The sequence below is a fragment of the Artemia sp. Qi Xiang Cuo genome, chromosome 11 (assembly GCF_049724085.1).
Source record: "Artemia sp. Qi Xiang Cuo chromosome 11, ASM4972408v1, whole genome shotgun sequence".
NCBI lineage: Eukaryota > Metazoa > Arthropoda > Branchiopoda > Anostraca > Artemiidae > Artemia > Artemia sp. Qi Xiang Cuo.
Window position 1 is genome coordinate 53841262 of NC_142804.1, and position 144179 is coordinate 53985440.

A 144179-nucleotide genomic window follows, 5' to 3' on the forward strand; every position below is an offset into this window, starting at 1 on the left:
TATATTAAATACGTAACCTAACCTAGGTACCTTTTCCCCCCTAAACCCTTCAAAACAAAAGTTAAAATACAGTAGACGCAGTGATAAATCACTGTTTGCAATCTTCAGCATAGGAATTGTCCGTTGAAAGAAACCTGTTTGACTAGTTTCTTTAGCATCTTCGCTGTACAATATCGCGCCTGTGTTACAGATAATATAACAGCACCATTTTCTTTATTCTATGGCTCTTTTGGTTGAGCAGTGGTTCTTTAAAATCTAATAGTTTTTTACTCTAACAGTGGATAAATTCCACTGCCAGAAGGCAGTAAGGAAGAACTGTGATCCAGATTTCTGATCCACAGATCAATTTTAGGGGAAGGGGGATAAAAACACACGTAAGTTTAGTTTCAGTTAGTTAAAGTTCACTATCACAAATTCTGAAAATCTAGCTGCTCAAACACCATTTCCTACAAAAAAACAACAAAAAAACAACAAACAAACAAAAAATGAACATCAACAACAGTGAAAACAAAACAATTTCATGTACGAAAAGTAGTGGCCTATAAGTACACCATCCCCCCCCTTTAAGGGCATAAATTGGGGTAATTTGTTAGTTTTTCGTCAAAATTCCTCTGTTTTTTGGTGCTGGGAAGAGGCTGTGAACATAAGTCTAAAATGTGTGCATTATTCTTTTGCTTCCGTTGCTCTTTATTAAACAATTACTTATTCTTAGGTTTTCTATCTTCTCTTTATCAAGCTATATTTGAGAAAATAAATTATTCAGAATCCGTTAAATAAAACAAATTCGACTAACGTTGTGTACATTAAAGCTGTTTCTACATGATAGATGAAGCTAAATCACCTTTTTCGGTGAACATTTTTGAAACAACTCTGTAAAAAACCACCTCTTACTGTTTTTCCAGCTGGAAAATTGCAATTGATGTAAATTCTTGAAAATCAGTACAAGTTTATCAATTGAATTCTTGTTGTCAGAATCCACTCAAGTTCTCAATATGAGTCCAATCTCGTTACATCCAAAATGATGTCTATTCAATATTTACAGACGGTATTTTACTTATGATTATTGGTTGATTACCAAGTTTTTGCAAAGTGATGTCATGCCATAATATCAACCACACAAATCGCGTAACAATTTTGGGGGGTCTGGTATTGACTTCGGTACTTTTTGTCATACATGTAAATTCATAACAAATCATCGCGTAATGTTGGGCTTGTGCTAATCAAAATAGCAATAGATTTTGTTGTTTATGAGACCCATGCTCTAACAGAATTCGAGCGTCGAGCAGGTAAACGTGAGAAGTATGATTCTTTTTGTCTATTATATTTTGGTACATAATAATGCAGCAATAGGCTATATATAAATTATGGGTACAGCGATTAAAATCTAGTAAAGAACAAAGTTCATCTCGTAAAAACTAAAAATTCAAAAACGCTTTTTGAAAAAATAACAGCAAATGAGTAAAAATTGTCGTTTGAAGCTGATTCAGGAGTCGTAAATGCCGTTTTGATATGGTAAAAGTTTATTGCGGAAACAAATTTATTGGAATTTGAACTAAAACCTGAAAACTAAGGGCATATGCAGGATTTTTGTTGAGGGGGGTGGAAGAAAAAAAAATTTGAAATGCATCAAAAATTTGTTTATATACATTTTTGTTATGTTTCTACGAGTCAGCAAAAAATGTCGGGGGGGATGAGCCTACAGTCCCTTTGCATTTACATGGCTGGTACTGCTGTGTTTTCTTTATTTTTCTTCACTGCTGACAGGGCACTAGAACATCATAGAGAGTTGTTTAAAAGTTAATTTGGAATTTAATAATAAAAAGCACAATCATTGAAATTTCAAATCACCCCTTTGGGGGAGTTTCTGCGATTGTGGCCTTTCCGGTATACAAGGGACAGAACTACTTTATGAAAATTTGGGCAACGCAGTGCACAGTTTGTGGAATGTGCACACTTAGTATGATCTATGCATGTGTAACTTTTGGGCCAGAAGTAAATTGCCCTTGCATTAAGATAGTCGTTCTCAAGGTGCTCTAAAGCACCCAGTACAGGATGCCAACCTCTTCCCCTATCTCTATCGTAAAAAATTGAAAAGGGAGAAAAAACAGGAAGAATATGTAAAAGACTGGAATTAAAAAATTGACAAGAAGATTAGAAACCTAATACTTTGAAATTATAGGTGTAAAATTAAGTTTTGTATATCTGTATGGTTTTGTACACTGAAAAATATTTAGCCTAATTAAGTTATTAACTTCGAATTTTGGCAGAAGCGTACCTGGCATTCGGCACGCACCAGGATAGTGTATATGTCATTCTCGGTTTACGCATCATCAGTATTGGCGTGTTATTCTTTATTTTTAAGTCATGGAATGTCAAATCATCAATTTCAATTGAATTAAGAAATTCAGGTGTGAACTCAATCCCTCCTTCCTGTTTAACTTCCTTCGTATCATAACTTTTTTAAGATTTTTATACTCCTTTGAGGCGATCAAGAATTACATCATTAATTTTGCTTAATACTGTTTTGACTGACCCTAAAATAAAGCATTTCTTCGCTGAATCGTAATTTTGATTACTTTACAAATGCTTCTTTTACGACTGATCATGCTCTCTTCCACATATCCTTTAACCACAGATTCTGCTGTGCATAATTTTCAGTTGCTATTTGTTGTGATAGTAGAAAGGCCTCAAAAGGTCGTGACGGGACTCCTTATATGGGCATAGAATACTGACGGGGCACCAAATAAGGGCATAGCCTCCCTAGGGAGAATGATTGCGTAATCGGTCAATGACCTCTTTTTCCAAGGTCAATTTATTTGATGTTTCTATGCGTAATAACTCCGGAACGAAGGTTGCACATGCGCATTGAATTCTAATGGGAACAATGTTTTTGATCTAGGACCCGAAGGGGAAGTGAATTTCCGAGAACTTGATTGCGTAATCAAAGTGTGTCAACAACAACAACATCGACCTTGACATTCGCTGAGAGCGTGCACTTACAACATCAACAACATCGACCTTGGAACACCTGTGCTGTCGACCTCAATTTACCTATCGTGAATCAATAATTCCCCTTAGAAACAACAAATTAATTTCCCCTTTCTTGACAGATCAATCAATCAATGACATCATCTGTCAGACTTTAAAAATTTTCGCCTAGAAACATTTCTCCAGGAATAGATCCAAATCATTAATGTCTTTGCCTCGGGAACAGTTCTACTGGTCGAACTCCAAAGGATATTAATAACCAAAGGCCATGGAAACAATTAGGCAAGAAACATCTTAGCGATGAATTGTTTTAGCGCGCGAAAAGGTTTCTTATTAATTTGAAATGCGTTAGCGCAGAGATGCAAATAACAAAGGAACACGCTGAATTTACGTTTAGGGATTATTTGGGCGAAACCGTTTTAGAAAGGTTATGGAAATATTTCGGCGAAACAGATAGAGACATTTTAAAAGAAGATTTTTGAAGAGATTCTAGAAGAGAATTTAATGGTGAAACTCTGTGGTCGTTATAATACATAAGTTTCATTTGAACAGTGTTGTGAGGTCCTCTAACCCAACCCCAAAGGGTTCCAATCCTCTTACCCCAACCCCGAAGGAAGCCCCCAGTCCTCAAAGCCTCCCAAGCTCCCAAAGGGCCACCGGCGCCCCCAAAGACCCACCCAGACCCCCAAAGGCCCTCCCCCGGCCCCCAATGGCCCCCCCGCCCCCCACGGTCCCCCCAGACCCCCAAAGGCCCTCCATGTGCCCCAAAGGCCCTCCCCCGGTCCCCAAAGGTCCCCTGGACTCCCAAAGGACCACCGGCCCTAAAGGGACCCACAGACCCTCAAAGGCTCTCCCCGAGCACCCGTCTTTCGTTGATGTGTGTTGTCTGAAACCTATGATTTGGGATGTGTAGTTTGCTACTTCAGGCTTTTCTGAGCTAAGGTTTCCTAGTATTTCCTAGGTGAATATTGTCTGAAACCAATAGTTTAGGATGAGTAGTTTGCTATTTCAGGCTTTTATGAGCTAGGTTTCTTAGCCTTTCGTCGGTGTGTGTTGACTAAAACTTATGATTTGGGATATGTAGTTTGCTATTTTTGACTTTTCTGAGTTGGATTTCTTAGTCTTTCATAGGTGTGTGGTGTCTGAAACCTATGATTTGGGATGTGTAGTTTGCTATTTTCGACTTTTCTGAGCTGGATTTCTTAGCCTTTCATAGGTGAATGCTGTCTGAAAATTATGATTTGGGATGTATAGTTTGCTATTTCAGGGTTTTCTGAGCTAAGGTTTTCTAGTATTTCGTAGGTGAATGTTGTCTGAAACCAATAGTTTGGGATGAGTAGTTTGCTATTTTTGACTTTTCTGAGCTAGGTTTCTTAGTCTTTCGTTGGTGTGTGTTGACTGAAACCGATGATTTGGGATATGTAGTTTGCTATTTTTGACTTTTCTGAGCTGGATTTCTTAGTCTTTCATAGGTGTGTGTTGTCTGAAACCTATGATTTGGGATGGGTGGATTGCTACTTTTGACCTTTCTGAGCTGGATTTCTTAGCCTTTCATGGGTGTGTGTTGTCTGAAACCCATAGTTTAGGATGACTAGTTTGCTATTTTTGACTTTTCTGAGCTAGGTTTCTTAGCCGTTCATAGGTGAGTGTTGTCTGAAACCTATGATTTGGGATATGAAATTTGCTATTTCCGACTTTTCATAACCGGATTTCTTAGTCTTTCGTAGGTGTGTGGTGTCTGAAACCTATGATTTGGGATGTGTGGGTTACTATTTTTTTTACTTTTCTGAGCTGGATTTCTTAGCCATTCGTAGGTGTGTGTTGACTGAAACCTATGATTTGGGATGGTTAATTTGCTATTTTTGACTTTTGTGAGCTAGATTTCTTAGCCTATCATATGTGTGTACTTTCAGAAAATTATGATTTGGGAGGTGTAGTTTGCTTTTTGGACTTTTCAGAATTAGGATTCTTAGTCACTCATAGGTGTTTGTTGTCTGAAACTTCGAGTTTGGGATGAGTAGTTGGCTATTTCAGACTTTTCTGAGCTAAGTTTTCTTAGTATTTCGTAGGTGAATGCTGTCTGAAACTTATGATTTGGGATATTTAAATTACTATTTTGGGCTTTTCTGAGTTAGATTTCTTAGTCTTTCATAGGTGTGTAGTGTCTGAAACCTATGATTTGGGATGTGTAGTTTGCTATTTTTGACTTTTCTGAGCTGGATTTCTTAGCCTTTCATAGGTATGCGTTGTCAGAACATTACGATTTGGGATGTGTAGTTTGCTATTTCAGGCTTTTCTGAGCTAAGGTTTTCGAGTATTTCGGAGGAGAATGTTGTCTGAAACCAATAGTTTGGGATGAGTAGTTTGCTATTTTTGACTTTTCTGAGCTAGGTTTCTTAGTCTTTCGTTGGTGTGTGTTGACTGAAACCTATGATTTGGGATATGTATTTTGCTATTTATGACTTTTATGAGCTGGATTTCTTAGTCTTTCATAGGTGTGTGTTGTATGAAACCTATGATTTGGGATGGGTGGATTGCTACTTTTGACCTTTCTGAGCTAGATTTCTTAGCCATTCCTAGGTGTGTGTTGTCTGAAACCTATCGTTTGGGATGTCTATTTTGCTATGTTTGACTTTTCTGAGCTAGATTTCTTAGACGATCATCGGTGAGTGTTGTCTGAAACCTATGATTTGGGATATGTAATTTGCTATTTCTGACTTTTCATAACCGGATTTCTTAGTCTTTCGTAGGTGTGTGATGTCTGAAACCTATGATTTGGGGGTGTGTGGGTTGCTATTTGTTGACTTTTCTGAGCAGGATTTCATAGCCATTCGTAGGTGTGTGTTGACTGAAACCTATGATTTGGGATGGTTAATTTGCTATTTTTGACTTTTCTGAGCTAGATTTCTTAGCCTTTCATAGGTGTGTCCTTTCAGAAAATTATGATTTGGGAGGTATAGTTTGCTTTTTGGACTTTTCAGAGCTAGGATTCTTAGTCACTCATAGGTGTTTGTTGTCTGAAATTTCGAGTTTGGGATGAGTAGTTGGCTATTTCAGACTTTTCCTAGCTAAGGTTTATTAGTATTTCGTAGGTGAATGCTGTCTGAAACTTATGATTTGGGATATAGTATTTCGTAGGTGAATGCTGTCTGAAAATTATGATATGGGATATGTAAATTACAATTTCGGGCTTTTCTGAGTTGGATTTCTTAGTCTTTCATAGGTGTGTGATGTCTGAAACCTATGATTTGGGATGTATAGTTTGCTATTTTCGAATTTTATGAGCTAGGTTTCTTAGACTTTCATAGGTATGTGTTGTCAGAAAAGTATGATTCGGGATGTTTAGTTTGCTATTTCAGGCTTTTCTGAGCTAAGGTTTTCTAGTATTTCCTAGGCGAATGTTGTCTGAAACCAATAGTTTGGGATGAGTAGTTTGCTATTTTTGACTTTTCTGAGCTAGGTTTCTTAGTCTTTCGTTGGTGTGCGTTGACTGAAACCTATGATTTGGGATATGTAGTTTTGCTATTTTTGACTTTTCTGAGCTGGATTTATTAGCCTTTCATGGGTGTGTGTTGACTGAAACCTATGATTGGGATGAGTGGTTTGCTATTTTTGTCTTTTCTGAGCTAGATTTCTTAGCTGTTCATAGGTGTGTGATGTCTGAAACTTATGATTTGGGATGTCTAGTTTGCTATTTGAACTTTTCAGAGATATGATTCTTAGGCCGTCATAGGCGTTTGTTGTCTGAAACCTCTAGTTTGGGATGAGTAGTTTCGATATTTCAGGCTTTTCTGAGCTAAGGTTTCTTAGTCTTTCATAGGTGAATGATGTCTGAAACCTATGATTTGGGGTATGTAAATTACTATTTCGGGCTTTTCTGAGTGGGATTTCTTAGTCTTTCATAGGTCTGTGTTGTCTGAAACCTACGATTTGGGATGGGTGGATTGCTACTTTTGACTTTTCTGAGCTGAATTTCTTAGCCTTTCATAGGTGTTTATTGTCTGAAACCTATAGTTTGGGATGAATAGTTTGCTATTTTTGACTTTTTTGAGCTAGGTTTCTTAGCCTTTCATAGGTGAGTGTTGTCTGAAACCTATGATTTGGGATATGTAAATTACTATTTCGGGCTTTTCTAAGATAGATTTCTTAGTCTTTCTTTGTTGTGTGTTGTCTGAAACCTATGATTTGTGATGGATGGATTGCTAATTTTGACTTTTCTGGGGTGAATTTCTTAGCCTTTCATAGGTTTTTGTTGTCTGAAACCTATAGTTTGGGATGACTAGTTTGCTATTTTTGACTTTTCTGAGCTAGATTTATTAGCCTTTCATAGGTGTGTCCTTTCAGAAAATTATGATTTGGGATATGTAAATTACTATTTTGGGCTGTTCTGAGTTTGATTTCTTAGTCTTTCATAGGTAAGTGTTGTCTGAAACCTATGATTTGGGGTGTGTGGGTTACTATTTTTGACTTTTCCGAGCTGGATTTCTTAGCCGCTCAGAGGTGAGTGCTGTCTGAAACTTATGATTTGGGATGGTTAATTTGCTATTTCCAGCTTTTATTAGCTAGGTTTCATAGCCTTTCATAGATGTATGTTGTCAGAAAATTACGATTTGGGATGTGTACTTTGCTATTTGAACTTTTCAGAGCTAGATTTCTTAGCCCATCATAGGTGTTTGTTGTCTGAAACCAATAGTTTGGGATGACTAGTTTGCTATTTCAGACTTTTCTGAGCTAGATTTCTTAGCCGCTCATAGGAGTGTGTTGTCTGAAACTTATGATTTGGGATATGTAAATTACGTTTTCGGGCTTTTCTGAGTTGGACACTTCTAAATTTTTCCACACACGAAAACTTACACACACACACTTCAAAACTTACCCACACAAAAGCTTAGACACACAAAAACTTACACACACACACACACAAAAAAACTTACACCCACACGCAAAAACCTACACCCACACGCAAAATCTTACATGCACACAAAAACTTACATGTACACAAAAACTTACACACACACTAAAAATTACACACACTCACAAAAACTAACAGACACACAAAAAAACTTACACACACACACGAAAACTACCTCACACACACACACACACACACACATACACACAAAAAAATAACACATTCACAATAAAACTTACATTCAAATAAAAACTAACATTCACACAAAAAATTACACACACTCACAAAATAATACACTCACACGCAAAAACTTACACACACACACACGAAAAAAAAAACACACACACGAAAAATTACACACACACACACAAAAAAAATTACACACACACACATGGAAAATAAAACACAAACAAACTAACAAATATATACACACGCAAAAAATGACACACACAAAAACATACACACACACACACACACAAAAACTAACACAAGCACACGAAAACTAACATGCACACAAAAACTTACATGCACACAAAAACTTACACACACACACACACACACACACAAACTTACACATGCACACGAAAACTTACATGCACACAAAACTACATGCACACAAAAACTTACACACACACACACACACACACACACACACACACACACTCACACACACACACACGAAAACTTACACACACACGCCAAAACTTACACACACACAAAAACTTACACACACACACACACACACAAAAACGGACACAATAACCCGAATACGTAAAGTCTCCCTCTATAATTCAAGCAAAAAAAAAAATACACACACACACACACACACAAAACAAACACACACACCCGAACACGAACACAAAAAAACACCAGAACCAACTAACAAAAAAACAAAAAAAAAAACCCACACAAACACAAACACAAACAAAAAAATTACACATGAACACAACAAAAAACTCACACACACACGCAAAAAAACTTACAAAAACACTCACAAACAAAAAACTTACACACACACACACGAAAACTCACACACACACACGCCAAAACTTACACACACAAAAACTTACACATACACACACACACACACACACACACACAAAAACAAAAAAAAAAACACACACAAAAACAAACACACAAACAAACACACAAACCCATACAAACACACACACAAAAACTTACAAAAACACAAACTATAATAGACACACAAAAACTTACACACACACACACACAAACACAAACACACACATGCAAAAACTAACATGCACAAAAACATACATGCACACAAAAACTTACACACACACACACAAAACTTAAACACACGCACAAAAACTTACACACACACAAACACACACACACACACACTACACACACACACACACACACACACACACTACACATGCACACGAAAACTTACATACACACAAAAACTTACACACACACACACACACACACACGAAAATTAACACACACACACCAAAACTTACACACACACAAAATCTTACGCACACAAAAACTAAAACACACACGCACACAAACTTACACCCACACGCAAAAACGTACATGCACACAAAAACTTACATTCACACAAAAACTTACACATACACAAACTTACACACACTCACAAAAACTTACAGACACACACAAAAACTTACACACACACACACGAAAACTTACTCACACACAATAAAACTTACACACACACACGCCAAAACTTACACACACACAAAAACTTACACACGCTAACCATATCACAGTTACATTGTCTTAATATTTCAAATTTCATTTTGAATTTCTGTCGTGAAATGCAAGAGTTGGAATATTTCAGTAGTGACTTGTTGTGCTTTACCTTCTCACAGTTACATTCTCTTGATTTTTCGAAGTTCATTTTGAATTTCTGTCATGAAATGCAAGAGTTGGAAAATTGGGGTCTTAGTCCGCCAACCCGAATGGTGGAAATCCACTAGCTCAGAATTGGGGTCCCAGTCCACCAGCCCGATTGGTGGAAATCCACTAGCTCGGAATTGGGGTCTTAGTCCACCAGCCTGAATGGTGGAAATCCACTAGCTCAATATTGGAGTCTTAGTCCACCAGTCTGAATGGTGGAAATTCACTGTTTAAGTTAGGTTCGGTTAGCTTATCATGAGCGCTCATGATAAGTTAACCTAACCTTTTCCGGCGAGTATGGTGAGGTTAGGCTAGATTAAGTTAGGTTAGGTTAAGTTAGGTTAGGTTAGCCCATGTACGCTTCACTTAGGTTAGCTTAGGTTAGGTGAGAGACAGGCAAAAAGTTAGGTGTATGATTAGGTTAGGTTAGGTTAGATTAAGTTAGGATAGGTTAAGTTCGGTTAGGCTAGGTTAGCCTACGTACGCGCGCGTACGTAGGCTAACCTAGCCTAACCTAACTTAACCTAACCTAACTTAATCTAACCTAACCTAAGCATACACCTCACTTTTTGCCTGTCTCTCACCTAACCTCAGCTAACCTACGTGAAGCGTACATGGGCTAACCTAACCTAACTTACCCTAACCAAACTAAATCGATCCTAACCTAAACAGACGCGCAGCAAACGTGTAGTTTAACTTAACATCAGAGCACAATATAAGTTAACCTAACCTAACATAAACAGTGAATTTCCATCAATCAGACTGGTGGGCTGAGCCCACAAAATTGAGCTAGTGGATTTCCACCATTCAGGCTGGTGGACTAAGACCCCAATTCTGAGCTAGTGAATTTCCACCGTTCCGGCTGGTGGACTGGGACCCCAATACTGAGCTAGTGGATTTCCACCATTCGGGTTGGTGGACTAAGACCCCAATTTTCCAACTCTTGCATTTCATGACAGAAATTCAAAATGAACTTCAAAAAATCAAGAGAATGTAACTGTCAGAAGGTAAAGCACAACAAGTCACTACTGAAATATTCCAACTCTTGCATTTCACGACAGAAATTCAAAATAAAATTTGAAAAATTTATACAATGTAACTGTGATATGGTAAGTGTGTTTAAGTTTTTGTGTGTGTGTAAGATTTGGCGTGGGTGTGTGTAAGTTTTGGTGTGTGTGCGTAAGTTTTAGTGTGTGTGTGTGTCTGTGTTTGTATGTGTGTGTAAGTTTTTGTGCGTGTTTGTTAGTTATTGTGTGTGTAAGTTTTTGTGTGCATGTAAGTTTTTGTGTGCATGTTAGTTTTTGCGTGTGGGTGTCAGTTTTTGTGTGTGTGTGTGTTAGTGTGTGTGTGTGTAATGTTTTGTGTGTGTAAGTATTGACGTGTATGTGTGTCAGTGTTCGTGTGTGTTTGTTTGTGTTTGTTTATTTGTGTGTGTGCTTTTATTTTTTCGTGGGCATTTGTAATGTGTGTGTGTGTGTGTTTGTGCGTGGTTTGGGTTTAGTTTTTGTGTGTGTGTATTTTTGTGTGTGTTTGTAAAGTTTTTTGCGTGTTTTTCAGTTTTTGTGTGTGTGTGTAATTTTTATTGTGCTTGTAAGTTTTTTTGCGCATGTTAGTTTTTGAATGAGTGTGTTTGTTTTTGTTTGTTTTTTGATTTAATTTTGTGTTTGTCAAATATATTTTGTGTGTGTGTAAGTTTGTGTGTGTGTGTTTTTAAGTTTGTGTGTGTTTGTGTGTGTGTGTGTAAGTTTTTGTGTGTGTGTGTGTGTGTAATTGATTGATTGTTTGATTGTTTTTTTGTGTAAGTTTGTGTTTGTTTTAGTTTTTGGGTGTGTGTGTGTGTGTTGTCGTGTGTGTGTTTTTTAGTTTTGTGTGTGTGTGTGTGTGTGTGTGTGTGTTTGTAATTTTTTGTGAGTGTGTGTGTTTTTTTTTTTTTGTGTTGATTTTTTTTTTTTTTGTGTGTGTGTGTTTGTGTGTGTGTGTAAGTTTGTGTGTGTGTTAGTTTTGGCGTGTGTGTGTAAGTTTTGTGTGTGTGTGTGTGTGTGTGTGTGTGTGTGTGTGTGTTTATGTTTGTTTGAGCTGGTAAGTTTTTATGTGCATTTTTGTTTTTGTTTTCTTTTTTATGTTTTTGTGTGTGTGTGTGTGCGTGTGTGTGTAATTGATTGTGTTATTGTATTATTGGGCATGTTTGTGTATTATATCTTGAGTGTTATTTTGTTATTGTGTGAGTTTTGTTTGTGTGTGTGTGTGTGTGTGTGTGTGGGTGTTATTTTGTGTGTGCATGTAAGTTTTTGTGTGCATGTATGTTTTTGTGTGCATGTTTTTGTTTTTGTGTGTGTGTGTGTGTGTGTGTGTAATTTTTTGTGTGTGTTAGTTTTAGCGTGTGTGTGTTGGTGTTAGTGTGTGTGTGTGTTATTTTTAATGTGTGTGTGTAAGTTTTTGTGTGTTTGTGTGTGTAAGTTTTAGTGTGTGTGTGTCAGTTTTAGTGTGTGTGTGTGTAAGTTTTTGTGTGTGAGTGTAAGATTTCGTGCGTGTGTGTAAGTTTGTGTGTGAATGTAAGTTTTTATGTGCATGTAAGTTTTCGTGTGCAGGTGTTAGTTTTTTGTATGTCTGTGTGTGTGTGTCTGTGTGTGTGCGCGTAAGTTTTCGTGTGAGTGTGTAAGTTTTTGTGTGTGTGTGTGAGTTTGTGTGCGTGTGTGTCAGTTTTTTTGTGTGTGTAAGTTTTTTTGTACATGTAAGTTTTTGTGTGCATGTAAGTTTTTGCGTGTGGGTGTAAGTTTTTGCGTGTGGGTGTAAGTGTTTGTGTGTGTGTGTGTGTGTAAGTTTTTGTGTGTCTAAGCTTTTGTGTGTGTAAGTTTTGACGTGTGTGTGTGTAAGTTTTCGTGTGTGGAAAAATTTAGAAGTGTCCAACTCAGAAAAGCTCGAAAACGTAATTTACATATCCCAAATCATAAGTTTCAGACAACACACTCCTATGAGCGGCTAAGAAATCTAGCTCAGAAAAGTCTGAAATAGCAAACTAGTCATCCCAAACTATTGGTTTCAGACAACAAACACCTATGATGGACTAAGAATCCTAGCTGTGAAAAGTTCAAATAGCAAACTACACATCCCGAATCGTAATTTTCGGACAACATACACCTATGAAAGGCTATGAAACCTAGCTAATAAAAGCCGGAAATAGCAAATTAACCATCCCAAATCATAAGTTTCAGACAGCACTCACCTATGAACGGCTAAGAAATCCAGCTTGGAAAAGTCAAAAATAGCAACCCATACATCCCAAATCATAGGTTTCAGACAACACATACCTATGAAAGACTAAGAAATCCAACTCAGAAAAGTCCGAAATAGTAATTTACATATCCCAAATCATAATTTTCTGAAAGGACACAACTATGAAAGGATAAGAAATCTAGCTCAGAAAAGTCAAAAATAGCAAACTAGTCATCCCAAACTATAGGTTTCAGACAACAAAAACCTATGAAAGGCTAAGAAATCCACCTCAGAAAAGTCAAAAGTAGCAATCAATCCATCACAACTCATATGTTTCAGACAACACACACCAACGAAAGACTAGGAAATCTAGCTTAGGAAAGCCCGAAATATTAATTTACATATCCCAAATCATAGGTTTCAGACAATACTCACCTATGAACGGCTAAGAAACCTAGCTCAGAAAAGTCAAAAATAACAAAATACTCATCCCAAACTATAGGTTTCAGACAATAAACACCTATGAAAGGCTAAGAAATTCAGCTCAGAAAAGTCAAAAGTAGCAATCCACCCATCCCAAATCGTAGGTTTCAGACAACACACACCTATGAAAGACTAAGAAATCCCACTCAGAAAAGCCCGAAATAGCAATTTACATACCCCAAATCATAGGTTTCAGACATCATTCACCTATGAAAGACTAAGAAACCTTAGCTCAGAAAAGCCTGAAATATCGAAACTACTCATCCCAAACTAGAAGTTTCAGACAACAAACGCCTATGACGGACTAAGAATCATAGCTCTGAAAAGTTCAAATAGCAAACTACACATCCCAAATTATAAGTTTCAGACAACACACACCTATGAACGGCTAAGAAATCTAGCTCAGAAAAGACAAAAATAGCAAAACACTCATCCTAATCATAGGTTTCAGTCAACACACACCTATGAAAGGCTAATAAATCCAGCTCAGAAAAGTCAAAAATAGCAAACTACATATCCCAAATCATAGGTTTCAGTCAAGGCACACCAACGAAAGACTAAGAAACCTAGCTCAGAAAAGTCAAAAATAGCAAACTACTCATCCCAAACTATTGGTTTCAGAGAACATTCACCTACGAAATACTAGAAAACCTTAGCTCAGAAAAGCCTGAAATAGCAAACTACACATCCCAAATCATAATTTTCTGACAACACATAACTATGAAAGGCTAAGAAACCTAGCTCAGAAAAGTCGAAAATAGCAAACTATACATCCCAAATCATAGGTTTCAGACATCACACACCTATGAAAGACTAAGAAATCCAACTCAGAAAAGCCCGAAATAGTAATTTACCTATCCCATATCATAAGTTTCAGACAGCATTCACCTACGAAATACTATACCCAAAATCATAAGTTTCAGACAGCATTCACCTACGAAATACTAAGAAACCTTAGCTCAGAAAAGTCTGAAATAGCCAACTACTCATCCCAAACTCGAAGTTTCAGACAACATACACCTATGAGTGACTAAGAATCCTAGCTCTGAAAAGTCCAAAAAGCAAACTATACCTCCCAAATCATAATTTTCTGAAAGGAAACACCTATGAAAGGCTAAGAAATCTAGCTCAGAAAAGTCAAAAATAGCAAATTAACCATCCCAAATCATATGTTTCAGTCAAAAAACAACTACGAATGGCTATGAAATCCTGCTCAGAAAATTAAAAAAATAGAAACCCACACACCCCCAACTCATAGGTTTCAGACATCACACACATACGAAAGACTAAGAAATCCGGTTTTGAAAAGTCAGAAATAGCAAATTACATATCCCAAATCATAGGTTTCAGACAACACTCACCTATGAACGGCTAAGAAACCTAGCTCAGAAAAGTCAAAAATAGCAAACTAGTCATCCCAAACTATAGGTTTCAGACAACAAACACCTATGAAAGGCTAAGAAATCCAGCTCAGAAAGGTCAAAAGTAGCAATCCACCCATCCCAAATCATAGGTTTAAGACAACACACACCAATGAAAGACTAAGAAATCCAGCTCAGAAAAGTCAAAAATAGCAAACTACATATCCCAAATCATAGGTTTCAGTCAACACACACCAACGAAAGACTAAGAAACCTAGCTCAGAAAAGTCAAAAATAGCAAACTACTCATCCCAAACTATTGGTTTCAGACAACATTCTCCTACGAAATACTCGAAAACCTTAGCTCAGAAAATACTAAAATAGCAAACTACACATCCCAAATCATAATGTTCTGACAACGCAAACCTATGAAAGGCTAAGAAATCCAGCTCAGAAAAGTCGAAAATAGCAAACTACACATCCCAAATCATAGGTTTCAGACACTACACACCTATGAAAGACTAAGAAATCCAACTCAGAAAAGCCCGAAATAGTAATTTACATATCCCAAATCATAAGTTTCAGACAGCATTCACCTACGAAATACTAAGAAACCTTAGCTCAGAAAAGTCTGAAATAGCCAACTACTCATCCCAAACTCGAAGTTTCAGACAACAAACACCTATGAGTCACTAAGAATCCTAGCTCTGAAAAGTCCAAAAAGCAAAATACACCTCCCAAATCATAATTTTCTGAAAGTACACACATATGATAGGCTAAGAAATCTAGCTCAGGAAAGTCAAAAATAGCAAATTATCCATCCCAAATCATAGGTTTCAGTCAACACACACCTACGAATGGTTAAGAAATCCAGCTCAGAAAAGTCAAAAAAATAGCAACCCACACATCCCAAATCATAGGTTTCAGACACCACACACCTACGAAAGACTAAGAAATCCGGTTATGAAAAGTCGGAAATAGCAAATTACATATCCCAAATCATAGGTTTCAGACAACACTCACCTATGAACGGCTAAGAAACCTAGCTCAGAAAAGTCAAAAATAGCAAACTAGTCATCCCAAACTATGGGTTTCAGACAACAAACACCCATGAAAGGCTAAGAAATCCAGCTCAGAAAAGTCAAAAGGAGCAATCCACCCATCCCAAATGATAGGTTTCAGACAACACACACCTATGAAAGACTAAGAAATCCAGCTCAGAAAAGTCAAAAATAGCAAACTACATATCCCAAATCATCGGTTTGAGTCAACACACACCAACGAAAGACTAAGAAACCTAGCTCAGAAAAGTCAAAAATAGCAAACTACTCATCCCAAACTATTGGTTTCAGACAACATTCACCTACGAAATACTAGAAAACCTTAGCTCAGAAAAGCCTGAAATAGCAAACTATACATCCCAAATCATAATTTTCAGACAGCATTCACCTATGAAAGGCTAAGAAATCCAGCTCAGAAAAGTCGAAAATAGCAAACTACACATCCCAAATCATAGGTTTCAGACACCACACACCTATGAAAGACTAAGAAATCCAACTCAGAAAAGTCAAAAATAGCAAACTATATATCCCAAATCATAAGTTTCAGTCAACACACACCGACGAAAGGCTAAGAAACCTAGCTCATAAAAGCCTGAAATAGCAAACTAATCATCCCAAACTATTGGTTTTAGACAATATTCACCTAGGAAATACTAGGAAACCTTAGCTCAGAAAAGCCTGAAGTAGCAAACTACACATCCCAAATCATAGGTTTCAGACAACACACATCAACGAAAGACGGGTGCTCGGGGAGAGCCTTTGTGGGTGTGTGGGTCCCTTTTGGGCCGGTGGTCCTTTGGGAGCCGGGGGGACCTTTGGGGACGGGGGGTGGGCCTTTGGGGCACTTGGAGGGCCTTTGGGGGTCCGGGGGGACAGTTGGGGGCCTGGGGGACATTTGGGGCCTGGGGATGGCCTTTGGGGGTCTGGGTGGGCCTTTGGGGGCGCCGGTGGCCCTTTGGGAGCTTGGGGGGCTTTGAGGACTGGGGGCTTCCTTTGGGGTTGGGGTAGGAGGATTGGAACCCTTTGGGGTTGGGTTAGAGGACCTCACAACACTCTTCAAATGAAACTTGTGTATTATAACGACCACAGAGTTTCACCATTAAATTCTCTTCTAAAATCTCTTCAAAATCTTCTTTTAAAATGTCTCTATCTGTTTCGCCGAAATAGTTCCATAACCTGTCTAAAACGGTTTTGCCCAAATAATCCCTAAACGTAAATTCAGCGTGTTCCTTTGTTATTGGCATCTCTGCGCTAACGCATTTCAAATTAATAAGAAACCTTTTCGCGCGCTAAAACAATTCATCGCTAAGATGTTTCTTGCCTAATTGTTTCCATGGCCTTTGGTTATTAATATCCTTTGGAGTTCGACCAGTAGAACTGTTCCCGAGGCAAAGACATTAATGATTTGGATCTATTCCTGGAGAAATGTTTCTAGGCGAAAATTTTTAAAGTCTGACAGATGATGTCATTGATTGATTGATCTCTCAAGAAAGGGGAAATTAATTTGTTGTTTTTAAGAGGAATTATTGATTCACGATAGGTGAATTGAAGTCGACAGCACAGGTATTCCAAGGTCGATATTGTTGTTGTTGTATGTACATGCTCTCAGCGAATGTCAAGGTCGATGTTGTTGTTGTTGACAAACTTTGATTACGCAATCAATCTCGGAAATTCACTTCCCCCTCGAGTCCTAGATCATTAACATTGTTCCCGTTAGAATTCAATGCGCATGTGCAACAGTCGTTCCGGAGTTATTACGCATAGAAACATCAAATAAATCGACCTTGGAAAAAGAGGTCATTGACCGATTACGCAATCATTCTCCCTAGGGAGGCTATGCCCTTATTTGGTGCCCCGTCAGTATTCTATGCCCATATAAGGAGCCCCGTCACGACCTTCTGAGGCCTTTCTACTTGTGATTCTTGCTGTCGCTTTTCTTCAAACCCCAGATTTCGTTGTGTGTCATTTTCGTGTGTGATTCATTGTGATGCTTGTTGTTACAAGTCTTTTAAGTGCAAATCTTGGAATGCATTATTTTTGCTGGCGATTCGTTGTGATTCTCGCGGCTGCTTGTGTTCTAACGGCATATTTCATTATGTGTCTTTTTCGTTTGCAATTCGATGTCATTTTCGCTATTGTTTGTCTTCTAACCGTAGATTCCCTGTGCATTATTTTCATTTGTGATTCATTGTGATCCTCTTGAAATAACGTGTTGCTTCACTCCATAGCAATTTTTATTATTTTGCAAATGCGTCGTATAGATTGATCATATTCATTGTCGCTGGCGTTTCAACCGCAAATTTAGTTCTGCATCACTTTCGTTTGCAATTCATTTTGATTCCCGGTGATGCTTGTCTTCAAACCACGTGTTTCGTTTTGCATGATTTTGTTTTCCATTTGTTAAGACACTTGTTGTCGCAAGTCTTTAAGCATAAATACAGTTTTGCTTTATTTTTGTTCGTGATTCGCTGTGATTCTTGCTGATGCTTCTCTTCTAACCGCAGATTTCACTGTGCATTATTTTTGTTTGCACTTCGATGTGATTCTTGCTATTTCTTGTCCTCTTACCGTAGATTTTGTTTTGTATCATTTTCATTTACGATGCGTTTGATCCCCGTTGTCACATGTCTTCTTACCACAAATATCCTTGCGCTTCATTTTGCTCATCATTACCTCAGACATTGTCCCATGCCTTTTAATTTAGCTCTTCGGATGCATCAATCATCTTGTTAAATTTAATTATACAATCTTGTATAATTTTATAATTCTTGAATAATTTCATCTTGTATAAAGTGTAATAACGTGAAAGATACGAAGAAAACTTATTTTCTATCTTTTCCACAATAACGATTTTTCTTTAACTACGTTGTTATTTAATCCAGTAACGACCAGGCATGTTCCATTACACATATATTACGCAATATCTAAATCATCTATTAGCATAATCGTCGTGTTATTTTCTAGTCTTAAGTCATAGGGTGGCAAATCAGCAATTTCAGTTGAATGAGGAAGTTCTGGCCTGAATTCAATTCATTCTGGCTTCATTTCTGGTGTTTATGACGCTAAACTTTCCTTTATTCCATTGTAATTTTGATTTGTTTTGTAATCACAGATTTTGTTTTGTAACTGCTAGGGTTCCACCCTTTGCTTCTTTTCTTTTCAGATAAATAACCTATTTTCTTTTCTGTAATTATATTTGCCTACAAGAAATTTACAAGTCATAATTTAAACTCTGACTGGTAGGCTAGATGATTTCGCAATAAGTAAGCCTTGAAGTTAAATTCTATATTGGTCTCCTAGATCTTGGCCAATAAAAGATAATAGTTTGGACAAGTAGAATAGATTTGTATGTTGATTTAGAGGATTGGCCAGGGCCATGCAAAAGCACACCCCTATACAAAGTTTGTTGTACAGAAACAATGTTTCAATAGTTAGTCTACGTGGAGAACCCGTATAGGGAGTCTGTTTTTTCAGAGTTATATTTATGTTTCTTTGTGAACTTCTTTTGGACGATTACAAGTAAGCTATTTTCTATAGCTGTGTAGACTATTTTTCCAGGAGCCCAGACAGGGTAGGAAAAGAGCTGCGAGAAATACCTTCAATATCATATTGACAGGGCGGCCAGTTTACCCCCCAAGGAAATAGCTAAAGAATTTAGTGGTGACCCGGGTTGGGTGCACCCTTGGCCTTAGAGTTTGGCCATTTGACTGTTCGAACACGTTACCATACCCTGGAGCATGGTATATTGTAAAGTGAGTGTTAACGTACCCTATATTTACAGAAGCGTTGGGGTAAGCGCGGGCATCCCATTCAAGTATTTGACACCAGCGGGGCTTTCCCCTCCAGTAAGTGGCGTAGCACCATGTTTGCATCAATAAGTGGTGACACCCATGCCTTACCATCCGAATATTGTTGGCAGCAAAAAAGGTCCTATCGGTAAACCTGATAGTAAAGGAATCCCGGGTTTTCGAAGAGACAAGTTAGTTTAGCCTACAGAGTAGCCTAATATCATCAATGCTCGTTAGAAATCGATTCTCGCTGTTTAAAAAATGGCGGAGAATTTTGTTCGCATAAAATGGCCGTCTAAAGCACGAAAATATTAGGACTATGCCCTTACTTTAGGGACGGGCTCCCTGAAGGTTTTTAAAGGAACAAGGTTTCCAAATGGAAATCAAATGGATAATCCTGATGTTGCGGGCCTTGAAGGCTTTTTATAGGTGAAATCCTCGGTAATGTAGGTTTTTAAAGAACAATCCTAGGGAAATGTTTTATTTGAAGGAAATTCCTCGGGTAAAGGATCCGTCATAGGGTTTTTAAATGAAACTATTAGGTTTTAAAGGAAATTCTTGGGGGTAATGTAGGTTTTTAGAGGAGAATTCCTGGGGTAAACAAGTTCTCATATGTGTCTTAAGAAAATTCTCGGGGTAAAAGAGCCAGACAGAATTTTTAGAATGAAATTATTAGTTTTTTAAGGAAATTCCTGGGGTGATGTAGGTTTTTAAAGGGAAATCTTAGAGTAAAGAAGCATTCACAGAGTGTTTAAATGAAACCATTAGGTTTTTGAAGGAAATTCCTGGGGGAAATGTAGGTTTTTAAAGTAAATTTGTGGGGTAAACAAATCCTCATAGTTTTTTAAAGGTGAATTCTAGTGTAAAGGACCGCCTGAAGGTTTCCCCCTACATCCTTAGGATTTTTAAAGGTTTTTCCCGATCCTTGGGTTTCTTAAAGAATAACAAATAAAAGTAAACATTCCCAATTGCATAGTTAAACATTCGCTATGACGTAACACACACATGCTAGACGTTTAAAACAGTGTTCTCACGGTAATCTGGGGGTGTGTCTTCCAAAATCAAGGGCTGTCACGGAAATTAACACACAGAGTTAAACACACAGGCATGGAGAGAGGGAGAAAAACACACAGAGAAAGAAAACACACACACACATACAACCACACAAAGTAAGACAAACAAGTACACACACAGTTAGATACACTGGCACGAAGAGAAAGACAAAAACACAGAGGCACACACACATTCCGACACAGAGGCACAAAAAGAGAGACAAAACACACAGAGGAAAAAACACACACACAGAGAGACACACACACATAACCACACAAAGTCAGATCCACAGAAACACACACAGTCAGACGCAAAGGCACAGAGAGAGAAACAAAAATACCCAGAGGGAAAAAACACAGACAACCAAACAAAGTCAGACACAAAGGCACACGCACAGTCAGACACAAAGGCACGGATAAAAAGACAAAAACACATAGAGGGAAAACATACAAACGCACACACACAATCCCACAAAGGCATACAAACAGACACACTCACAGTCAGGCACAAGGGCACAAATAGGGACACAAAAACACAGAAATAACCCCCCCCCCCCCCCCACACACACACACACAACCACACAAAGTCACACATACAAGCACACATACAGTCAGACACACAGGCACGGAGAGAGAGACAAAAACAAACAGGGGAAAAAACCACACACACACACACGACCACACGAAGTCAGACAAACACACACGCACACAGTCAGGCCCACAGACTCTGAGAAAAAGATAAAAAACACAAAGGGAAAAACACACACACCCACAACCACACAAAGTCAAACACACAGGCACACACACACAGTCAGGCACGGAGATAGCAATATGCACACACAAACCCCGACCCAAAGGCACACACACACAGACACTGAGAAAGAGACAAAACACACAGAGGGAAAACACACAGTCAGACACACAGGCACAAAGAGAGACAAAAACACACTAACAGAAATTGCACACACACACAACCAAACAAAGGGTGACACAAAATCATAGACACAGGCATGGAGAGAGAGAGACAAAACACACAGAGGGAAAAAGACACACACACAACCACACAACGTCAGACACACCAGCACGGAGAGAAAGAGAGACAAAAAACACACAGAGGAAAATACACCCAAACACAAACACACACACAACCACACAAAGTCAAACACACAGGCACAGTCTCAGTCAGACACACAAGCACGGAGAGAGAAACAAAAACACACAGATGGAAAAAACACACACAGCCACACAAAGTCAGACAGACAGCACACACACACACACAGTCAGATACTCAGGCAAGGAGAGAGATAAAAGCACAAAGAGGGAAAAACACAAACTTACACACAAACACACACATAACCAAACAAGGTCACACACACGCAACCAAACAAAGTCAGACGCACAGGGAAACAACTAGTCAGACACACAGGCACTGAGAGAGGTAAAAATACACAAGGAAAAACACAAACACACACATATGCAAACTCGCACTAACTTGACCTACACAGCCTAAGTTATCTTAGTCTAGATAGCGTGCCATCTAACCTGGCCTAACCTAACTTAGCATGGCTAGGTTAACTGAGCCTATTAGCATGTAAGAAAAAGACCAAATCCTTAGAAAACAGTGCGAGTTTGCATGTGTTTGTGTGTGTTTTTCACTGTATGTGTTTTTGCCACTCTTCCTGCCTATTTGTCTAACTGTGAGTGGGGCTGTGTGTCTGACTTTGTGTGGTTATGTATGTGTGTGTCTCTGTGCGAGTGTGTTTTTCCTCTGTGTGTTTTATTCTCTCTCTCTCTCTCTCTCTCTCTCTCTCTCTCTCTCTCTCTCTCTCTCTCTCTCTCTCTCTCTCTCTCTCTCTCTCTCTCTCTCTCTCTCTCTCTCGCTCTCTCTCTCTCTCCGTGCCTGTGTGCCTGACTGGTTGTGTGTGTCTGTGCGTCTGACTTTGTGTGTTTGTGTGTGTGTGTTTTCCTCTGTGTGTTTTTTGTCTCTCTCTCCGTGCCTGTGTGTCTGACTGTGTGTGTATGTCATTTGTCTGACTTTGTGTGGTTTTGTCTGTGTGTGTGCGTGTGTTTGCGTTTGTTTTTCCGTCATTGTGTTTTTTGTTTCTCTCCCCTTGGCTGTGTGTTTAAGTGTGTGTCAGACTTCGCGTGGCTGTGTGTGAGAGTGTGTGCGTGTGTTTGCGTTTGTTTTTCCGTCATTGTGTTTTTTGTTTCTCTCCCCTTGGCTGTGTGTTTAAGTGTGTGTCAGACTTCGCGTGGCTGTGTGTGAGAGTGTGTGTTTTTCCCTCAGTGTATTTTGTCTCTCTCTCCGTGCCTGTGTGTCTGACTGCAAGTGTGTTTGACTTTGTATGGTTGTGTGTGTGTGTGTTTGTTTTATATTTGAGTGTTTTTGTCTCTGTCAACATGCCTGTGTGTTGAGTGTGTATCAGACTTTGTGTGGTTGTGTGTGTGCGTGTTTTTCCCTCAGTGTGTTTTCTCTCTCTCTACGTTCAGTTCAGTTCAGTTCAATATGGGTTTTAATTCAAAAATATATATATAAAAATACACTTAACTTAATTCCTTGTGCATTGATGCACGTTTGGGCCCGTAATAATTACACATTCTAAATACAGCGTGGCCTCCTGTCCTCTCCAATTTCCACCCCGAACCGCCATCAAATTACAATAAATTTAACACAACTTCTCCTCCACTCACACCCCTTGAAGTATCAAACTAAAATATGATAATTAATAATAATATCGAAAAATTCTAAACATAATAATAATAAAATAAATCCAGTAAAAAAATATTTAATCTTTTAGAAATTTTTTCACATTCTTTTTAAAGGAGCCGAGAGACCTATATGACCTCAGCTCTTGCGGAAGTGCATTCCACTCTCTAGCACACGCAATTCTAGGAGAAAATTCTGACCTAGCTGTCGGTGTCGGGAGTATGTAAATATCTGATGAAGATCGTGTATTTAAACTATGGATTTGTTATGCTAGTGTGAATAAGCCTTTAAATGGTGATGGGAGTGTTCCTGAAAAATATTTGAAACAAAAAACGGTGCAAGATAGTCTGTAAAGTGATGCCATTGATAGTCTGTTTGGTGCTGGGCCTAAAATTTGAAGTGCTTTATTGTGAACTGAGTTTAGTCTCTGTAGATGTGTCTTGAAATTAGATTGCCAAACTATAGAACAATATTGAATGTGAGGCTTGATAACTGCATTGTAAATCAGGATCAGTATTTTTTTAGGGACATGGTGACTGAGTTTTCTCAAGATTCCAAGGTTCCTTGAAAGCTTCGTCTCGACACTTGCTATGTGGTGTCTGAACGAGAGGTTTTCGTCGATTAAAACCCCTAGGTAACGAACGTGTCCTTTTTCTGGTCTCTTGATAAGTCCACGAGAGGTTTCAATACCAATCACATCAGGAGCCAGCGAATCTATACGTGAAAAAAATAAAACACTCGATTTGTCAATGTTGATGACTTGACGATTTGCGTCCATCCAGAGGTACGTTTCTTCAAGAATGTCTTGTAGCTTCGTTTTGAGAGACTTGATGTTCCATTCTGAGCTTGCCATAAGTGAATCATCCGCAAATGCCGTTAGTTCGTCCTCGGCTTCTACTATAGACCCCGGCGTCGTTTGTGGGTGACATAGTTTGCAGCAATAAGGGATACGACTTGCAGGAGTCAGTACTTGCTGAAGATCATTTACGTGAACAAGAAACAATACCGGTCCCAATTTAGAGCCCTGTGGCATCCCGCAATTAACTACGACATCATTTGTATAGTCATTTCCTGTGTAAATTCGACGATTTTCCAGGTAAGACTTAAACCAGTCTAGGACTTGGCCACCAACTCCAATATGATCCAGCTTTCCTAGTAATATTTCGTGGTGCATGCTATCAAACGCTTTCTTGATATCTAGAAGCACTGCTGCAGGTAAAGCACCCGAATCTAGGATTCTGTTTACGAATAAACTTAGTGAAGTAAGGGCGTCTTCGGTTGAATGGCCAGCCCTAAACCCGAATTGGCGGCTGTTAAAAAAGCCTTTGGCATCTAAATATTGGTAAAGCTGGTTTTTCAATGGCGTTTCAAAGACTTTCAAGAAAACTGATAAGATTGAGATTGGTCTATAATTTTCTGTGTCTGTATGACTTCCACCTTTGTGAAGAGGTATTATCTTTGCCTTTTTTAACATTTCAGGAAAGACCCCTTTATCTCATGAAAGATTTACAAGGTAAGTTAGCGGCTCAGCAATGGTCTTCATTACTGCTTTCAGTGCCTTTGTGTGGACCAGGTCAAAACCTGAAGCAGAAGAGCCCTTCAAATTTTTTACGAGTAATTCGAGCTCACCTGGTGTTACAGGACTCACTGCCATTGATTTCATACACTTCTGACCAAGGTATTCTTTGTATGACTTAGATGCTATCCCGACGGAATTTGATGTGGTATCGCCAATATTTGCGAAAAATGTACTCAGCGATGCGGCAACCTGTGTAGGTTCTGTAATTTCTTCATCATTCACGACCAATTTCGCTGGTAATGTGGAAGACTTAGTGGTTGGCCGTAGAACCGAGTTGATAATTTGCCAAACTTTTCGACCATTCTTCCCGCTTTACGTCAGCTTTTGCTGCAGGTAGCCACACTTTGCTCTTCGTACCACAGTCCGAAGGACTTTCCTGTATTGATCATACTCCTCTATCCGCGCTAAGCCTGGCAAGTGTCTAAGCTCTCCCCAAAGGTGGTTTTTCTTATTCACACAGGCCAGAAGACCATCCGTCATCAAGGGGCTAGGTGGCTGGTCTTTTTGTCGTTTATTAGTTCTCGGTTTTCTCATGCAACATCTACTGTATACACCCAAGAACGTCGCGTGAAATGACCCAAATCCTTTGTTTATATCTAGAATCTCCATTACGTCATCCCAGTTTAATTGCTCTAGCTCCTGTTTTAAATTCTTCAAGTTTTCCTCTGTTAAACATATAATTGCCAACTTAGGGTTGATTTGGGACCTTATCTTAGCTGGATCTGAAAGGGCGAGTGTTGCATGAATGGGGAAGTGGTCTGATGTGTCACTGACGAGGACTGCCACTGACTCTTGGAACAATGAGCTGAATATGTTGTCGATAAGTGAATGTGTAATCTCAGTAACCCGTGTTGGAATCGTAACGGCAGGGTATAGGCCTGAACCTGCCTTATTTCTTAGCAAATCTGCTGCTTCAGCCTTTAGCGGAATACTGAGGTTAATACTAAAATAACTGAGACGTTGACCCTGACGGAGAACGATAAATTTCACCCACAATAAATTTTTTATTTGGGGACAGCCATACTTCTAAGAACAACGACTCGAAAATTCCTTCAGTATTACGTGTAAGGTCTTGCCTAATTTGAACCGTGTGTGTGTCGCGGATATAAATTGCTATACCACCCCTTTTCATCTGTTTTCTGTGGAGAAAATGGCTAATGTAACCTGGAATATACAAAAGGCTTTCGGTTTGTTGTGTAATAAATGTTTCACAAAGACCTATACAATATGGTCTAAGCTCCCGACATGTCGACTCTAGATCAGAAAATGAGGAATACAGTCCTTGGCAATTCAAATGAAATACAGAAAGTTGAGAATCAGAAGACCTCCCAGTAATTAAATTAGAAATTACATATTTACTTTTAGGAAAATTTTTATCATCAAACAAATGGAAATCATTTTCTTGACCAATTCCTTGATTAAAAATAAGCTTGAGATTTAAATAAGACTCTTCTAAATTTTTTAATCTATCTATATCAAAATCTCTGATACCTCTTGGGAATGAAGCTGAAGAAAAAGTCATCACTTACCAACTGCAATCGGTGGTCCGTCGTGAAAATTCCAGAAGAGCAAGGAGTAAAAAACAATGAACATACCCAATTGAACTTCTTTATGGAACACTGAAAGGAAACAAAAATAAACTAGATACCTTGAATTTTGGGAACATGAAAAAAGAGAAAAGAAAATCGAACAAATATGAAACAAAAAAAGAAGAAAACAAAATTTTCGCTTTACATCCTTCCCTGCCATACAACTTAAAACAGAATTACTGTGCGGCTTCAACAATAATTCAAAAAATTTCTCACGATATCACATACATAAAAATTAAATATCGGAGAAAAAAAAAATGACAAAACTACTGGTCGGAAACAGCCTCCTCTGGGTCATTTTTGGCAAACAGTTTTAGCGGATCGAAACAGTCATCATCGTATTTAACCCACTGCTGTGAGATTTTTGACTTTTTTGTCTCTAGCCAGAGTTTCACGTTACTATGGACCACACGAGTCTCACTGACCTTCTCTGCTCCCTTTGCATTTTTCAGCTTGTAACCGAGAGCCAATAATTCCTTTCTTCGCTTTCCTAATTCAGCAGGTAAGTCAGTTGACACGTTGTAGCCCGTTTTCTTTAGTTTACCACATTCTTTAAGAATCAATGAGCGATCATAATTCTTGAGCTGCACGAAAATAGGCTCAACTGTTTTTTTCCTACCACTCCGCAGACTAGGACCAACACCATCATCAGACGCGGTGAATTTTTTGACCCTATGCGCGACACTGATACCTATTTGATCAGAATCCGCAATCCCGAGTTTTATTCCGAAGTAATTTTTTACTGTATCACGAAGGTTTTCAGATTCATTTGGCTTATCGACCCGTGAAGCAGAATATTGTTTATCCGTGTATGTAAATCCACTCGAAGTGCAGACGATTTCACCTTAATCAGTTCCGATTTTAACAGCTTATTTTCTGTCTTCAACACCTTATTTTCTTGTTGTAGCATCGAAATCGTAGCAGTTAACTCATCCATTCGCCGGTCAAAATGCTCTTTTGTTAGTGGTGTAGCCATCTCTTATGTTTTCAGCAATAATGCCGCACAATTTAAGAAATCCTTAAAAAGTCATGAAAGAAAACTTACTCACAAGGGCCTGTAATTTGTAATATCCAGATATTACTTAGGGCCCACTTTTAGCAATCGCAATCAGTCAAAACTTATTATCCAAATTGTGTGTCCCAGCAGCGTCCTTTGGGCAAGTGACGTAGCTAATACAAGTTCATTTCACACCCGGAGACCTTCACTGTCTGAATGCTAACAGGTAACAGGTAACAGGTAACTGTATGTGCCTGTGAGTCTGACTTCGTGTGTTATCCCTCTGTGTGTTTTTGTCTCTCTCTCAACGCCTCTGTGTACGTATGTGCCTTTGCTTCCTAGTTTGTGTGTATTTTTCTCTCTCCGTTCCTGACTGTGTGTGTATGTGCCTGTGTGTTTGACTTTGTGTGGTTGTTTGTGTGTGTATGTGCGTTTTCCTCTCTGTGTTTTTGTTTATCTCTCCGTGCCTGTGTGTCTTAATGTGTGTGTGCATGTGTGTCTGACTTTGTGCGGTTGTGTTTGTGGATGTGTGTTTTTCCCTCTGTTTTTTTCTCTCTCTCTCCGGGCCTGTGTGTCTGACTGCGTGTGTGCCTGTATGTCTAACTTTGCGTGGTTGTGTGTGTGTGATTTTTTTCCCCTCTGTTTATTCTTGTCTCTTTCTTCGTGCGTTCGTGTCGGACTGAGTGTGGGTTTGTGTTTGCCCTTTGAGTGTTTTTGTCTCTCTCTTTCTCTCTGTGCCTGTGTATCTGACTGCATGTGTGCCTGGTTGTGTGACTTTGTATGGCTGTGTATGTGTGTTTGTTTTCCCTCTGTGTGTTTTTATCTCTCTCTCTCTGTTCCTCTGTATTGGACTATCCTTGTGCCTGTGTGGTTTTGGTTCTCTCTCCCCGTACCCGTGTGTCTGACTGTGTGTGTTTCTCTCTCTTCGTGCCTTCGTGTCTGACTGAGTGTGTGTTTGTGTTTGCCCTCTGAGTGTTTTTGTCTTTCTCTCTCTTTCTCTCTCTGCCTGTGTATCAGACTGCGTGTATGCCTGTGTGTCTGACTTTGTGTGGCTGTGTATGTGTGTTTGTTTTCCCTCTGTGTGTTTTGTCTCTCTCTCTGTTCCTCTGTATTGGACTGTCCTTGTGCCTGTGGGTTTTCGGCTCTCTCTCTCCCCGTGCCCGTATGTCTGACTGTGTGTGTGATTGTATGTCTGACTATATGTGGCTGGGTTTGCGTGTGTGTTTTTCCCCTGTGTGTTTTGTCTCTCTCTTAGTGCCTGTGTGTCTGACTGTATGTGTGCCTGTGTGTCTGACTTTGTGTGTTTGTGTGTGTGTCTGTTTTTTGTCTTTCTCTCGGTCTCTGTGTGTCTGACTGTATTTGTGGCTATGTGTCCGACTTTGTGTGGTTGTGTTTGTGTTTTATATCTGTTTGCTTTTGTCTCTCTTTCCATGCCTGTGTGTTTGACAATGTGTGTGTGTGTCTGTGTCCGATTTTGCGTGGTTGTTTGTGTTTGTGCGGGTGTGTGTTTTTCCCTCTGTGTGTTTTTGTCTCTCTATCTGTGTATGTGTCTCTGACTTTGTGTGGTTGTGTATGTGTGTGTTTTCTCTTTGTGTGTTTTTGTCTCTCTCTCTCTCTCTCTCTCTCTCTCTCTCTCTCTCTCTCTCTCTATCTCTCTCTGTTACTACGTGTCTGACTGTGTGTGAGCATGTGTGTCTGACTGTGTGTTTGTGTGCGTGTGTATTTTTCCCTTGTGTGTTTTTGTCTCTCTCTCTCTCTCCGTGTTAGTGTGTCTGAGTGTGTGTGTACTTTTGTGTCCGACTTTTGTCATTTTATGTGCGTGTCTGTGTTTCCCTCTGTGTTTTTGTTTTTTCTCTCCGGGTCTGGGTGTCTGACTGTGTTTGTGTGTGTGTCTGTATGTCCAAGCTTGTGTGGTTGCATGTGTTTTTGTTTTTTGTCTCTCTCCTCGTACCTGTGTGTCTGACTGTGTGTGCCCTTGTGTGGCTGTGTGTTCGACTTTGTGTGGACGTTTGAGTGTGTGTGTGTGCTTTTCTTTCTGTGTGTTTTTGTCTGTCTCTCTCTCTCTCTGAGTCTGTGTCATTGACTGAGTGTGTGCCTGTGTGTCTGACTTTGGGTGGTCTTGTGCGTGTGTGTGCCTGAACAGAGGGTGTCAGAGGGCCAGTAATAGTGCGGCACGGTTATGTGAATTGACAGGGTGTAGCACGGAACTTTGGGCTACGAAAACATGAATCAATGGATTTAATGCATGATTTTTAACAAGAAATATCTGGAAATTATCTTATGAATGATAAGGGGGTGTTGGACGGTGCCAGAGGTCTAATCATATTGGTGCACGGTGGTGTGAATTGCTTGGACTAACATATTCTACTACTAAAAGTTAAGGTGGGAGGTAATAAATGAAGTTTTTAGCGGTGTGGGGAGGGCTTAAATCTAACATCCAGTCAAAGAAATTAAGTATATTCATTAAAGCATCTCAGAAATTACTCTTAATATGGTTTAAATTTATCTCTAATAGCAACTCTACCCTTGTAGGATTTCTTGCTAGGGTGGGATAGCCACTTATTGTCACAATGGCGTGAATATCCATACCCTTGGCTCCAAGACACATGGCATTTCCATTAAAAACTGTAAAACATAACTCTTAATATCGCTTGAATTAACGTCTAATAACAAACCTGCACCTCTCAGTCCGTGGAATTGCTTGCTAGGGGTGGACCAACCACGTATTGTCACAGCGTCATGAAATATGCATAGTTTTGGCTCAAAGAAACATGGTATTTCCATTGAAACCTCTCTGAAATACCTTTTAAAATGGCATAAATGTACCTTTAATGGCACCCCCCTCCATCCTGGAATTAGTTGCTAGAAGATCCTGCCTTTCTTTAATTCTGTTTTCTTTAACTGCTTTTCTGCAATTTAATGGTTATTTTTGCTTATATTTTATAAGCTTTTTGTGTTTTAACTCCACTTTCTGTGATTTCATGATTTTATAATTGTTTTTTATTAATAAAGACTTTTATTTACAATAAAAAGTTTGTCTCCTATTATATTTCTTGTTCCAAGACGAATCTTCAATACCTAATCGTTTAGACAATGAAATATCTAAATCCAATGCTATTTAACATCTGTTATGTAACTTAACCTGTCTAGGTTACTTTAGAACATTAATAATGCTGTAATTGGCTGGTGTATCTATTAGAGCAAAATCAATAGGACTGGGACGCTTGTGCCCTCATGTGGAAAGGTTTGGAAGTATGCGAACCATTTAATCATTCTAGTTTGCGCTAACAGGATATTATTCTTGCGTGCAATAGGTTATCGTGTAGAATCTATTTTTCAAATCAAAATATTAGAAAGGTTTTCTTAGTCAAACTGGTTAGTGCTCCAGTCCATTGAAGAGAATCCCTTTATAATCCTAGTGCGGATACAAAATCTTTGGAATGTAAAGGTTCCCTGAGAAAAACATCTTGAAAAAACCCACCTTGAAAGAAAAAAAACTTATTGAAAGAAAATGAAATATCTTAAATTATTACTTAACAACCCACGTGAGTGCCCTCCACAGTTACGAGCGGGGATTCCTCACGGGGCCTGATGAAGCAAGTCGTGTGAGAAGTCGTCTTCCTTAACACTGGTAAACATTACCTATTACGTAAGAACTAAAGAAATCATGAAGTAAAATTTCTTGAAGAAAAATGTCTTTAAAAAGTCTTAAAATGTTTTGAAACGTCGTGAAAAATGTCTTGAAGAAATAAATGCCCTAAAAAACGTCTTAAAATGTCTCAAAACACGTCTTGAAAAACGTCATGAAGAAGACAATGTCTAGTAAAATTCCCCTGCTTGTCTAGTGGACTCTAACAAACCCTATTACGTAACACCCAAAGCCCTATTACGTAACATCCAAAGAAATCAAGATTTAGCGGTGGGCCCGAAGGTTTCCCCCACATCCTTAGGTTGCTTCAGAATAAAAACCATAGAAAAAACATTCCCTAGTACGTATCAACCACCTGCATCTCTTAGAAAACATTGGTGTCGAATGGTGGGATAGGGCTGTTGAGGAAAGTGTTGACAGGAAACTACTAACATCTCAGCATCAATAAATAGATGAAATCAAAAACGAAACGAAATTACCATATATAACCGAGTCAAACTAAAAACGAGCAGAAATTGACGTGATTAGGGCTCACAACCCCTATGGAATGATATGGTCCCTCACAGCCCCCCGGAAAAAGGTTGTAAGTTATAGAATTCGTCCATTTTCTACATATAGTATTTGTTATTGGGAAGTATGCTGATGCTTTTTAGGGGAGGGGGTTCAGAGGGAGAATTTTCTCCGGGGAGGGAAGTTTCCAGGAGTGAACTTTCACGGGGAAATTTTACAGAGGGGATTTTGCCAGAATTCGCAAATGAACTTTATTTTATTTGTTTTACTTTCTCTTTGGTGACTCAATTTTAAATGTGAAGATATTCCGGGAAAATTTTCCGGAGGAAATTTCCAGTATGGCTGGAATTGTCTAATGGATTCATCCAAGTGGGAATTTTACAAGGAAGAAATTGTCCATGGGGTTTTGCTCCATCTCAGCAAAAAATTCTCTAAGGTGGAATTTTCAACGGGAGAAACTTCCATTGAAGGGAGGGGTATTCTCAGAAAAATATTGCACAGAGCGGGACTTCTGGCGTGACTTGAAAAAGGCTCAGAAAATAAAATCAAGTCTTCTTTTCAAATGGAATTAGGCCTCTACTAAAGGGAATTTTTCAGGAGGAATCGTCCGCAAGAAATTTCCCGAGAGAAATTTTTACTAAGGAAGGAATAGTCCGGAGAAACTTCCTCGGTGGAAATATTTTACGCGGGGCGGAACTTTCCATGGAGGGATTTCTCGTAGGTTGATTTTCCATTGAACGGGATACGGATTTTCCGTCATCATTTGAAGAACAATCAGAAATTAAACAGAAAACGAACATTTTCTTCAACTGAAAATAATGGCCAACATTAAAACTTAAAACTAACAGAAATTATTCCTTATATGAGGTGTTTTCCCTCTTCTCAACGCCCCGCTCTTTAAACTAAAGTTAAACTTTTGTCTAGATTCTGCAAGGACGGCTCCTGAAACGCAAGGGCTGTTTAATTAGAATAATAAGCTTTAACAAAAGTAAAAGCAATTTTAGGGTGAAGGGTGAGGGATTCAGGAGGGGGAACCCCCTCAAATACGGAATAATTTCTGATCGTTTTAAGTTTTAAAGTTGCTTCCTTCTTTCAGCTGGACAAAAAATGATTTTTCTTTGTTAAATAACTAGGAAAAGCCATGCTTTCTTTCTATCTGAAACCTGGAGCCCATTGAAAACTATAAGGTAATAGAAGAGAAAAAGCAAGAAAATGTGTGATTATTTACATCATAGTTAAAAACACCTTTTAGAACTGTGTCGTTAATAGCAAAGAAATGGCTAATCTTGTGTTCAAAATCAGAATATTTATGCAAAGCCAAGCTCTCATTTAATCTGAAACCTGATATCCATTAAAAACTTTAAAGAACTTGAAGAAAAAAGTTTGCTTATTTAGCATATTATATACAATTATATTCACCGACTGAACTAGTCATAGGTCACAGGCTTATACCACATTAGTGTAATCCATCGTAATACTCCCTGGAAGTATACTCCCTCCCCCCCCTCTCGCTCCAGCAAAAAATCAACAACAGAACACCCTGCCCCTAAAGGATCAACATCGCAGTCGCCAACTGAACCACTCTTAGTTTGCTAGGTTATAACCCAGGACCGCTAGTTGGGGAGGTAGGGGAGTGGCTGTCCCCTAGGTTTTCTGTCCTCCTCAGGTTTCGAAAAAAAATTGTTTTGCTGATAGCACCGTTTAGAATAGTTTTTTGGCATTTTCATTAAAAACAAAACAAGTACGAAACTACCCCTCTCCCTATATTTCAGAGGATACTTTTTGCCTCTCTCTCTCTCTACATTAACGGCCCTGTTGTACACTATTACTGTGCTTTGCTATTTTACTTTCGGAACCCTTTCTCAAAAGCATTAGACAAAATGGCGTGTGCCACGCGTGGCTGAAGTTTGTCATCCCAGGTGGAGCAAGTATTAATCCGAGATATGCACTAGGTGGTGGGGAGAAGGCGTCACTTGAAAAGAACAGCAGCAGAATCTTGAAGATATTTTCATCCTATGGGAAACTCCGAATAAAAGAAGAACTGACAAAATACAACCAAAAGAAACACAAGGTAAAAATAAAAAGATAAACTAATATTAATCAGTATCAATTAATCAATCTTTTTTTTCTAAGAAGAAAAAAAGATGCTGTTTGGTTTCAAATAATTCAACATGAGCACGCTCTCTGTCAAAACAAAATGAAGGGGTATAATATTTTTTAACAAACATCAATAACGAAAAACCTATCTACATGCTGTGTAACGATCAAGCAAGCAATGCGGGTCCAAACCAATCAACCCAATTCATTTCATTGGTCATTTTTATAAGTTATTTATGAATTTCAGATCCGTAAATCGAACGCATGTGCTGATAGCTTATAAGGCGTCAATTTGAATTATGTTCGTTTAAAGTTAATACCAATTCAAAACAGGAACACTGAATCGTTTCATTTCAATCTGATGCCTTACATATTGTGTCTTATTGATGGGCCATAAAAACGCACACGAAAAAATGTAATTTTCAGATCACATCTATTGTTAGGATTGCTTCAGGAGACATACATTTATCACTGCTATTTGCTGACTTTCTCAGTTCTCTTATATTCTCTCCATTCCAATGCTAGGTAAAATAGTAGCCTAAACTGCTTATGTCATTAACCAACTCAATAACTATTGTGCTGTTCATAGAAAATGTGTTTAGACAATATTTAAAAAGGATACTGCGATAATTTTTTTCTTCATTATAATGTTGAGTTTGAATTTTTCATAATCATGAATTTCAGACAATGTTTTATTAATCACCGTCCATAGCATCCCTGGGAATTATTTCTCCAATTATTACTTTCATTGAGGTTTATCAGTATCATACATGAATACAGGAGGAGCTGAGTAGGGTGTGACCTTATTTAGTATCGACCAAAAGTAGCCCTATTAATATTTTGCTACAAGTCGGCCTTTGGATGACAAACATACAGCATTATTTCCTTAGCCTATTACTTAACTAATTAAAAAAAAAAAAGTTTTTCCGAGGGAAGGAAAGAGCGAAGTTGAAACTTAAAACGGACAAAAATTATTACTTCACAGCCTATTTAATATATATTAATATAACTAGTATAAATATACCAGCTAATTATGTTTCCCTATTCTTTTAGGATTATACAAAACTAGAGCTTTACTGAAAACACAAAATATATAGGATTATGGTACAGTAAAAGCAAACCAATTAAGAACACATTTTATAGAATCAAAATATTATCATTCCCTTTTAGGATCAATCCCTTTTAAGAAAAAGCAACAATCCATTTTAGGACTTTCTATATTATTTTACGTTTAATTTGGTGTCACTTCTGCGAAATAGCTCAGCCCTACGACACGGTCTCATTTCGGGTCTTAAAAGGACATGTCATGATTAGTTTGTACACAAATTCGAAGTATAGCGATACTGATAGTATTAGGACTATAGACTAGCTTTAGAATTTTGCATCTTAGCTTGAAATTCACTCTTGTATAGAGAGAAATAATCGGATTTCCAGAGTTCATATTATGTCTTATTTGATTTCCATTTCAAGTGATACTAAAGCATATTTCTTACAATTTAAGACTGTATATTACCCACTATTGGTATTTAGCTGGTGAGAGCAAAATTCTGCTTGATAAATCAATCCAATGTTTCTGTATGCTGTTCAATTATTTCGCGGTTATTAAAAAATATTTAGTTTTACGCTTAAAATTTAAGATAGTTTTAATTGTAAACTGAAAGTTACTAATGTCGAAACTCGTTTAAGACTATGAAAAACTTAATAGATTCGTTTAGTGTTGTCAGGATACATACTCATTTTTTACTCTTAAATCAATAATCCTGTTTTTTATGCTTAACTTTTGTGTTTTCCTTAAAGCGCTAGTTTTGTATAATCCTAAAAGGATAGGGAAACATTATTAGTTGGTTTATATATACTAATTATATTAATATATATTAAATAGGCTGTGAAGTAATAATTTTTGTCCGTTTTAAGTTTCAACTTCGCTTTTTACATGCCTCGGAAAAACTTAGTTTTTTTAAGAAATTAAAAATAAGGCGATCAAGCTCAACTACTTATATATATATATATATATATATATATATATATATATATATATATATATATATATATATATATATATATATATATATATATATATATATATATATATACCAAACGGTAAATGTAGTTACCAAACTTTGAAAGCAGTGAAAATGGCTGCTGACCACAGTGTTAGGTGAATGCTGTGAACTTGAGTGTCTCTTCTCTTCTGAATGAGATGAGTGGTTTCAGTCTGCATTTGATTGCTCAGATTCTGCAACAGGAAAGGTGTCCTATTTCAGGCAAATTGCAGACTCATGTATATATTTGGCTGTACCTGTATCAGTGATTAAATAAAAAAAAGAAGGTTTTTCAATTGAAAGTAAGGAACAACATTAAAACTTAAAACGAACGGAAATTATCACAGACAGCACAATCGCGCTGCCTAAGAAAAGAACGATGTTGGCACAATGTATTATTTTTTTTTTTTTTTCTTTAGACCAGGGCACTTCGTATCGAAGGAGTTGTCGTAGAAACTTGGAAAAGGGCTCATTCGATTGTTTACAATCGAATGAGCAATGGCTAATGCCCTTTTAATAGTGGAAAGTGATTGGAGGACAACCAATCCCCACGCCCACGCCCACGTCCACCCTCCCATTTGCCCGTTATGTTTAAAAACTACATTTTGCCTTAAGATTAAATCATAATGATGTTGGCACAATGTATTATTTGTTGTTTTTTTTTCCTTTAGACCAGGGCACTTCGCATTTATGGAGTTGTCGTAAAAACTTGGAATAGGGCTAATTCGATTGGAAAATGCAATGGCTAATGCCCTTTTTAATAGTGGAAAGTGATTGGAGGGCAACCAATCCCCCTCCCATGCCCAACTTCTCATTTGCCCTTTACGTTCAAAAACTAAATTTTGCCTTAAGATTAAATCAAAATGAACTGCGTTAATGCTAATCCCCAATAAGGCATCTCAGCTGTATTTTTCTTTTTCTATGAAAAGACAATGTCAATATAAAACGAACAGAAATTAATTTTAAAAACTTTGTAAACAAAATAAGTTTTTCAAAGAAAAGCAAAGAACTTCATTAAACCAAAAATGAGCAAAAATAAAATCAAATAATCTACTAAGCGTGAAACCACCACAAATCAGCACCAATAAATAAATGAAACCTAATACGAACAGAAATTACAATAAATAGCCGAGTCAAACTCAAAACGAGCAGAAATTAACACGAGTAGGGCTCAAAACCCCTATGCCTTCCCAAGGCTAGAACATAATTTACGCATTACTGAAAAAAAATACAAATAAATGTGCATTGTCAGTTTAATATATATATACTGATATTTAGTAATCAAAATGTTAATATTATTTGATTTATTAAATTAAACATTTATATTTTTTCAGTAAAGTGCAAGTTATGTTCTGGCCTTGGGAAGGCATAGGGGTTTTGAGCCCAACTCTTGTTAATTTCTGCTTGTTTTGAGTTTGAAAAAGTTTGCTAAAGTTTGCCAAGTTTATAAATGGTCGTAAACGGCCAAAAAACAACGACTTTTGTTGGCCTGTAGTAAAATGTTTCTGTTCTAATATATGTTATTCCGAACAATTTCTTCAAGTGCTGTCAGGAGTAATGTACTGTATTAGAAGAGAAAGAAAAACAAAGGAATGGAGAAGGAAAGTGAATGAAAATGTCTTATGCCAAAATTTTCATAGATAGTACTTTACGTCACCGACGATCAGCGTGTTACGCGAAGCGTAACACGCGGAAAATAATTTGGGTCAAGGTATATCTTTTTTTTGTCTTAGGTACATTTTTCATACAATTTGTGGTACATTTTGTTTCGAGGTGTTGGTAACACTGTTCATCATTCATATTTTGAACTATCTCATATTCACTAAGTACATAAACTGAAGAAAAAATTAATTCCATGGATTCAACGACTGATTTTCAACAACAAATGGTAAGTCTGTTATTATTTTCCTCAGTTTGTGAATGAAAAATATTTATATTGATAGCTTGTTCTATTCAAATATTTCATCATATTTACCAAGGCAGCCACTGATGTCATAAAGAATTGTCCCTTCTCTCTCTGAAGAAATAAAATTTCAAACAAAATATCATTCAAAACACTGAATATAATAAGAAATCACTAAAATTCTAATGAAGGGAGTGTGCAGGAGAAGCAGGCTTGCCACCCCTAGTAATTTATCACTATTTGTAGTGATTTTTTATGTTGCCTATTGATTTTTTTCTAGCTAGTGATTTTCGCTCCAAAACTAGTGATTTTTACCTAAATCTAGTGATTTTTCACGATAGAGCGTAAATTCATGATTCAATTGAATAAATAATAAGCTAACTATTAAATAAAAACACAAAATAGTGATTCACTACAGTTCCTAATATGTTCCAGATTAGCGTTAAGCAAATATACCGCCTTTTAAAGCACATAGATGTGAGAAACAGCTTTCTAAGGAGCCATTAAGTATCTCTCTATGATGTTCTGGTAAACCGCTAGCCCTGGAAAAAAAAGGGAAAAAAGGCAGACAGATCAGTGCTAACGATGCAAAAAAGTCACTTTCCTTGGTGTTCAAGGTGGGGGACTGTAATTATCCTACAAAAGGTTTTCGATGATGCTGATTCCAATGGTGCACTTTTTATTTCGATTTGACTCCATTTTTTAAGGGGTTTCAGGCTCTTTTTCGAAATCACCATAAATTTCTTTTCGCAATAAACTTTTACTTCTAAGACGAACCAAAATAATAGTTACCATTCCTAAATTTTAAAGAGTTCATACTGAGTTCTTCCAACGGACTAATGAGATTTACTAAGGGGGCTGGGAGGGGGAGTTTACGGTGAGGGTCCCTAGTAAATCTCCAAATAAGGGTTTTGGACCATAATTATTACAATGGTACCGTTTTATACTTCGAAGCTTTTCAACTTAAGAAGTGGCACAAAAGGTGCCATTTTTTGTGCTATTTGGCACTTATTGATGGCGAAGCTGATCAAAATCACGTAGATATGAGCAATAGCTTTCAAATCAACCATTAAACATCTCTCTAAGAAGTTCTGGCAGCCCACTAGCCCCTAGCAGGGTTGCCAAAACTTGTAGGGACAAAAGTGCCCAAATCGTCCAAAAAGTGACACTTTTGGTGTCCATCTAGAAAATTAACCAATATACAGGGTTGCCACTATGAATTTTCAAAGCCTGTGAAAAAAGTGCTGAAAAATATATGCGCAAAAATATCTATAAGAAAAATCCCCAAGACATTACCAAAGCTTAAAAGTAAAGTACAAATTAAAAGCAGTCGTCTTTGTATAGGAAAAAGAAGAAAATAAAGACATTTGGTTTTTGATTTGGAAAAGTGTTCAAAAAGTGTGCTTTTTTTCAAAAAGCTGCCTTTTTAACCCAATAGTGTCCCTTAGAGTGAAAAAGTGTCCAAAAGCCACTAAAATTGTCCATTTGGCATCCTAGGCCCCTAGCTGTTTCATCTAAGACATGGCATCAATAGTGCCATTTATAGTGCCATTTGGCAGTTGCAGGTGGTGGAATTCATAAATAAAACGTAGATATGAGAAATAGCTTTAATTTGAGCTATTAAACATCTGTATACGATGCTTTTTTAGCCCGTTAGCCTCCCCCCCCCCCGTGAGGATTGACACACAATGTGCCATTTTTGTCCCATATGGAACTTGCAGATAGTGGAATTTAAAAAAAGCACGTAGATGTTAGAAACAGCTTTCTATTGAGCTATTAAGAATCACTCTATGATGTCAGGTAAATCGCTAGCCCTGGAAATAAAAAGAACAAAAAGGGAGACAGATCAGTGCTACCCATGCAAAAAAGTCATTTTCCTTGGTGTTCAAGGTGGGGAACTTTAACTATCCTACAAAAGGTTTTCGAGCATGCTGATTCCCATGGGGCACTTTTTATTTCAATTTGACGACATTTTTAAGGGGTTTCGGGCTCTTTTTCGAAATCAATATAAATTTCTTTTCGCAATAAACTTTTACTTCTAAGATTAACTGAAACGATAGTAATCATTCCTGATTTACTGTCAAATGGCAATTTTTCCTCACTAGACAGTTTTGTTTTTAAACACGGTTTTCAACTTTTGATTACTATGGGCTGTAGTACGCTCTTTACTAGGTTGCAGCTGCCGCTGCAACCATGATATTATTTAATAGTAAGGAGGGCTATCAGGTGTTTGGAATGAAGGGAGTGGGAATAGGACTGGAGATAGGTCATGAAGCAAAACTATTAAAGGATTTGTTAAAAGACCGGGAAATTCAGAAGTGGCAGTATGAAGTCACAGCCTCGATGGCCCTGTAGTTTACTGACAGCGAAAGAGTTCTGGTGCTATGATATTTATTTTAAAGTGCGTTTGACTAATGATGAAATTAAATGTTATATGTCAGGGAGGGGTAATTTGTAAGTGCTTGGGGAAAGAAAGAAAAAATGGGATGGTAAGATCAATAGATGGTCCTTACTCATGCCCCATGTGTGGAGAAGTTGGTGAGGGTCTGTTTCACTTTATGGTCATTTTTCCTGAATTGCCAGATTTAAGTTAAAATTTATTTTCAAGCAAGATGGGGCAAGTGAGTGAATGATTTTAGTAGTTGGCTCTTCCAGTTTTGGGTCTACTGAAAACATTGAAATATATATTAAATTGGGCATGAAATGTAGAAATTTTTTGTAGGGATAGGGATGGGGCCAGTAATTAAAAAATCGTTTTATACATTTAAGTTGATTTTTTTCGTGTGTCTGGTTTTTTCTATTTTATTTAGTATGCATTGCTGAATTGTTGCACTGAATAATTTTCTGTTTGTTGCCATGGCCCTGTGGGTTTTTTTTGGCAATAAATATCTATATATCCATACATTGAAAAAAGAGTATTTCCTGTAATTGTTGACTTTCTAAAATTTGTATTCCCTGAAAACTCTTTACTATATAAATGATTCTCTTAGAATTGTGGCACGAATACAAACACGTTATTGCAGTGTCAATTCGCCCCAGGCCAATACAGCTACACACTCTCATTCATCAGCCCACACTGCTGACAGCGTTACTCTTACACCTTCTCATGCAACTAAGGCTTCTTTTAACTCTTTCCTTATGACCTCCTCTCCTCCCTCTATAGGACAGGGTTGCTTTATGTTTGGCCTCAATGTGATTGCCAAAATACGGGTTTTTTTTACGAGAAAATAAAAATTCAAAATATGGATAAGTCCTTTTATAAGGCAGTGTAAACAAATACAAAAAGCTCTGGATATTACTATCACCAACGATACTGAAAACAAAATACCTGGGAGGGTTTTTGCAACTTAATATCCTCCATCTAAGAAATGTTACCTAACCATCTTAATCTTCCTTTGATTATTGTCCTAGGGAATAGAGCCACACTGCAGGTTATGCAGAGCTTATTGTTTGACATACAGTCACTCAATTGAGTGCTTGAAACTATCCTTTCACGATGTCATGAGATACGAAGTTGACAAAAAAATTGGGATGGTGGAGTGTTTTCCCCCACGGCTCCGGCTGCTTGCTTGTAAGAAACCTTTTTAAAAGTATAATTCCTCTCAACTGGTTTTTGTGCATTCTGTTGACATCTGTTTCTCTGCATTTCCGATTAGCACTGCCTTGATTAAGTTAAATTATTATTGACCAGTGATTTTTTTTTTGTTCTTCTAAATAAGAGATTAACTATGCTTCAGAGTTGATGATAAGAACGACCGGTTTTCATATAGCTTTATTTCCCCGTAATTCTCATAAATTTGTCAATTTTGGGTACCTACTGAGTTGAAGGTGAAAGGGTTTCATAAAATCCAGACAAGCCCGTTGGTTATTTTCTAATCGACAAGTTAGGACGAAACAATTCCATGTCGCACCAAGCATCGGAACTCCAGCGGGCACTGCCCTGCTTGAATTGATCATAGAAATATCCCAAGACAATAGTTTGGCGCGGGCGTAAATCACAAATAAAACTATCACCAAAAGGCTACGGGGCACTATGATAAGAATCTGATGCAACAAAGATTTGGGATATAAATTTTATTGATATCATCTCAATGATCGAATAGCAATATTTGTGTCTTGAAATGGCGCTGTCGGTTTTTCGATGTAGACTGATATTCATTGAAATAAGTTGTCTTACGGCTAGTGCTTAATAGAGAACTGCTACTAATTGGGCAAAAAAAATGCATATCTTTTCTAGACTTTACAATTTCTTAGGAAAAAAATAGCAATAAATATCAAAAGAAGAAAATACCCTTGTTAACTGTTGTTAAAAACCCTTGGATTTTGAATAATTATGAAAAACCTAAGTTCTAAAAGATAAAAAATGCCTTAAATTTTATTTAACTGTCAAAATCTTTCACTTTGGTTACCTGCTTTGATTTCCACTTAAAAAGGGAAGAGAATGTATCTGTCAAATTTTCTTTCTTATATTAATATTTTAGAAGTTGCTGAACCCTCAGACCACTTTAGTCCTCAATTTTATGTAATATGAACAGGCATTTGAGTAAGCCAATATGAGAGCTTTAGTAAAGGTCCTATCCTTGTACGGCATTTCTGAGCTTATTTACTACTGAGCTACAACAAAAATGTTTGATCAACCAGATAGAATAATTATAATAATAAGCCTTGCTAAACTAAGAATCAGATATCAAATTAACGAACGCTGGTGGTACAACTACTACTAACAACTCACTGCAGTACCAAGCCGCCTGAGGCCAACACAGCTACGCACGGTCCCCCTCCAACCCAATCTATTTGACTCCTCCCTCTTTACGCCCTCTCAGGAAGTTCCTATTTCCCCTAAATCTTTTCTTTAAACATCTTCTCCCCCTCCCCAACCGGGAACGACCTGCTTTTCGTTCGGCACTAGATGGTTGGCCGAAATGGACAATCTTTAGCAATCTGTCGTCGTTCATCCGCAGAATATGCCCTATAGCCATCTCAACCTTTTCTCATTACAGCCCTAGAAAGCGGGATCGAACCAGACTGGTAATACACACTGCTGACACTTCTTATGTTCTGGCAGGTCTCTCTTTCCAAAGTTCCTTCAGCAAATCACTTAACCATTGGGTGAAGAAGCATGGTCGTATTTATATACCTCAGTTGGAACACTTCATGTCAGTGCCATTAAAGTAGCTGATAGGCTTCTTAGTGCAAAGCTGTAAAGCTGCTCAGGACATCTCAGATTTGCAGATTCATCAAAGTAAACACAACTTAAAATGACAAAGAAAACATAAGGAAAAATAGGGCAGCTTGCTGAAAAGGACCTAGATAGCTTGGACTTATTTTTCACCCTTAGGTGTCCTGATTTGTATATATAATGGACCTGACAATATGGAAAACATGAGTTTATATTAATTTCTCACTAGGTATGATTGTAAAAACAAAGAACAATGAGGAAAAGTGACTAAAAATGGCTCAATTCATGATTACAGCGGTAACTGCAACCTAGTTAAGAATGAATCACGGCCCATAGTAGGCAAATTTTGAAAAGTACGGTTAAAGCAACTTATAAGTTAGGGACAAAAAAAATTGCCAGTTGTAGCTGATTCAGGAATGGTATGTATCATCTCGATAGGTCTTAAGAGTAAAATGTTAATTCGAAACAATTTTATGGTAATTTTTATAAATAGCCTGAAACCCCTGAAAATAAGTTTCAGATGAAAACAAAAAGCATACCATTAGAATTGACGTGGCAGAAAACTTTTTACGGAAAACTTTCAGTTTTCCGAAAACTGACATTTTTTTGGCATGGGTAGCACTTATGTATTCTCCTTTTTTTTCTCCACTGCTATTGGGGCACTGGATGGTCATAGAGAGCAGTATAAGGACTCAGTTGAAAGCAAGTTGCTATATATTGTGCCTTTTGTCGTTAACAAAGCATAATAATTGAACTATAATGTAATTTCTTCCAAAAAAATCTACATCTTCATATAGAAGATGGTATGACACATGTGTCTAATGAAAGCTACTTTTCTGCGGTATGATATCAAACCTGAGTGATGCCGCTGCGTAATTCCTTTTGGTTTGTTCTTTACTGGATTCCATCGAAAAAAACGCTTTTTGCTGTGTGTGATGTGTAATTAAAATTGTAAACAGAAGATAAGAAAAAAGAACTAAGGCTGAACGTCTTACCGCTTTTCAAAGGTCATTTGTGGTAATGTACTTTAAAATATGAATTCACGGACCATGCATGATTAAACACAAAAAAAGTTAATTCCTGTGAATCAGATGAAAAGAAAGCTTCTTAAACTATTATAAACAACTTAACGCTTCATAAACTATTTAAACCTCGGAAGTGGTAACGGCTTTCTTTTGCTTATATTTGAGTCGGGAAGGGGGCGTTGTAATTATTTATTTCCTGGGCACAACTAACTATAGAAACGGCTCTTTTGTCACCGTTCTGAACAGGTTTGAGACGTGCTGTGTTGAAAGTGAAAAATATTCATATATGATGGTTAGCTATCATGAAACACTGATGTCAAAATCCATAAATGACGGAGAATTTGAAGAGAAAGTCACGTTAATTGGTCAAATCTTTTTCCTGGGGTGCTGAATAACTCCAAATGATAATGGTATTGACTTCAGATATGGCCATGATCACATGCCACACAACAATAATGGGTCATCATCTTGTGCAGCGGCTAGCCGTGTAAGCAAAGCACTTTTGGTCTACATTGTCCACTCCACTTTTCGTTGCGTTGTACGTCATGACGATCTCTAGTTTACTACTCTCGTGATCAATCGCTGCTGAAAAATTCATCGACGCAACAAGAATGACTGATTTGTTTTTCTTCCAAACATACTCCATTGGGACCAGATAGTCTCTAAATCCGGAGATGGGTGAGTTTCGGACCCTTGTGCGACTAGTGAGGAAAGGCGGTGTAATTTCTCTTTTGTTCTTTTTCACAATGCCTACGTAGGTAATTCCCAAGGGTCTGAGTGTTTCAATGGGCTCTATGGACGTGAGCTAGTTGTCAGCTGTGATCCTCCTGTTTGACCTGTTCAAGTCATTGACATGCTTCATAACCGGTCGTGTTGGAACTGAAGCATTCTGGATTTCAACCATAGGTGTTTCCTTTGTAGACAAAGGCGTTAGATAATTAGAATATCTTTGATTAGACTAGTCATTCAATCTTGATTCTATAATTGTTTGGTTTAGAAAGACTGTATATCTTGAATTTGCACCGTTCTCTAAATGCAACTAGCATTTCATCAATCGTCAATTACTCGCCTGGTGAGTAATAAAGCTTTACATTTTGTAATAAAGAAGTCTCTTTGATAGGACCTAGAGGTCCATTTCTTTCGTGACCTGTGTTCTTATCATCGAACCGAAGACAGTTTTCTAGATACTTGAATCGTTTCAGGTTCAACAGAGCGCGAAAAATGTCCCGCCTAGTTCCATCAGCTACAAAACTGATGGTTTTGATCATGATAGATAATGACTATCTTCGCAATCCTCACTGCCCGTCTTGAATACTTCAGAGACATACCGAAGGCCTAAAAAGGCTTGCATCGCTATGGCGTCGACCGGTTTCAAGTATATTTGCTTATGTACAAGTGAACGTACTTTCTAAGGTAATAGCACAGGCGGTATTTGGCAATCTTGCCATTAGTGTGAAGGACTAGCTTCTCAAGGATCTCGGCTTCGATGAAAAGGTCTCAGGCCTTTTCAAGGGTTTTAGGTCTCTGTTCGCTCACGTGACCATTCAGACCTGGAAAATGTTTAACAAGACTACAAACTCTCGTTCGGCTTTGAAGCGGCTCAGACTTATATTGCTTTGTTTGTCTGTCTTTGCCAATGAAGAAGAACTTGTTGGTATTGTTCCTCTGCTGCTTTTGTCGAATTCACTTAGCAAGAGGAATATTTTTTTCATCCTCATGAGATTGTCTGTCAATTGGCTGCTCGTCATCTTCCCCAATTGTACTGTCTTAAGAACTATCATCAGTGACATCAACGCTCTTGTCAACGAAGTCCGGATTGTTCCCGTCACTTTCGTTGTTTATTAGGTCTACATCCTCGTCTTCTAGAACTTAAGGATATTTGCGTCTGCGGGAAGTCTTCGGCTTGTTCATGGCCCCACTCAGCTCGTTTATTGTTTCGATGGAGACCAGATTCTAGCTATAAATGATCCTATCCGGCTCTAAAACCAAAAGAAAACTTGAATTATTCAAAGAAATAAACTAAAATGGGTCCAGTAAAAACCAAAATTGTTCTCTAAAATAGACCGTAAAAATTAAGCTTGATTTCTCTGCTAAGCCACAAAAAAGTTACATAAACTGCAGGTTGGGGTCTGTCGAACGCCAGAGCACTGTATATACGCACATGTAAGTGACCTCGGGATGTTCTTTCGCCCAGATAAAGAACTCAACTGTTCCGAAGAACGAACGAGGCATCAGCCTCCTAGCTTAACCCGTGCTACGAAATGGACGAAAACTGAGTGCTGGGGTCTGAAAGTCCCCAACTTGTCAGTTAAGGGTTGCAAATATGGTCCTAAAATAACTAATTTTGCTAGTTTTAATTTTAGTTTTTAGTTTTCATTAATAGTTTTAATTTGTCTTTACTTGAAAATAAAAATTTGCACTTTTCTTATTATAAAAACGTAAAAAGAAACAAACCAAATACTGTTAAGATTTCTGTATCAATACACTGTCTCTATCATGCCTAAAAGCTATATTCCATCCTTCTCAGATTATAGCCATAAACTGTTTGTTTAGCTGTTATGAAAGGGATGATGTGCAGAGTAGTGTATATGCAATAGATCCTCTACACGGACAAGCTGATCCTCCCGTAGATAACAGCGTAGAAAATCATTTTTAGAAATTTTTCAAGAAGCAGAAAATGCCAGACAGTATTTGCAATCGATCCTCTACATGACCTCTACATCCTCGCTTAGATAAGATTTTTGGTAGATTAAGTTCGTTTTTGATTGCAAAAAGTTTCAAGTTTTTATGGCATGGGGGGGGGTTGCTTACTGTCCGATTATTCTTGACTTTAAAAAACGGATCTAGAACTTTCAATTTAAATCGAATGAGGCTTTTTATTACTAATAAAAGCGTTCATAAATAAAATTAAACAGGTTTAGAGAAAGCCATTTAACCAAATAAAAGTAAAATTAATATTCAAATTTTGTTTTAATTATTCATGTACGGTGAGCCAAAATCAAAACCTGCATTAATTCAAAAACGTTCAAAAATTAAATTAAAAAAAAAACAAGTTTTTTTAACTGAAACCAACACCTAGTTTTTTAACACCAACCGAGATTACTCCCCAGTTTCCTTCCAACTGAATAACTTACTTTTGTGTACCCACCAGTACCTACTCTCCTTTAAGCATGGAGGCTATAAATATTACCTCATTGGTTTTCCTCAGCAGCGGAAAACCCACCACAATTATTTGGTAGATAAGATTAAGGTAGAAAAGATTTTTGAAATTTTTCTAAGAAGTGTGAAAACGTCAGATAGGCCTATGACCTTCAGATGTAGAAGTGAAAATATATGTAACAGTTGTGATTCGAGTGTCAAAAAGCAAAAGCAAGTAGGCCTGTGCCGTGTGCAGGTCCCACAGAAATCTTCGAATTTTTCTCTCAAATAGTGCTAGTTCTCACTAAATTGAGATTTTTATACCTGAGCCAGATAGCCGCTTGTTACTTCTGAGGCCCATAGGTTTTTAAATTTAGGATAGCACCTTTTAGCTCCAGTAAACAAGAAAATTAAATAGATAAAATATAAGATATGATAACGTCTCAAGGTATATAATATAGAGCAGCCCTGGCTATTTTAGCGCAAATAAATGTCTAGTTCTCATTAACTTCGGTTTTGTTGGTCTTTGAGGGGGAGGGGATGGTTTTACCCCAACTAAGATTACTCCCCAGTTTCCTTCCAACTGAATAATTTACTTTTGTGTACCCATCAGTACCTACTCTCCTTTAAGCATGGAGGCTATAAATATTACCTCATTGGTTTTCCTCAGCAGCGGAATTAATATTTAACAATTGTAAATTATTTCCAACTGAATAATTTACTTTTGTGTACCCACCAGTACCTACTCTCCTTTACGCATGGAGGCTATAAATATTACCTCATTGGTTTTCCTCAACAGCGGAATTAATAATTATCAAGTGTAAATTATGTTCTGGTTTTTAGAAGGCCTATACTGAACGAAAATATTCAACAGTTTTTAATAAAAGTTGTACTGTAATGGTTTGGACTGATGGGTACGTGAAATATACTCGAATGTATCTGAAGGTCCGACATAACGCCTAGATTTTTTCCGAGGATATTCCAAAGAAACCTTTTTAACAATTTACATTCAAATAATTTGTTTTGGTTTAGTCTTACAAGTACATTGCCCTCGACTTTCCCTGAAAGTTTCAACTTGAAACCCTACTTCATTCCTGAGACATTTTGTCTGTCTGTTTTGACAATATGAATGAACTTAAACTCTTTTGATTTAGTTCTTTAGTAATAGTATAGTAAGTAGTAGCATGGTAAATAGTAGTAAGTAGTAAAGTATAGTTGTTGTTGTAGTTGGAGCAGTAGAAGTAGCAGAAGTAGCAGTTGTAGTAGTAGTAGTAGTAATTGTAATAGTAATTGTAATAGTAGTAGTAGTAGTAGTTGTAGTAGCAGTAGTAGTAGTAGTAGTAGTAGTAGTTGGTAGAAGTAGTCGCAACAGCAGTTTTGAGAAGTCACAGTGGCAGTCACAGATAGTTTGAGCTACAGTCCCAAGTTTTCGCTGTCGCAAGTCACAAACGGAAGCCGTCACAGATGCAAATAGTCGCAGTAGTAATAGTGGTGGTAGCGGTAGCATAAAATGTTGCTGTAGTAGCAGTAGTAGTAGAAATAATAGTAGTTGTAGTAGCCCTGAAAGGTTCAATTTAATACCCTCAGTTGGTTATCCAATTTTATTGATACGCCATTTCAAGAACTTGCATGAATATGGTGCTTTTTTGGTTTTGTTCAACATGCATTCCATAAAAGTTTCACCTTAATACCGTTAGCCATTTCAGACAAATTGCACATGCACCCTTTTAACATTTGTATTTTACTAAATTCAGTATGCACTGAAAGCTTCAACTTAACCCTTTCATACCTTCGCTAACCATATGGCTACCGTTTGGTAACGATTTTTTTCCTCTAGTTACTGTTCTAAGTTCTAGCCAGTATCTTCTACCATGCGAAAATACATTTTTTTTAAATATATCCGTGACTTTTTTCACACCTCTAGATGCTATAGGATCTGCACGGATGGCCTACTTGTATGGGTTATTTTAAAGATGTCCAGGAAACGAAAAGACCAAGTTCTTGACTTCAACGATGGGGTTGATGACGGTAAAGTGCGAAGACTTTTTATAGCTTATTTTGTAGCGTTAGTCAAGAGCTTCCAATTGGTGTATATTTCGTTCAAGTAAACCTAACTGGAGCTAAGCCACGAGAAGCTGAACAAATCGGTAACCAAATGGTTACCTCAGGCATATATGGTTACACATTAGCATACATTTTACTATGGGTTTTTATCAGAATAAATTTGCAGCCACCTTGTATCGCAGGAGAAGTTCTTCTAATAGTTTGATCAGATGGCCACGAAGCTGTAACCAGACGGTCACTTCCGGCCCAAAGTTGTTTGGTGGGTAAATATAATTTAGATGCAACTTTTTTTTCACTCTCATACTACTTCTAGCTGGCTAATTCTTACCAGTTTAATACTTTCTTTCCCCACTAAGTTGAGGCTTTTTTTCAGGTGACGTACCAAGCATGAGCACCGGAGGTAGTCACTATCTTCGACAGGAAGAGGAGAAGATCTTCCATGAAAGAGAAAGACGAGTTGCTAGAAAATTTACCGCTGAAGAAGCTGTAAAACTCTTTTTCATACCAGACGATGAATCTGGCGCCGACCTTTCATCTGACGACGACAATGACCCCAGCTGGATGCCGGATAATCCGGAGAGCGAGTTCTTGGAGTTACAAAATGTGCAGTCTACAGTAGATGATAACGAAGATTACATTGATAACCTTCCGCTGTCAATAAACCGAAGAATTGATGTACATAGAAAACTTTGCTTTTAAGGCAGTACCCGATTTTGATGAGCCAATTTTGAACTAAAGTATTTTGCTCTCATCTCTGGCCAGCTTCTCTCCTTTGCCTTTACTGAACTCATCGCCAACTTTGTCCGTTTCATCATCTCCACTCCCCTTGCCAAGAATTTATACAAGAGTAGCGAAAGCTGGGAAAATGTTGATGCCTTTGTTTCCAGCACAAGCGTCGGTAGTGGACCAACGCTTGTGCTCTCCTTCTGCCGTTTCATCGCAGCAGCGAAAAAAGAATAAGGAGGTGTGCGAATACAAGTGGCTGAGAAAAGAACAGGAAGAGAGGGATATAAATTGGAAAGAATCGCTACATCAGTGTAAAGAAGAAGAGCTACTGATAGAACTTCTTCGAAAGTTCATTACTGAAGAGATTCTTGTGAACTTTGTGGATCAAACAAACCTGAACGCCCAAAGAAAGAAAGTTTCCCAAAGAACTTCTTAGATTTCATGGTATATAAGTGCTCATGAGTGTAGTCCAGCTACCTGTTCTAAGGATGTAAAGGGAAACGGGCATAAAAGTACCTTTCAATATCGGAAGTGATAAGCAGAGATAGATTCTTGGCCATCAGACCTTTAATTCACGTAAATAACGATGTGTTGATGATTCCCAAAGGACAGCCGGGGCATGATAAGCTTTTCAAAACCAGATTATTAAAGAATGCCTTTATAGATAATCTTTGGAAGATCGAAACTGAAGAGATTCATAGTGTGGAAGAGCAAATGGTCCCTTCCGTTCAAGGGAAGAATATTTTTACGCCAATACTTGAAAGACAAGCCACACTCGTGGGGAGTGAAAGTATTTACTAGAGCTGGTGTCAGTGGAATTGTATACGATATTGAGATTTACACCGGTAAAGGAGCAGTCGAAACTTCAGATCAAGGGCAAGGAGTAGATGTCGTTCTTCGTTTAGTCGAGGCTTGCCAAGGTTCATGAATTTCAAAGTGTTTTTTTTTTATAATTTCTACACTGGCATTGATCTTATCAGAAAATCACGTGATGAGCATGGTATCGAGTTCTGTTGGACCATAAGCACTAACAGAATGAGAGGGCAGTGCTTGAAACTGATGCTAACATGAAAAAAAGCGGGGATTGAAAAGCAATTTCAATTTGAAATGGAAATTGAATTGAATTTAATGTGCATTGTCAGTTCAATATATGTATACTCATATTTAATAATCAAAATGTTAATATTATTTGATTTACTAAAGTTATAAAAAAAAACATCAATCGACTATCGCTTGGGACGAACTACAAACATATTAATCGTAAATTGGTACGATAATAAGCCGGTGCACATCGCTTCATCATACTCCTCGGTGGGATTAGTAGATTTCTCTGAACGTTGGGATGATATTTCAATGAAATACGTTTCATTTGGGCGGCTTCGAATAGTGAGGGCATATAATAGGAGTATGGGAGGAGTAGACCTTGCCGATATATTTCTGGAACTATATCGTACTGATATACGGTCGAAAAAGTGGTATATGCGCATCATCTACTACTTCCTTGATATGGCTCTAAACAAAGCGTTGCTGCTACACAGACACCAATGTGTCCAACTCCAAAAAGACCACATGTCCCTCCTCACATTCAAGCTAGATATTGCTCGTGCCCTCACCGTCGTTGGGAAAGTAGCAACACCGTGATCCGACAGGTCCGTTGCAAACAAGCGCATCAGCGTTACAACGATAGTAGAAATGCCCCCCAATCCTGTAAGATACGACCAAACGTACCACCTTCCAGACACATTCGAAAAAGAGAGATGCCGCTTTGAAAGCTGAGGACGGGACAACACTAAAAGAATTTTCTGCATGAAATGTAAAGTCTGACTATGCCTGAATGCAAACCGAAATTGCTTTATAAGCTTTCATTCCAAGTAATTCGTTCTTTCCAACTTGTACATGTATGGTTGATAAATGAGCCTGATGTGACCATATGGTTGCCATTTCAAGTTTTGAAATGGAATGACATATATTTTTTCTTTTATAATGGATTCATTATAAGGGAGCTTCTCGTATTTGTCACTGCCAGTTTTAGAATTTTACGACGACCCCATCTTCGAGCAGATCTGAAAGGGTTAATACCTTTATCAGTTCCTAAGATATCCTAAGGCCATCCTTATGACAAATTTGGAAGCATATAGTGTATTCTGATTTAGTTCAAAAATTTTAATAAAATGCTCTGAAATTTCGAACGAAACAAACCTAGTTGTTACTAGAAAATTGCACGTATACCCCTCTGAGATTCCAGTACATATAGTACTTTTTTATTTAGTTTACATCACTTCAACTATCCCTGAAAAATAAAACATAATGCCCTATTCTATCCCCGAAACAATGTATCTATGCTATTTCAATAACCTGTATGCACTTAAACCTATTTGATTTAGTTCAATAGTAGCATCAGAAGTAATAATAGCAGTAGTCCTGAAAGTTTCAACCTAATAACTTCAGTTGATTCTTAATATATTGCTGAGACATCCTATTGATACCCAGCATGCATTAATGACTTTTGAATTAGTTGTAAAGCAATATAAGTTTTTATACTGTTACTAAAAGTTGTAGCAGTAGTAGGCATATAGTACCTTTGGTTTTGCTCATCATTCCCCTCAAAATGCACTGTTAGGCCCTTTTGATAACCTGCATAAACATTGTGCCCTTCGATTTAGTTCAACATTTCCTTCAATATTTCCTGAGAATTTCACCTTAATATCCTTATCTTCAATATTAGCAGTAATGGTCGTCGTCGTTATAGCAGGAGTAGTAGCAATAGTTATAGTAGTAGATGAAGTAGCCCTTGTAGTATTAGCAGCAGTAGTACCAGTTGTAGGACTAGTTATCATATATTACCTTTTGTTTAGTTCAGTACCCCCCTAAACATGCCCTGAAACGTCCAAATTAATACCCCAGCCCATTTTTGGAATCTTACTGATAATGACCATTGACATCCTGCATACACACAGTGTGTTTTGATTTAGTTCAACATCCCCCTAAACATTCCCTAAACATTTCACCTTAGTGATTTTAACCTCAGTGGTGGTATTTTTAGTAGTAGTATTAAAAGTAGAAGTAGCAAAAGTTGCAGTAGTAGTAGTAGTAGAAGTCTTCATCGAATGCCTTTTGGTTAGTTCAACATCCCTCTCAGTATGCCCTGTAAGTTTTAACTTAATAGCCTATTCTACGACACTACGGAAAAGTTGCTCATATACCCTTTTGGTGACTTGAATACACACAGTGTGTTTGACTTCATTCACCATCCGCCTAAATTTCTCTGAGAGTTTCATCCTAGTACTCTTTGCCTCAGTAGATGTAGTAGTGGTAGTAGTAATAGTAGTAGTAGTAGTAGCAGAAATTCGTTCAAATCCCCTCTAAATATTCCCAGAAAGTTTCACCTCATTACTTTTAGCTTCGGTACAAGTAGTAGTCGTAGCAGTAGTTTCAATTAAGTTCAGCATCACCCTCAGTATTCCCTGAAAGGTTCATCTTAGCACCCTTTGCTTCAGTAGCAGTAGTAGTTTTAGTAGTACTAGCAGTTGCGGTTTTAGTAGTACTTGTAGTAGCAGCTTTAGCAGTAGCAGTAGTATGAATATAGTACCTTAACATGCCCTGCCTGAACAGCATCCCCCTTAACATGCCTTGAAAGTTTCAACTTCATACCCCAGGCCACTCTTGGGATATTGTTGATACGCCCTTTTGACAACCTGTATGCACATAGTGTGCTTTAATTTGGTTCAACATCCCCCTAAATATATCCTAAAAGTTGTGCCTTAATGTCCTTAGCCTCAGCAGAAGTAGTCTTAGCAGTAGTAATATTAGTAGCCGCTCCATAAAAATTGCTAATTCGCCCTTTTGGTAACCTGAATGCACACAGTGGGTTTGCCCTATTTCAACATCTCCCTAAATTTCTTTGAGAGTTTCTGTGAGAGAGGCAAGAAAAAAACTATATGAAAAAAAATTGTGTCCTAAAACAATGGGTAACATTTCATGGGTATCAAACACAGTTCCACCATATCCTCAGTTTGAACGTCCAGGTGGTATGAACGTGAAGTTTACGTGTGATGAATGGATTGAGGAACTAGCACATAAGCCTCCTCCCTCCACAGCTTCCAGAGGTGCCAAAACATGAGTGTTTTATTGAATGTGTTTAGTTTACTTATTGATTAATTATCTTTTCTTTTTCGCTTGGTTTAATAAAATAGATATGGAAAAGTTGATAGTGATGAATTTGAAATGTTTGGGTTAATGATAATTTTTATTTTTGAGTAAATAATTTAAAATTGGTGTTAATGTGAAATTATTTTCAGTGGGTGGTAGCGGGCTGATGTCTTTTTGAATGGTTTTGGCTTTGTGCCATGAAGCTTGCAATAATGTGCTTTTTTAAATTGTATGTCCACTTTGACGGAATATGTTGTTGTTTTTTTTGTAGTTATCTAGGTCTAGATATATGTTTAGTAGATAATGATTTTTTCGCCACCGCCACCCTCTACTGTCACATACATTAACTTTTATTGATGATCTTTAGAGATATCGTTTTACCTCCTGGGAACAGCAATGTCCTGCAACTTGAAAGTCGAAGGGTTGATTTTTCCAGCCAGTTTAATGAAAGGATAAATAGAAATTTAGATATTAATTTTACTGAGATTTTCACAAATGAACCATCAAGGTATATTTTTAAAGAAGGGGCACTACCCTTGTATTGTGATAGGGACCATTTTGGCCTTAACATTTTTCATTTGAATTGTCAGGGATTGAGTTCTGCGCATAATTTTTTATCAGAGTTAATAAATACTAATGTCTTTCAGGTGATCGCTTTAACTGAAACGTGGTTAAATGATAATAACTCGCAATTACTACATATCCCTGGTTATAACTTACATGTAAGGAATCGAGAGTATTACCAACATGGAGGCCTACCAGCTTATATTTAGGCTGATTAAAGGGTTTCAATGAGAGAAGATCTTACAATATATAGAGAAAAAGTTTGCGAGTGTTTTGTTCTACATATTACTAGAGAGAATTTGAACTTTTGTATTGTTGTAGTATATAGACCTCCACAGAGCCTGCTCCAAGACTTGATGGACCTTTTTGAAGAACAATTAATAAAACTTCCGATTAACTCTATGCCATGTTTTATTATAGGGGATTTTAATATTGACCTTATAGATCAGTCATCTGCTAGCACTGAATTTGTTAATAGAAGCTTATCTAATGGGTTTCATCCGTGTATAAATATCCCTACAAGAATTACGGGAACATCAGCTAAGCTTCTGGATAACATCCTTTCTAATGTACCCTTGAGTATCCCAGGGTCCTTATCAACGATGTATCTGACCACTTTGGAGTTTCAGCTAGCTTTAGAACTGTCGCGAAGGTGGTTAAAGAAGAAAAATCAAGGATTCCAGTGATCAGTAAAAATGCGATGGTAAAACTTAAAAATGATATAGAAAAGGTGGATTGGTACGATGTTCTAGGCGAAGTTCAGGACGCAAATTCAAAGTTTGTTTATTTTATGAAAAGTTGCAGAGTTTGATAAGTCAAGTAGTCCCATTGAAACCGTTTAACAGAAAGCACTCAAGTAAAAAACCTTGGATTAGTCCTGTGATTTTGAAGCAAATAAATGTAAGAGATAAATTGTTTAGAGCTCAAATAATTAACCCGACACAACAAAATAAGCAATTATACAACATTTATCGAAATAGGTTGAATACAATTTTAAGAAATGAAAAAAAGAAATATTTTGAGAAAAAGTTTAAGGAGGTCGAAGGATGCCCTAAGAAAACCTGGGGACTAATAAAAGAAGTAATTGGATTAAAAAATAAATAGTGTACCTGCTGAATTAGTTAGTGTAATGGGAAAGACTTTGAATTCTGAAAAGGACATATGCAATGAATTTCAGAGCTATTTTTCGAATATCGGTCTGAATTTAGCTATGTCAGTTGTACCTGATAGTGGTGATCCAACGTTTGAGTCCTTACTGAGGGACCCGATTGATGTATCTCTTCACCTTAGACTTCTAACAGTTGATGAAATTAAAAAAAAATATTTATGGTTTGCGTAGTAATTCATCTGGTAGCGATCATATTACTCTAAAAACACTTAAATGTATTTTTTTGTTATAACTGAAGTTTTATGAGTGTTTTGGTCAAGGAAAATTCCCAGACTGTTTTGAAGTTGCCCGAATAACCCCAATTCATTAGGGTGGTTTTCAAAATGACCCAGGACACTATAGACCGATATCTGTTTTACCCATCATTTCCCGTGTTTTAGAGAAGTGTTTTAGCATTAGAACGATGATTTTCTTGTAGGATCATAAGTTACTTGTAAACACACAATTTGGGTTCCGTAGAAAAAGGACAACGGAACAGGCGATGATTTATTTGACAACTATTATTAATGATGTAGTAGATAAAGGTTTTAAAATAGGTGATATATTTTTAGATCTGATGAAACCTTTCGACACTGTGGATCATGTACTTCTACTTAAGAAGTGTGAGGTGTATGGTTTGAGGGGTAAATCATTAAATTTTTTAAGAAGTTTTTTAAGTAATCGTTATCAGTATGTCCAACTAAATGATTCTTCTTCCGAAAAAAAACGTATTGAAATAGGTGTTCCGCAAGGACCAGTTCTCGGTCCTACATTATTCTTGATATTTATTAATGATTTACCAAATTGTCTAAATAATTTTTGCTATAGAATAAATGAACTAACGGTAAACCCGACTAATGAAACAGTTTCACTTTTTGCTGATGACACAACAGCCATTAGCACAGCTAAGACAGCAGAGCTGCTGCAGATTTCCATGAAGGAATCAGTTAATAAAATTACAGCATGGATGAGGGTAAATAAATTAAGGATTAACATGGCTAAGTCTAACTTTATTATTTTCTCGCGATCATCAAACTTTTACCCATGGATCAAGGAATTAGATGTGCCCAATGGCGTTATAAAATGGACTGTGTCTTTTAAATACCTTGGGATTGTAATAGATGAAACTCTATCTTTTAAGAAACATGTAACTTTAACTAGAAAAATTCTGGCAAGAAATCTTGGTATAATGAAGAAACTCCAACATTGTTTTCCCAAGTCTGTCCTTCGCCATCTTTATTTTTCTTTAATACACCCGTATATACTTTATTGTTCGAGTATTTGGCTCTCTACTTTGTCTTCTATCCTAAAACCAATAAGAGTTCTACAAAATCATGCAGTAAGAATTTTAGCCAGTATATCTCCACGTATGTCTTTTCGAGAAATTTACCCAACTTTAAAAATTTTGCCGGCTGCAGGCCTTCAAGAATTCTATGTATTGTGGTATATTTTTGGACTGCAGCAGGATGTTCAGCCTCGTTGTTTGGGTGATTTATTGTCCATTAGGTCTACTGTTCATTCTCATGATACAAGGCGTAGCGCGGACTTCTATGTACCTAGAGATATTTCTTCCCGTTCATGTTTTTCTATTTTTTTTTATAGAGGAACGCGAATATGGAATAGTTCGAATAGTAATATTAAGATTATTGGAGACCCCAATATATTTAGGAAAACCATTAAGGAACTGCTTATTGCTGAATTTGAGTTTTGACTGATTGATTGATTTATTTATTGGGGGGGTTTTGTTGATATGATGTTCTCAGAGGCAGTATAATAAATGATATTATTTTATATTTTTTGTTTAGTGTGGTGGTATTAGTGGTGTCGGTGGCCAAGTTTTCTTTTTGTTTTAAGGATTTTTTTTTCTCTACCTCCCCCACGGACAAGTTTTGCTTTTTAGGGGAAGAAGCAATAATTTTTTGTTGATATATTTTTTTCAATAAATCCTTCTTTCTTCTTTCTTCTTCTTTCAGCTTAGCACTCTCAGCCTTAGTAGATGGAGTCATAGTAGTAGTAGAAGTAGTAATCGTAGTAGTAGCAGTACTAGTAGTAGCAGTTGCTGAAGTAGCAGCAACAGTAGTAGCAGCAGTGTGCACACAGTGACTATTGGTTAGTTCAACATCAACATACCCTGAAAGCTTCAACATGCTCTAAAGCCTTCTTGAGAATTTGCTCATATGCCATTTTGGTAACCTGAATGGTTATAAAGTGGTTGGTTTAGTTCAACATCCCTATAAATATTCCCTGACAGTCTCACCTTAATACTCTTAGTATCAGTAGAAGTAGTAGTCGTGACAGTGAGTCAATATAAGACTCAGTAGTAGCATTAATCGAAGAGCATTAGTGGTAACAGTGGTGCGCACATAGCAACGTTTGTTTTGTTAAAATCCCCCTCAATTCATCCTAAAAGTTTTTACTTAGTTCTCCAAGCTGTCCCTGAGATATAGCTGATTATCCCTTTTGATAATCTACCAGCGCATAATGTGTTTTGATTTAGTCCAACATCCTCCTAAACGTTCTTTGAAAGTTACGCCTTAATAAGCTTATCTTCAGTAATAACAATAGTTATAAAAGTAGCAGAAGCAATAGCAGTAGTATGCACATAGCACCTTTTTTTGTTATATCCAAGATTCACCCCCCCCCCCAACAGACGTTAAAAGTTTCAACTGAATTCTTTGAACAGTTATTGGGACATTGACAACTTGTACCCTGAACGTCCTTTTGGCAACTTGCATGCAGAGTTTGTTTTTGTTGAGTTCAACATTCTCTTTACACCCCTTGAATATATATATATATATATATATATATATATATATATATATATATATATATATATATATATATATATATATATATATATATATATATATATATATATATATATATATATATATATATATATATATATATATATATATATATATATATATATATATATATATATATATATATATATATATATATATATATATATATAACCTTAATATCCTTAGTTTTAGTAGCAATAGTAGTAATAGTAGTAGCAGCAATAGAATAGTAGCAATAGAAATAGTAGTAGTGGCATTCTAATGCTTCCTTTTTGTTACTTCAATATCCCCCACAACAAACTCAGTAAGTTTCAATTTAAAATTTCGAGTCGTTCTTAAGATATTGCTAATACGCCCGTTTGACAGCCTGTATGCACACAGTGTGTTTTCATTAAATTCAACGTCACCCTCAATATTTCCTGAAACTTTCTCCTTCATACCCTTAGCGTTATAGTAGTAGTTGTTGTACTAATAGTATTCACAGTGTTTAGTATTCGTTGTAGTAGTAATACTATTAGACGTAGTAGTAGTTGTAATAGTAGTGGTAGAATTAGTAGCAGTAGTAGTAGTAGTAGTAGTAGTAGTAGCAGTAGTAGAAGTACTAGGATTATTATTAGTAGTAGTAGTATGTACTACGTTTTGGTCTGTTTAAGATCTTCCTTATCATGCCCTAGATGTTCCAACTTAATACTGTAAGCCTTTCCTAAAATATAGCTGATTCGCCCTTTTGACGATCTGTATCCACATAGTGTATTTTGATTTAGTTCAACTTCCACATCTGCATTTCCAAAAACTTTCACATTATTATTCTTACCCTAATAGTAGTCGCAATAGATGTAGCAGTTGCAGCAGTAGTGGTGGTGGTAGAAGTGGTAGTAATAGCAGTAGAAGCATTAGCTGGCCGATTTTGCATTTTAGTCAATTTGTCAAACCCTTGTCATATCTCTTAAAGTTCCAACTTAGTACCCTATTCCAGCCCTGAGATACACCCTTTTCACCACTTGCATGCACATATTGTGTTTTGATTCACTTCAACTACAACTTCCCCCTCAATAGTCCCTTAATTTTCACCTTCATACTATTAGCCTTAGTAATAGTAGTAGTAGTAGTAGTAGTAGTAGTAGTAGTAGTAGTAGTAGTAGTCATAGTGGTCGTAGTAGTACTAGTAGTAGTAACAGTAGAAGCATTAGTAGAAGTAGTAGTAGTAGTATCAGTAGAAGTAGTAGTAGAAGTAGTAGTAGTGGTAGTAGTAGTAACAATAGTAGTAGTAGTAGTAGTAGTAGTAGCAGTAGTAGTAGTAGCAATAGTTGTATTTGTCAGAGTAGCAGCAGAAGTAGCAGTAGTATTATTTGCAGTAGTAGTATGCACATATTACCTTTTTTCAGTTGAACCCCCTCTAATCATGCCATGGAAGTTCCAGTTTAATTCTCTAAGGCACTCTTAAGATACTGCTGGTACGCCCTTTTGCCAATGTGTATGCAAATAGTGTATCTTGATTTAGTTAAACTTCCCCCACAACATTTTCCGAAGTTTTCACCTTAATATTCTCAGCCTTAGTAGTTGTCGCAGTAGAAGTAGTAGTAGTAGTAGTAGTAGTAGTAGTAGTAGTAGTCGTAGTTGTAGTAGTAGTAGTAGTAGTAGTAGCATTAGTAGTAGCAGTAGTAGTAGTAGTAGTTGTAGTAGTAGTAGAAGTAGTAGTATCACCGCCCTCATTATTTGCTGTAAGTCTCAAGAACCCTATGTGATTCCTGAGATTATACTCTTTTGACAACGTGTATGCACGTAGTGTGTTTTGATTTACTGAAACACTCTCCTCAACATTCCCTTAAAGCTCCAACTGAATGCCCTTGGCCTTTTTGGACAACATTGTTCATAGGACCTTCCCTTTCCCGATGACAAATAATATATGTAAACAATTGGTGAATTGAATAATTTATAGCCCTTGCCCCATGGACATGGAGCCGATGCCGATAATTAGACCTCACTCCTTAACTAAATTTTCATACCACAGGCCACAATATCTTTCTTTATTTTATCAAGGATGGGTCCATTACTCTTTTTTTATTTTGCATCCAGACCAGGGGATTTTCGTCCCTTTTAGTTTTTTCGATGATTAGGATTCTGTAATTGGGTAGGGAAGAGCTTGTCAGCAGCGATAAAGATTATCTTTAGTAATATTCATTATTTTTATTGCTATTTCGAATGAAAATATATAACAGTAATAATAGTCTATCTACCAAAAACTTCTGTGCCCTACTAGTTATACACAATTTTAATAAATATCCCAGTAACGTGACGGATAAAACAAAAGGTCAATACTCAAACACATTAGTGACAGTTCTTACCAGGATCTCGACGTTGTAATCCGCAACTGGCCTGCAAGGTGAAGTTTGAATATCAGGTTTGAAAGTTAAATTGTCTAAAATTAGCCCAGTTTTTTTTTATCTTAAAAGCTTTTTCAAGTTTGTTTATTGATGCAATCAAAACATCTTTTTTTGCAGTCGCTGATGGCAATTCGTCTCACCTGTGGGCTCTTGCGAACACTTGACTCCATTTCCCACTTCATTGTGAATTGCGATTGTTTTTACCTTTTGACTGCCTGTCAAACATTCGCTTTGGATAACAATTAAGACATAGGTTTTTTCCTTTTTTGTGTGAATATTTTATATGCTCGGTTGGCATTATCTATCATCCCTGTCATTTAAACATTGTTTTGCAAATTAAAGTGAAAGTAAAGTAGAATTAAGTAAACAATGCGTAAAATATTCTAATGGTTCTTCCACGGTGCGATGTGAAATCTTTCTAATTTGCATAAAGTAAGATTTTACGTTGCTTTATGTAAGCTTACGGAGCAAATTTTGTCCGTAGCCTAAGCAATGGGGGTAGACTGGATTTCTGCAGAGAGTTCTACGTTATATAACTTCATGATACGTTTTGAACTAATAAACATAATAGGAACGAAATGAAATTTCTGGATGAGCATTCAATAAATTTTAAAAATAAATTAATAAGTTTTTCCTAAAGCCTTTCACGCTTGCTCACAGCTTGAACCTTAAACTCCATTCTACATCTCCTTTTTTGAATAGTTTGCTGATGATGATTGTGCTGGCTTAAGACAATGACTATTATGGATTACGGATTTTTTAAATTTATCTAAAGAAAAAGGATTTGTTTAAGTTTGAAGTGTTATACTTGACGTAGCGTAACTTAGCCACTTAGCACAGCAAAGAAAATTACATACATAGTGTAAATACCGCTTAAGTCTATTTTACAACTGGTATAAATTTTGGAACTTCATAATAGCTTAGGCTTTTAAATAAAATTTACTGTTTGAGAGATTTATCCCTCTAGGCTTTTAAGTGACCTATGCTAATGTTGCTGGGGCTCATCAGTTGCCATGGTTTGCTTTTTGCCAATTTTAGCTAAATCCCATAGGCATAGTTATACGGCTGTCTAAAAGTAAAGAGTGTAATCGCTTCAACTTGTTCGTTTTTTTTTATGACCACCCTGTTTGGAAGCAGTTGTATTAGAAGCTTTGCAGGGGGCTCCTTCAATTGGAAATTGAGGTTTCTATTACCGTTTTAAAGAGTCAAAAGTAACTGAAGGGCAACGAGCCACCTTCCACGCCCTTTCCAGGTTCCCATTCCCCTCAACTCACGAAGATACCTGACCAAAATTTTAAGAGAGCCTTTGTTCAGAATAGTCGAAAAGTCTAACAACTATGCCTCTGAAGATGATATGGCCCCCCAAAACCCCTGGGGCAAGGAATGTAAATTATACAAGCTTCCTTTTGCTTTCACACAGGTTATTTTATTGAGAAAGGGGAATATGTTTAACCCTGGGTGTCAAAAAGGCTAAAGTATTACTTTGAACCTATCAGGAAATGGAGATGATATATTGACCTAGATCAAAAGACACAAAGCGTAGGCAGTATGTCAGAGAGGCGTACTTGTTATATCTTAGGAATACAGTATCTACAATATCTCAGGATGTCCAGTTGAAGCTTTCAGGGAGTGTCGAGGGAGATGTCAAACTAAACAAAAAGACACTATATGCATCCAGTTTGTCAATTGGGTGTTTTCACAATATCTCAGGGACTACCGAGGGCATTAAGTTAAAATTCAAAGAGTATACCGAGGGGTATGTTGAACGAAATTCAAAGACACAATGTGAATCCACTTTGTCGAATGGAGGTATTTGTATATCTCAGGAACAGCTTAGGGTATCAGGTTGAAACTCTTAGGGTTTGTTGAGCTAAATCAAAAGGCACTATATTCTTTTATTTTGTTGAAAAGGAGCACCTGAATATCTCAGGAATAGCTAAGGGTATCAAGCCGAAACCTTCAGTGAATGTTAAAATAAATCAAAATAAATTACGTATGTTCATCTAGGCTGTCAAAAGTACTTATCTGCCATATCTTAGGAAAGACTAAGGGTATTCAGTTAAAACTTTCAGGAGTTTTGAGAGACATGTCGAACTTAATCAACATAAACTATATGCATCCATGCTGTCAAAAGGGCGTATCCGCGATTTGTCGGGAACGGTTAAGGGTATCAAGTTGAAACTTTCAAGAGTTGTTAAGGGAGATTTTGAACTAAATCAAAAGCTGTTAAAACTTTCAGGGAGTGTAGAGGGGGATGTTAATATGAAACAAAAGCCTCTGTCTGCGTGCATTTTGGTGAAACGGTATATATATAATATCTCATGGACGGTTAATGGTATTAAATTGAGACTTTCTGGGAATGTTGGTGGAAACGTTGAACTAAATCTGAAGACATTATGTACATCCAAGTTGTCAAAATTGCATTCCTTCAATATCTCAGGAGTGATTAATGGCATTAAGTTGAAACTTCAAGGGAATGCTGAAGGGGAGGAATAACTGAATCAAAAGTCACTGTGTTCATTTAGATTTTCTAAAGAGCGTATATTCAATATCTCAGGTACGACGAAGGGTGTAAATTAACAGCTGAAGGGCCCCCGTTTTAACTTAGACGGAATATACTCATAGGTCCGGGGATCAAATAGATTTTGAATTTCAATTTAGGGGAACCAAAACAGGCTCATCAAGGTAGATAAGATTTTGAAGAAAATGGGATTGTACTGCCATTGATTCTTAGTGCAAACTACCCTTTTAAACATTTATTTGCCGAAAATTTCAGACCATGAAGATAGCTCAATTAAAGTTTCAGAACCAAAAGAACCTCAAAAGCAAATCTAGTTTAATTTTTTTGACGGTTGAATCTTCTTGACAGCCTATTTTTCTTCTTTTTTTAACTTAAGAAATAAGATAAAATACATGTATATAAACAGACAAGCAGGAATAATATAAACGGCCTCTAGGCTTTTTAAAGACCAAAGCTTCTTTCGTACTTAACTGAAAACAGAACATATTTTATACATTTACTCTTTTATTACGTTGATAAATCTAAAATTGCTGAGACCTTCCAGGAATTAATACGATTCTGTATTTCGGTTGTTATGGTGACTTTCTTTCCTTTTTTATTATTGTTACTGATGTTTTGACAAATCAAAATTAAACTCCTCGAAATAAAATTTATTTTAGGCATAACACAAATGACGAGCTGGCTTCTAGAAGGCTTAAGGGGCTCTATACCTAAGTTTAATATGGTTTTTTATTTTTTTTTTTGAAAAACTTATTTTCGTAAAGTTTTTTTTAATTAATTTCTGTTAATCTTGGATTGCCAAAGTTTTAAGTTTTATCAACATTTTCCATTTCAACGTCAACTTTTTTCAACATTAAAGTTTCCTCAAAGAATCAAAATATCAAAGTGATGTTTTTTTTCAACAATAAACTTTCAAAGTTCAACATCCCCCTCAACATTCCTTTAAATTAGTTACAAATAGATGTCGCAGCAGTTACAAGGAGGTGAAGTCACAGTTCCAGTCATAACCATTCTCATTTGCAGCCGTAGTAGTAGCACCCTGAAAGTTTCAAGTTAATACCCATTCCTGTTCCTCAAATATTGCAGATAGGCGTTTTCGATAACTTGGGTACAAAAGTCTGGGTATGGATACTTGGATACATATAGTTTCTTTTAATTCAGCTCAACCTACCCATCAACATATCCCGGAATTTTGCCTCAATACCCTTAGCCTTTTTGGACACATCCAGGATCAAACATTTCCCCTTTTCTAATGATAAATTCTGCGTGTAAAAAATGGACAAATTGTATACCCTCCCCCGGGGGCAACTAGACCTCGGGGGGCTAGTTGCCCTCCGATCACTTTTGACTCTTAAAAAGGGCACTAGAACTTCCTATTTCCAATCGAATGAGCTCCCTACGAAGGTCATACGACAACCCCTTCCATATGAAGTGCCTCTGGGAAAAAACAAATAATAATAAAACATTGATGCCTTATGGCCTTTTGTATAGGCAACGCTATAGCGTTGCCTCTGATTTCCATCAGAGAGATCCTTATATTTTTGCAAAACACTTAGTTGTCAGAGATCTTTTTAAGGAAGGGGGTTAAAGTTAAGGGAGGCCAATCAGGAAATTTCAACTTTTTCAATCTGTATGATAGAATTTCTTTTTGCTTACTTTTACAAGTCCGGAGCACTAACCACTCCGTACGAGCAATAACTCAGTACGAGCTGTCTCTTTTTGTAGGTATTTTGAACGAAACATATTCCTGCATGTTTAATGTTTTAGCAGAATTATTATTTTATTGAGAAATATTTATAAATTTGAATTTTGTTTACGCGGATGACATTATCATTTTGTGAAAATATGTTGTTGCTTTTTAGTTAGATTTAATTTGAATGACTCACAACACCGCATCCCTGCTTTTGTCTGGCATATGGAAATAGGTTTTCTTTTTTAATTAGCTCAGGTTTTAAGTTTCTCAATTACTCTCGTTATCCCTCATTATATGAAATATGTCATTTTTTTGTCTTTAAGGGCAAAAGTTTGTTGAATTGAGGCAAAAAAGATGTGCAAAAAACCTTGTTGCAATCTGCCATACCTTGGAGTGACTTATTAAGTTGTTCCGACCAGTCATCGTTCATCTTATTAATTTTTTTTTCATCAAAGACTGTGAACAAAGTTTAGATGTTTTGCTGGTATCTCTCAACAATGCATTAATTGCTGACACAGCAGAGATTTAATTTGACAAAATCATTTGGACCTTAGAGTTTTTCTGATACTTTAAGTGGGAAAAAGAAAGTGAATTGGGATTGAAAAATGGTTTCATTACAGTGACGCTGTGGGCTTGCAAGCTATCTGCAAAGATATTTGCTCAATTTTGAGTCTTTGTTCAATTTTACAATTAGAGATGGTTTAATTTTTTTGCAAAGACTTTAATTTTTCATTTAATTTAAAATAAATTAGGGAAAGTCGAAAGGTGACATAACAAACTTTTTAGGTTGAGCGTGATAAAAATCTAGATACTAATAATATGATATAATTGCTGAAGTTGTACAATTTATTCCTAAATATCATTTATAATATAAATTTGATGTCTGATTTGCACAGTTATATTAGAAAAATAATGCTACAAAAGCCTTGAAAGAAAAAATTATAATCTAACTACATAATTTGGACAACCGATTAAAGAAATTCAAATGATTTAAATTATACATAATAAATATAGTCACACTTCATGTAACAGTACCTAAAGTCCTCACTGGGGGGGGGGGGGGCAATTTGCTCGTCCTCCTTCTCACACGTTTACCGTTAGATATGAGGGCAGAAATTCTATTTGATTGCACATGAGATTCCATATGTTTTGGAAGCGTTTTTACTAATTTTTTATAACCTATATTTGGAGTTGAGTTACGCAGTTTTTCCAAATAAGATTGGAATGAATTCATACGCCCCCATATTGCATAACAATTAGATATACATGCACTCATAGTGAAAAGATATAGGCCTAAAGTAAAGTTAACATTGGTAGACTGGGACATCAGAGAGTTAGACCTTGCCTTCTTTAAATCTTGTGGGTTCCATATTTCTTTTAAGAATTCTAAAGGATATCTTAATGGCAAATGGCGCAAAATAATGTAGATGCGAATAATCGCCGTGATACAAAGCCAAGTTCGTGCCTATTGTTGTATCTTTATCAACTTTGAAATATAATTACTTCAAACAGCAGTTATTAATTATTTGCTGTAATTCACTATTAACTATTTTCTGGCGGCGTTTGCATTAAAATAAATTTTTCATGGCGATGCAATATGTGACTGTCCTTGGATAAAAGAAAAGCTATATGAAACTTTTTTTTATTTGTTTGTAGAATCAATCCTAGTAAGAAAAAAAAAACGGTGTCTTAAATTAAAAAACAAAGAAAAAAATTTTTAATGAAAGTTAAGAGCGCAATCATTGAAACCTAAAACGGACAGAAATTGTCTGCATGAGGAAGTCTAACGTTCCCATAACTGTTCTTTACAGTAAAATTTAACTAGGGCTTAACATAATAGAAATTATTCTGTGTATGAGAGGATTTCTCCCTCGAAGTTTGACTTTTTGCCGTCAAATCCTTAAGGAATACTGTTTTAAACAAGAGGAATTGGAATGTAATAAAATTTATTTTTCATAACGTGTCAACAATAGAAGCTTATTGATACGAAGTGAAACAGTTTCATTTCAGTGCAAAACCTGTGAGAAATAAAAGATAATCGCAATTTTTTTTTATTTATGTGAAAACGGGGTGAAGGGTCAATCCTCATAGAATGTAGCTTCAATTTTTTTCTTAAAAAAGTTCCAAACCCCATTGGCTAGACATAAAAGATGAAAAATAAGAATCCGAGAAGAACAACAACAACGACGTAAGTTTTCAGCAAGCAAAAGAACATCATTTTATTCCATGTAATTTACATGTACTTGCGCAGCATGTTATTTCATCGGAAAGTCCAACAGACACAAAAAAGGATAAATTACATGAGGAATACAAGAACGCGGCAAAGTTTCCTAGATTTCCAGCGACATTACCCAATGGCCTCTTGACCTGCTCATGTGCTTGGCCTTGATATTACTGTAAATAAGCTACAAGGCAACACGTGCTAGATATAATAGAACAGAAACTAAAAATTGTGAAGTACAAAAATCAACGAGGTAAATTGTCACTCAATTGAAGAACTGAAAAAGCTCATGAAAAATAAAGGTCCTGAGACATTTGTTTCATGCTGTAAACTGTCAAATGGATTTCAGTGTTCAAAATCTATTAATTTAAGCTATATCCTGAGAGTAAGTCCTGCTTGCTTTTATTAGGATTTATATTGCTTGGATGTTTTCTAAGCAAAACAAGGTCCTGAAAGAACTGGAAGGTCCCGAAAAAGTTTTAGGGTTCTCGTTTGCTCCAAACTCTGCACCCTACATCTATAATGCCTTCTAAGCTTGCGGACATAATGCTTAAATTTAAAATGTTTCTTGAGACCGAGAAACTTAAGTATTCTACAAATTAAAATAAAAATACTAGCCTTTAGAGGCTCTAAGGAGGTGTAATAGAAATTTCATTTGTCTTAACCTCTGCTCGTTTCATGTTTAGAATTACAGCTATTTATTTCATCAATATATTTACAATAAAAGACACTTAAATATAGTCTCCGCCGTAAGGCACTATGGCCAGGAACAAAAGGAAGAAGCAAAAATGGGACAGATACATCAGAAAAACTTTTTCCACATAATGCATTCACACCTTCAAGAGGCTCCACATGCCCACACAAACTATACTACTGCTCCTTCTGCTACCGCTACTATTATGATAATAGTACTATTAAGGTCAAGGGCATAAAAGTGTAAATTTGAGAAAATATTGAGGGAAAATTTGGGTCAAAACACACACAAAAAAAATCTTAAATCTAATCGCCTACCTTTATGATCCCAAAAATGACAAGCTAGACAGGGTAATAACACATGATTCCATCAAGTTAAATAAACATCCAGAGACATAAACTTCGGGGAAAACTCGGAAAAACTTAATTGATAACTAAAAATGCTCTAACATACTTTTTTGAAGATACCAATCGAGTGGCAGCTCCGTGCAGACTTTGGGAGAGTGCTCCATATCATGTTGCAAGCTATCAGAGTGTTGAACTCATACCGTATTGAAAGAGTATATTGAAAATGCGGAAATTTTAAGTCGATTACTCAGAAATAAAAGATATATTACTACTTAGGGCAGCTGGAAGCAAGCCGTGCAACTTGGAAAAAGCAAGAGGCCCAAGACAGATAATAAAGAGATTTCAAGTCAAGCAACGGTTTATGTAGGGAACGGTTTTAGTGTTCAGTATAAGAGTCCTTACTTTATCATAAAGTTTTGAAAGTGGATTCAGAGACGGGCGAAACTTTGAAATCCGAATAATAGAACAGTAGGAAAAATGAGACTGAACTAGGCCGCAGAACAGTATAGTAAGAATTGACCCTGGAAATATGAGTCTAAGCTTATTAAAAGTCCCAATGCTGCTGGAGACTATCATTTTAATCAGGTCAAAATGATTCCCGAAAGAAAAAAAAATTATGAGGTAAGATGCCTAGGAATAGAACGCATCGATTCCTAGGTCTACTAAAGGAACCCCTCGATGCGTATATTTCATTTGAACCAGAGAAAACCTTTTAAATGCTTGGTAAAATTAGAAAACATGACTTTCCTACGTTTAAAGTAAGATAATTAACATCGAACCCCAGAATGGCTCTTTCAAACAGGGCAATTATCTTTGAAGGGAGATTGGACTCATTTCTACAGGCTGAGCCAAGAGTACTGTCATAAGCAAAATCAATCATTGTGTCCGAGAAAGACAAACTCTAGTCACAAACATTGACAGATACAGGTTGACAAAGGCGATAGCAAGTAGTAGATTTTAGATCTTTAACCGCATTTATGAGTTTATAAACATATATTAAAAAGAAGTATCGGCCCAATCACAGATCCTTGCAGAACGCCAAAGTCTATTTTAGATGGGTTAGAAAAAAGCGGATTCACCGAGATGACTCGGCCAGATAAATATGATAAAAACCAAGAATAAGTAGGCCTACTCCTTCGTATTCATTTAATTTGATTTTTGATGTGTATTTTACTTGATATTATTTTAGGTTTCATTTATTTGTTTTAATATAATTTCTTTTCATTTTAGTCTTGACTTGTTGTACAACTTTATTTCTTCTCGTTTTAGCTGTTAATATTGCTCTTTACTTTTCTTCGAAAAACATCTTTGGTAAAACATTAAAAAAAAAAAAAATTATGTTTGTTGTTTTATGGACATAGTTTTATCATGGGATAATTCTAAGACTATTTGTGAAGTTGTTCCAGTCTTTTAAGTTAAAAAGTAAAAAATTAGAGTGCAGTTTAAATTTCATGTGAAACTTGAATGTCCGGTCAACAATTTTCTATTTAAAAATTCTTCTACTTTAAAATTTGGGGTGTCCAGGAGGTAATTTCCAGTCATACGTTTAGGGTTGAATCCATCCCTGAAGTTGAGACAAGACTGAACATAGACGTATCTTTACCCATCATTTTATTTAAAAAAATTGTATTCTTTTTCGTTGTAACTACTACTACTTATACTAATACTCACTGCAACACCCAGCCTCCTGAGGCCAATACATGTAAACACTCCTCTTTCATTCCAATATAGTTGAAGGGTCCCTCTTTATCCCTCTCGGGAGAATCCATTTTCATTTAAAACCTTCCTTACAACCTCTTCCCACTTCATTTGGGCGGAACTTGCTTTTCTTCTGGTCCTAGGTGGATGGCCAAAAAGGACGATCTTTGGCAATCTTTCATCACTTTTCCGTGGAACGTTTCCTAGCCACCTCAATCTTTCTCCAATTATAGCCTTGGAAAGTTGAACATAGTCACATTTTTCGTAAAGCTTGTTGTGTGATATATAGTTAGTTAAACAAATGCGCATAACTATCCGTAGACAATTCCTTTGGAAACCATCTAACCAATCTTCCTCCATCTTCTGAATCACCCCCGTTTCAGAACCATGCCTGACCACAGTCATCACTGTACCTTCTAAACCATGAAAAATCTTTTTTTATCCGTGAAAAAAAAACCATGGGTCTCAGTTATTCTACTTTTTACACCTTTACTACGTCCATCATCTTAACTAATAATACTACCCAGGTAAGTAAGTTTATCCATTCGGTGAATATCCTCGTTACCTAACATCACTTCTTCACCTTAATTTATCCCTAGTCAACCCGACTGAGTCTGATTCATAGAAATTTTCACACCTATTCTTCAACCCCAGACTCTCAAAACTTCTGAAAATTCATTTATTTTGCTAACAGTTTTATCCAGGAGACTCAAATCATCTTCACAATTAACTCTAGGGGAGTTTTACGTTCCTATTTGATTCCATGCTTTCCATAGTCTTTGCCGCGTTTCTTAGGAGAAAGTCCATCCCAATGATCCAAATAAATAGGGATAGAATACAACCCTGCCTAACTTCTGGTTCAATACCAAGCCAACTACTTGGCTAATTTCCTACGCTAACCGAAGCAATATTGTTCTCATAAATAACATGGGCACCTTAAAGGGAGGGGAACAAGGAGGCCATGACCCCTGGAAATCGGAGTCTATATAGTGTATATAGGTTCCGATGTATGTGGTTGGCCTATGGTTTGATGCCTACCAATAGATTTGACCCTTCGTAGGGGTAATATGAGTTCTATTTCGTGACTCAGTTTTCCACAAATATTTTTTCTATAGGATTTTTTTGGAATAAAAAGTATCGAGTTCTACACGGTAATGAATAATTAAAAAATAGCGATCCTTATCAATGAATGAAGCATAAGAACCTAAATATTGATAAAATAAAATCAAAGAATAAACTTTTTTATTCAAATATGTATTTGTTTCGAGTTTGAAGTTAAAAACCCTAAGTTATCTGTACATAAAGAAGTTTGCCCCCGATAAAAATAACCCGTATAATTGATTATGCCTGAGTACCCATGAGGCCACATCTGAAGTGACTGTAATAAAGAATGGGTACTTCCGTGTTATAGCGACCACATCTTGCTCTTGAACTGTAATGAAGCTGGTTTTCTCTGTCGACTCGGAGATAATCAGCTTAGCCTAAGCGAAATAAAGGGTAACTATGCAGGTATATTTTAATTAAATGTTTAATATACAAATGTATATATATAGGAGTGGTTATGTTGGATTATGTATTTAAAATAATGCGTTCTAGGCTGTCAGCTTTCCATAATTTTCTGTTGCATTTTCAATAAATTTATTACTAACACATAATATTTTCATCATAATTTGGTATATTTCATTAGGATTAACCAAAATTCACTTCTTTGGCGTGGTCGCTATAACTCGTAAGAACCAAAAAATGCTTAACACTATATTTTTCCCCATGACGGATGCGAGTTTTTTTGTATTTTATTATTGCTAAAAAAAATTTACCAGGAGTTATTGTATTGTTTACATTTGTTCTATTTGAAAAAGGTTTGATTTTTATGTATACTTCCATGCTTACAGATACCCTATACTCCATGTACGGTGTAGTGTGACTTCAACCCTTTGATAGCTTCCAAAATGATATGAAACACTTTCCCAGAGCCTTCAAGAAGCTGCCATTCGTTTGGTATCTTCAATAAGTATGTTAAGCATTTCTAATTAACAATTCAGTTTTGCCCGGTTTTCCCTGAATTAGACGTCTCTGGATTGGGTTGGACCTTTATTTAAGTAGGTGGAATCATGTATTATTACCCTGTCTAGCTTGTGATTGTTTGACATTGTTAAGGTGGGCGATTAGATTATAGAATTTTTTTTTGCTGGGGATTTTGCTGTTGGACCCGTAACGGTGGATGGCCTAAATGACAACGAAGAGAGAATGCTGAACTGCTTTTTCACCCGTAATCTTGCCATTGCCAAAACATGTTTCCAGAGACTCAGCATAGCCAAGTATGCCAAGTATACGCTGGCAATGGCTGTCGTCTATGCAGAATTGTTGCACCTACCGAGGCGCTGAACTTGGGAACACCGACCATCGTCTTGCTGCAGCCAAAATCAGGCTTCACTTAAAAGCTACAAAAACAGCCAGACATCTCGGAAAAGTGATACCTATCGTATCCAGCCTGAACATGCTTTGGGTGAGCAGTATCAGGTCTTAGTTTCCAATAAAGCCACGGTCCATGCGCATTGCAATGATAGTGAAGGTGTATGGAAGGTCATCAAAGAGAAGTTCTCTTGCAGCTGCTACTAGCGTTGCTGGAATGAAGCAGCCGAAGAAAAAAGACTGGATCAACAACGAGTCCTCTTCCATTATTGAACGCAAATGGGAAGCCCACGTTCGCGATGACAGGACAGCATTTACGCAATTAAAGTAACATCATCCTGCACAAAGACCGTAAGACCTTTACTGACAAAAAGGCACGCAAGCTTCCAAAGGCCACCTAAAAAAGGTCATTGGAGCCACATATAAGATCCTCCTTGAGCTCTCAGGTCAATACACTCATACTTCAAAGTATCTCCGAAACACCAGCGGCGAGAATCTTTACGACCAATCATAGTGCCTCCGCCAGTGGGCACACCACTTCTAGAAGCTACTAAACTCAGAGCCACCGGATCAAATTGATGACTAGACTACTGCTGATGCTGCTGTCGATGCTATTCCTTCCTCCGATGGCACTGAATTTACAGCAGTAGAAATTAAGGCCACAGTCTGAAAGCTGAAGAGCAACAAAGCACTGGGCGTATGTGGCCTGACATCAGAACTTCTAAAGAATGGTGATCCTTCCATGACCCTCTTACTACATGTGCTGTTTAATACTTTGTGGCACCCTAAAATGACCCCATCAGACTGGAAGACAGGCTTACTCGTGCCAGTCAATCAGAGGCAACGATGTAGCGTTGCCTATAGTAAAGGCCATACGGCTCCAATGTTTTATTATTATTTTATTTTCCAGAGGCACTTCATACGGAAGGGTCGTCGTAAAAACTTCAAAGGGGGCTCGCTCGATTGGAAATCGAGAGTTCTAGTGCCCTTTTTCATAGTCAAAAATGATTGGAGGGCAACTAGCCCCCCCCCACACCCATCATTCCCCCAAACACATCCAATCAAAATTTTAATATAGCCATTTTGTTTAGCATAGTTAATTTCCACATAGAACTTATGTTTTTGAGGAGGATTCTCCCCCGAAACCCTCAGGGCAAGTGTCTTAAGTTATGCCCTGGGGGCATATAAGGTTTTTATTGAGGGCGTTGTCGTAGAAACTTCAAAAAAGGCTTATTCGATTGGAAATTCAAAGGGATAGTGTCCTTTTTAATAGTCTAAAGTGATTGGAGGGCAACTAGCCCCCCCCCCCACGCCCATCATTCCCCCAAATACATCCAATCAAAATTTTGCGATATCCATTTTGTTTAGCGTAGTTGACTTCCAGATAGAAAGTATGTTTTTGAGGAGGGAACTCCCCCACAACCTTCAGGGCAAGGGTTTTAATTTTTGCCCTGAGGGCATATAAGGTTTTTATAGAAGGTGTTGTCGAAGAAACTTCAAAAAAGGCTTATTCGATTGGAAATTCAAAGGGATAGTGTCCTTTTTAATAGTCTAAAGTGATTGGAGGGCAACTAGCCCCCCCACGCCCATCGTTCCCCCAAACACATCCAATCAAAATTTTGCGATAGCCATTTTGTCCAGCGTAGTTGATTTTCAGATACAAAATATGTTTTTGAGGAGGAAAATCCCCCAAAACCTTCAGGGCAAGGGTTTTAAGTTATGCCCTGGGGGCATATAAGGTTTTTAAAGTAGGTGTTTTCGTAGAAACTTCAAAAAAGGCTCATTCGATTAAAAATTCAAAGGGATAGTGCCTTTTTTAATAGCCAAAAGTGATTGGAGGGCAGCTAGCCCTCCCCCCCCCTCCAACGCCCATCATTCCCCCAAACACATCCAATCAAAATTTTGATATAGCCATTTTGTTCTGCGTCCTTGATTTCCAAATAGAAAATATGTATTTGAGGAGGACAATTCCCCACAACCCTCAGGGCAAGGGTTTTAAGTTATGCCCTGGGGGCATATAATGTTTTTGTAGAAGGCATTGTCGTAGAAACTTCTAAAAAGGCTCATTCGATTGGAAATCCAAAGTGATAGTGCTCTTTTTAATAGTCGAAATTGATTGGAGGGCAACTAGCCCCCCCCCCCACGCCCATCACTTCCCCAAAAACATCCAATCAAAATTTTAGAGATAGCCATTTTGTTCAGCGTAGTTTATTTTCTGATAGAAAACATGTTTTTGAGGAGGACACTCCCCCAAAACCCTCAGGGCAAGGGTTTTAAGTTATGCCCTGGGGGCATATAAGGTTTTTATAGAAGGCGTTGTCGTAGAAACTTCAAAAAGGCTCATTCGATTAGAAATTTATAGGGCTAGTGCCCTTTTTAATAGTCGAAAATGATTGGAGGGAAACTAGGGCCCCCCCCTACGCCAGTCATTCCCCCAAACACATCCAATCAAAATTTTGAGATAACCATTTTGTTCAGCGTAGTTGACTTCCAAATAGAAAATATGTTTTTGAGGAGGAAACTCCCCCACAACCCTCAGGGCAAGGTTTTTAAGTTATGCCCTGGGGGCATATAAGGTTTTTAAAGAAGGCGTTGTCGTAGAAACTTCAAAAAAGGCTCATTCGATTAAAAATTCAAAGGGATACTGCCCTTTTTAATAGCCGAAAGTGATTGGAGGGCAGCTAGCCCCCCCCCCTCCCACGCCCATCATTCCCCCAAACACATCCAATCAAAATTTTGAGATAGCCATTTTGGTCTGCGTAGTTGATTTCCAGATAGAAAATATGTTTTTGAAGTGAACAATCCCCCACAACCCTCAGGGCAAGGGTTTTAAGTTATGCCCTGGGGGCATATAATGTTTTTGTAGAAGGTGTTGTCGTAGAAACTTCAAAAAAGACTCATTCGATTAGAAATTCAAAGGGCTAGTGACCTTTTCAATAGTCGAAAGTGATTGGAGGGCAACTAGCCCCCCCCCCACGCTCATCATTCCCCCAAACAAATCGAATCAAAATTTTGATGTAGCCATTTTGTTCAACGTAGTTGATTTTCAGATAGAAAATATGTTTTTGATGAGGAGACTCCCCCACAACCCTCAAGGCAAGGGTTTTAAGTTATACCCTGGGGGCTTATAAGGTTTTTTATAGAAGGTGCTGTCGTAGAAACTTCAAAAAAGGCTCATTCGATTGGAAATTCAAACGGCTAGTGCCTTTTTAATAGTCGAAAGTGATTTGAGGGTAGCTAACCCCCGTCTCACGCCCACCTTTTCTCCAAACACATCCAATCAAAATTTTGAGACAGCCATTCTATTAAACGTAGTTTCAAGGTCTGGAAATTAGGTCTTTCAGGATGAAAACTCCCCAAAACCCTCAGAGCAAGGGTTGTAATTTAAGGACTCTCCGAATCCTTCATATTATTTTGTATGGAAGGGATACTCGTATAATATTTAGAGAGGGCTCATTTGATTGGAAATTGAAAGTTCTTGTTCACTTTTTAAGAGTCAAAAGAGATTGGAGGGCAACTAGCCCCCCTCTTTCACGCCCTAAACGCACCAGATAAGAATTTTGTTAAAAATTGTTGAAAGGTTAAGTAACAAAACTCTGGCGTCGACAAAACCCCCCAGGTTCCGGGGGCAGGAAGAGATTCTCGCATTAACTTCAGAGAGGGCTCATTTGATTGGAAATTGGAAGTTCTAGTCCAGCTCTTACGAGTCAAAATCGATCGAAGGGCAAATACCCCCCCCCCACACCCGTTTTGCCCACTCCTCCCTTTGAACTAATTCTGTTTATACCTGAAGGCCCAATGAGAGTTAGAATGTTTTGGTATTAACACACACCTAATAGGCATATGCTCTCCTCCTTAACAAGGAAAGAAACAGAGAGTGTAAGGCAGTGACAGATCCAGGGAGGGGCGAGGGGGCGCCGCCCCCCTAATGTAGTCTAAAGTAATGTAATTTACTTAATTAACGCAAGATTGCGTTAATTAAAATTGCTCCTAACGTAATTTTGTCGGATAAACTTTTTTTGCGGCCCCCCCCCCTAAAAAATCCTGTATCCGCCCCTGGTGTAAGTGCACAATAAATTTTAATTTGTAATTCAATGAACCCTGTTCCAAATTTATGCGACCACCTCTTCCACATAAAGTGTCCCTGAAAAAATAAATAAGTATTAATTCATTGAACCCTTATGGCTCTTTACTTAGGTAACGCTATAGCATTGCTTCTGACCTAAAAAGTTGAGTAGATATTTCAGCTTCCATTTTTATGAATATCCAAAATTATTTGAGGGGAATATGTTTGGGGAGCATATTCCACGGCCGGGAAATTTCTGCTGGGTGGAATTTAACGCGGGGGAATTATCAGCAGGAAAAGAAAATGTTCTTTGAGGGGGGAGGAATTTCCCAGGGGTGAGTTTTCCAAATATGAATTATTCAGGGAGGAGACGACTAAACCCATTCGATAATATTCTAAATTTTACATCTGGAAATAACGGGAATAAAGAATCAACGGAAATGTCAGAGATATCACTTCAGGTTCCTTTAGACGATTTTGTTCGTGTCTTTTGAAAAAAGACATTTTCAAAAGACAGACTAATTTCATTTAATTTACTTTCTCTGTGGCTGCTCAATTATGCATGTGAGGGGGGAGGCTTCCCTTCACCACTGTCTCCGTTAAGGTTTCAGTTTTTATCTCAAGCCTAAAAAATGAACGCAATGCGATAAAAGTACAACTCAAAATAACATACATAGAAAAATAAATGCACATAACACGGAACAATTAATCAAAATTGCATATTATGAGTTGAGGCTCACCCAAATGATGGGCCAGGGGGCTCACCCTTCCACAATCTATGAAATCAATCCTGCAATAACTGAAAATATAAAGTATTTTTGAGTATTTTAACGTTTTCCACAACTCAAACGGTCCAAAATTCTACAGCCCAATGAGTCTGTCTAATCACCTAAATCGGGAACGGAGGAGATAAGTGACGTTCCACCCCGTATTGGATGAGTCTCCAACCTCCCCCTCCCCCTCTCCTTCTGTATGTGCTAAAGTTTTCTTCCGTCTGCCAACTACGCCACCCCCACCCCAAAGACTATAATAAGGTAAAGTTTTGTATGGGAAGAACACACAGTAAATCTACTAAAATTATCCAATTATAAGGTTAAAATACATACTCTGTGATAGATGCAAAATTGCTTTGACACACAAAATCCTATTAAGGTCAATTCCAAATAGTCGTGATCCCTTTGTTTCAGCAAGTGAAATGGTCAAAACATCCTTATTGGAGCTATATTTTCAATCCATTCATTGTTGCCAATCGCTGTCCACAAGTTATGCAAGCTGTCTATTGTTCATATATAAGGTTCTTATCAAAGAGGTAATCCTATAGACTTTGAAAAAAGTCTCATTCAATTTATATATTGAAAGTTCTAGATCCGTTTTTTAAAGTCAAGAATAATCGGACAGTAAGCACCCCCCCCCCATGCAATAAAAACTTGAAAATTTTTGCAATCAAAAACGAACAAAAATTAATTAAAAAAAAAATTCCGAAAAATAAGTTTTTCAGATAAAAGTAAAGGCCATTTTAAACTTAAGCTCACGAGACATGAATACCTGTTAAAATTCAAACTCAAAACGACCAGAAATTACTATTAAAGAATAAATGAAACCCAAAATGTACAGAAATTAAACAAACAATCATAGCAAAAAACATACAACAAGTAATAATATAAATGAATGAATAGATTTAAAAGCGAGTAATGCTTAGATTGGAAAATCTAGTTTAAAACGAAAAAAAAAATAGTTTGCTAATAAAGTATAAATGAAACTTAAAACGAACAGAAATTAAATAAACAATCAATGCGAACAAACATAAAATATATATTAATGTAAATGAATAATAAATCTTAAAACGAGTGAAACTTAAATTGAATATGCAAATCAAGTTTCAATCGAATAAAAATAACTACAAACAAGAGTTTGGGTATCACCTCACTGCAGAAGCCTAAAACCTACTGCGTCATTGGCGCTTTACTGAAAACGAATTATATTACAAATGTTTTCTTTTGTACTTATTATTTAAAATAAATATTAAAATTACAGTAAGATTTTGAACTGATAAGCTTTCAGCAATTAATATCATTATACATCAAATATTCAGTTTAATTTATAAGTTCTTTCCAAGATTGGTCAAGACAAATATAGTTTCACTACAAACAACATTTGGATACTGCCCCCTTCTTTAACTGCAAAACCTAAAGCCTTCTGCGTCGTTGGCGCATCACTGAAAACAAATTACTCTTATATTACAAATTTATTCTTTTCCAGTTCTTACAGCATTGAAAATGAAAATAAAAATTACAGTGAAAAAAATCTTGAACTGATGGATCTTTCAACAATTAATATCATTATATATCTAATATTCAATTTGATTTTGTTTATACTTTCCAAGACTGTTCAAGACTCATATAGTTTTCAGTAAGGCGCCAATGACGCACTAGGTTTTAGGCTTCTCCCATACTCTGGGAGAAGCTATAAGTTATACCTCGGGGGTATGTAAGGTTTTTATGAAGGGGTGGTCTTGTGAACTTTAGAGTAGGCTCATTTGGTTGTAAATGTATAGTTCTAGTTTCATTTTAAGAGTCAAGCATGATGCAGAGAAAATAGCCCTTACCTCTCACTGATATCCTCTTTTCCCCATACACAATCGATCGAAATTGTGAGATAGTCATTTTGTAACCAGTAGTCCAAAGAGAGTATAATAATGTCTTCAGTAATCAAATATACGAGAAGAAGGGGGCTAGTTGCTCTCCAATTATTCACAATCTTTTAAATTACACTGGAAATTTCATTTCCCAGATGAATGAGGCCCTACGATCTACTATCTACGATCAGTTTTGCACAAAGTTAGTCATAGTAGGTCAGGCATCACAAAGAACCTAAATGTTCTGAATAATGCTTTGAATATGATTGGACTTTCTGAAAATTCTCCAAAATGCGAGTTTCTGTGTTTTAATACTTCAAACCCTGCTCCTTCTTTCAACCAGCTCCTCCTTTACATGTTGGTACAGTGCTACTCAAGTGTGTCTCAAAGTTGAAATGGCTTGGGATTACTTTTTCTGATATACTTTCCACTATATGCTCGTCTCTGGTTGCTAGTGCTCTGCAGTGTATCCGATTCTCATATGGTACAATCTCGCCTAATAGAGGGAGATACAGCCCCTGAAGCTTATGTAAACTTTACCAGAGTTTTTTTCTCCAACAATTCTTTTTCTTTCCTGTGTGCAGCCTTTAATGTGCAAAAAGACTGTCTTCAGCTAAGGAGTGCTTCTTTTAAATATTGTAAATTCCTGCTATATTTACCGAGGTTGTACATGCATCATAAGATTATTTCTTGTTTTGGACTGGTCGGCTCTCTAGTGCCTTTTTACCACATTGATAAGGATCTTAGGACCTACACTTTTAGGACGATCTTTGATAGTGGTATCCTCACTTATTTTTTTTCCACGATTAGAGATTTTATGGATATTGTTATGTTATTTATGTTGTGTTTTCCTTATTATATCCTTGCGGATAATATAATTTTTTTTTCTTTTTTTCACTCCGCCTTTATTTTATATTGCGGGTTACAAATAAACTTAATTACTTACTTACTAAAAGTGGTTAGAGGGGGGGGGTGAAATAATAATACATGGAAGGTGCATGACTCTTAACTAGGTGACGCTAGTAATTCCCTTCGTTGAGTGATAATAAGGCGTTAATTGTCAATTTGCTTTCGATGCTGTATTTATTTTCTATTTTTTATTTACCCCTCGGCCAACCCCTTCTGATGAACGATATCTTTTCAATCCATAAAAGTGTATCAGACTTCCATTTTAAACGAAGTTATAAGAGGTTTTTCGTTTTTGCTTTTTCTTTCTTTCTAAGCATGTAGGACTTCCGTTTTTTTTTGCTTTTGTCAAAATATGGGTTATAAGCTCGTCAATATTCTTCCCATGAATAAGCATCATTTCGAAACAGGTCACTAAATTTAGGTCACTTTGCTAAACTATTCTTAGTGACTATATATATTTAACATTTACCATCCATTGAGATATACATGGCATATTTTCAGAGATTTATAGGACCGCGTAGATAATTACAGACCGTACAATCTGAGAACTGGAATATTTCTATGTCAGAATATTGTTTATTCAATTTTCAATAGCAAGTGAACCTGAGTCCTACACATTGTTCGTTTTTTAGTTACTAGCAACTTTTTAGTTACTAGTTACTAGTACCAAGGGACCAAACTTAACTCGGTGAAAAGAAAGACTGTTTTTTTTTACTCTTTCACAAAACAAGTTTAATTTCAGTTTATTTATTCTCTGTAAAAACGAAATCCATTAGAGTGTTGTCCGTCTGGGTATTTGTGACGTCATTCATATCAATTTTTTCAATTAAGGCCTTAAAAGGACTTTTCCCAAAGTTTGTGACCTATTTAGAACGTTTTTTTCATACTATAAACCGAAAAATTTTCTTATTACGAACAACCTTATCAAATGAAAATTGATTTTATATAAGTATATCTGTTTCCCTGATATACAAATCATTATTGTAATTTTTATGTCGTAATGCTAAGCATTTAGTGCGAAGCAATTACGAATCTGAGAATCACTTCAAAACTATCAAACAAGAATATATTTCTCCAAGGCTCAGAAAGAACTGTTTTGTAAACTAACAAATTGTGTTTTGAAATTATTCCTGCTTATGTTTAAGGTTTTCAACCTTTGATGGTCTCCAATTTCAGCCAGCAGACGATTTATGAATATATATATATATATATATATATATATATATATATATATATATATATATATATATATATATATATAGGCAATACTTAGGCTTTACTTAGGCAATCGTGCTGCCTAAGTAAAGAACGATGTTGGCACAATGTATTGTTGTTGTTTTTTTCCATACCAGAGCACTTCGTATCGAAGGAGTTGTCGTAGAGACATGGAAAAGGGCTCATTCGATTGGAAATTGGAATAGCTAGTGCCCTTTTTAATAGTCGAAAGTGATTGGAAGGCAACTAGCACCCCTTCCACGCCCATCATTTTCCCAAACACATCCAATGAAAATTTGGAGATAGCCATTTTGTTCAGCGTTGTTGATTCCTTCATAGAAATTATGTTTTTGAGGAAGACACTCCCCCACAGCCCTCAGGGCAATGGTTGTAAATTATGCCCTTGGGGCATTTAAGGTTTTTATATAAGGACTTGTCGTAGAAACTTCAAAAAAGGCTCATTCGATTGGAAATTCAAAGGGTTAGTGCCCTTTTTAATAGTCGAAAGTGATTGGAGGGCAACTGACCCCCTTGAGATAGCTATTTTCTTCACGTAGTTGAAAGTTCTGGAAACTAGGTCTTTGAGGATGACAACCCCCCCCCCCTACCACAGCCCTCAGGGCAAGAGCTGTAAGCCATGCCCTGGGGGCAAACAAGGTTTTCATAAAAAACGTTGTCGTAGAAACTTCAAAAAGGGCTCATGCGAATGAAAATTGAAATGGCTTGTGCCCTTTTTATAGTCGAAAGAGATTGGAGGGCGACTAACACCCCTTCCACCCCATTTCCCCAAACACATCCAGTCAAAATTTTGAGATGGCCATTTTGTTCAACGCAGTGGAAAGGTCAGGAAATTATATCTTTGAGCTGGTCACTCCCCCCACAGTCTTCAGGGCAACGTTTGTAAGTCATGCCATGGGAGCATATAAGGTTTTATAGAAAGCGTTGTCGTAGAAACTTCAACAAAAGCTCATTTGATTGAAAATTGAAAGGGCTAGTGCCCTTTTTAATAGTCAAAAGTGATTGGAGAGCAACTAACCCCCTTCTCACGCCCACCATTTCCCCAAACACATCCAATCAAAATTTTGAGATACGTATTTTGTATAATGTAGCTGAAAATTCTGGAAATTATGTCCTCGAGCATGATAAACCCCCACACCCCTCAGGGCAAGGGTTGTAAGTTATGCCCTGGGGTCATAAAAGGTTTTTATAGAAACGGTTTTCGTAGAAACTTCAAAAAGGGCTCATTCCATTGGAAATTCAAAGGACTAGTGGCCTTTTTAATATTTGAAAGCGATTGGAGGATAACTATCCCCCCCCCATACTTACAATTTACCCTAACACATCCAATAAAAATTTTGGGATAGACATTTTTGTTCAACGTAGTTGAAAGGTCTAACAGTTATGTCTTTGAGGATGACACTCCCCCTACAGCCCTTAGGGCAAGGGCTGTAAGTTATGCTCTGGGGGTATATAAGGTTTATATAGAAAGAATTATATTGGCACATTTTTTTTTTTTTTTTTTTTTTTTTTTTTTTTTTTAGACCAGGGGACTTCGTATCAAAGGAGTTGTCATAAAACTTCGAAAAGGGTTCATTCGATCATAAATTAGAAGGGCTTGTGCCCTTTTTAATAGTAAAAAGTGATTGGAGGAAAACTAACACCCCTCTTACACACACCATTTCCCCAAACACATCCAATCAAAATTTTCAGATAGCCATTTTGTTTGACGTATTTAAAAAGTCTGGAGATTATGTTTTTGAGGATGTCACGCCCCGCAAACCCTCAGGGCAAGGGTTTTAATTTATAGCATGGGGCATATAATTTTTTTTTTTTAGAAAGGGTTGTCGTAGAAACTTCAAAACGGGATCACTCGATTGGAAATTGAAAGGGCTAGTGTCCTTTTTAGTAGTCGAAAATGATTGGAGGGCAAGTAACCCCCTCTCACGCCCACCATTTCCCCAAACACATTCAACCAAATTTTGAGATAGCTATTTTGTTCAACGTAGTTTAAAGGTCCAGAAATTATGTCTTGGAGGATGACAGTCCTCAGGGCAAGGGTTGTAAGTTTTGCCCTTGGGGCATATAAGGTTTTCACAGAAAATGTTGTCGTAGAAACTTCAGAAAGAGCTCATTCAGTTGGAAACTGAAAGGGCTAGTGCCCTTTCTAATAGTTGAAAACGATTGGAGGGCAACTAAACCCCCTCTCGCGCCCACCGTTTTCCCAAACACATCCAATCAAAATTTCGAGATAGCTATTTTGTTCAACGTAGTTGAAAGTTCCAGAAATTAGGTCTTTGAGGATGACAACCCCCTCACAGCCCTCAGGGTAAGGGTTTTAATTTGTGTCCTGGGGGCATATAAGGTTTTTATAGAAAGTTTTATCGTAGAAACTTCAAAAGGGGTCATTCGATTGGAAATTGAAAGGGCTAGTGCCTTTTTTTAATAGTTGAAAGTGATTGGAGAGCAGCCAACGCCCCCCTCACGCCCACTGTTTCCCCAAACACATTGAATCAAAATTTTGAGATAGCCATTTTGTTCAACGTAGTTGAAAGTTCTGGAAATTAGGTCTTTGAGGATAACATCCACCCTCACAGCCCTCGTGGTAAGGGTGCCATAGGGGCATTAAAGGTGTTTATAGAAAGCATTGTTGTAGAAACTCAAAAAAGGCTCATTCGATTGAAAATTGAAAGGCCTAGTGCCCTTTTTAATGGTCGAAAGTGATTGGAAGGCTTGACCTTTTTATAGTAAAGAGCGATGTGGGTACAATGTAGGGGAGAGTCGGGAAACCTGGAACAAGTTCAACTTAAAGCTCAATATCTCCTACATTTACAGTCCGATTTTTTTGTATCAAACATCAATCTGTGGCAAAGTCATTTGGCTTTTACTGCGATTTGTCTCAGATTTTTATTGCTGGCACTAAAATCAGAAAGACTTATTTTTTAGAGGGTCCCGTTTTGTCCCAGAGTACCACTTGTGCGGGTACTATGGGTCAGGGCGGTGGGTACTTTAGGTCACTATGGATAACCAATTAAAACTTCGTATATTTTGTGGTATAGAATTGTAAAAATACAATAAGCTTATTTAAAAAATTATTCAACAGAGTATTTGGTCAGGTCTGCATCCGAGGTGATCATTTTGGCAATGCATTTAGTTCCGCCTGAGACCACTGGAACTGGCAATTTCATCACTACATCTGAGCTATCGACAAACTCTTCATCGCGCTCTTTCAGAAAAGTAAACCTCCAGGCTGGAACGTTTCGTTTCAAAAAATTTACACTGTAGCCGTTTGGCTCGGCCTGAAGCACTTCACCAGTGTAGAATTTCTATACCTTTTTCCCCTTGTACTCGACTAGAATAAAGTCACCGGAACAGACACTGGGAGTCTCAGACTCCTCTTCTGCCAATCGGAGATCCTCGGAGCAGAACATGTCTTCAGAATTGTCGTCACACTCAAAATCCCCTAATTGAGATCATTCTTCTCTTTTCTTTGTCTTCCTTTCGTTTTCTGCAGCTTGGATCGAGTCTTTCACCGGTGTAGAAGTGAATATCTTGGATACTCCAGGCTTCCTGCCTGTCTTTCTGTTTGTAGCTTCCCTTCTTGGCAGGGGTGTAATATATTCTGGCACAACAAACGAGTTTGAAAGGGTTGTAGTACTGGGACTCTGGCTCAACCGAAGCTCTTGTGGATCTGGTAAATTTTCGTCAACAGCGGCAGACTAATTTCCGGCTCATTAGTATCTTCTCGTCGCAAAGCAGGAAGAAAGTCAGACTCTTGCCACACTCTAGTATTCAGCGAGAAAATTTCAGGCTTTGAGAATCCACTAGTGATGTTAGTCTGTGAGAAGGCCTTAGGAAAAGCAACCACCAGTAATTCACCGATCTCTTATTCCGTCACTGCTCGACCAGGGGGAAGTCTCAACTAGTTCTCCATTGCCTGTGACCAGTAAGTCTTTAATGGTCCATAAACTGAAACGTCGGGAGGCTGAAACCTGGATGATGTGTGCGGCAGGAACGTAAGTAAATTTATTCCCTTTTCTTTGGCCAACGAAACTGAATCGTAACTGGTGTGACTTTCATGATTTTTCATCAGAATCAAGTCAATATTCTCAGGAGATGGGTTGACACGCGATACGAAGTGCTCCAAATGCAGCAAAAACAGATCCTTTGTCATCCTAGCATTTCCAAGCTTGCCACTTGCTATTCCAGCAGTCTGTGGAGGTGCTCCATCAAGAAGCCTTTCTACAAAACGTGCTAGTAAGAAAATCAGAAAGGCTGGAATAAATCCTCACATGGCATTTATAGTGCCCACCATGGTCACCAGCTTTCCTCTCTCTTGGGAAGTCGTAGCACCAAGCTGTTTTACTCCCTTCGGGTTCAACACTCTTTGACAATTGGTCTGGACATTCGTGAGCCCAGTCTCATCGAGGTTTAAGATCCAGCTAGCAGGGAACTTGTATTTTGAATAGAACTCTCCGAGATTCCTGTAAAAAGTGTCAACAGCAACACGATTGAAACCAAGATTTTGTGGATACTTGTAGGTTCCGGCCTTCGAAGCGAAATCGAAAGATGTTTTCTAAGAAAGCCATACAACCAGTCTTTGCCTGCAGACTTCTCTGTGTCCCAGCTTGACGGATATGCAAGTCCATTTCGTTTCACCATAAGCCAAGCAAGCTCTCTAGCTCTCTTCTTGGAGAGACCATGGTGCATTCGGGCTGCTTGAAGGATTTACTCTTCAACTTGAAGTTCCTGCTCACTCGTAAATACTCGCCTGTTGTCATAGGCGGGAGTATAACTAAACCCTTCTTTTTCTTCATCTGTTCCGTTAAGAAACGCAGTGGCATATCTGCTAAGAGTTTACAGCTTGACATGGTAAACTTCAGCAGCTGCTCGAAGTGGTGAGCTTGTAATGCCCATAAAGGTGAGAACTGCTTTCTTCATGTCCTCCTCATTCCAGACGGAAAGTGACGGATTAGCTTTCCCCGTTTTTGGCATTCTAAAACAAAAGTAAGAGTTTTTAGTTTATATATTAAGTTTAAGTTCTTCTAAGTTTATATATTAGGTAAGATTTAAATTTAATTGAATAAGTACCAATGTATGGGGTTTATGATTGAATATAGTTTTATGGAACATAAAAATAATATAAGATTTTGTGTGATATAAGGGAAAAAATATATAGAGTTTAGATTTTAATTATTTGAGAGTTAGAATGTAAGTTTTAGATTTGAGGTCTTAGATTTTTAAGACTTAGAATTGAATTAGTGGAGTTTGTTTTATGAAAAAAAAATTGAGTAAATTTTTAGGGAATGTAGAAATAGTATAGGATTTTTGTGAATTTTTAGATTATGGATTTTAGATTTGAAGTCATTTTTTTAATGATTGCTTGGAATTTATTTTAAATTAGTGGAATTTATTTTATATGTTAAGGGGGATATGATTCGCCTGGATTGTAAAATATTGGATTTTTGGGAGTTGTTTTTTGAGGATTGTTGATGCTACGTAATAACACAAGGTCCATCGAGAGTAGAAAAACAAAAGAAAGAAGTCAACATAAGACAAGAAGCATACTCTTGAAAGTTCTCTAGGCTAAAGCAAGCAAGGGTACCCTGGGACACAATGAACTGAACCTGTCCATGTGTATCCCAGAACACGTAGCCCAGAGTACCCTATCAGTACGAAATTACGAAAAAAGTTTAGATCAGCCACAAGAGGGCAGAAGAACACAAAAAAATTTATACCATTCAAAAGCTCATAAATTTTTCTATCTAATGGGCTATAAGCCATTTTCTTTTATATTTTTTTCAGTAAAGTGCAAATTATAATCTTGCCTTGGGAAGGCATAGGGGTTTTGAGCCCTATTCATGCTATTTTCTGCTCGTTTTGAGTTTGACTCGGTTATTTATTGTAATTTCTGTTCGTTTTGGATTTCATTTATTTATCGGTGCTGATTTGTGGTAGTTTCACGCTTGGTAGACCATTTTATTTTATTTTTGCTGATTTTTGCTTTAATAGAGTTCTTCACTTTTATTTGAAAAACTCATTTCGTGGAAAAAGTTTTTTTATATAATATATATATATATATATATATATATATATATATATATATATATATATATATATATATATATATATATATATATATATATATATATATATATATATATATATATATATATATATATATATATATATATATATATATATATATATATATATATATATACATATATATATATATATATACACACACACACACACACACATATATATATATATATATATATATATATATATATATATATATATATATATATATATATATATATATATATATATATATATATATATATATATATATATATATATATAGTACCAAAAGATCCAAACTTGCTCAGTTTCAGGTGCTGGGATGCGGCAGGCCTGTATATATGTATGATTCTCATTGTCGCTTTTCTTCTAACCATAGATTTCGTTGCGCATCATTTTTGTCTGTGATTCGTTGTGATGGTCATTGTCGAATGTGTTTTAACCGCAGATTTTGTTGCGCTTTATTTTCATCTCTGACTTGTCGTAACGCTTGTTGTCGCGTGTATTCAGTGTTCTTGGGATTTATATTCATTACGTACAATGGTTGCCTCTGAACTTTTTTGTATGCCTTTTGCTTTAGCTGTTTGGATTTATTTTGTCACTCTGGATTTCCCAGGTTGTCGGACAAAATTTCAAACTTATGGTCTGCTATGTTAAGTTTTGGTATTTTGTGGCTTGACTTATCTAGAACTGATGATTTGGCCTTTTCCAAGGTTGTTGTCCTAGCCGTTCATAAGTATGTCGCGGGAAAGTTATGGTTTACAACTACTACTACGGCTGAGCATGTTAAGGTGGTAATTAAAGGAAAAATTTAATTGAAGGAAAAATACTTTTTTAAAGAATGAAGGTTATCGTTTACTATTTTAAAATTGGTTATTTTGTGGTTTGACTTGTCTGGAACTGATGTGTTCGCTGAAAGCTATGGTTTGCTATTTTAAGTTTTTTTTGTGGTTTGAATTGTCTGGAACTGTTGGTTTGGTCTTTTCTGAGTTTTGATTTCTTAGCTCTTCATAAGTGTGTTGTCTGATTGCTATCGTTTGCTATGTTAAATTGTTTATAGCTATTGTTTTACTGTTTTTGCTATGTTTATCACGTGCATCTCTACATTGCAATTATTTCGTGGCTTGCATATCACATTAGTTTTCTATCAATGCGTTTCTTAACATCGAATGAAACTGTCCATCTTCTTAATAGTTAAATAAAAAAAAACTATTTTTTGACTTGAAGTAAAGAGCAACAGTTAAAATAAATATAAATTGTTCTGTATACGAGGGGAGCTGTCCCCTCCTCGATGCCTCGATCCTTACGCTAAATTTTTTTTAGTGCTGTAAATAACTTCTTATTACAAATCCACTCAAACTTTCAAACTAGTCAAAATAGTTAAACTGTCCAAAAGCTCAAACTGTAGTGTAAACACCGCGGGATTGTGCGGTGGGGGGGGGGCAACCCCACTCATATACAGAATAATTTCTGTTCGTTTAAGGTTTTAATATTTCTCCTTACTTGCAGTTGAAAAAAAACATTTTATTCCTGATTGTTTTCAAGTCAGGTCAGAAAATCCCCCTCCCTCTTAATGGAAAATTTTACTCGGAATATTCTGTTGATAGTGTCTGATAGTTAGATTTCATTAGAATTTTGGACGTGTTTATAAAATGTACTATGCAACTCATTTTTAGCATTGCTTCTGATTTCATTATATTACACATCTATAGGCTACTATGATAGATACCACTGTATAATTAAACTTTTAATTTATTGGCAGTTAATAACATTTTGTCTTTAATTTTGACGCAGCACTCGTAATCTAATTATCATTATTCCATAGGATTGGCTCATCTGCAATTTGTTTCGCTATTCAGTTTTTGCATCTACACCTATATTTAGCAGCCTTTTTTTTCTGCAAAAAAATCGCTCATACTAAGCGTTCATGTTTCTTGAGAATTTGCATGACATCCTTGACCCTACAACAAAAAGACGTATTTAAATACTATCTTGCAACACGGAAAATTAGTTTTCTATAATAATGATAATCTACAATATATATATATATATATATATATATATATATATATATATATATATATATATATATATATATATATATATATATATATATACCAAAAGCAGCTGATTTGTTTGTAGATGGTAATAAAATATCATAAAAATAGTAAAACCATGAGATTTTGACGGCTGCTGGTTATCATTGCATTTATACTCGGAGCTGTTCAAGGAGGGTGTAAAAAAGGGTAACTACTCTCGACACTGTTGCTGAAAGGCACCACAGCCAAGACTTTTTAAAGGTGATAGTGCTAATCACTTGCTATTTTATACATTGTTTATAGTTAATGTTACTCCGAGTGCCACCAACCCTAGAAATGGCCCTGATTGTGCTAGCAAGGTTTTGTTTAAATTTCCAGCCAGTTCTTCTTCGGTGTTCTTTATAAGGTTAGGAGATCTGCAGATACTGAAACAGGATGCATTCACCATTTGTTTTTCTTTTCATCATCATCATTACCACTTTATTTATACCCCGCCACAAAAAAAAAACTGGGCAGATTCCAGAAAAAGACTAGTAAACTAGATTCCAGACTAGATTCCAGAGTAAAAATCAAGAAAAACAAAAGAGAAACAACAGAAATATAAAATCATACTTTGAGAACTACATAAATTAATTAAATATCTAGACAAACAGAGATGATTAAAGATGGAAAAAATTCTGGTATTCAGTAGAAATATCCCGAATACGCTTACAAATAACCTCAGCTGGGTTTGCCAATTGATTTTTCTCTGCAGAAAAGAGTTACTTGTCCGTGTTGGCATTTCCACTAAATACTTTTCAAGTATAAAATAAAGGCGATGGACTTGCTTTCTCTTACGAGATTTAAAAAAAAGACCAAACATGAGCAAGAGCAACTAGGCGAGGAGCTGTTAGGTTATTATATAACTGAGAACGGTGAACTGTACTCAGATTAAATCATAGGCAGCGTAATCGCGCTGCCTAAGTAAAGAACGATGTTGAGACGATGTATTATTTTTTCAAGGGGGGGGGTTCCATACCAGGGCACTTCGTATCGAAGGATTTGTCGTAGAAACTTCGAAACGGACTAAATTCGATTGAAAATTGGAGTGGCTAGTGCCCTTTTTAATAGTCGAAAGTAATTAAAAGGCAACTAACACCCCTTCCACGCCCACCATTTCCCAAAACACATGCAATCAAAATTTTGAGATAGTCATTTTGTTCAGTGTAGTTGATTTCCAGATAGAAATTATGTTTTGAAGAGGACCCTCCCACACAGCCCTCAGGACAAGGGTTTTAAGTTATGCCCTGGGGGCATATAAGAACGATGTAGGCACAATGTATTTTTTTTCCTTTAGTGCAGGGCACTTCGTATCGAAGAAGTTGTCGTAGAAAACACAGCCCTATATTTTTGAGGACGACACTCCCCCACAACCCTTAGGGCAAGGGTTTTAAGTTATACCCTAGGGGCATATAAGAACGATGTTGGCACAATGTATTATTTATTATTTTTTTTTCCTTTAGAGCAGGGTACTTCGTATCGAAGAAGTTGTCGTAGAAGATTTGAAAAAGGCTAATTCAATTGGAAATTGAAGTGGCTTGTGCTCTTTTTGATAGTCGAAAGCAATTGGAAGGCGATTAACAGCCCCTTCTACGCCCACCATTTCCCAAAAGACATCCAATCAGAATTTTGAGATAACCATTTTGTTCAGTGTAGTTGATTTCCAGATAGAAATTATGACTTTGAGGAGGACACTCCCACGCAGCCCTCAGGGCAAGGGTTTTAAGTTATACCCTGGGGGCATATAAAAACAATGTTGGCACAATGTATTATTTATTATTATTTTCCTTTAGTGCAGGGCACTTCGTATCGAAGAAGTTGTTGTAGAAAACACAGCCCTATATTTTTGAGGAGGACACTCCCCCACAACCCTCAGGGCAAGGGTTTTAAGTTATGCCTAGGGGCATATAAGAACGATTTTGGCACAAAGTATTATTTATTATTTTTTTTCCTTTAGAGCAGGGCACTTCGTATCAAAGAAGTTGTCGTAGAAACTTCGAAAAGGGCTCATTCAATTGGAAATTTTGAGTGGTCTGTGTCCTTTTTGATAGTCGAAAGTGATTGTAAACAAATTTGCGAAAGTGATTGACTATTTCCGAAAGTGATTAGAAGGCGATTAACACCCTTTCCACGCCCACTATTTCCCGAAACATATCCCATCAAAATTTTGAGATAGCTATTTTGTTCAGCGTAGTGGATTTCCAGATAGAAATTATTTTTTGAGGAGGACACTCCCCCACAGCCCTCAGAGAAAGGGTTGTAAATTATGCCCTGGGGGCATATAAGGTTTTTAAGAAGGCGTTGTCGTAAAAACTTCAAAAAGGCTGATTCGATTAGAGATTCAAAGGGCTAGCGCCCTTTTCAATGGTCGAAAGTGATTGGTGGGCAACTAACCCCCCTCTCACAACCACCTTTTTCCCAAACACATCCAATCAAAATTTTGAAATAGTCATTTTATTCAACGTAGTTTTAAGTTCTTTAAATTAGGTCTTTGAGGGTGACAGCCACCCCACAGCCCTCAGGGCAAGGGTTGTAAGTTATGCCCTGGGGGCATATAAGGTTTTTATAGAACGCGATGTCGTAAAAACTTCAAAAGGGGCTCATTCAATTGGAAATTGAAATGGCTTGTGTCCTTTTTAATAGTCAAAAGTAATTGGAAGGCAACTAACATCCCTTCCACGCCCACCATTTCCCCAAACACATCCAATAGAAATTTTGAGATAGCCATTTTGTCCCACTCAGTTCAAAGTTCACCTTTCAGCAGGACACTCCCTCCACAGTCTTCATGGCAAGACCTATAAGGTATGCCCTGGGGGCATACAAAGCAAGCAAGGCCATTGCTTGCCTATCAAGCAAGGCCATTGCTTGATAGGGCTGTAGCAGAAGGAAGAAATGCCAAACTCTGTGGTACCAAGCTGTTCATTGAAGGGCGAACGTTTATGTACGATTTGGCAGTTGGAAAAGTTTTAGAAAGCATCGTAAACCAAGCTTCTCAGGCAAAAAATACTAGTGTTGGCCAAGCTCCTAGTAGAGCGGCACAACCCTCGCCATCTCTTGCAGTAAATCAGTCCTACTATGAAAGTTGGGGGGGGAGAAAATTCCGGTAGTGAAGACAGTGATACTAGTACAGTTGTGGATGCGCAAGCTTTACCCCAGTGACAAAGAGTGCGTAAGAGTGCAGAGATAATCAGTCCCGATGATCTACTGAAGAGTCCTCCAAAAAATGTTCGTGGTGGCAGGGGATGAGGTGATACTAGTGGTGGTGGTCCGTACCGTGGTAATATAGGAAGATCGACATGTAACACACGTAAAGACTACTACAGGATAGATTTCAGTGAATCACAGAGAATTCCACCTAGTTTTAGGTGAGCCGTTGAAGGGTACAGCAATATTTATCAATTTAAAACACCATTCAGATCGTTTCTGTGTGGTCCGTCAATGTCAGGCACAACGACACTCTTAACTAAAAAATAGAAAATTGCGATAGAATGTTTATGGAAAAGCCGAAAAAATATCTACTATTGCTACAGTCTCTGGCAGGAGTCATAAGATAAAATAAAAGCAATTGCTATATCGTGGTTGGTGCAAATACAGTTCAAACAAGGGCTTGATGTTTTCGACATTATTGGACCAAACTCTTGACTGATTATTGACGATTTAGCTGAATCCATTGACCAATGATCCCTGAAAATGCTACAATTGTTTGCCGTTCGCTCTCATCATGAACAGATTTCAGTTACTCTAAGTTCTACACAATCTCTTTCAACAGAGCAAATGTATGCGAACACTTGCTTTGAACTGCACCCACTATATCATTTACAGAGTTGTTAGTGATTCTAGCTCACTAATAACTCTCAATAAACAAACATATCCCGGCGCTCCCAAATTTCTACTTTCAGCGTACAATCAGGCAACTAATAAACCCTACGGCTACATTCCATTGGATCTTAATCAAAATACACCCAAGGATTTACGTGTAGTGACATATATTTTTGGCAATGAAATTACAGTATATCTCCCCGTGAACAGCAAAACAGGCTATTAGTTGCCATCATGACACTGATGAAACTATATGAAAATAGACATTTATTTTCCGTTCTATGCACATCAAAACCTCCACTTAGGAAAGCCATACTCAAACATGGTAATGACAATGATTTCATTATTCTAATATCTGAACTTTGTTTAAATTTAAACGAGGGCAATATTCAACTGCCAGAAGTAGTTAAGCAACAGGTAAAGCAACATCGTTCCATTGTCCGTTAATTGGCCTGTAAAAAGAAAGGAACAAATTTTAAAAGGAAACGTCTTCTAAAAGTGGATATTTTACACTTTTACTGCCACTAATTGCAGAACCTGTAAACAGTTTTGCTAGATGTCTAAACCCTATAAATTGACCCCAATATAACTCGCTCTTTCCCCCGTGGAACACTTTGAGGACAATCTGAGTATATTCATTGACAACGAGAATACTGAGGATGATAAAAAACTACTTTTACTTCAAGATGCACTTCGCCGATTGGACAAACATAAGCCCTATCGTGCGAGAACCAGTAGCAATATGAGTGTCATTGATCACAAAAAAGAATCATCTCCTCAAGATTCTACTGCTACCGTTGGAACACAATTAGACAAGGAGGAATTAGATTCAATAGTGTCGAATATTGGAAATCTAATGCCGCACTCATATCGTGAACAAATTAAACGACTCATAACATATCTCATGGAAAGTGGTCAAGATCATATTCAGGTTGATAGCAATGGGAAAGGGATTATAATTCAAGGCAAGAGCTATAATTTACTTGATTTAATCTATGATATGGTTACAAATCATAAAGGACTTTTATCATTTGACAGTCATCTATACAACTTTCTAAATAAATTAATCTTCCCCAAAAGCCTTATTAGCAATAGGCAAATTATATAAAAAAAATGAACATACTCCTTCCTCATCAACAATGATTAAAACACGAAAAACAAGAAGAAGAATATTTTAAGTCAATCCTGGAAAACTAGCACGCCTAGTGGAAAAATTGATTTGACAATGAGGAGGAGCCCACCGCTGATAGCCAGACAATAGTGAAGACGTATTAAGTCAACGTCACCACCGTATTCATCCATTAGTATGCAATAGGGTAGTGGACTTTACACTACGTGTTTACGTTCAAAATGGTTGAATTTCTGAAACGTGTTTATGAAAATATTGGTGAAGTGGGAAGTTTAAGTTCCCCCGCCACTCTTTCCGAAGTCACTGGTGTTCACACTAAAAGTGTAAAAGAGTATCTACAAAATAAACCAAGTTACACTCTATATTGAAATCATAGGGTTCGTGGTAATCATTATTAAAAAACTAAAGCCTTTTTCCCATTACACGTAATGCTATCAGATCTCTTAACCATAGATGAGATTCAAAGACGTCACAATGCACCATACAAGTACATTCTACTTGCAATCAGTGTTCATAGTCACTATGCATACGCCATCCCATTGCGGTCAAAGAGAGGTGTTGAAGTTAATCAGGCTATAGAAAGTATTCTCGAACAAGATTCACATAAAAAATTTCAAACGGATCGCGTTAGTGAATTTGTTAATTCACATGTCGAAAAAGTGCTAATGAAATATAATGCAATGTTCTATCATAGTCATAGTTCTATAATGGCTGTAGTGGCCGAACGATTGATAAGAACTTTTCGACTTTTAATTTCAAGATATTTCACATTGAAAAATACACCGGCTTTTATTCACGATTTAGATAAAATCATGTTGATTTATAATCAACGACTTCATCGATCATTTTCCAGAGCAATCCCAACGGAAGTTCATCATTCTGATCATGATGCATTTGATACTTTTCTTTAAAAATATTCCAAAAAACGATTGTGAAGAAAAAATTCAATGTTGGTGATACTGTTCGGATACTTAACGTTATGTTAACTTATAATCGTTATGGGATAGAAAAACTAATGTTTTTGAAAAGGGCAATTACTTGTGGTCCACTGAACTTTTTAAAGTGTCAAAAATCCTAGACACCAATCCCATAACTTATCGTCTATGAGATACCAAAGATGAAGAGATTCTCGGCGGCTTTTATGACTATGAACTACAAAAAGTTAAAAATAATAGTGAACTCTATCAAATTGAAAAGAAATTAAAGACTCGTACTCGCAGGGGTAAGAAATAGTTACTTGTTCGGTGGCTAGGATAAAATTCTGATTTTGATTCTTGGATCAGTGTTGAACATATTGACAATACCCAATGATTTGTATGTAACATTTATGTCCAACGTCTCCAATCCTCTCTACAATGACTTGAATAAAACAAGATATTTTTGGACGAAACTCTCCCCCACCATCAAATTCTATTACGGAAAGTATGAAGTTGCTCTTGTCAATTGTATTCTCAAAAATACATATGATATTCTGAGAAAGGATCTGGTGCATGCTATAAAAGTTATACCATTCGATTGGTCCCTCTTTTTCGAGTATGAATGGGTTGAAGCACTTAAACCTAGTGAATATCCACATGTCACATTGAAATATAAAGAATATGGTACTATGACGGATTTGTGTCGTACGATCAATAGAAAAATCTCATATCGTAGGAATGGTACATTCCATTTTAATTATTTAATTGAACACGATAGGATTTACATTGCCTCACCTGTTGACACTGAAATGATTCATCTCAATGATAATCTGAAAGATTTTCTTCGCTTTAAACAGAATATGATCATTGGTAAAACACTGGCACTGTTAGCGGGATGGATCATACTATTTCTGCTGATTATCAATCTGGTTTCGCCTCAGATCCTTGCATATTACTGTATGCATCCTTTGTGGAAACATCAAAAGTTGGTAATTCAAATGTCTCCATCCTACGTGTTCTTGAACGAAAAACAACCCATGAACATGTTCATCACTATAATATAAACCATCTTCAGTATGTTCCTGTAAACACTTCGTATTTGGAACTCTGTCAGTTAACACTAATAAGTGAATTGGATGATCCTCTAGTAATAACAAAAGTCTTAGCTATGATAACATGTCATTTTCGACCCATCGTCATCACTGCCTAAAATTAGCAATAGAAGAAGTCCATTGGTCTGTCCTGATATTGACTGCTATGTTGGTGTTCTGAGTCCTCGTCAAATAGGTCATGGATTGGACTATTACAAGGGGCGTACTACAATGTCTGGCTATGGTCTTGGTAGCTTCTTTGCTAGGCTATTTCGTTCTGCACTACCCCTTGCCAGAAAATATCTTATACCTGCTGCATCAAATTTTGTTGCCTCAACACTACAGGACTGGGGGTCGGGTAAAAATTACAAGAAGAGTGTTAAAGTAAATATTAGATCTTCAGCAAGAGTCGTTGGCGAGCAATTAAAATCTCCGCAAAATGGGAAGGGATTAAAAAGGATGCGTGGGAATCATTCACTCATCATTCTCTACCCAGGCGGGAAGCGAAGGACATCATCAACGACTTTGAGGAATAAAACGAAGAAGACCAATAAAGAGAAGAAAAAGAAAAAGATTGTCAGATCAAAGAAGGATTTCTTCTCTTAAAATGAGTTATCTCCCCCACAAAGAATCGCATCCATCAATCAGCTCCTCATTGAATCTATTCAACGCTGAAAATATTGATGTCAGTGTCAAGTACGGCTATTATAAACAATTTCATCCTCAACAACCCCTCTCGGAAAATATACACTTTCAGATATTTTCCAATGAGGACTATTTCATTCATTTATCATCATAATTTATTGATTTAAATGTTGCGGCGAAGAAAAAGTCAGGCAATCAAACTCCCACTGCTGCCAATGTCCTGTCCTATGAAAACTGTATCCTAAACAACTTGTCCAAACAAATTAATGTATTTATTAATGGAGCATTGGTGAGCACTAGCAATAATTTGTCCAACTATGCAAGTTACATACAATTTATGATGATGACACCAAAGGCATATAAAGAGTTGAGAGGACAATCATTGGGCTATGAATATAGATCGGGTGTAGATACTGATGGTGAGTTAACTATTGCAGTGACCCAGGACGAAAATAGCGACGAAGACCACACTGCCTTTCCATCACAAACAACAAAAGTACGAAGAACAAAAGGGAAATCTTTTTGTAAGACAGTGGAGATAATTTTAATGAATATTTCGGCCCTATGTCCAAGGGCAGTCCTCAGCAAGACAAAAATATATAAAAGAAAAAAGACTCACAACAACATGCGACCAATAAAACCAAAAAAGTGGAAATTCTTTCAAAACAATCCTAGCATCATTACTTCAGCGAAGTTCAACCAGGACTCCCTGGTTGAACTTCGCGAAGTTCAGAGAAGTTCAGCGAAGTTCAGCGAAGTTCAGAGTTCAGCGAAGTTCAGAGTTCAGCGAAGTTCAGAGTCCTGGTTGAACTTCGCTGAAGTAATGATGCTAGGATTGTTTTGAAAGAATTTCCACTTTTTGGTTTTATTGGTCGCATGTTGTTGTGAGTCTTTTTCTTTTATATATTTTTGTCTTGCTGAGGACGGCCCTTGGACATAGGGCCGAAATATTCATTCAAATTATCTCCACTGTCTTACAAAAAGATTTCCCTTTTGTTCTTCGTACTTTTGTTGTTTGTGACCCAGGAGTATCATGTAGTTGGAAAGTTAAATCATGAGATATTCAATATATCCCAATGGTTATCCCCCAATGTCAAGATTGACATAAAGTTGCAACTAGCCCCATCGAATTTCATTTTGAGAAGAAGACTTGCTGCAGCACCTGATGCAAATGTCATTATCGCTTCGGCAATTCTTCATGTTCGAAAACAACAGGTTATGAGCTCGGTTGCATTGGCAGTGGAAAAGCCAATGGTAACAATATTAAACTTCTTGTCCCCCATACGATCACCAATCAACGTGACATTGCCACTGGCTCTCGCAGTTATAACGATTCATCATTTATCAATGGAGAAATCCCATCAAAACTCGCTTTGGCCTTTGTGAAGAGTGCTAGTGCTGTTGGATCCTGTACTGCATCCCCCCATGATTTTTATTTTTTTGGTCTATCTAGCCTCGTGTGCAAATTGAATGGAATCCCACTGTACACTGTATCATTTGATACAAAATCCTACAGAACTCTGTATGAATTGACCATGCAATCCCTAGATCATGACTCCCAACTATTTGAAAATGAAATAACTGATTCAATATTTTCAAAAAATCATGGTGTAATTGTCTTGGACCTGTCTGGCACCCACGATATGAGCATAGTACGAACGGGGAATGTAAGTTTAGAGTGCACATTTACCGATGCTTTGACTGAGAGTGTTCCGCTAATATCATTGAATCAATTTGAAACCTATTTGGAAATCACACCCGTCGGCAGTGTTCTACTAGACCTAGCACCTTGAACACAAACCAAATAATCAGCGTATTTAATATGGATTTATACATGACCCAGTACAAGTTCTATTGCATACCATCGGACTTCATTGAAAACATTCCATGTGTTAACAAAACCTAATCATTGTTAATAGCAGTCCCTCGAGTTTGAAGACAGGTCATTGGCTATGCATCTTTCTAACAGCAAAGAATATCGAATTTTTTGATCCTCTTGGCCTATCATATAAATTCTACGCTCCACACATCAGCAACTTTATTGAGAGCAGTGGGAAAACTATTAATCAAAATCAGAGGACAGTACAGGATTTAACAACTAAGACATGTAGCTTTCATGCGCTACTCTTTCATGTTCAGATGTCGTGGCTATACCTACAAGCAGTTTCTTAGAATTTACGTTGACTTTCCTCGATTGAACGACTTCTTAGGGGAAAATATACTTTCAAGTGTATTTAATATTGATTTTAGTGCCCTATGAATAAAATTTTCTAAAAATGTATGTAAAATTGTTTATTAATAAAAATAATTTATATACTTGATAAAAAAAACGACTTTTCTACTCTTTAGATTTCATCTTCTACTACGTATAGGTATTTGTCTAGAAAAACTAATGCAGGTAGATTGTCTGAATTCACAGTGTACTGAACCTGATGTGCTGCAATGTCAGGGTCACGTTTTCTACAGTAAAGTGTAACTTCACTCTTATCATATCTCTTTGTATATTCAATGATGCTATTTTCATTCATTTTGTAAAATTCACATGTTTCAATTTGCTTATTTGAATCAATATCACATACAGTGTCGTCAGGTGGCGAATCACATTCTGTAACAGCCAAATAAAAATCACTGGGCTTATAATCATAGAAGCCATTGTCTTCCTAACGATGACATAGAAACCAAATTCTTTTGTTATTTCAACAGTTGAATCGTAGACCTGGCTCCTCCTCCTAGAACAATCTAAAGCCACGACGATACCGATCTCTTGGCAATAAACTAAAATCATGTTTAGGATTATTTCCAGTCATACCAGAATATGTATTCTCCCACTGATTACATTTATCATAGCGGCAATTAGAGCATAGATGTCCTCTAGGATGAGAGTCACGCACCTCTTCAAGACAGGAATAACAACCTTTAATTTTTACAGCATATCCTCTATGCAATTTACACAAGTTACATAATATACATTTTTCATCATACTCATCAATCATTGTACAATTCCCACGTGATGACTAGCTGCCCAGTGTATACATGCATAGCGGACATGTATGGAACATTTTTTCATGTGTTGACACTCTCACCGCCTAAATGAAATTGAGCTACGATCAACAAATTGAGTGGGATAGAGAGAGAGAGAGAGTGTAGTAAACCATCCTTGAACAACATCTTTCTCGCGATAAAAATTCCTAAATTTCTAAGCTAGTGCGTGTGTTTAAAAGCATATCCACAATATCATTTTGTCTTGTCGTGATTAATATGTCAATAAATAGTATAATTACCTTTGGACCACGACGCAAAAGCTTCATGGAATATTCTAATGACGGAGAATCAGTTTTCATTATATTGATAAGCATTCCTCGAGAAAATATCTTCCTTTGAACTGATAGCTCTATAAAATCATCATCTAGAATCAAACGTTTTTCCATAAACACAAAATTCCCTATGATTCACTTCTTTTCAAATCTATCCATTTTTTTAGAGTCCTAACACTCTCACAACCAACTTCAGACTAACCAGGATTCTTTTTCTACTCTAAAAAATATACTCTAGACTATTATAGAAGGAAAAAAAAATTTTCGATTTAGAAACAATTTTATTGAATATAATTACAACAATAATAATCACTGATTCAATTTGTTTTCCTCAATATATTTCATTAGTGTATCTTATGCAGTTTGAAGTCTATTTATGTTCAGTTTCGCAGCAAAGCATAATTGCTCCTCCAATTTAAATTTGCTCAACATATCTAGCATACATATCATCCCATTCAAGGCTTAGTCTACCTCCTAGTGCTATTTCCACTGCCACGTTTGGTACTCTCACCCTTGTATCACTGCTGCTACCTGCTCCATCATCAAGCTCCAATAGTGTAAATGTACCGCTCATTGTCTTTGCTAATATCGTCTCAAATGATCTATTCTCTCAGAATTCAATTCTCTTACTAATTTAAACTACAATGAAAATCCCTCCTTATATTTGAATCCAATTACTAATCAAGTTACCGCATATGGAGTACCCTCTGTATCTGTTCTCTATGATTGACTCATAAAATGGGTCTTGGCCTAGAAACCTGTCTGCTAAGGCATATACCGCTCGTGGTAATAAATGAATGACCGTGGTAAGCCATATTATGCAATCAGTCGTCGGATCAATAGGTTCCTGGCCGTGGTAAGACATATTACGCTATCACTCGTGAAACCTTATACATACTTACTACTCCCTTTTAAGATAAAGCAACAATCTATTTTAGGATTTTCTTTATTATTTTATGTTTAATTTGGTTTCACTTCTGCATAATGGCTCAGTCCAATGGCTTGCTCCCGTTTTGGTTCTTAAAAGGACATGTCATGATTAGTTTGTACACAAGTTCGAAGTAAGGCCATATTGATAGTATTAGGACTATAGACTAGGTTTAGAATTTGCATCATAGCTTAAAATTCACTCTTGTATAGAGATAAATTTTTAGGTTTCTTCCGAATATAATAATTGGTTTCGGCGCAAATTCAATTTTAAACCCTTATGAACAGAAGCTGTTACCACTTTGCATTCTATGTACCATCCTACCGTTTTTTTTTATATAAATAGTTTTTCTATTTTTCTTTACCTACTCAGCTTATTATAAACTTGCATTTGCCCTTAAATCAAAGAACAATATATTTCCGCTATTCGTCGAAACAATTGATAAATAGAAGAAAACACTCCCTAGAGAAAATGGAGAAAGTAGGTCACATTTAGACGTTTAGCAATTAGCACTGAAAATACTTCCTAGAATACAATATTCCTTATGCCATATAAGAAAACTGAATTTTCAACAATTCATCATTCATATTTTGAACTAGCTCATAATCACTAAGTACATAAATTGAAGAAAAAATGAATTCTATGGATTAAACGACTGATTTTCAAAAAAAAATGGTATGTCTGTTTTTATGTCCCTCAGGTTGTGAATTGAAAATATTTATATTGATATATGGGCGTAGGCAGCATATTGTCTAGGGGGGGGGGGCAGTCCATAGTGTGATGGAGGACCTTTTATCAACCATCTGCTTTCCCAACCATCTGCTTTTTCAGCTATATCTAATGTAAATTTGGAGGTCTAGGGGGGGGGGCAGCTGCCACCCTCCCTACTCCCATGTATTGATAGCTTGTTCTATTCAAATATTTGATCATATTTACTAAGGCAGCCACTGATGCCATAAAGAATTGCCCCTTCTCTATCTGAAGAAATAAAATTTCAAACAAAATATCATTCGAAACATTGAATATAACAAGAAATCACTAATATTCTTATGAAGGGGGTGTGCAGGAGAAGCAGACCTTCCGCCCCTAGTGATTTATCACTATCTCTAGTGATTTTTTATGTTGGCTAGTGATTTTTTTCTAGCTGGTGATTTCCGTTCTAAAACTATTGAATTTTACCTAAATCTAGTGATTTTTCACGATATAGCGCGTAGATCAATGATTCAATTAAATAAATGATACAACAAGCTAACTATTAAAAAAAACACACAAAATAGTGATTCACTACAGTGCCTAATATGTTCCAGATTAGCGTTTATGTAAATATACCACATTTGAAAGCACGTAAATGTGAGAAACAGCTTTCTAATGAGCAATTAAGCATCTCACTATGATGTTCTGGTAAACCGCTAGCCCTGAAAAAAAAAGGGAGACACATCAGTGCTACCCATGCAAAAAAAGTCATTTTCATTGGTGTTCGAGGTGGGGAACTGTAATTATCCTTCAATAGGTTTTCGACCATGCTGATCCCAATGGTATACTTTTTATTTCGATTTGACACCATTTTCAAGGGGTCTCAGGCTCTTTTTCGAAATCACCATAAATTTCTTTTCGAAATAAACTTTTACTTCTAATACGAACCAAAATAATATTTACCATTCCTAAATTTTAAAGAGTTCATAGTGAATTCTTCCAACGGACTAATGAGACTTACTAAGGGGGATGGGAGGGGGAGTATACCGTGAGGGTCCCTTGTAAATCTCCATTTAAGGGTTTTGGACCATAATTATTACAATCGTACCGTTTTATACTTCGAAGCTTTTCAACTTAAGAAGTGGCACAAAAGGTGCCATTTTTCGTGCTATTTGGCATTTACGGATGGCAAAACTGATTAAAATCAAGTAGATATGAGCAATAGATTTCAAATCAACCATTAAACATCTTTCTAAGAAGTTCTGGCAGCCCACTAGCCCTTAGTTTTTCTACTTAAGACATAGCATCAATAGTGCCACTTATAGTGTCATTTGGCAGTCGCAGGTGGTGGAATTCATAAACAAAACGTGTATATGAGAAATAGCTTTCATATGAGCTATCAAACATCTGCATACGATGTTTTTGTAGCCCGCTAGCCCCACCCCTTGAGAAAAGGCACAAAATGTACCATTTTTGTACCATAAGGCACTTGCAGATAGTGGAATTTATAAAAAGTACGTAGATGTGAGAAACAGCTTTCTAATGAACCATTAAGCATCTCTCTATGATGTTCTGGTAAACCGCTAGCCCTGGAAAAAAAAAGAAAAAAAAGGGGAGACTAATCAGTGCTACCCATGCAAAAAAGTCATTTTCCTTGGTGCTCAAGGTGGGGGACTGTAATTATCCTACAAAAGGTTTTAGACTGTGCTGATTCCAATGATGAACTCTTTATTTCGATTTGACGCCATTTTCAAGGGGTTTCAGGCTCTTTTTTGAAATAATCATAAATTTCTTTAAGCAATAAACTTTTACTTCTAAGATTAACCGAAACAATAGTTATCATTCTTGATTAAGTGTCAAATGGCTATTTTTTCTCACTAGACAGTTTGTTTGAAAACACGTTTTTCAACTATTGATTACTATGGGCTGTGGTTCGCTTTATACTAGGTTGCAGTTGCCGCTGCAACCATGATGGAGGAAGAAGATTTGCTCCATTTTTTACGGTGTGCCAGGGGCTTTCGTATTTGAGAATGAAGTATTTAGGTGATGGGGAAAGTTTTGTTCCTGGGATCCTTAAATCTTCATCCCGGGACACGATTATAGCAGTGACTGGATTTATTAAAGAGGTTTTAAAAAGATGTAAATAATGGGTTTAAGGTTTTTGTGTGTTGTTTAGTAGTTATACTATTTATTTAAGTGTATGCTGGCTGTTGTCTTATATAATCATTGAAATGTTTGTGCGTGGCAAAGCGGCTGAATAAATATCTGTCTATCTATCTATAAGGTTCTTATTGAAATCTTTGTCTTAGAAACTCGAAAAAGGGATCATTCGCTTAAAGATTCAAAAGGCTAGTGCCCTTTTTAATAGTCGAAAGTGATTTGAGGGCAACTAATCCCCCTCTCACATTCACCTTTTCCCCAAACACATCCAATTAAAATTTTTAGATAGCTGTTTTATTCAACCTAGTAGAAAGTTTTGGAAATTAGGTCTTTAAGGATGAAAACCCCTCCCCCCACAGCCCTCAGGGCACGCGCTTTAAGTTATGCCCTAGGGGCATACAAAATTTTTATTGAGTGTTGTCGTAGAAAGTTTAAAAGCCGATTACAGTTTGGGAGGAGTTTGAAAATGGTTTTAGTAGTTTAATGGATGAAGTAGAATTGAGTAATCTGGATTGCATTTGCATGGGGGATTTGAATTTTGATCTTCTAAGTTTATACAATGATAATTTAGATTTTTTTAAACCTTTTCGCCAGTTATGATTTTTATCCTTTAGTTGGGATTTCGACTCGTGTTACAGGACAGTCAGCTACACTTATTGACAATATTTTCGTGTGATCCCGGGTATTACATAGCTGTTATGCTGACGTTATAGCAAATGAGGCTTCCGATCACTTTCCTATAGTAGCAGTGACTTCATATCAATATGCGATAAAGCAGAACATTACAAGGGTTAAAAGAAGGCAACTAAAAAAAGAGAACCTACAGAAGTTTAGAGAGGAACTAAGTATCGTGTCATGGAAAACAGTTTATGAAGAATCTGAAAGTGCTTCTGCGGCATTCGATAAGTTCATGGTCTTATTGCAGTCAATATTTGAGATAACTTGCCCAGTAAAGAGCATAAAGGTGTGGAAAAAGGATCCCCAGAAACCTTGGGTAACTATGGTGCTACTAGACTTAATTAGAAGGAGAAATACATTGTATTTGAGTTACTTAAATAGTAACCATAGTAAAGATCGAACTAAATTTAAACCAATCCGTAATAATGTATATTGGCTAAGGCGGTCATGCATCCGCAAATATTCCGGGTAGAAATTTAAGGAAAACAAAGGCAATATGAAAATTACTTGGAATATTATAAATGAAGTCGTAAATTAGAACAAAGAGACCAATATTCCTGCTAGTCTGATCTTTGATGGTAAATTTGTTGATGGAAACGATGAGGTAGCTAATTTGCAAGGCCGTATCCAGGGGGGGAGTTACCCGGTTTGAACCCCCCCCCCCCCGAAATTTTTGACCGAGTCAGAAATTAGTCTAAAAAATACCTGTAAAGACAAAACCTTACCAGAAAAAAATATGCTCCCACACTAACTCCTATTGTGGGTAAACGGTGCTTATCAGCTTACGCAATTGGGTAACCGCAGGTAACCCCATGTTCACCTGACCTTGCATAGTAAATTAGGGTTAATATGCGCTATTATCCTTTTGCATTTTGTGGCATACAAGAATTGCAATTTTGTGGGTAAAAGGTTGTGATCAGCTTACACAATTAGGTAACCCCATGTTCGCCTTATTGTGCAGGGTCACACCTTGCATAGTAAATTAGGATTAATGTGGGCTCGAGGTAAATGTTAGAAGAGTACAAGATTGTCAGTTCAATTTCGGACTTGGATAAGAGAAGAGGGATTTTCAACATGAAGAGGAAGTGTGACATAACGTCGTTTTTCGTGCCCATGCGGACCAGGGATTTTTTGACAGTGGCGTTAGCGGGACATGTGGGGAGCATTCATCTACACCTGTGGATCTGAAGGGCACTGGAGCCATCGTTGAAGCTTCTGAATCACGGACCTTGGAACCAACCACGACGCAACACGCACCTCCACCAACCCAGCCTCTGTCGTTGTTGCCGACAATGACATCGGTCGTTTTGTCAACAAATCATCCAGTCTCGATGCAAATTCTAAACTTCGTTTGCTGAACAGCCCTTGGACTACAGATATCTCCTACACTTTTCAAGTATCCGAAAAACGGAAGCTGAAGTTTCAGTTAACTTGGCTTGCTCGTTTCAGTTGGTTGTCCTACTCTCCGTCTGAGGACGCTGCTTTTTGCAGATTTTTGGTTCTGTTCTCGTCAGAGACAGCTGGCAAAGGCTGCCACCAGCGCTCGGGGAATCTAGTCACCAAACCATTAAAGAACTGGAAGGATGCGATAGGGTGCTTCACAGCTCACCAACAAACAGAGTTTCATAGAAACTGCATCGTATAGGCTGAAAACTTCATTTCTGTCTCGGAGAAAAGGCAGGACAATATCGCGCACCAACTAGACGCGGCAAGGAAAGCGCAGGTTCAAGAAAATCGCCAGAAGTTGCGACCAATTGTTGAGTCGGTGATATTTTGTGGGCGGCAACAGCCTGCCCTTCGTGGTACTAACGATTCCAACCCCATTTCGGTATCGGATCCAGAACCTTCCCATAATGATGGCAACTTCCGAATACCACTGCGGCTGAGGGCGAGACACGGTGACGATTTTCTGAAGAACCATCTTCTTTCTGCGGCTGGAAATGCCACATATCTTTCTCCCATCATCCAGAATGGTATTATCGACGCATCCGAGAAGCTTCTTCAACAGTCTATTGTGGAAAGAGTAAACGCAAGTCCATGCTTTTCAGTGCTTGCCGATGTAACGGCGGTCGTTTCGAACACGGAGCACCTATCTGTTTGCGTCCGCTACACATTCAAAGGGAACCTGCATGAGGACTTCCTTGGTTTTACCCCAGTTTCTGATTTGACTAGGCAAGGTCTGGCTTCATCAATCCTGCGAATTCTCGAAAGCCTTGGTCTTAATCTGAACAAGATGGTTGGTCAGGGATATGACGGTGCAGCAGCGATGAGTGGGCATCTCAGGCGTGTTCAGGCTGTTATACTTGAAAAGTATCCGAAGGCGCTTTACGTTCATTGTAGTGAACACAGTCTCAACTTGGTCATCTCTTCTGTATGCTCTATTCTGGCGTTCAAGCATTTCTTCGGCGTTTTGTCACAAGTTTGCAGTTTTTACCATACTTCCCCACTCAGGACATAGAATTTAAAAGAGAAGATCAATGAAATACTACCGGATTCGAGGAAACGTACTTTAACCGGACTCTGCGAAACAAGATGGGTGGAGCACCACGATTCAGTTGTGCGTTTTCTTGAGCTGTACTGACCAATCCTGCGATCATTGGAAGCTCTTAAAGAGAACGGAAATACAGAAACTTCTGCAAAAGTGGCGCAGTTGCTGGACACGATGAACCAGTCGCAATTTGTTGTGTGTTTCCATGTGGTCAAAGAGCTTTTCTGCCTTACGCTTCCACTGTGCAAAACTCTTCAGTCAGTTGACTGTGATTTGGGAGCTGCATGCAGGCACATGGAAACTGTCCTTTTAAAAACAAAGGAAATGCTGCTACTGCTTTCACGTCTATTTTCGACGAAGCTCAGCGTTTTGCCAGCAACTTAGAACTGGAGATGACTCGCCTAAGGACGAAAGATGGCCGGAGTATGCATACAGACGATCCAGACATTCTCAACCACTATAGAACCTCACTCTTTATTCCTTTCCTGGACCACTTCACTTTCAAGCTGAAAGAACAATTTGTGCTTCACCAGAAACTGCTGTCAAATCTCTGCGTCTTTTCTCCTACCAAAACTGCCTCTGTCGATCTGGAAGCATTCAGCCTGGAGTCATTGGTTGAGTTGTATGGCGATATTCTTCCCGAGCCAGACTGTCTGAAGCAAGAAATTGAGCTATGGCGCATCAAGTAGGAGAATGTTTCGGTATCAGAGAGGCCTACATGTGCAGTGTCTTTGCTTCAGGCATGCGACGTCACCTTTTTTCCAAATTTTTTTCTTCTTCTGGCTGTTCTTGAGACATTACCTGTTAGCACTGCTACTCCGGAAAGAAGTTTCTCAACGCTCAGAAGGCTCAAAAAATGGCTGAGAAATTCAACAGGAGAAGAACGATTGAGTGGCTTAGCCCTCCTTGCATTCCATAGGGACGTTGACATCTGCTGAGACAAGGTCATCGACATTTTTGCAGGGAAGAAAAATCGTCACCTAGATTTCGTTTTATAGATATTCGCCCTTACTTTTAGCCAAAAAAATTAAATAAACTAAAAAATATATAGACTACTTCTACTATTTGGCTTCTTTTTGCGTTCTGTTTTTGCTGTCTAAAAAAAATTTAGCTTGTTGTATTTAACTGTATGTAAATACTTGTCTTGCTTTTGCGTAGCTAAAAAAAAAAAAAAAAAAAAAAAAACCTTAAAGATACGAAAGTATGCATAGTGGACGCGTCCTCGTTTGCAAGGGGTGGACCAACGGTCTTGAGCTAACGTAATGTTGCTCGAGGATGTTAGACAAAGTCCACGGGAAAAAATCGGGTAACCCCCTCCCCCCCACCCCCGACAAAAAATCCTGGATACGGCCCTGCTAATTTGTTCGGTGAATATTTTTCTAAGATTGGTGAATCAATAAGTGAGAATCCATACGATGAAAATAATGAAATTAATGAGACGTTTAGTGATAAAAGGGGAGTTGGATTGGAAATGTCTGCTGATGAAACGAACTTTGAAGAAGTAAAACAGATAGCCTAATAGGATAGGTAAAATCAAGTTCTTCAGGGAATGATGGAATTAATTTGAAAACGTTCAAGCATGTTATGGTAAATATATTGCCTTGTATTGTTTATTTGATTAACCTTTCTTTGAAGAAAGGTGAATTTCCTTCTAGGCTGAAAGAGGCTAAAGTTATTCCGCTTCACAAAGGGGGTTCAAAGTCTGATCCGTCTAATTAGAGGCCGATTTCAATATTGCCCCTATTTGCTAAGCTGTATGAAAAAGTGATGCATAGACGGCTTTATAACCATCTGACTACTTACGGTTTTCTTAGTGATACCCAGTTTGGATTCAGGAAAACCACTCTGCAATACATGCAGTCCAGCCCTTAACAGATTTTATTAATAGTGCTCTCGAAAACAGTGTACTGGTACTTTCAGTATTTATAGACTTTAGAAAGGCTTTTGACACGGTGGTTCATAAAATTTTATTGCGTAGGCTAAGCCGTTTAGGGATCCATGGGGTTATCCTGAAATGGTTTGAATCTTATCTTAACCAGCGCATTATTCGATTCTCTATTAAAAATTCTATTTCAAAACTTTTATCGTTAATTCTGGTGTGCCTCAGAGTTCCGTGCTTGGCCCACATCTTTGTCTAATTTACGTTGATACAATGCTTTTTTAAATATCAGATGCACTGATAACGTCTTTTACTGATGACACGGTGTTTATGATTACAGCTTCTTGTCCGAACCGGTTAATTGAGAAGACAAATAAGGCCCTCGCTGAATTGTTACGTTTTACAAATTCTAGTTATTTGGTAGTGAATATTTCAAAAACAAATTTCATGACATTTTGTAGAAATGAAGTTTCATATGTTTTAGATAATAAAATTGTTTTTAATGGCGAATTTTTAAAGCATGTAAATGGTGTTAAATACTTGGGCTTTAGTCTTGATTTTAATTTAAGTTGGAAATGACATTGTGATCTTGTGGCAGTTAAGATTTCAAGGGGGATGGGTGTGATAAGAAGACTGAAAAATCAACTACCGTTAAGTGTTTTTCTTTTACTATATCATTCTATTGTTAGCCCTTATTTATCGTCTGGTTGCATGCTATGGACTAGTAGTTTTATTTCAAGTTTTAGAAAGGTCCAAATTTTACAGAATAAAATAGTTCTGATTTTAGGTAATTATATTCAGTTTGAAAATAGCACGTCGAATTGCTTTACAAGTTTGAAAATTTTAAACATTTATCAGTTACGGGATTACCAGTTAGCAATTTGTATTTATCAATATTGGAATAAGAGTTCACCGGAGGTATTTTGGGAAATTTTTAAAGCTAATTCATCTTATCACTGTTATGAGACAAGAAATGCGAATGACCTTGCATCTGAACTCCGGAATACTCAACGTGCTGCGTTTCTGCCTCGTCTTGCGGGACCGGGGGGGATTCCCTCCTGGATGCTATTAGACAAGCTGATAATGTAAGCCAGCTCAAGAGTAGATTGAAGCGTTACCTTTTGGGTTATAATTTGAATGATTAGAAATTTGAATTTGAATAATGTTTGGTATGAAAATTGTTTGGACAGACAAAGGTCACATTTTCGCAAAATTACCCAGCCAAAGCGCACGGAGTCGGCTCTATAGCCTAGCTGACACTTATTGATTTTGGTCATAGTTGATTTAGTTAGAAGTATCTCATTTTTTTTTCTTTACTTCTGTTGTTGCTTTTTTTTTTTTTTTTTTTTTTTTTAGTGGATGTTGTAAGGCTGATGGGTGATATTTCTCACTTGCGATTTCTAGAGTGTAATCCTTTTAGAGTAGGAAATGTTCTTTATGTTAATTTAATTCAAATGATTTTTCCCCGAAAAGAGACAGTTGTTATGTGGATGTAGAGCTTTATAATAACGGATTTGCAGCCATCGTAAACAAACCTTCGGGTTTTTGTATATGGCTGCTGTAAATTTGTTTGTATTTTTTATTTTAAATAAATTAATTTGAATTTTAATTTGGCTCATTAAATTGGAAATTGGAAGGGCTAGTGCCTTTTTTAATAGTTGAAAAAGATTGGATAGCGACTAACGCCCCTCTCACGCCCACCATTTTTACAAACACATCCAATCAAATGTTTTAGATATCCATCTTGTTCAACGTAGTTGAAAATTTTGGAAATTAGGTCTTTTAGGATGATAACCCCCTCAGAGCCCTCAGTGCAAGGGTTGTAAGTTATGCCCTTGGGGCATATAAGGTTTATATAGAAATTTCAAAAAGCATTCATTTGATTGGAAATTGAAATTGCCCTTTTTCATAGGCAGTGCAATCGCGGTGCCTATGTAAAGAACGATGTAGGTGCAATGTATTTTTTTTTCATACCAGGGCACTTCGTATCGAAGGAGTTGTCTTAGAAACAATGAAAATGGCTCATTCGATTGGAAATTGGAATGGCTAGTGCCCTTTTTAAGAGTCGAATGTGATGGGAAGGCAACTAACACCCCTTCCCCGCCCACCATTTCCCAAAACACATCCAATCAAAATTTTTAGATAGACAATTTGTTCAGCGTAATTGATTTCCAAATACATATTATGTTTTTGAGGAAGACACTCCGCCACAACCCTCAGGGCAAGGGTTGTAAGTTTTGCCCTGGGGTCATATAAGGTTGTTATAGAAAGCGTTGTCGCAGAAATTCCAAAAAAAGGCTCTATCGATTGGAAAAAAGGGCTAGTGCCCTTTTGAATAGTCAAAAGTGATTGGAGGGCAACCAATCCCCCTCTCACGCCCACCTTTTCCCCAAACACATCCAACCAAAAATTTGAGATAGTCATTTTGTTCAACGTAGTTGAAAGTTCTGGAAACTGGGTTTTTGAGGACGACAACCCCCCAAGATCCCTCAGGGCAAGGGTTATAAGTTATGCCCTGTGGGCAAATAAGGTTTTCAAAGAAAGTGTTGTCGTAGAAACTTCAAAAAGGGCTCATCTGATTGGAAATTTAAATGGGTAATGTCCTTTTTAATAGTCGAAAGTGATTGGAAGGCAATTAACACCTCTTCCACGCCCACCATTTATCCGAACACATCCAATCAAAATTTTTAGATAGCCATTTTGTTCAAAGTAGTTGAAAAGTCCGGAAATTATATCTAAGAGGATAATACTCCTCCACAGCCCTCAGGGTAAGGGTTTTAAGCTATGCCCTGGGGGCATATAAGGCTTCTATTGAAAGCTTTATCGTAGAAACTTGAAAAATGGCTCATTTGATTGGAAATTCAAAGGGCTAATGTCCCTTTTATTAGTCGAAAGTGTTTGGAGGGCAACTAACCCCTCTCTCACGCCCACCTTTTCCCAAAACAAATCCAATCAAAAATTTGAGATAGTCATTTTGTTCAACGTAGTTCAAAGGTTCGGATATTATGTCTTTGAGGATGATAACCCCCTCAGAGCCCTCAGGTCAAGGGTTGTAAGTTACGCCCTGGGGCATAAAAAGTTTTTATAGAAAGCGTTGTCCTACAAACTTCAAAAAGGACTAATTCGATTGGAAATTGAAAGGGCTAGTGCCCTTTTTAATAGTCGGAAGTGATTGGAGGGCAACTAACCCCCCTCTCATGCTCACCATTTCCCCAAACACATCCAATCAAAATTTTAGATAGCAATTTTCTTCAACGTAGTTGAAATTTCTGGAAATTAAGTCTTTGAGGATGACAAACCTCTCCCCCAGCCCCCAGGGCAAGGTTTGTAAGTTATTCCCTGGGGACATATAAGGTTTTTATTGAAAGCTTTGTCGTAGAAATTTCAAAAGGGCTCATTTGATTGGAAATTGAAAGGGCTAGGGCTTTTTTAATAGTTGAAAGTGAGTGGAGAGCATTTAAGGACCCTCTCACGCCGACCATTTCCCCAAACATATCCAATCAAAATTTTGAGTTAGCCATTTTGTTTAACGTAGTTGAAAGATCTGGAAATTAGGTCTTTGAGGATGACAACCCCCCCCCCCCCCACACACGCACACAAAACCCTCAAGGCAGAGATTGTAAGCTATGCCCTGGGGACATATAAGGCTTTTATATAAAGTTTTGTCGTAGAAACTTCAAAAGGGCCCATTTGATTGGAAATTGAAAGGGCTAATGCCCGTTTTAATAGCCAAAAGTGATTGGAAGGCTTAACATTTTTATAGTAAAAATCGATGTGGGTATAATATATTTTTTTTTGTTGTTGTTGGTGTTTAGACCAGGGCACTTCGTATCGAAGGAGTTGTCGTAGGAACTTCAAAAAGGGCTCATTCGATTGAAAATAGGAAAGGGCTGATACCCCGTTTTAATAGTCAAAAGTGATTGGAGAGAAACTAATCCCCCCCCCCCCCCCCCCCCCCATTTGCCTTTAGGTTGAAAAATTTAATGTTGCCTTAAGATTAAATCAAAATACACTGTGTTAATGCTAATTCCCAATAAAGCATCTCAGCAGTATTCCAAGAACGACTGAGGGTATTATGTTCAAACGTTCGGGGCTACTAGTGCTCTTAAAATTTAACCAAATCAAAATAGCGTAAGCGTATCTAACCTATCAAAGAAAGTAAGCAGATTTGTTTGCGAATGGCATCAAGTATTCGATTTCAGGTCAACTAGAGGAGATATGAAACTAAATTAAACACTACTACTTGTGTCCTTATTTTTAAAAGGGTGTATGTTGTTAAAAATTGCTGAAAATTTTTCTCCAGCATACAAATAGCAGACCAAACTATAAATTCTTAAAAAACGAAAAGATTTGAAGTACTATTTTCTTTTTCCTGAAAAAAACTATGTCAATATAAAACGAACAGAAATTAATTAAAAAAAAACTGTTTCCGCAAAATCAGTTTTTCAAAGAAAAGTGAAGAGCTCCATTAAACAAAAAATTAGCAAAAATAAAAAATCAAATAATCTACCAAGCGTGAAACTACCACAAATCTGCATCGATAAATAAATGATACCCAAAACTAACAGAAATTACAATAAATAACCGAGTCAAACACAAAACGAGCAGAAATTAACATAAGTTGGGCTCAAGACCCCTGTGCCTTCCCAAGGCCAGAACATAATTTGAACTTTACTGAAAAAAATAAAATGAATTTGCATTGTCAGTTTAATATACATATACTCATATTTAGTAATCAAAATGTTAATATTATTTTATTTATTGAAGTTATAAAAGTAGAAATATTTATATTTTTTCACTAAAGTGAAAATTATGTTCGGGCCTTGGGAAGGCATAGGGGTTTATTTACGAACGTTTTTACTAGTAATAAAAATACTTAAATTATGAATTAACTTACGTAATGAACTTCTATATTCGTATATTTTTATTACGAATATTAGGGGTTCGCCCGCTAGTCAATACCTCACTCTTTACACTAAAGTTCGAATTTTTTTCCAAATCCTTAAGAATGACCCCTTAATCACAAAGATCGTTAATTAAAATAAATAGCTTTTATGAAAGTACGAAAAAAAACTTTAGCGTAAAGAACGAGGTACTGAGTAGGGGGTGAACCCAATCATATACGTAAGTTTTGTTTTAAATTTTGATGTTGCTCCTTACTTTCAGTTAAAAAACTTATTTTTTATTGAATTTCTAATCGTTTTTTAAATAATGCTGGGAAATCCGGTGCCCCTTCATAGCAATATCCCTTCCCCCATGAAAACTTCCTCTATGGAGAGATCCTTCGACGTAAGTCATCCTCAAAGAAATAGTTATTGTATTTTTTTTACCATGCTGAACAAAATGACTATCTAAAAATTTTGATCGGCCGACTTTGGGAAAAAATGAGCGTGGAAGGGGGCCTAGTTGCCCTCCATTTTATGTCACTTAAAAAGGCCACTAGAACTTTTAATTTCCGTTCTAATGAGCCCTCCCTTGATATTCTAGAGCCATGGGTCGATACGGTCACCCCTGGGGAAAAAAAACAAACAAATAATCACGCATCCGAGATCTTTCTTCTGGCAAAAAATACAAATCCCATATTTTTGCAAATAGGAGCTTGAAACCTCTACAATAGGGTTCTCTTATAGGCTGAACCTGAAGGTGTGATTTTAATTAAGGTTCTATGACTTTTAGGAGATGTTTCCTTCTTTTTCTTAAAATACGACACATTTCTCAGGTGCCCTTTCCCCGAGGACTGTGGGGGATTAAATAGTCCTCAAAGATATAGTTATCAGATTTCTTTGCTATGCTGAACAAAATGGCTACTCAAAATTTTGATCCGGTGACTTTGGAGAAACAAATGAGCGGTAGAGGGGGCCTAGTTGCCCTCCAATTGTTTCGTCACTTAAAAAGAGCACTAGAACTTTTAATTTTCATTCGAATGAGCCCTCTCACGACATTCTAGGACCACTGGATCGATACGATCAGCCCTGGAAAAAAAAAAAAAAACACGCATCCTTCATCTTTCTTCTGGCAGAAAATACAAAATTCCACATTTTTTATGGATAGGAGCTTGAAAACTCTACAATATGATTATCTGGCACACTGAATCTGGTGGTGTGATTTTCATTAAGATTCCATGATTTTTAGGGGGAGGTTTCCCTCTTTTTTTGAAAATAATGCAAATTTTTTCGGGCTCGTAACTTTTGATGGGTAAGGCTAAATTTGATGAAACTTATATATCTAAAATCAGCATAAAAATATTATTCTATTGATGCATCTATTGGTATCAAAATTCCATTTTTTAGAGTTTCGGTTACCATTGAGCCGGGTCGCTCGTTACTTACAGTTCGTTACCACGAACTGTTTGATGCGAATCGTTTGAAACCAAGGATTTAGACGCAGCCTGAATTTTAGCTTAATATCTCAGTGCCAGGTTTGCAATTTCTTTCAGATTTGCTCCAATAGGCATCCCTAGGTAAGTTAGGCTGCTAGCAAAAGGAACTTCAAAGCCAGATAGAATTATAGAGCTTCTATGTATTTACTTTTGTAGTTAAATGGTAGAACAACTGTTTTTTCAGTATTAAAACTCAAACGAATGTGTTTATACTTTTGTTGGAGAAGCTCAAAAGACGAAGAGCATCTGCACTTGGAAAGTGCAGGAAAGGTTCAGTAAGTCATCCGCAAACGTAACTAACGAGTGATCAACTCCTTTGAAGATAAATTTACAGTTCAACTTATCCCGACCACCAGTAAAACAATTATTAAACAAAACTGGAGAAGTCAAAGCTCATTTGCGTACACCTTTCAGGATCGGAAATAGTAGACTGCCATCTTTAATTCCAGCTTTCAGATTTCTATAAATATATCTTAAACAAATAATTACCGCAGCATCAGTGCCTTTCATAAGGGCCTCGGGCAAAACCTGCGAAAATGTACACGAGTCAAAAGCTCTTGCAATTTCGAGTGCACATACGACTAAGAAATTACCACTGTCCAGTGTTACCAACACCTCAAAACAAAATGTATCACTAATTGCATGAAAAATGTATCAAAGACAAAAAAATTGTACTGTATTCCAAATTTTTTTCCGCGTGTTACGCTTCGCGTAACACGCGGATCGTCGGGTACGTAAAGTACTATCTATGGAAATTTTGCACAAGCCATTTTCATTCACTTTCTTTTTCCCTTCCTTTGTTTTTCTCTCTCTTCTAACACAGTACATTACTCTTGACAATCCCTGAAGAAATTGTTCGGAGTAACATATATTACAACAGAAACATTTTACTACAGGCCAACAAAAGTCGTTTCGGCCATTTACGACCATTTATAGCACCGCTTGAAATTGATCCCAAATTACGATTTTAATACAAATCAGGGGCTAAAATTGCATTTTAACCTTGCATTCTTACAGCATATTGCCAAAAAGCAGTTGCTGTGACCTGATTTTCTATTTAATAGTTTGCATAAAATCCCCCTTTTCCCTTTTATGAAGATCTCGATAGAGGGGAGGATCGTTCCTGTAGCCCTCCCTAATATAAGCTACTTCCTACAAACAATACAGGAAAAAAAAGTTCTTTTTAAATTGAGACTGATGGATGAAAGAAATGACTTTGGGGGTTATGGTCTGGTCTCACCGTACTGGAGATTTTAATATTGAAACAATATTTTTCTCCAAAATGCCTTTAAAAGATACTCAACTCACCTTGTAAGGTCGAGTTTGATATATCGCCACAAATGGTACAACAGAGATCATGTCTTTCACTATTTTTTAAATCACCTTAAATCATCTTTTATTTTTTAAACTGGAACTGGCTTTATAAACTTATCTGAGGTTCCAACTAATCTATACTACAAAAGCTATACATCAGAAAAGATTGAAAACACGACATTAGACATCACTATCTTAGTCAGAGGCCATGGCGGCACTTGCAGTTGCAGATATTCTGTACCCTTTTCCAGTCGTTAGAAGTACCTAAAGATTTTAGGAAGACCTTAATTAAGCCACTTTATAAGAAAGGTGATAAAAGTGAGTGCAGTAATTATTGAGGCATTAGTCTGGTCTCTGTAGGCAGTGAATTACTTAGTAATATGAAACTTTTGAGACTGAGAGATACCGTAGAGTAAGTTTTAAGAGAAGAACAGTGCGGTTTTAGAAAAGTTAGAGAATGTGACGACCAAATTTTCACTTTTAGGCTAATAATTGAGAAGTCCCTGAGTTTTCAAACACCTTTGGTCCTCAGTTTTATAGATTATGAGCAAGCGTTCGATTCTGTTGATAGAAGAGCTTTAGTAAAGGTTTTATCCTTGTATGGTACACCAGATAAATATATAAAAGTGATTAGTGGTATGTACGAAAATGACACTGCTACGTTTAAGGTAGGAAAAGAGGTTGGCAGGTGGTTTTGTATTAAATCAGGAGTTAAGCAGGGTTGTGTTCTGTCCCCTTTTATATGGATTATTTTGATGGACTTCTTAAGGAGTACAGGAAAGGCAATGGGAGATCACGGAATCAAATGGGGAGGAAAAATTCTCCTGGACTTTCCATATCCTGGAGAGATTTTGATGCTAAATTTTAAATTTTTTGATCCTCTTGAAAAGAGTTTATCTGTAAAACAATGCATTTTATTCTCTGTTTTTTTAAACATGAGTTTTTTTATGATTTATCCAACACGCTTCAATAAAAACCTCACACTGTCTTTTTGTCATCAATGCTGGTCTTCAAAATTCAGAAATTTCACAAATACAGGTACCAAAGAAGAACTTCGCTGGTCATGATATAAAATTTTGTTTTTAATTACATTATCAAACAGTTTGTGGTAACGAACTGTAATTAAGGAGCGAATCGGCTCAAAAGAAACCGAATCTCTAAGAAACGGGATTTTTATACCAATATATATATATATCAAAAGAATAGCCTTTTTATGTTGATTTCAAACATATAAATTTAATTAAGTTTAGTTTTACCCATCAAATCTTATGAGCTGGAGAAAATTTTCCTGATTTTTGTAAAAAGGGAGAAACACCCCCTAAAAAGTCTAGTGATCTTAATGAAAATCACACCATCAGATTCAGCGCATCAAAGAACCCTGCTGTTGAGGTTTGAAGCTTCTATCTGCAAAGATGTGGAATTTCGTATTTTTTTCCAGAAGAAAGATCACAGAGGCGTGTTTATTATTTTTTTTTCCACCGAGGGTGATCGTATCGACCCAGTGATCCTAGAATATCAAGAAAGGGCTCATTCGAACGAAAATTAAAACTTCACTTTTTAAGTGACCAAAAATTAGAGGGCAGCTAGGCCCCTCCCACGCACCTTTTTCCCAAAATCGTCTGATCAAAATTTTGAGATAGGCATTTTGTTCATCATAGTTAAAAGGCCCAATAACCATCCGTTCGGGTATAACATAGCCCCCGCCCCCCCCCCCCCCGCCCCAAGGGATAGCTCCTTAGGTTATAAATTTGCTCATTGTTTGGGCATAGTGTCTGTTATTGAGATGTATGCATACATTATTAGGGGGGGGGGGGTATATTTTCTGCTGGGAGGTTTTCCACGGGTAAATTTTCCATGGGGAGGAAATTTTCCAGGGAGTGAAATTTTTAGGGGATATTATGCGCTGGGAGAATTTGCCAGAATTCTTATACAAAGTTTTTCTTTGTCTTGCTTTCTCTTTTCCATCTCAATTTTACGTGCGGAGCGGTTAAGAGTAATTGTCAGGAGGATATTTCCGTGGGGAGCGGGTTTCTCCGTGAAGGTGGGACCAGATTTCCTGGCATTATTTAAAAACGATCAGAAAAAAAAGTCTTTTCAACTGAAAGTATGGAGCAAAATCAAAACTTAAAAAAGACAGAAATTACTACTTATATAAAGGGGGTAACCCTATCCTCAACACCTCGCTCTTTACACTAAAGTTTGAGTTTTGTCCCAATTCCTTAAGAATGACTCCCGAAAGACAAGGGCCGTTTAATTAGAACAATAGGCTAAGACTTTTTTAAGAGTGCTAAAACTTGAGCGTCAAGAGAAAGGTGTTGAGGAGGGGGCAACCCTTTATATATACGTAATAATTTCTGTTCGTTTTAAGTTTCAAACAAGTAAAATGAATCATCATAACACGTTTTCTTCTCAATAGCCCCAATTTGGGCTTACATTAAATATATATATATATATATATATATATATATATATATATATATATATATATATATATATATATATATATATATATATATATATATATATATATATATATATATATATATATATATAGCCATGTCTTGCTGAAAACAAGGCTAAAGTAAAGACTTAGCTCAAGGAAGAATACTATGCCAAACCAGAAAATAGACGTGTCGAAGCTGAAAGTAGATGAGTACCGAGGAGCATTTGTCCTTGAACTCTCAAACCACTTCGCTGTCTTTTAAGACGATACCGAGGAGGCAACCCCGATAAAGATTGAGAAGAAATGAAGCAAATTCAAGGATCACATCACTAAAGTTGCCTAAAACGTACTTGGGTTCTTCAAACGTAAAACCAAGAAATGGATCTCAGAAAATACACTCAAACTCTCTGCCAGGAAAAAAGAAATACCCAAAAAGAAGTCCCCCACATACAAAGTGCCACGACAAGAATGTCACAAATCAGCAAGAGCTGACAAAAAAGCCTACTGGTCTAATGTTGCCAGTTATATGGAAAGAGCCGCATCACGGAATGATACACGAAAACTCTATTAGATACTTGGAGAATGCACTTGGAAGAAGAAGCAAACTACCATCCCCTCGCTTAAGGCGAAGGATGGGAAAATACTCACAAGCAGTGAGGAGCGTATCGAAAGATGGCGAGTTCACTTCCAAGAGCCATTGAGACCAGAAGACAATAGTAATCGAAAGCAACCACTTACAGCACCGCAAAACCCCCCGCACAACCAGGCTTATGAAAATGTATGTACAGACCCACCCTCCGGGGATGAAGTAATTAATGTGATCCAAGTTTTGAAAAACCATAAAAGCCCAGGAATAGATATGATTCCTGCCGAGATACTGAGAGCTCTCCCCGGTGCGGTGGTGGATGAACTCCATAGCGTTGTAATCGTAAGTTGGGACAATGAGCGAATCACAGATGACTGGAAGACCTCAATAATTGTCAATCACTTCAAAAAAGGGGACCGAATGAATTGCAAAAACTACAGTGGCTTATCCCTTTTATCGATTGCTCCTAAGCTGTTTATAGTCATACTTTTAAACAGATTCAGATACACCAGGTATAGCCTAACAAAACCCGACCAAGCAGGATTCCGGCCGGGAATGGGTTGTCGTGACAAAATTTTTAGCCAGTGACAAATCCTTGAACACCGGTTTAAACACCAGCAGGAAACAATCCAAATCTTCATAGGCTTCATTACCGCGTTTGATTCGGTCCATCGTGATGCAGTATTGGAAGCAATGAGAGAGGAAGGTGTGCCTGAGAAGATCATCAATCTTCTTAAGGCAAACTATGCTGGAACAAAGGCCCGGGTGAGAGTCGATGGCGATCTTTTAGATCTGGTCCTGATCGAGGAAGGTGTACGTCAAGGCTGTGTCCTTTCACCAACATTGTTCAACTTCGTCATCGATTGGACCCTCAGGGTCCTGGACAAGTATAAAGGCGTTGCAGTGAGCCCGTCCTTCTCCATCACAGATCTTGACAATGCTGACGATGTGAACATGCTTGCTGAATCCGTTGCAGAAGCCCAGGCTATGATAAATGACGTGGCAGTCAAGGCACTCTCGACTGGTCTCCAAATAAGCCTACCAAAAACAAGATCCATGCGAACAGATGGGATGGATGAAACCCCTGTGACCCTAAATGGTAATCAGATAGAGGACTTCCAGTCGTTCAAATACCTCGGATCGATGGTAAACCCTGCCCGCGAATCTTCAGAAGAAATCCAGAGCCACATATTGTCAGCCTGGAGTGTCTTCCTTCAACTACGGAAGTATCTCTGGAAGCGGAGTGAAATATCGCCACGCACAAAGCTCCCAGTGTATGAAGCTATGGTTCTCTCTGTCCTCCTCTATGGATGTGAAACGTGGTCACTTAAAGCAGCCGAAGCGTTGAGCTTGAATATATTCAACCACAAATGCCTGCACTATGTCCTGGGTATCCGCCTCTCAGATAGAATCTCGAACGAAGAAGTAAGGAGAAGATTTGGGGATCGCCCACTTGTCTCCGACATTGTTAAGCAGAGGAGACTGAGATGGTTTGGCCACACAATGCGCAGACCAGATGACCATATAAGCAAAAAATGCCTCAAATGTCTACCATTACCGGCATGGAAGAAGAGGACAGGAGGCCAAAAGAAGACGTGGCTAGCAACAGTTAGATCTGACCTAGAGCCAATCGGAGGATTCCGGCCGTCGCTGGGAACGCCAGTGGCTGGAAATGGTGGAGCCTGCCACTCTCGAGTGAAACCTATGGAAGGACACATGTCGTCATCTGCTGGGCGCCACGATGAGTCTGGATGCGGCTTGAACGTGCAACAAGTACAAGTAAGAACAAGTAAGAATACATATATATATATATATATATATATATATATATATATATATATATATATATATATATATATATATATATATATATATATATATATATATATCAACGCCTTGCTCTTTACGCTAAAGTTTTTTATTGTTTAAAAAAATAAAATTGTGAGACAGAGTCAAAACTTTAGCGTAAAGAGCAAGGCGTTGAGGAGGGGACAACCCCTTTCATATACGGTATAATTTCTGTTCGTTTTAAGTTTTAATGTCACTCCTTACTTTCAGTTTAAAAAACTTGTTTTTTTTATTTCATTTCTTATCGTTTTTTAGTTAATGCAGCTTTTATTGTGGTTCACCGTCATTGAATAAGTAAACAAAATTTTGTTCCAATTCTTTAATAATGACCCCTTAATCACAAAGGCCCTTAATTAGAATAAATAGCTCTTATGAAAGTACTAAAAAATCTTTGGCTTAAAGAACGTGGCATTGACTAGAAGGTGAACCCAATCATATAGCTAAAATTTTTTGGTCGTTTTGAGTTTTGATGTTGCTCCTTACTTTCAGTTGAAAAACTAGTTTTTTTATATTTAATTTCTGATTTAAAAAAAAATAATGATGGGAAATCCTGTGCCCCCTTCATGGCAATGTCCCTTCCCCCATGAAAACTTCCTTCATGAAAAGATCCCTCCATATAACCCCCGACCCACCCCCACTACCAGAAAAAAATTCCCCCTGAAAACGTCTGTATACTTCCCAATAACCAATACTATATGTTAACATTGGGTAAAGTTCATAACTTTCAGCCCTCCCCCTGGGGGCTTCGAGGGATTAAGTCATCCTAAAAGACATAGTAATAATATTTTTGACCATGCCGAACAAAATGGCTATCTGAAAATTTTGTTCGGGTGACTTTGGGAAAAAAATGAGCATGGGAGGGGGCCTAGTTGCCCTCCATTTTTTTTTGGTCACTTAAAAAGGGCACTAGAACTTTTAATTTCTGTTCCAATGAGCCCTCCCACGATATTCTAGGACCACTGGGTCGGTACGATCACCCCTGGAAAAAAAAAACAAAAAAAAAAACACGCATCCGTGATCATTCTTCTGGCAAAAAATGGAAAATTCCACATTTTTTAGATAGGAGCGTGAAAACTCTACATTCGGGTTCTCTAATACGCTGAATATGATAGTGTGATTTTCATTAAGGTTCTATAGTTTTTAGGGGGTTTTTCTCCTTTTTTTCGAAAATCAGCCAAATTTTCTCACGCCTCACTTTTGATAGGTAAGCTTAAACTTTATGAAACTTATATATTTAAAATCGAAATTAAAATCTGATTCTTTTGATGTAGCTATTGGTATCAAAATTTCATTTCTTAGAGTTTCGGTTACCATTGAGCCGGGTTGCTCCTTACCTTACAGTTCGTTACCACGAACTGTTTGATTATGCCGAACAGATCAGGGTGAAATAAAATATTTGTAGGTCAAAGAATACAGACATAGGTACAAAAATACGGAATTGTACCACATTGTACCATAATTTTGTAAAAATGTACCATATTTTATGGGATTATACTAAATTGTACCAGTAGAGGGGAAATGTACCAAAATGGTACAATTGTACCACGTTTGCCATCACTGCCACTGTCTTCAATATCCTTCAGCAAATTTATAAGTAGAAAGAGAACGGGCTCCCTACCTAAGCATTGCTGGTACCAGAACTGGCGAGGAGGGCGGGACATTTTTCTTCAATGTCCCTTATTAAAAATGACTCGAAGATTTTGAAAGAAGTAAACGAGATGGTAATGGGGCGATAAGAACTGCACAGAGAAGCGTCCTTTTTGCCCCTAGTGGTTAGCCCTATACCACGGACCAGGATTGTTTGTAACAGTAGAGCTATATGCTTTTCGATTAAAGGACCTGCAAGTTGCAGCTGCCTTGCTGAAACGAAATCAACACCAGAGGAATTTTTTTTTTTTTGAATTCAAAGAGTGAGCATCACTTGGTGACACAAACAGGTAAGATTTTGTCTTATTTAAAAAAAGGTCAAGCTGCTTTTCAAAAAAATCGTCTATGCTTTTGTTGCGTTCACTGAACTCCTGAAAAACTTACGGTTTTTCAATTTATTATTGAATTTTCGTTTCGTACGGAGCCTCAGGTCATTTACTAAGCCATCTCATGGGCGACAACAATAGTTCCATACCAAAAGCCAGAGTTTAGTCGAATTATAGGTAATTACCAGATTTCTGTTTTTTGACCATTCTTCAAGCTGAGACTTTTTACGAACACGTCGGAAGAGGAACAGAGCTTATTCAACACTTATCAGTGCGTAATTTGTTTGTGCCAGGCAAGATATGAGCTCAATTGAGGTATTCTTTTCACTCTGTGGCAGCACAGCACGATCGCATAGAACATTGAATGGCACTTTGATATTGCTCAGCATCTCGTCACAGACTTTACTGAAAGCCTCACTTGATACATTTTTTCAATCTCGGTGTGAAAACCAATTCAATTAAAAGCAAGTAGAGATGGGAATGTGGTCCGAATAGAATACTTCTTTTACAGCTTTGACCTCGTGACTGACGAGTGAAGCAGCAACATGGTCTATGCTAGAGGTTGAGGATAACGGTCCAATATATGAAAAGTTGTCACTAGTAGACAATACATAATAATTGAGAGGAGAGAAGCCCCAAAAGATTTGTGACTGATAAGACTACTTCTTGTGGAAATAGAATGTAATTTTTGCTCTTGAGATGTATATAAATGAGAGGTCACTCATATGATTTTTTTTAGAATTAAGCCTCTAAACGAATTATCTCAAGCTCGTGACCTATCTAGATTGTTCAAAGTCTTCAAGACTTAGTATTCAAAGTCTTCAAGACTTAGATTTTTCTTTTTTTTAGTTTTTTGATCCGTGAGAGGAGAAAGTTGTACAAGTTCATAAGTTTATTAATCCAGGTTCACTAACAAATAAATAAATTAAACAACAATTTTGCGCTGGGGAAAAAAAAATTTGTGACTGGGGAGGTATTGCGTTCGTTATATCTACGTTAAAATGTCCGCTATAACACGCTGAGAAACTTTTTTTTACGAAACTTGCCAAGAAGCTTGCAAGTGGACACAAACTGGGAATCAGACTGTTCATTTTTGTGATTTGTAGGCAGATATACATTAATTACTACACGATTTCCAAGCTTCGTGGCAATGAAGTAATTAGTCTCAATTAATAGCTTGCAAGGGAACTGGGATAGGATAGCGATACCACAAGATGATCTGCCTCTCTGTCTCACAATTGCACAACGAAAAAGAGGATAAAAATTAGAAAATAGTGGAAGCAGGTTTAGCGGTCTTCTGACAGGAAGTACTCCTGGATCAGCACTAGGCCTAGGGATTGCAATAACTGCAAAATAATGAAGATTCGATCGGTAACTTTTCCATTAACGTTTCACGAAAAAATTGACAACTGAATCTCGTTTTGCTCCCGATTTACCTTTAAGCAGAGCTAACTTCTTTGACATTTTTCGTCACAGACGGAACAACAATTTATACATGTACTTGAAATATGTCCGTATGGTTGGCACCAGGGCCGTATCCAGGATTTTTGTTCGGGGGGGGGCTACCCGATTTTTTCCCTTGGACTTTGTCTAACATCCTCGAGCAACATTATGTTAGCTCGAGACCATTAGACTGCCACTTGCAAACAAGGACGCGTCCACTAGGCATACTTTCGTATCTATAAGGGGCATTTTTTTTTTTTTTTTTAGTAACGCAAAAACAAGACAAGTATTTACATACAGTTAAATGCTACAAGCTATTTTTTTTAATTTTTTTTTGCGCAAAAATAAGCCAAATAGTAGGCTAGAAGTAGTCTATATATTTGTTAGTTGTTTTTTTTTTTTAGCTAAAAGTAAGGGCGAATATCTATAAAACGAAATCCAGGCGACGATTTTTCTTCCCTGCAAAAATGTCGATCACCTTGTCAGGGCAGATGTCAACGTCCCTATGGACTGCAAGGAGGGCTAAGCCACTCAATCGTTCTTCTCCTGTTGAATTTCTCAGCCAGGTTTTGAGCCTTCTGAGCGTTGAGAAACTTCTTTCCAGAGTATCAGTGCTAACAGGTAACGTCGCAAGAACAGCCAGAAGAAGAAAATCATTTGGAAAAAAGGTGGTGTCGCATGCCTGAAGCGAAGACACAGCACAAGTAGGCCTCTCTGATACCGGAACATTCTCCCACTTGATGAGTCATAGCTCAATTTCTTTCTTCAGACAGTCTGGATCGGGAAAAATATGGCCATAGAAATCAACCACCGACTCCAGATGTAATGTCTGCAGATCGAAAGAAACAATTTTGGCAGGAGAAAGGACGCTGAGATTTGACAGCAGTTTCTGGTGAAGCATAACTCATTGTTTCAGCTGTGAAGTGAAGTGGTCCAGGAAAGGAATAAAGAGCAAGGCTGTATAGGGGTTGAGAAGGTCTTGATCGTCTGCGTGCATACTCCGGCCACCTTTCGTCCTTGGACGAGTCATCTCCAGTCCTAAGTCGCTGGCAAAACGCTGAGCTTCGTCGAAAACAGACGTGAAAGCAGTAGTGTTATGTATTGGTTTTAGTAGTAATTACGAATTATTGAACTATAGGTTTTGACGTCTCAAAGCTTTGTTTCCATGGCACAATCAGATCTGATTTAAGAGATACGGATTCTTATAGGCTAGCAGGGGTTAGAAACATTCTTCTAAGCCTTGGCGATGACAACTTTTGGTGTTTGCGGGGATGAAAAAATGTGGCTTCTTATTTCTTGAGCAATCTAGAGATCAGATTCCTTTGGGAACATTTACCTAGGAGACTTGCGAATTAATTACCTATTATCGTACTAGATGCAGACATATAAATGAAATAAAAACGGATAAAAAATACAATAGATTTATTGAAATTACATGCTTAGTCGCACAGCAACGGGTCACGTCAATGACAATAACGGTGACCGAAATATAATAATTTCGTACTAATCGTTTCAGATCTGACTTCATATTAAAAATTAAAAGGCACATCTACCCCACTCCCAAACGCAGTTATTTTGTCCTGCGCTGTAAGGACTGCTCGCCATTGGCCCAAGAGGCCCAAGGATATATATCTTTCGTCCAATGAATTATTTAAGATATTTCAGATTATTCAGGCGTTCACACGATTTTTTTTTGCCGTTTAAACTTCCTTATAAATATTATACGTAGCAATTTTTTGCTACTAATTATCTTAGCGAAATTCGAACGACTACGTCGTTGTTTGACTGAAGATAGAACGCAGTTTCTCTTTTTTGCTGATTAAAATTTGACTCTTGGAAGCGGTATTTGAACTCAATTAGGGGACGTTTAATTTCTGCCCGAATCATCTTTAGAAGGAAAGAATCTTATATTTTAAATATATGGTATTCTACTGCTGGTGCACATCACCCTTCCCATCAAATAATGACGTCCCGTCATTAGTATACAAAAACTTACATAACAAATGGCGCGAGTCGGAAATTGGAGAAAAAAACTTACGAACTAATTAATCTATAAAAACTTTGTAATTTAAATTTAATAATTAGAAAGATACAGACATATAAGTAAAGTAATTAGGTCTATTGCCGCTAAGCTACTACAAGGACACCCTTTAGATATCTCATAGGAGATAATAGCCTCCCCCAAATAGGTTACATATATACTATATTTTTAATTTCTTTGAGTTTTGAACTGGTGGAAGTTGAGAAAACTGGGTCGAGTTGACTAAATAAAAATGGAATATTGAAATAGAAATGGCTTTGTCAAAGGAGGAAGGTAAATGGACTTCGCTTTTAGCGGTGCTTAAACTAGCAAAACTTTGAGCAGTTTTGCTTTTACTTTATCTGTTAGAAGTAAATTTGTATCCACTCAAAGAGTTGGGCACAATAGAAAAATAAAGAAAAGGCTCATTAAAGAATTGTAAAATGAAAAAAAATAGTATTTAGTTTTTAAAAAGTAGAAGCAAGTGTATAATTAGTAATTTTTCTTTAGTGTTAGTAATAAATGCAATGTAGTAGTGCCGTATACTACTAAATAATAAAGTATTTGTACCGTGAATTGAAAGATTTAAATAAAAAATAATACGCAAAGAAAAACAAATTATAGCTGGATCGATGAAAAGTTGGTAGAAACAGAAGAATTTTAGGCATAATAGTAGCAAATGGGGTCTGTTATATTCCACCCCTGTTTCTTTTCCTTTCAGATAAATGACCTATTTTCGTTTCTTTAATTACATTTGTGACCCTTTTGGAAGAATACAAGTAGGGTATTTTCTACAAACTGTGTAGTATTTTCCGTAACCCAGGTTCGTAGGAATAGAGCTACAAGGCACCGTCATTATTATATTGACAGGGAGGGTTATTTCCTCCAAGGAGAGAGTAAAAATTTTCTAGCCGTAACCCAAGGCGGGTGCATTTGCCTTTAGAAAGTGGCCATTTGACCACTCGATCGCGTTACCATACCCTGGGACAGGGTATACTGTAAATAGGGTAGTACCAAACCCGATATTTGCAGAACAATTGGGGTAAGAGCGGGAGTCTCACTAACATTAGGGCCGACAAGGGGTTCTCCCATTCGAGTAAGTGGTATAGCAATCTTTTTGCGCCATTCGAGTAAGTGGCATAGGAATCTCTTTGCGTCATTCGAGTAAGTGGCATAGCACTCTTTTTGAGTCATTCGAGTAAGTGGCATAGGAATCTTTTGCGTCATTTTTTGCCTTTAAAAGTAGTGACCCTGCACATACACCCCAATAAGTGGTGCCAGCGGTAGCTAGCACTACGAACATTGGCGGCAGCGGCATAAGCACATATCCTAGAAAGCTTAGCAAAAGTCGCCGAAGGAAGCAAAAAAAAGAAGAGTTGTTACCCAGCTGTGACTGGAACTCTGCATAAGGCGAGAAATTTGGCAAAAGAAACCGTTAATCACAGAAAATTAAGGCATAGGGATAGGTCTTAAAAGGGTCTCCTTTACCTACACAGATGACCTTCATCTGAATAATGGTGATAGAAAAAATTCAAATTCTGAAGTAGCTCCGCAAAATGAGCGAACAAGAAAATTTGGATTTTGAACCATGACTGCTTTAGAGCCATGTAGATGTAAAACAAGCCAGTGTTCATGCTTGTTTACAAAGAATAATTAAAAATACATGAATGTATTTTTTTGGGGTCGAGCGTCATTTGTATTGCTGGGGTCGACTCTCCTCGCACACGTTAGGTCCCCTAGTGGATAAATATCCGCGTTATTTGCGCTTATTAATTTTATCGGTTATTTGTAATGATGGCAAATATCAGACTTAACTTATTGCTTTTTTTATAAACAGATACCATTCAACACAATTAAGAAAGGTCGTCAAAAGTCTGTCTATTGTTCTTAAAAACTGCTTATTTGAAAATGTCAATTTTCTTTTTATGTTGTTCTATTTATTTAAGAGCGAGAGAGGATAAGCATATGTAGGTTTTATTTTTGTAACTAGACATAAGACATACCTTAGTACTTAAATCTACGTTCAATGTTTTGTTACAACAAGCATCCTTGATTGCTATACTTTGCGCACCTTAGACTAAATTAGTCTATGTTACTAAGGATTTGATTAAGTTTAGATGTCTTATTTTTGTTAGTGTTATTTCTATGCCCTTTCAAAGGATAATAGAAAGGTTGGAACAGAAAATAACCAAAGGTAGGAAGCTCGTGGTCGACTGAGAACGACAAGTGGTGTTGGACCACGTCTTGTTGGAAGCCTGGGGAGGAACTCAAGGCCCATGATTGTTTTTTGTAATTTTTTTTTTAAACGACCGTAGGAAGGGATATTTCTCAGTCCTTCAAGTGTAAGAAATTAGTATTTTTATGCCAATCAGGGCCAGTCAAAACAATACTTAAAGGTTGAATAGAAACTTCAGTGAACTAAGTTTTCGGTTTTTGGATCTGAATGCTTTGAGAGAGAAACACAGAGTTTACTTTCTCATATCTCCGAGAAAAAAAAAAACTTTTTAATTTCCTTATATAATACCTATGACGCATGCTGTCCTACAGCTGTGTTGAACATTACTTTCAAAGAGAAACAAAAGCATTAATGTCTTTAGCTCCTAGGCGAAAAAATTTAATTTCACTAGTTTATATCTATGACGTATACAATAACAGAGAGATCACTGTTCTATAGTTCTGTGAAAAAAATGTTCTTTAATTTCATTGGTTTATATATTAAATATCTTGTGCTCTATTTTTTGTGACATATTTTCGAAAGTCAGTAACTTTATATCTTACCTATACTTACTCAGGTCCCCTCAAATTTTCAATGAAAAATCGACCCAGGTCCGAACAAAGATTGATGTCATCAAAAAAAAAAAATTTTTACTAATCGTTTAATTTCTACCAATAAGAATACTGCAAGGTGATGACGGTGATATCTTTACTAATGGTCTTATACATGGATTAAGTCGAGGCGAAATCTCCTCTCTACAATGGGCATAAGAGTTTTCTAAGACGTAGAATCCCTACTGAAATTGCCTTCCACGTGAAGATTGGAAAAAAAAAAATTTTAACTATGAAGAAGATTAATCAAAAGAAAATCAAATATGCCTAACTTGACTTAAAAATTCGACAATCTGACACTATTCATAGCTAGAGCTTGATCTGAATCGTGTTTTGCTCTATTTTTAGGTTTTTAATGTTTAGTCATCCTTTTTACTTGCCGTTTTGTTCGTTTTTCTTGCTTAAAATATCAGTCAAATTCTTATTTAATTATTCTAATAATCAATTCGTAATCAATTTTTTACTTTAATTATTTATTAAAATATAATTTCTCAATAATTTATTAATTAAAATTTAATTATCTCAATAAACTATTTAGAACCTGATAATTTAAGTTAGACTAAGGTTTATGTTTAACTCGAAAAGACTGTGCTTCATTTAGTGAAAAACGTTTATTTTTGTCAATTTTTTTTCCTGTTTTCCCCTTTTTTTAGTTCATGCGAAATTTATCTGAGCAACATGTACATTAAATTATCCAATTCTGATATAGTGAATACTAAAAAGATTCCCTCTTGAGACCTATATTTCTTCACCCCATTATACCCGTACAAATTTCAGCCAGTTTTCAGTATATTTTGATAGAGCGAATTTGTTTTTATTAACTGAAGTAAACACGACTAGTTCGGTGTGTCGGGTATTTTGAAAAGAAGTTTGATTTTTAAACTATGAAATTCAGTAGGCCATACCCTCATATTGGGCAGCTTTATAAAATCAAAAAAAAAACACCAGATAAGGGCTATCATGATTACTTTTCCAAAAGAATTATTTGTCCTATACCTGAATATGATCGTGGAGTGTCCTAACCGTGAGCATTTTCAGATCATGACAATGGAATCAAAACCTACTGGAAGGGCGATAATTGATACTGAGTTCATTAGCATAATGAATGCGAAGAAAAACATTATATATTCGGCAGCTATGTTAGTCGTGGACGAACAAGGAAATCAAATATACGAGAAAAAATGGGATGTAACCTACAACCTTAAAGGGTATGCTCCCCACACCTATAAGTATGGTTTAGCGCTTGCAAATTCCCCGAAGTATCGCCCGGCTAGAGGGGAGGTCAAAACAAAATATAGGAGAAGAAGCGCAAAGCAACTTGGCTGTCTACAATTATTGATAAGACGCCTACAAAAGAACCTTAATATCAAGTATTTCTATTGCAAGGGACCCACTCAAACAGACTTATTACTCCTTGATAAATGCAGAGCCCCCAAAATTTGCTATAGCCTTGAAAAAAATCCCCAATGTGTCAAATATGAAGGCATACATCATCATTTAGCGGAAATCCAATATTACAAACAATTTTTATTTGACCCTGAATCTGAAGAATACAAATCCCTCGGTAGCAAATTATTCCTGAAACGTATGAAAACTTACCAAAGGAAAAGAGACGCCCATAAAAATAGTAACAAGAAAATAAAGAAAAGATTCTAAACTCAAAACTACCCATTAGTAGGTAACTTTAAAAGAAAATAAACTCCTATGCATAAACTATTTTGTCATAGTGTAGATTATAATTGTTTTAGGCCTACACACAAAATAGGATACCAGTGTAATTATGTGCTGCACGCCTGCTTACTCATATGTTCCTTACTCGAGAAATAAATAAAAAAAAAAACAAAAAAAAAAAATAAAAAAAAAATTATATACCGATTACTAGCTAAGGTTTAAAATTATATCTCAACCGGTCTTACAGGTATATCACGACCAGAATGAAGCTCTGAAATCTTAACCTTACTTTCCTAACCTATTTAATCATTAAATAATCCTTCCTGTTTTACTCTCACAAGTAAGTTTTCCTTGACCAAGGCCAATAAATGATTACATAATAAAAAACAAACTAAGTAAAAATTAAGGTGCCTTTGAAAAAAAAAATACATATATATAATAATAACAAAAGGAGTATACAAAATAAGTTTGCAAAAAAAAAGAGGTACAATATATAATAAATTAATTCTAGAAACAAACAATAAGATGAGGCCTAAGATTATCATCATTATCCTCGTTGTTCACGCAGTGGCCCAAGATATTGTAAAACACGGAGTAATATTCAAGCATGAAAATTCACTGCTAGTTAGCCATGACTCATGGAAAATCTTTATGAAATTGGATCCCAAACCTTTTGAAACCTTGTTCCAGCAAGTAACAAGGCTAGAAAAAAACACGAATGAACTCAAAGAATCGATATTTCAATACCTTAGATCGAACAAAGGACTACAGGCCAGTAAAATAATGCATAATAAAGATAATAAAGAATTTCCAACTTCAGTTGTACCCAAACAAAAATCAATTCGTAATAGATGACCCTGATGAGAAAAGAACAGTAATTGACATAGCACTTGGAACGAGCACTGAGGAAGACAGAAAGAAAAGACTGGCGGATAATATGGAAGACTTGGCAAAAGACGTTGCTAAAACAAAATTGACACAAAACCCTAAACTACTGACTACAGGGAAAGGAAAACCTTACGATGGAAATTACACAACGAACAACGAACAACCGTTACCCAATCTAAACGAGAAAAGAACACAAAAAATTTCAACTCATCAAGCCTACTTAATACTATATAGACAAAGATTACAAGCCCTATTTGAATTATTCAACACGGAAATACAAAAATTAAAACAAAGTACCACGAAGATTTTCGAAGTATTCTTTCAAAGAAATAAATACCGTAGATCTACCGGCCTAATTCCCATCATTGGAGAACTCGCCTCCCAACTCTTCGGTTTAGCGACAGAGGAAGACCTAAACAGCCTAAAGGAAAGTGTAAGAAAGTTGAACAATGCCATGAACGTAACATTACACGTTCATGAGATACAAGCCAGAGTAGCAAATTACCAGAAAGATAAAATCGATATGATATCCAAGAGAATCTCAAAACTATAAACGTAATGAAGTACTTAAGGAATGAAGTGGACCGCGTGGTAATAGACACGAGCTTACCCTTGATTTCACTTGATACAATTACCATGTCATTACTAAATTTGGCGACAGACGTCAGCAAGTTCGAGTTTGCACTATTTGCCCTCACGGGAGGAACTTTGTCCTATGACCTAGTAGATCCTTCTAGCCTAAAAAGTATGCTAGACAAAATAAAAACACACCTAACGTTTGGCTTAAATTTGTCCAGAGAACCAGAAATATCAAATTCAATCCATTACTATACTAAATTAAAAGTCCACGTCACGGAAATAAATGAACAGCTATTTGTGGTAGTAACAATTCCACTGATAAATCAACAATCCGTTTACGACCTATACAAAATTTCAACCTTCCTGGCTAACATAAAGAAGACGAATTCATCTATGACTATCACGCCTGAAGCAGAGTACTTGCTTATCGATCAAGATAGACGAAAATACGCCCTAGCCAATCCACAAGACGTAAAAGAGTGCGTACCATTCAAAAACTTAGTATGCCAACTCACGTTACCTATTTATAATGTCAAGTCTGGATCCTGTATGTTAGATATATTTTTGAAAGACACACAACAGGAAGAAACACCGAATTCATGCGAAGCCGTGGTAGGAAGTACTAAGCGAGAAATATTCATTCACCTTAGAAATGACCTTTGGTTATTCTCAGTTCCAAGAGAAACCGTCGGAACTCTGTCCTGTTACAATAATACGGAAAGAATAGACCCAAGTTACAAAAAAGGATTACTGTTATAAAATGTGGGTACGATAACCATAAAGAAAGGGTGTCGACTCGTAACTAAAGAGTCAACCGTCAAAACGCCGTTAATTACTACAAGCACAAAGGTAATAAGTCCCGAAATAACTATCTTCAAGGCAATCAACCTGTCGTACACTATTCCCAATCTAGAAAACGAGAAACTAAAAACGTCAATATGGTCAAAAATAGAGTAGAATAAAGGAAAGATAAGGATCACAAAAATAAGAGAAGCTTTGGATTCGCAAATTCCCCTATTTACATATGAAGACCAAAGATTAACGTATGTGGATAAAAGATACGGATTATTCTCGACCAATTCCTGGTGGAACACACTATTGGCAGTATATTTCGTATTCGCAACTTCCCTGACCATAAGAACCCTATCGACTTGTAATTACGGAGAAATCCTAAAACTAATAGGACGAAAACCAAGAGAAGAACACGGGGAAACAGCTGAAATGCTGAGGTTAAACCCGGAGCCCCATGATAAAGTCTAAGCCAAGAAATAGGGAAGACATCAGAAAACGAGTGGGTAGAGAGGTCTCCACTCGTCCTTGTTATGTCTTGGTCCCCCAGTGTAGTACTGTTTGCGTAAAACCGTGTGATTATGACGCTGCAAAAAGCGTTTCTTAAACAGCACTGACTTGCGTGAACAATGCAGGTATGAAAAATATGGTAAAAGTAGACCTCAAACTAAATAATGTAGGGTAATTTATGTTTATTTAATATCGATATTTTCGTTCTCAGAACAAATTTGAAGACATCTCTATTTTAAATTTTTAGACTTTTGTTTTGAGTACTAATATTAGTGTATTTTTTTAATTCTGTTTCATAGCTAAGAAATTATAACCCAATTAATGCGTGAACTATTGTATGTGTATTTACTTCAAAGAACGTGTGATTCTGCCGCGTTATTTTTATTACAGGAAAGTATATGGACACTTTGGTCATTGAGTATTACAATAAGCTGCCCAGTACAGATACGACCCAGTAGCATCTATTTTCATCATATCTCAACCAACGAAGAGTACTCACCATAACTCCAGGCAATTTTCATCCCAGCTTCGTCTACGAGAACAACAGTTACCCTTGATCGTTGTTTCTTCGACTATGGAAAATATTACATATAAGTTAAAGCTATATTTGAATCTTAGAACCAAATTCTTTAACGAAATATATAATCACATAAACACTGAGAAACCAACAGCCAATACAAGACATATATACATAGATATTGTTGTTGATACTCACTATGGACCCCAGAATAATTTGACAGTATAGTGATGATATTTGAAGCTAAACGATATTAAACGATATTTAAAGTTAAATGAAACTTAAAGACATTTGAAGATATTTGAAGACGAAATTAAAAACAATTTGAAGTTTAATTCTGAGAACTCCATCGATCATCACACTATAAAATATTTCTTAAATTAAATGATATTTAGAGACTTTTTAATATAGTCGAAGCCGAAATTACAGACAATTTGAAGTTTAACCCTGAGATCCCCATCGAGAAGTACAAGATAAACGATATTTAACGATATTTGAAGTTAAATGATAGTTGAAATTATTTGAAGCTGAAGTTAAAGACAATATATTAAGAGAGTCACTATAGTATGACGAAAAACCATTTCAAAAGGCACAAATAAACACTTTTACGCGAGAATACATTCTTTATGTGCCTCAAAAATACTAAAAAATGTTATGCTGCGAAGAAAAACACCAACACCTGCAGTGAGAAGAATCATTTCCCAGTTGACTATTAGAACGATATTTAACGGTCATTTCCCAGTTGACTATTAGGGAAAACTTACCGTATAAATACAACTAGACTTGAACTGTTCCATGAAGAAACCATAACGTAAGTGCTTCAAAATTTTTGCAGGACAAAAGGAGTGAAGGACAGTAATTTACAACAGAAGGGTGTAGTACACTAAGGACACGAAAAGTGATGAATAGATGTGAAGCTACATGTGTTCCTTCCTAATAGCTTTGACAATTCAAAAATCCCAATAGTGAAAGTGTTTTAATGTTATCAGTGAATATGATGAACCCAATATTGTATGTTATAAATCATTCATGTATGTACCACAAGTAGAATTAGGTGTAATATTATCATGTTATTCATTTAACGTAGTGTAGATAGTATGTAGTACGTCATATAGACAGCAAAAAAAAAACTAATGTAAAAGTAGAATAGCCCCAACTTTGTTGGAAATGTAAAAGTAATCAGTGCGAGATATAAAAAAAAAAATCCTTAGTATAGTAGCTAACCTAGAACCATAAATAATCTTAGTCCGGTAGATGAATTTTAGATAGGGATGTAGAACAAAATAAGAAATGTAATTGAAAAATTTTAAGCACTCCTAATAAGCAGTTACTAATGACGGGACGTCATTAATTGATGGGAAGGGTGATGTGTACCAGGAGTAAAAGGCAATATATTTAAAATACAAGATTCTTTCCTTCTAAAGATGATTCGGGCAGAAATTAAACGTCCCCTAATTGAGTTCAAATACCGCTTCCAAGAGTCTAAATTTTTAATCAGCAAAAAGAGAAACTGCGTTCTATCTTCAGTCAAACAACGACGCTAGTCGTTCGAATTTCGCTAAGATAATTAGTATCAAGAAAAATGCTACGTACGATATTTCTAAGGAAGTTTAAATGGCAAAAAAATCGTGTGAACACCTGATTCATCTGAAAAATCTTAAAGAAGTCATTGGACGAAAGATATACATCCTTGGTCCTCTTGGGCCAATGGCAAGCAGTCCTTACAGCGCAGGACAAAAGAACTGCGTTTGGGAGTGGGTTAGATGTGTCTTTCAATTTTAATATGAAGTCAGATCTGAAACGATTAGTACGAAACTATTATATTTCGGTCACCGTTATTGTCATTGAAGTGACCCGTTGCTGTGCGACTAAGCATGTAAGTTCAATAAATCTATTGTCTTTCTTATCTGTGTTTATTTCATTTATATGTCTGCGTCTAGTCCGATAATAGGTAACTAGTTCGTAAGTCTCCATGGTAAATGCTCCCAAAGGAATCTGATCTCCAGATAGCTCAAGAAAGGAGAGGCCACGTTTATATGTCTACATATCCAATTTTCTCTCATTAATTGAGAGCGGCGCTAGCCTAGTTGACACAATCTCCAGCGCTATAAGCGGCGCTATCGGAGAAATTTCTATCGCCACAAGTAGCAAATCTTTTATCGCTACAGTAGCAGCATTTCCTCGCATTTCCTTTGTTTTTGAAAGGACAGTTTCCACGTGCCTGCATGCAGCTGCCAAATCACAGTCAACTGACTGAAGAGTCTTGCACAATGGAAGCGTAAGGCAGAAAAGCTCTTTGACCACATGGAGACACACAACAAATCGCGACTGGTTCATCGTGTCCAGCAACTGCGCCACTTTTGCAGAAGTTTTTGCATTTACATTCTCTTCAAGAGATTCCAGGGATCGCAGGATTGGTCAGTACAGCTCGAGAAAACGTACGACTGAATCATGGCGCTCCGCCCATTTTGTTTCGCAGAGTCCGGTTAAAGTATGTTTCCTCGAATCCGGTAGTATTTCGTTGATCTTCTCTTTTAAATTATGTGTCCTGAGTGGGTAAGTAAGGTAAAAACTGTAGACTTGTGACAAGACACCGAAAAAATGCTGAAATGCCTGAATAGAGCATACAGAAGAGATGACCAAGTTGAGACTGTGCGCACTACAATGGACGTAAAGCGCCTTCGGATACTTTTTACGCATAACAGCCTGGACACCCCTAAGATGCCCACTCATCGCTGCTGCACCGTCATATCCCTGACCAACCATCTTGTTCAGATTAAGACCAAGGCTTTCGAGAAATAGCAGGATTGTTGAAGCCAGACCTTGCCCAGTCAAATCAGAAACTAGGGTAAAACCAAGGAAGTCCTCATGCAGGTTCCCTTTGAAAGTGCAGTGGACGCAAACAGATAGCTACTCGGTATTCGATACGTCCGTCGTTTCATCGGCAAGCAAGCATTACTATGCAAGGTCAGGTGAACATGGGGTTACCTACGGTTACCTAATTGCATAAGCTGATCAGAACCGTTAACACACAAAATGCAATAGGATTTAGTGTGGGAGTATATTTTGTTTCTGGTAAGGTTTTGTCTTTACAGGTATTTTTTAGACTAATTTTCGACTCGGTCAAAAATTTCGGGGGGGGGGGGTTCAAACCGGGTAACTCCCCCCCTGGATACGGCCTTGGTTGGCACTTATAGCATTGAAGGGGTAGAAAAAAAACTATTGAATAGGGAATCATTCAAAACAGATCACTAATTGGGACTTCATTGCCCGTAATAAATCCTCTTTTGTTTCAAATTTCAGTCAGAAAGATCTGGTAGAGCCGATTTGCTTTACTTCACTCCAATTTGGCCCAAGAAACTTGACGTCCTCAGAAGTCATATCGTTTGGGACACGTTTAATTATTCCAGAGAGAAGGACTTTTGACCTTTGCGCTTAATAACCAATACTATATGTAAACATTGGGCAAAGTTATAACTTACAGCCCTCCCCCCGGGGACTGTTGGGGATTAAATCATCCTCAATGACATAGCTCCTATATTTTCGACAATGCTGAACAAAATGGGCATCTTAAAATTTTGATCGGGTGACTTTGGGAAAAAATGAGCGTGGGAGGGGGCCTAGTTGCCCTCCATTTGTTTGTCACTTAAAAAGGGCACTATAACTTTTAGTTTTTGTTCAGATGAGCCCTCCTGCGATATTCTAGGACCACTGGGTCGATACGATCACCCCAGGGGAAAAGAAACAAAAAATAATAATAAACACGCCTCCGTGATCTTTCTTCTGGCAAAAATAGAAAATTCCACATTTTTGTATATAGGAGCTTGAAACCTTTGCACAAGGGTTCTCTGATACGCTGAATCTGATGGCGGGATTTTCATAAACGTTCTATGACTTTTAGGGGGGTTTCCCTTTTTTTCGAAAATGAGGCAAATTTTCTCAGGCGCGTTACTTTTAATGGGAAAGATTAAACTTGATTAAACTTATATATTTGAAATCAGCATAAATATTTGATTCTTTTGATGTATCTATTGGTATCAAAATTTCGATTTTTAGAGATTCGTATACTACTGAGCCGGGTCGCTCCTTACTTACAGTTTGTTACCGCGAACTGTTTGATCATGATATACAAGGGAGATTTTTCTACCCTTAGAAATATCCCAATGAGCTTAATCTAATTATACATATGGTAACACACACCGTTTAATGCCAGTTTTGCTTGTGGGACGCAGTTATTGTGGATCCCCAGAGGTTCAGATTATACTTGCTAAGGCTGTCAGGTAGCCCTATCTCTAATAACAGAAAATGGTTCAAATGAAAAACAATTATATATGCAAGACTTAGGCGAATTGCAGAAAGGGATAACCCTGGTTGCAACTCCTAGTGTTTTTTTTGTACCGTTCTTTCCTTTTTTATCGTTCTTTCCTTTTTTCCTTTCCTTTCTTTTGTTTCATATTTCCTCCTTTATCGTTTATTTATCTCAGAGAAGACTTAATATGTAAAAAAAAGTGGTTAGCTTTTCTGTTGTACGCAAAACAATTGCTTTACGCAAAACAGCCTTCTGCACCTTGGATGTTTTCTCCGATATCATCAGCATAGGTTTCATAAGGTGTTTGAAGGAGAAGATACTGGTAGTCTACACTTGCTTCTCTATTACTTGTTTGATTGCCCCAATTATTGTTAGCATTTATCTGCTCGCGTCTTGCGATGCTTTTTCTATAGATAGATAGATCGATATTTATTGCAACAAAAGCCTTTTCGGGTCATGGCAAAAAAAAAAAAAAAAAAAAAAAAAACACATTAAATTAATCACAATTAATAAAAAAAGTTTATATATGTGCCATACCCACACTTACAAATTTACCCAACCGTCAAAAATCATCATAATTTATACTTTTAAAAATTTTTTCAAAACAATCCACCCCTCCAAAATCTATTCAAAACACTTCCCTCCTCAAATTTCTTAACTCTTGGCATGTACCCATAAAATGGATAAGATCTTCCTCCTCACCACACATAGGACGCTGGTAAGGACCATTTTTAATCCTATAATTCCCAATATATTTCGTTCTTTCTCCAATGCCCAAAAAATTACCACGAACCGAAATTACCCATCTTAAATCCTCACTACTCATCCCAGCTTTAAAGTAAACTTCCTCCCCCCAAACCTCCTATGCCAGTCCATACAGTCCCAGGGACGCCGAGGATGATTTCTGATTCTGCCACCTTTGGATTTCCTGCTCTATTAGTCTATCCTTTACCTTTTTTGCAACTAGCCCCACTTCCACAGCTAGCCCCTTCCCCTCATTCCAATACTCACTAAAACCACATCTATCAATAGTCTCTTTAGCCCGGTTTGGCCAAGAACTTTTCCTGCCATCTACTAGCATCTCCTCATATGCATTCTTTACTAGCCTCCTACTAGGCAGATTTATAATCCTTCCCCAATAATTTACTATCCGCACTAACCTTCCCACCCTTAATGATAACAAACCTAAATCACCTTTTAATACTACAAGATTAAACTTATCACTAACCCCCATTAACCGCTTAAAATACATCAACTGTAACCGGTCTACCTTATCAGCCTTCTCCATACCCCACACCTCTGCTGCAAAAGACATTACGGAAGCTAGCTTAGTCTGGAATATCCTTGCCTGAAGCCTAAGGTCTGTCAGGCCTACTTTCAAAACACTACTCTTTAAAACTAGCCATATAGCCCTAAGACCTTTACTAGCTACATAATCAATTTGCCCTTTCCACCTACCATTTCAAGTAAACTTGCATCCTAAATAAACAAAATCTTCAACTACTTTAAGCACTTCTTCTCCTACACTAAACCTTTCCTCTATATTTCCATCTTGTCGAAATACCATAACTACTGACTTTGTGGCATTTAGGACCAAACGCTTCTCATCTAGGTATGAGGACACCATTCCTAGCAGTTTTTGAAGGTCAGGCCCATCTGTAGCCACCAATACTATATCATCCGCAAATAACAGAGCGAACACCTGCATTGCAGACAGATTTAGAGTTGGGGCTCCCTGCCCTACCATATAATCTTCTATATCATTAAGATACAGTGAAAACAACCTAGGTGAAATTGTACAACCTTGTTTAACCCCTAACCTACTGACAACTGCCCTAGAGTAAGACTTTCCTACCTTAAATACCATTCTAACAACCAAATACATTTTAACAACCAATCCTACAAAACATCTCAGCAGCCCTAACTTTATAAGTCCTTCTACTAACAAATTTCGTGAAACTTCATCGAACGCACCTCGCAGGTCCAAAAAAGCTGCGTATAGCCTACCATCCCTTTTCCTCATATACTTCCTAATAAGCCCATACAAAATAAATATCTGATCTACCCCACTATAATCCTCTCGAAACCCTGCCTGAATTTCTATTAACTTATTTGATTCTTTAAGCCAACTATCTAATCTAGCCACTAACACTTTACAAAATAATTTACCAAGGCTATTTCCTAAATGAATCCCTCTATAATTCTTATGCAATGCTCGGTCTCCCTTTTTAAAAAGTGGTAAAACTATTGAAATATTCCACTGTTGAGGCCAAACCAACTTGCTAAGGACACTTGAAAATAACGTTGATAACAAAGGCAGCAAATATACCCTAGACCACTTCCAGAGCCTTGTTGGGATGCCATCAACTCCTGGTGCTGAGGTCCCTCTCATCTTCTTTAGCGAATTCCATATTTCCTCATCTGTGAAAGGCTGCAGTAGTTTGTAATCTTCTTCCTTTAGAGGGAATTCCGCAAGGTTTTCGCCGACCACCCACCGACTCAGGCTATCCGTTTCCTCTCTTTCTGTCATCTTGCTTTCGATGAATTCTGGCCAACTTTCCGCCGGCGGGATACTTGTCTTGTCAGAAGTGTTTGTAACTGATTTTTTTTATTATTTTCCAAAACTCATTCTTGTTACTATTCCTAAATTCCCTTTTCATTCTCTCTGCTTCTTCCTCTTGAAATTTATACTTCTTCACTTTTAACAGTTTCTTATACTCTTTTCTTCGGCTTTTATACATATTATAAAGATATTCCCTATCCTCATATGAACATTGTCTCAGTAGCTCCAATGTTTGCACCAACTCTGATTTTTTCTCTATGCATTCACCATAAAAAAAACCCATTTAACTTCCGTGGTAGTTTCTGAGCTGTAGTAACACCTACTTCATACAAACTATCAATTAATACCTTTAATGACTCTTCTATTTTTCCTTCATTTGCCAATATTTCTCCCTTCTCTAGTCCTGCCTGAAATTCATCTCCTAACAGCTTAACCATAACCTTCTCTTCTTCCTGTGATTCTAGCCTCAATGGATCTCTAACTTCTAATCCTTCTTCTAATACCTTGCTCCTAAAACCCCCCAATGACCTTTTTAATGCCCTCTTTTTTAACACTTTCAAAGACAACCTAATCGGCAGGTGATCAGAACCCAAAACCGGGACCACCCCTAAACAAGCACAATCTGGCCAAAGAGACTTATTTACAACTATATAATCTACTACACTTGGATACTTCCCAAAAAAGCAAGTAAACTCTCCCCGCTCTTTATCCTCCCCGATCCTCCCGTTAACTATAATTAAATTTTCCTTACCACAAATTTCCAAAAGTTTACTTCCCCACCTATTTTTTCGGCGATGGTCCTTATTAGTCCTTGGAGGGATCTCATCCGTTTCTTCATCACCCATTTCATCACGACGAGATTCCGAGTGGGTATGGTCTTCAAATTGGCAAGACCATGGCTCTTGCAACTCCCCAGTGTATGCATTGAAATCTCCTAAAAGAATAAAGCCATCAGCAGGAAACTTTGTCAAAAAAATATGCAACTCTTTTTGAAATATCTCCCATGTATCCTCTTGTGAAAAAGAACTACTTTCTGGAGGGATATACACAGAACAAAACACATGACTTCTTTTTCCCCGTGAAATTCTTACCCAAACTAAGTTACAAGACTCACTTTTTAGCCGGATCACATCATTAGATGACAAAAAAACATCTGAAACAAACAACGATACACCTCCATAATAACGACCATTTCTCGACATTTTACGATTTGCACTAAAACAACTATAACGCTTAACTATAATATTTTCTCCAGACCTCGTATCAGCAAGTGAAATAACTTGAGGACTACAAGCTTCAACCAGATCCTTAAACTTATTTTGTGTGAACTCTTATATTTTCCATTGTGACGCATTTATTAGAGAATTTTCACCATGTCCCAAATTCCCTATATCGCCTCATTTCCCATTGTCAGTTATTGCTGTCTTGGGCAGGAAAGTTTTTTTTGTAAAATCGCCCTCTTAGCGTCATCATCACCCGAGTTTACTCTGACACTATACTCTGCGGGTCTTGGGCGGTTTACCCTCATTGGTTCGTTGTTATCAGGACTAATAATTTCCGCATTCGAGCGTTTCGCGGGATTACGCTGCTTTAGTGCTGGGATAGCTTGCGATCCCCCTGCAGCTGGGGTTTTTGTTAAAGACATTACCAAATTAAGATCTTCGTCCCCCATTCCAGAGGTCGCGGAACTAAAAGATACAACCGTTGCCGAAGATCCAGATCTAGTCCTAGCATTAGACGGATATGCCAAGCTACCGTCGTCTTCAGGGGGCATGTTGCTATAGATTTCCCGACCGACCATGCCCGGATCTGGCGGTGGCACCGAGTGTGAACTAGTCTGGGGGGGAGGGGGTTCAGCTTGGTTTCTACTAGGAGGGTTTACACTGTCATGAGCGTTGTTACGTTTTTGTTCTTCAACAAGGCCGCTTGTGTAATTATACATGAAAACCTGGTCACCGATGAACAACTTAAGTCCTCGTAATTTCACATCAACAAAACCCTCAGTCTTTGCATCTTCTAAAGTCTCTTTCAGTTTTTTTCTGGCAATCAACTCACGTTCCGTGTAATCAGGACTAATTGATAATCCCAACCTTCGCAAAGGAAAACCTGATTTTAATACATAGTCCCGCCCTGCAACACTTGCACATTTGATCACTCCGGGACGGGCGCTCATTGAACTTTTAAGTCTGAAAGCGTCAGGCAAATC